At 44.4% G+C, this 101232-nt stretch overlaps 23 protein-coding genes across 23 annotated transcripts; 13 read left to right on the top strand and 10 right to left on the bottom strand.

Annotated features, from left to right (window-relative positions):
• Window positions 1-2001: 2001 nt before the first annotated feature.
• On the top strand, window positions 2002-3525 carry HO133_006057 (uncharacterized protein; the record flags this gene model as incomplete). The annotated part of the gene is made up of 6 exons (XM_037296960.1): window positions 2002-2178; window positions 2233-2617; window positions 2677-2794; window positions 2851-2921; window positions 2977-3007; window positions 3084-3525. 6 exons carry the CDS (start codon window positions 2002-2004, stop codon window positions 3523-3525), a joined length of 1224 nt encoding a protein of 407 aa, XP_037147534.1.
• A 1040-nt stretch (window positions 3526-4565) lies between these two features.
• On the top strand, window positions 4566-6335 carry HO133_006058 (uncharacterized protein; the record flags this gene model as incomplete). Its single annotated transcript, XM_037296961.1, has 2 exons — window positions 4566-5765; window positions 5922-6335. 2 exons carry the CDS (start codon window positions 4566-4568, stop codon window positions 6333-6335), a joined length of 1614 nt encoding a protein of 537 aa, XP_037147535.1.
• A 1255-nt stretch (window positions 6336-7590) lies between these two features.
• On the bottom strand, window positions 7591-8555 carry HO133_006059 (uncharacterized protein; the record flags this gene model as incomplete). Its single annotated transcript, XM_037296962.1, has 2 exons — window positions 7591-7675; window positions 7777-8555. The coding sequence occupies 2 exons, from the start codon at window positions 8553-8555 to the stop codon at window positions 7591-7593; spliced, it is 864 nt and encodes a 287-aa protein (XP_037147536.1).
• A 3770-nt stretch (window positions 8556-12325) lies between these two features.
• HO133_006060 (uncharacterized protein) lies at window positions 12326-13141 on the bottom strand (the record flags this gene model as incomplete). The annotated part of the gene is made up of 1 exon (XM_037296963.1): window positions 12326-13141. One exon carries the CDS (start codon window positions 13139-13141, stop codon window positions 12326-12328), a length of 816 nt encoding a protein of 271 aa, XP_037147537.1.
• A 152-nt stretch (window positions 13142-13293) lies between these two features.
• HO133_006061 (uncharacterized protein) lies at window positions 13294-17038 on the bottom strand (the record flags this gene model as incomplete). The annotated part of the gene is made up of 5 exons (XM_037296964.1): window positions 13294-14862; window positions 14952-16464; window positions 16516-16682; window positions 16709-16823; window positions 16989-17038. 5 exons carry the CDS (start codon window positions 17036-17038, stop codon window positions 13294-13296), a joined length of 3414 nt encoding a protein of 1137 aa, XP_037147538.1.
• Window positions 17039-21043: 4005 nt separating this feature from the next.
• Window positions 21044-21519, top strand: HO133_006062 (uncharacterized protein; the record flags this gene model as incomplete). Its single annotated transcript, XM_037296965.1, has 2 exons — window positions 21044-21445; window positions 21475-21519. The coding sequence occupies 2 exons, from the start codon at window positions 21044-21046 to the stop codon at window positions 21517-21519; spliced, it is 447 nt and encodes a 148-aa protein (XP_037147539.1).
• Window positions 21520-22845: 1326 nt separating this feature from the next.
• Window positions 22846-24750, top strand: HO133_006063 (uncharacterized protein; the record flags this gene model as incomplete). Its single annotated transcript, XM_037296966.1, has 6 exons — window positions 22846-23013; window positions 23065-23135; window positions 23187-23210; window positions 23265-23354; window positions 23409-24222; window positions 24280-24750. The coding sequence occupies 6 exons, from the start codon at window positions 22846-22848 to the stop codon at window positions 24748-24750; spliced, it is 1638 nt and encodes a 545-aa protein (XP_037147540.1).
• A 939-nt stretch (window positions 24751-25689) lies between these two features.
• Window positions 25690-25891, top strand: HO133_006064 (uncharacterized protein; the record flags this gene model as incomplete). The annotated part of the gene is given in 2 exon segments (XM_037296967.1): window positions 25690-25839; window positions 25853-25891. 2 exon segments carry the CDS (start codon window positions 25690-25692, stop codon window positions 25889-25891), a joined length of 189 nt encoding a protein of 62 aa, XP_037147541.1.
• Window positions 25892-27619: 1728 nt separating this feature from the next.
• On the bottom strand, window positions 27620-30334 carry HO133_006065 (uncharacterized protein; the record flags this gene model as incomplete). The annotated part of the gene is made up of 4 exons (XM_037296968.1): window positions 27620-27870; window positions 28083-28279; window positions 28339-28531; window positions 29566-30334. 4 exons carry the CDS (start codon window positions 30332-30334, stop codon window positions 27620-27622), a joined length of 1410 nt encoding a protein of 469 aa, XP_037147542.1.
• Window positions 30335-30918: 584 nt separating this feature from the next.
• Window positions 30919-32166, bottom strand: HO133_006066 (uncharacterized protein; the record flags this gene model as incomplete). The annotated part of the gene is made up of 1 exon (XM_037296969.1): window positions 30919-32166. The coding sequence occupies one exon, from the start codon at window positions 32164-32166 to the stop codon at window positions 30919-30921; it is 1248 nt and encodes a 415-aa protein (XP_037147543.1).
• A 1367-nt stretch (window positions 32167-33533) lies between these two features.
• On the top strand, window positions 33534-34218 carry HO133_006067 (uncharacterized protein; the record flags this gene model as incomplete). The annotated part of the gene is made up of 2 exons (XM_037296970.1): window positions 33534-33543; window positions 33611-34218. 2 exons carry the CDS (start codon window positions 33534-33536, stop codon window positions 34216-34218), a joined length of 618 nt encoding a protein of 205 aa, XP_037147544.1.
• A 2967-nt stretch (window positions 34219-37185) lies between these two features.
• Window positions 37186-38076, top strand: HO133_006068 (uncharacterized protein; the record flags this gene model as incomplete). The annotated part of the gene is made up of 1 exon (XM_037296971.1): window positions 37186-38076. The coding sequence occupies one exon, from the start codon at window positions 37186-37188 to the stop codon at window positions 38074-38076; it is 891 nt and encodes a 296-aa protein (XP_037147545.1).
• A 1040-nt stretch (window positions 38077-39116) lies between these two features.
• HO133_006069 (uncharacterized protein) lies at window positions 39117-40919 on the bottom strand (the record flags this gene model as incomplete). Its single annotated transcript, XM_037296972.1, has 5 exons — window positions 39117-39918; window positions 39968-40108; window positions 40162-40509; window positions 40570-40670; window positions 40719-40919. 5 exons carry the CDS (start codon window positions 40917-40919, stop codon window positions 39117-39119), a joined length of 1593 nt encoding a protein of 530 aa, XP_037147546.1.
• Window positions 40920-42067: 1148 nt separating this feature from the next.
• On the top strand, window positions 42068-45615 carry HO133_006070 (uncharacterized protein; the record flags this gene model as incomplete). Its single annotated transcript, XM_037296973.1, has 10 exons — window positions 42068-42123; window positions 42449-42950; window positions 43006-43267; window positions 43333-43752; window positions 43812-43918; window positions 43974-44070; window positions 44150-44268; window positions 44384-44726; window positions 44783-44897; window positions 44991-45615. The coding sequence occupies 10 exons, from the start codon at window positions 42068-42070 to the stop codon at window positions 45613-45615; spliced, it is 2646 nt and encodes an 881-aa protein (XP_037147547.1).
• Window positions 45616-48081: 2466 nt separating this feature from the next.
• On the top strand, window positions 48082-48846 carry HO133_006071 (uncharacterized protein; the record flags this gene model as incomplete). Its single annotated transcript, XM_037296974.1, has 1 exon — window positions 48082-48846. One exon carries the CDS (start codon window positions 48082-48084, stop codon window positions 48844-48846), a length of 765 nt encoding a protein of 254 aa, XP_037147548.1.
• A 2664-nt stretch (window positions 48847-51510) lies between these two features.
• Window positions 51511-52860, top strand: HO133_006072 (uncharacterized protein; the record flags this gene model as incomplete). Its single annotated transcript, XM_037296975.1, has 6 exons — window positions 51511-51737; window positions 51794-51835; window positions 51891-52155; window positions 52234-52267; window positions 52358-52569; window positions 52702-52860. 6 exons carry the CDS (start codon window positions 51511-51513, stop codon window positions 52858-52860), a joined length of 939 nt encoding a protein of 312 aa, XP_037147549.1.
• Window positions 52861-56839: 3979 nt separating this feature from the next.
• HO133_006073 (uncharacterized protein) lies at window positions 56840-58135 on the top strand (the record flags this gene model as incomplete). Its single annotated transcript, XM_037296976.1, has 1 exon — window positions 56840-58135. The coding sequence occupies one exon, from the start codon at window positions 56840-56842 to the stop codon at window positions 58133-58135; it is 1296 nt and encodes a 431-aa protein (XP_037147550.1).
• Window positions 58136-59163: 1028 nt separating this feature from the next.
• On the top strand, window positions 59164-59862 carry HO133_006074 (uncharacterized protein; the record flags this gene model as incomplete). Its single annotated transcript, XM_037296977.1, has 2 exons — window positions 59164-59207; window positions 59442-59862. 2 exons carry the CDS (start codon window positions 59164-59166, stop codon window positions 59860-59862), a joined length of 465 nt encoding a protein of 154 aa, XP_037147551.1.
• Window positions 59863-60821: 959 nt separating this feature from the next.
• On the bottom strand, window positions 60822-61349 carry HO133_006075 (uncharacterized protein; the record flags this gene model as incomplete). The annotated part of the gene is made up of 1 exon (XM_037296978.1): window positions 60822-61349. One exon carries the CDS (start codon window positions 61347-61349, stop codon window positions 60822-60824), a length of 528 nt encoding a protein of 175 aa, XP_037147552.1.
• Window positions 61350-61913: 564 nt separating this feature from the next.
• Window positions 61914-63035, bottom strand: HO133_006076 (uncharacterized protein; the record flags this gene model as incomplete). Its single annotated transcript, XM_037296979.1, has 1 exon — window positions 61914-63035. The coding sequence occupies one exon, from the start codon at window positions 63033-63035 to the stop codon at window positions 61914-61916; it is 1122 nt and encodes a 373-aa protein (XP_037147553.1).
• Window positions 63036-67425: 4390 nt separating this feature from the next.
• On the bottom strand, window positions 67426-67871 carry HO133_006077 (uncharacterized protein; the record flags this gene model as incomplete). The annotated part of the gene is made up of 2 exons (XM_037296980.1): window positions 67426-67461; window positions 67680-67871. 2 exons carry the CDS (start codon window positions 67869-67871, stop codon window positions 67426-67428), a joined length of 228 nt encoding a protein of 75 aa, XP_037147554.1.
• Window positions 67872-70402: 2531 nt separating this feature from the next.
• Window positions 70403-75777, bottom strand: HO133_006078 (uncharacterized protein; the record flags this gene model as incomplete). Its single annotated transcript, XM_037296981.1, has 8 exons — window positions 70403-70632; window positions 70695-70936; window positions 70998-71112; window positions 71169-71973; window positions 72060-72145; window positions 72194-73468; window positions 73524-75182; window positions 75231-75777. The coding sequence occupies 8 exons, from the start codon at window positions 75775-75777 to the stop codon at window positions 70403-70405; spliced, it is 4959 nt and encodes a 1652-aa protein (XP_037147555.1).
• A 912-nt stretch (window positions 75778-76689) lies between these two features.
• On the top strand, window positions 76690-77152 carry HO133_006079 (uncharacterized protein; the record flags this gene model as incomplete). Its single annotated transcript, XM_037296982.1, is given in 2 exon segments — window positions 76690-76920; window positions 76934-77152. 2 exon segments carry the CDS (start codon window positions 76690-76692, stop codon window positions 77150-77152), a joined length of 450 nt encoding a protein of 149 aa, XP_037147556.1.
• Window positions 77153-101232: the final 24080 nt, after the last annotated feature.

Below are 101232 nucleotides of genomic sequence, written 5' to 3' on the forward strand. Positions count from 1 at the left end.
CCGCAAATTTCAATGAGACTACGCATGGTTGAGCAGCAAACACTGTGTGCATACTGGCGGACGGAAGCTACTAGAAAGCAAGCCCGCGAAGAAGAAATGCTCTCCGCAGATGCCCTTCGCGGGTTTCCGTACTCTATACCACGCTAGAATGTTGCCTCTCGGATCCAACCGTATGAATGCAAGAGTAGTCAAGTTGTGCATTAGTCTCGCAGCCTATTAGATCTCGTCGTGTTGTTCAGCAGGCCTCTATAGGTTGGGACCCGCTATCCCATGTGATCAATATGATTCAGTACGTGATTGACTCTTCATCCTCTGGCATAACGGTAGCCATGGCACATGTGGCATATAAAGAAAAGCTGGTTTTGACATTTTTTATCTCCGTAGATGCGAGGTCTGTCAACGCGAGGTTTGATATTCGTTGAGAAACTTAGTCGATTCGCGACGCTCCTTCACAGTTCGGAAGCAGCGGAGACAATGAATGCAGTGAAATGCAAAGATTGAGACGGGGTCGTGTGCAAGTATTTCTGAGGCGGCAGGCGCGCTGCAGAGAGAACGCAATTGGTCGAATCCCATCTCGGGCTCTCAGTTCGGATTGAGCCCTGCTTTGTTCCCGAACTAGCGTGAATGGTTGGCGGAAATGAAACAAATGTTCAATATTGATCTCGTCGGGGACTCCAAGTTTGATGCTGCGATGACGATGAAATGCAGCTCTGGGGGCGCTAGACAATGCAGAGGACCAGAGGAAAGAGAGAATCAGCATTATCTCTTGCAAAGTGGATTTGCCGGCTTTCGGCTATGGTCTACTAGGCAACATTCATTCAGATTGGTGGGTTTCGAGCCCATGAACTCCTCCATATTCGGAATTTGATTTCTAGACGTGTACAACATGGATCAGAACGTTCGTGCGCTATGACGCAGTCTGCTTTCAAGAAGGCGCATGATGCAAGAGTGTGGAGTGGCCTTTACTCTCCACCTATCAGATTAGGTCCTTCTGCGCTTGGACCATCAACGTGTTGCACATGATTCATGCGGTAATCTGGACGCAGGCGCTGTATGCTGCATAACATTATATACTCATTGCACGATCACCGAAGAGGGGAGCTTTCGATGCAAAATTAGCTTTCGCATGATTCGACTGCACTCGCCTCAAGCACCATTATTCTGGTAAGTAGCAAAACGCCGATGAGCAGGAGGCAGCAGTCTGATGACGCTGCATAATAGAAAGGCGTCAATAGTTCGCCGAATCCGCACGCTCGCTACGCGATACTTTTGAAATCCTCTGAATATGGCCCGCGTTGAAGGAGTATAATTACCAACACAGCATCGAGATAAATCTCTGGCAGTTATTACCGGGATCAGATTCGATGCACCCCGCAATTCATTTCCGAACCGTTAGGGAAACGTTTATTTAATTTTCCGACACCGTGACACTGGAGCGCGTATGTGATATACGCGCGATTTATTGCCGAGATCCACTCATGGCGCGTCTCTGTGTTGTAAGTCTGGCTCTACACCCGAAAGCATTAGTCTTTACGACATATTTTCCGAGTGATTGGTCCCTGTTTCGGGTCTATCTAGATGAAATCCGCCGAAGTTCGCCTCAGTCTGCCTCAGGAACCAACCAGAAACCTGGTTTTTTCACCATATGCTTGGAAATTGTCTGATCGAAATACATGGAATCCTATCTTTTGATCACAAACTATTTGCTTACTCGCACGGGGTTGCGATGTCGGATTGGCTGTCTTGATTTCATCCACGTAATCTCACTTTAGAGAAGCGTCCTAATGGCCGGAAGCCGGAAAGTTGTTCTTGCAGCAGGTCGAGCTCATCGAATCGAATACAAAGCTACCAGTAGTCCCCCGAAGATGGGGTTCAAAGTGGATCTCATCTTATCCTCCGTTTTCTCAGGCTAGAGCATTTCGCCGCCAGTCGCCATCTGAGCCATTTTGCTGCAACTGCTCTTGGCTTGCAATTGCTATCATATATCAACCGTCTTTCATTATGTCAAGCTCAGGTCCACCGCCTCCAGGAGGCGACTACAACAGGGCTGGCGAGGTTCATGCCTTCACCTGGACTTTGGAGATCCTCTCTCTCATGTTCGTGGTCGGAAGGATGTACTCACGTACAAAGCTCACGCGGAATGTCTGGTGGGACGATTGGTGTATCTGTTTTGCTCTTGTGAGAACCTCCTATTAGTGAGTATCCACCAGCTAGAAGAGCTGATTAGGCCAGGTCCTTGACTTCGTGGTCGCCATTATGTGGAGTGTTTATGCAGCTCGTGGCTATGCGAGGCATCTCTACTACTTGACTCCTGCTCAGATATCGAACGCTCTGGAATTGAATACAATATCGCGGTCTCTGTGCATGTTCAGTATTGCCGTTGGCAAAATCTCTGTGGCTTTTTTGATTGAAAGAATTGCAGGCCCCAACGACTGGAGAAAGTGGCTGCTGAGAGGCATCTCCATCAGTGTCTTCATCTCAGCTGTCATCACGTTCACTTTGTTCTATGTCCAATGTCAACCCGCAAGGGCGCTTTGGGACAAGGGCATGATCAAGGAAGGGACCGGAAGTTGCTGGAACCCCATTCCTGTCAACACTTGGGATCTGGTCATTGCTAGTAAGCTCTTTGCTCTTGTTTATCAACATTGGAGCGTTGCTGATCCTGGACCATCTAAGGTTACTGGGCATTCTTGGATTTTGCCCTTGCTTTCATCCCAGTCGACATTGTATGGAAGCTGCATTTGAGCACACAGAAGAAGTTGCTGTTGGCCCTCCTTTTAGGTATGGGAGTCTTGTAAGTCATGCACCTTCCTATATGTGGATGACATCAGCTACTGATGCTTTTGAAAGTGCCGGAGTATGCGCGGCTGTCAAGACCTCGAAAGTTCCCATAACGGTCAAGGCTAAGACTGATATCACTTGTAAGTATCCACCAGTAGTGCTGATGACCCGTCGAGATGGCTGATAGTCTTCCAGGGCAGACCATTGAGCTGCTTATGTGGAACGGGTGAGCAAATACCGTGCGGAACATCAGCAGGTCCTGGTGTTCTTGTAAATGTGCAAGCTGACAGCTTCGTTCCCAGAATCGAAATGAACGTCATCATCATAGCAGCCTGCATTCCAACTCTGCGACCCATTTTCTTGATCCTCTTGAAGCGTCCTGGTGCCGACAATTTCCGCGCATCCGTCCGCGAGCGCGGCCGTTCCTCATATTACTACAGGACTTCCGACTCTGAAGAATCCAAGAAGACGACCACAGGATCCAGTGCTCCCAGTAAGGCTTTCGACAAAAGAGCTTCGCGAGCAATCACCGGGAGTACCGAAGCTATCAATAAAAAGAGCTCAAATGATGGTGGTGTGGTGCTCCAATTGGAGAGTAGAGAAGTTGGCGGCCGAGACGAAGAGATTGAGGAGGGAGACTGGGGACATGCCCACGGGTTTGGTATCCCCATGACTGGCATTGGAAGCGATCAGGATGCAGCGGAGATGGACTCAGGGCGCTTAAGAGAAGACAGCTCGGTCTAGGTACGCCGGTCGTCTTGCCGCTGTCGAGGAGCAAATTTGCGCAGGGGGTCCAAGACCGCCTTTTTAATTCGATGACGACCATTGCGAATCATGAATAGAAGCTGTAAAGTAATGTCTATGAGAAATCAGTCCTGTGTGACCATCGCTTTTCACGACAAGAGATTCCTTAAACGGGCTGAGACTTTGCAGCTCAGCTGTATCTTTTTCTAGGTCGCCTTTGTCCAGTTTGTTCTCCGAGCGAAGCCGAGGCATGATAGCAGGTGGTGGCGCACAAGAATGAGAGGAAATCAGAAGAAAGCGCAGCAGGCGCCAAGCTGGGTAGATAAACAATACCGCTTCCAAGCCCACCACAGAGCTTTTCTACCAAAAACGATGCCTGTCTGTCTGACTTCGCACGGTTGATCTATAGCAAGCTTTCTTGCAAGCTCCATTTGCTATTGGAAGGTTTTCCCGTGGACTAAGGCTGGCTTGCATTAGTCTCAGCGGGGACGGGAGTCCTGGTTCAATTCGACACAAGGTTGTAACACCAGAGTAAAAGGTTTTTTACACTTGTGTTCATCCAGAGGTCAAATACTCTACTTTGCGAACCTCCAAGAAGTGTATATAGACATTTCCAACTACATGAGCCAATCTCAGCAACACGTGCCGGTATCTGACATGGATTCAGTCTTTCAATTCTGTTCAACCCCTCCATGTGGCGTGCATCCTGCCGCCCACACTACCCAACATGATTCGCCAATTCATTCCTCCACGTGTAATACCTTCCTTTTCTGGCCCCGAGGTAAAGGCTTTAGATTTACTTAGCCAATCAAATTTTGCCTTCATCACTTCTCCATTTGCGCGTTGCGCACACAATCCTCCAACACTATCATCTAAACGGAAACCGTTGACGACGTCGGCTTTTAGCTCAATCTGCTATTGATCTGCCGACTCCCTTTGTATAAGATCACCTGGATCTCCCAGGGGGCTGATGGGGCTGTTCTTTGTTCACCTTTCTATCTCTGCCAGCCTCACTCAGCTAGACACACCTAGACTTCATGATGCGGCTCATTATTGTCACAGCCTTGTTCCTGGCTACTGCCGAGGCCCAAAATTTGCCACGACAGACAGCAAACTCGACAAAGCTTCTCACAGACCTGGACATTATCTCTAAGTATTGGGGTGAGATCTCACCCTATTCCGACAATGCCGATAATTACTTCGGTGTCCAGGATGTTGGAATTCCCTCAGGCTGCCAACTTGAACAGGCACACTCGCTACAGAGACATGCAAATCGTTTTCCTACGGGTGGAGACGACGATGGTGGTAATGATGAGCGTTTCGCTCAAAAACTGACCAACTTCACCTCCACCCACACCGGCATGTTATTCACCGGGCCTCTGGAATTCCTGAATACCTACCACTACGAGATGCTAGAAAGCTTTTTGACCGGTCTCGGGGCATCGACTGAATTCCAAGCTGGAGTCACCTTCTGGAACCGATACGGCAGGACGCTGTATAATGCCTCCGTCGGTCAAGTGGCATACAATGCCAGCTTCCCCAATGGATCTGTTCGACCGAAGCCTGTGTTACGAACCACATCTCAGTCTCGTATTTACGACAGCGAAATTAATTGGTCGCTCGGGTTTTTCGGACCCAGCTTCGAGACCATGCCAAATCCGAATCTCACCAATGCTTCTACTTCTTTCACTGTCGTTATTATTCCAGAAGGCGGTACTGAGAATAATACCTTAGCATCCTACGACAGCTGTCTTAATGATAACGACAACGTGATTGGCTATCTAGGCGATGATGACCTCTTTACATACATCCCCAAGTATCTCAAGAACGCCACGGCCCGAATGCAACAGTATGCTCCTTCCGGGTTTATTTTCAACACCAACGATACATATGCCATGCAAAGCATCTGTGCATACGAGATGGGCTACCTTAGTCAGTCTGATTTTTGCTTTCTCTTTACCTTGGAGGAGTGGGAGAGCTTCGAGAATACCCTGGATATGCAATACTACTACGATTACTCTTTCGGTAATCCGACAGGTCGTGCCCAAGGCGTCGGTTATCTACAAGAACTTATCGCCCGCCTTGACCGTCAATTCATCACGTCGTCCAATTCGTCCGTCAACTCTACCTACGATAACAATGAAGCCGAATTTCCGCTAGGACAGGCCTTCTACGCAGACTTCAGTCACGACGACATAATCATCTCAGTTCTGACCGCTCTGTCTCTCGATTACTTCCGAGTATGTGCAACTTCCAGAGCAATATTCTCACTCTCACTACCATGTTTGAGTCCCAAGCCATGTCTGCGAAGCAAGTTACTCATCACGATCCCCAAATGTGTTTTAGAACTCTACTCTTGTCCCTCAAAATAACGATACTAAATCTGAACTTTGCAGGTGCCTCCAAGCTTGACTGAGGTTCCTCCCAATCCCAATAGGCCTTTTATTCTCTCGCATCTTACGCCGTTTGGTGGTAGATTGATCACTGAAGTCATCGGATGCGCATCTGGTGATCCCGCCCCAGTCGCTAATCATAGGACTCAATACTATCCAACCCAGTACGGTTACAATCCTGCGAATGCTACACACAAATTTATCCGAATGCGCCTCAACAATGGGATTCTACCATTAGACACAATTCGCGGTGGGGCTTGTAAGGGCAGGTCGGATGGGATGTGCGCGATAAACAGCTTCCTGCAAAGCCAAGCAGATGCGTACACCTTATCGAACTATGACTTTGCCTGTTTTGGTAACTACACCATTGCGGATCCTACAAGTGGGAAGGATTACGATGGAACAATCTCTGCCTAACAAAGAGGTAATTGAACATCTGGACGTGGGAGCCGCAGATATAGAGACTGCTGTGTAGAGCTACTTGGACGCCAGAGAGATGGGCAAGCTTGCAAAGAGTGTCCAGGCGATACGCTTTTTAGGTGGCGTGGCTGATTCTGAGGAAGAGGTCGACCAGGCTAGTAGGTACAGCACAAGGTGAAAAGGGTACTGTCTTTGGGTTTGTCGCTAGATTAGGGCAATTCACGGGCAATAGCGATCAAGAGCGCATGGTCATGGAATTCAGTTGCGCTGAAGACTTTCTGGATATTTGAGGAAGACTTATGTTGTAATTCCTGCAAAGAACTCTTTTCATACCGTTCGACTGTTTCACTCCATATATTCGAATATATGCTCAAGAAACCAGCTTGTAGCCAGTGAATTATGCGCTTATCACTGAAGCTGCGGACCGTGAGTACAAGGAAGCATACTAACCTGCGGCCATCCAAAACAATCAGCCATGCAATCCTGAACATCACTCAGACTAAGTATGAACTTTACGACACAAACAATTACCACCTGAATGCTTTTCCGTTTCGAAGATGTCATCATCAGAACCTGCAGCAACTTGCTCAAGAAATTTGTAGCCTCAAAAATAACAAATCGTTCCCCGCGATGGACACCCTGTCCATGGACTCCTTGTCCATGGACTCCCTGTCCATGGAGCGGCGTGTCAGTGTTCGCGAGCTCTTCAAGCCTTGCTTCCATGCCAGGCTCGTCCTTTCAAAACAGATTTCATTGCGCCCACGAAGCTTTGAGACTCTCTTCCATTGGTAGATGCCATCTTGTGCGCCCGTCCTCAATGGGAGGTCACATAAACGATCCGCACGACAGAGACATGAATGAACGTAAAGTCTCCGCTCTGGGCGAGTTCAACCAGCCTTGAGTAGATATCAGCTACTGTACTTGAGTGGATGTTGGCGGTTATGGGCTTACGTTAACGGCGTACTTATAGGTGACCCTGTGGTTGGCTACTTGTCAGGCGCGGTTGCAGTGGAGAGCACTGTTTTAGCGACCTTAGAGCTTAAGAGGATCGCAAGAGCTGCGGCCTGGCGTGGTGTGATAATCGCAATGGCGAGACGGAGCAAGGGTGGTTGGTCTTGCTGAAACGACCTGCAGGTTGCAGAGAATTCAGGAGAGCATTATGTTGTGATAGGATGGTCGCGCAAGTCGTATTGTAGTAGGCCAGAGATTCCGAGAGACTGATAGTATACAACGACACCAGGAGAAATCAAGTTCAATTCCATTTCTTCGCTTCAGCCTCACTCTTCTCGAATTGGTCTCTCTCATAGACGAAGCTCGTCCATTGTTCTTTTGAATTTCTAGGGCAAGCGTGAAATGACCAGAGACAGAGCGGCAGAAGTGTCAGATACTGTTGCTTTCTAGACAAGGCCATCAGTGTGATTTACTGCTCAGAGATCACCTTCCATGGTTCTCATCCTCGGCTTTGTACCTAAACGTCAAACTAACCCGCTTCCACCCCACCCCTCTCCCCTTCGCACTCCTCCCAATCTCATGCTGCCACTTCCACCGGCTCCCACCTTTCATTACCAACAAGCTTTTTCCCGGCATATTCACATCAACCTTTCTGCCTGTCTTCTTCGCCTTACCAGCCTTTCCACTACGCACAGAACCATCAAAAGGCTCCGTCAACTCATGAAACCGAATTGGACAAGCCGACAATAAGCTAAGCCCAACGACCGGCTCTCCGAATTGAAAGTTCTCAGTGTGCGCAGAGATGCCTAGGCTATCGGTGTATTCATTGACGATGCAATACTGCGGCCTTTGGTTGTTGGAGAAGACATGCGCGTCTACCATACGCTGGATGAGCCACTCAAGCTCTCGGGGTATGGGCGGCGCTTGCAGTGTCTTAGGCTTTGCTTTCGTCGAGGTATCAGATTTGGGTGGCATAAGGCAGTATGTGCCTCCGAAGTGCATTGTACGGCGGCTGAGATCCGTTCGCCAAATGCATTTTGCGGAATCTTTGAGGAAGTCTAGTATGCTTCGCTCTTCGGCAGGCGTTATGAAGTTGATCAGGAGAGTCAAGCCTGGTACCGGCGTCTCTTTAAGGGTGAAGGCTTGCTTTGGATTTTCTTCCAGTCGGGGCTGAGGAGGCATCAAGACTAGCTCTGGACTCGGGCGTTTGCTAATGGGCTTGAAGAAGTCGTTAATGACTTTACGTTTTTTGCTCGGCTGTTCCATGATACAGCACTGAATACGCTGCGTGAAGAGGTCGCTGTATTGCTATGAGTTGTCATTGCCTGTTGCCCCTTGCATTTCTAAGCCTTACGGAGCGCCGCGAATACTTACCACCAGACGTGAGTGCACTTCTGATGAGGAAACTTGAAACATACATCGTGAGCGAGAGATGGGTGGCAAAACGAGATTCTAGCCTAGCTCCGGTTATCTCCGAGCCAAGCCATTAGTCCCAGCGGTATTGAAAATAACAACACAATTGATACCATCATGACTATACCCTTCATGGAACAATGTAGCAGATCAGCCAATCAGCGGCAAATAAAACTTTCAGCATTATCCTTCTAGCCAGAGACCTCGCTGCATGAACAATCAATCAATTATCCCAACCTCACCCTCATCAAGTAAGACATTGTCTAGCTGCTTTACCGTCCTCACCACTCTGCCGAGGCTGCGCAGGGTGAGTCAGCAAGGTAAGTGTGATGTGGCAGATTGATTGGCGGTCGAGTGGTGTATCAAAGATAGCTTGCATGAGCTGAGATATCAAATGAATAGGTAGTCGAGTCTCTGCATGCCAAAAACAACAAAATATGGATCGCCCTAAACTTCTGTCCAACAGAACAGACGATTCTATATGTGCAGTGTTCCTTGGATGCGTGAAATTTGGCACTTATTCGAATGACATCTCGAGCGTTGCTAGTAAGAAACCCAAACCCCCAAACCCCCAAACCCCCAAATTTTCCTTGACGACCCAAAATTCTGCTCGTGACGTGAGAGTCATGAGAGACTTGAAGCCCAAGAATTATAAGATGACACCTCACCCTAATCCTTTAAGCATTTTCAATGATGTTTATACACGACATTATTTAGAAATTTCGCACTGGCTTTTAGCATATGGCGTTTACCATTACTAAGCGTCTCGCACCGATTCACGGCATGTTGAACAGGCTGAACAACATCTTTCTCGGTACGATCCGACTCGTGGCAGATTTTGGGCTTCTCATGAATTCGGCGGTACAAGCCACAAGAGATCTCAAGTCACTGCGTTAGTGCAGGAAGGACAGATGAGGATAACGACGAGCATACGTCTTGTGGTCTATCTACTAATTAAGCTTAGGCCAAGCGGGTCTTCTCAGACCACTAATTCTTGATCGTGAAGCCTTTCATGGGAAAAACAGTCTTTCACGTCAAATTCATATCGATTCACATCGTCACAGAATGCCTCTAATCTAGACCCTCAGCATGAAAGTGTAACGGCGACAAGGAGAATACAAGGACCTACCATAGACTATTCGACAGGCGATTTGGTAGACGGGGACTATGGATGCACGTTTTGGCTTGCTGAATGTCTTCTTCGAAGCTGGCAGTTGTCGTTGCCACCGCTGACCCTCGCTTTGGTATGGTGTGAGGACGTGAATGCTTCGCCAACGCAGACAATGTGAGCTGATGAGAGCGTAGGAACAGATCACAAGGCGCAGCTCTGGCATGAAGGTGAGGAATGGCGAAAACTTGCTAGTATTTGAAGTATGTCAAGATATGAAGCAGGTTATCTACGAGAACAATGTTCCGGATCATGTTGCTCGGTACATTTGTTGAGCTGCATTGATCGAGACTTGTTTTAAGTCTTTCAAGAAACGTATTATGACTTCTAATGTATCCTTCTCTAAGCAGAGGCATAGGTGTCTAAATACAAGCATGGAACTTTAAAGCAAAGGCATTAGTTACCAAGCAAAGCACGAGTTTCCAAGCAGTGGCTTGAGCTTCCACAGTCTCCTTTGGAGTCCACTCTGCAAAGCAAAAGGATGTCAAGTCTAATAAGAGGATTCTCCAACGACTTTTCGCAAGTTCTCTGGGACCAACCATATCAGAGAACCGGCCTCGAAGGATCTCATCAGCCCATTACTAATTCTGTTTGCATCGCGTACTGCATTTTCTATGACCGCAGTCGGGATTGCGGCAATCGGTCGATGACCTAATATTCCCAGCGCCGCAGCGATGACATTCCCACCATGTCCACTCCTCTAGATGAGTCCGCGGAAGACCGGTATTGAGGGCATTGTCAATGTTGATGGTCTGATCATTCTGCGGGTCTTGGATGTCTTAGGTCGGGTATCTGAGGTCAGCATCCATGAGCTTCAAGACGACTTAGCCCAAAGCTTACCGGAGTCATAAAAAAATTCCGCGCTGCTAAGGTCGTTCTGAGACTTGAATGCCTTGGGGAAGGCGTCGGCGCAGTTTATTTCGTGCTGAGGCATCACTGTATGATCCACACGACGTTTAATGCAGCGGTTGATCGAATGCGTGTGCTGCTTGGGGATCGGGAGACTTCACTTCAACTTTGGTGAAGTTGACTGTTGTTGGAAGGAGAGATACTGGAGAAGAGCAGGAGGGAAGCAGTATACATACTAATCATCGAGAAGTGTGTCAAAGATACATATGTTTGACAACACATTATCTCAGAGCGTTGAAATTTCACCGCTGCTATCATTAGAAGTGTTGTAACATCTTCTAAACTTGTGCAGATCTGTCATAGAGCTGTGAGTGGAGAAGTGAAGGCTAGCCTCATATTCAAGCTCAAATATTGCACGCCACAGAAGAGCTTGCCAATAGATGAAATTGAAAAGCGGGTTCAGTCTCCTGTGATTTCTCCTTCAACATTCTCTACAGGCACTGTATCATACAGAGAACGGGCCCCGGGGTAGTGATTGAGTCAAACGTGGTTGCAAGGATTGCCACTTCGTAGCCGCTCGCCTCTTCACAGCCAATACACGCCACCCAGTGCTACTATAATTGATAAAGTGTCGAAACGACTGTGAAAGCGTTCAACGCGAATACTCTATCCTAATGTTGTTACCCACAGCAAAACTAGGGTAATCGGCATTGCTTAATGACCCTGTGAACGAATATCAACACCACTGATTGCAACGAGGGGAAAGAAAAGCATGCTACATGAACACACTTTCACTCTCAAAGATAACGACTTTAAAACAAATGCAATTTAGATACTTCTTCGAGCCATCTACTTAGAGAAGAGACTGCTCGCGCGCTCAACATCTGCGTACACTCTTAAGAAACCAAAACTTAGGAATGACGCACGCGAAAAAGCTCATCTTACCCCAGAAGCTGGCCTCGACACCAAGAAAGAATTCGCTCTTTGCTGAACCCGGTCGCGAAGTCCGATACATTTTCTAAAGCCTGACTCCTAAGTCTGTACACCGCTGACAATAGAAGTGGGCCCTCAATTCGGCATAGGAGGAACCTCAACGCTTTCAAGTCCTGCTGAGACAAATCTTTCACAGCACTGTGAGACTTGGGGAATTTTAATTCCCTTTCTCTGTTGGGTTTAGAACTTTGAAGTTTCTGCCCGCCGAATTCTCAATCCATGCATGACATATGGCCACTTCTCTTACAGAACGAGAAATGCGGGACTGTGTGTATCGGTCAGGTTTCAGAGTTCATTTTGTCGAGCTGGGCTTCCCACAGCGGAGGTAGCTATGAATGCATCCAGTCTAGATTGCATGAATGTCTGTTCGGACACTACTGACATTCAGTCTTCGTTTCCAAGGGACAGTCAACGAACAAAGCATTCGAGGGGAGAAACTGCATGCCTTGATGAAGATACCGAGACTACCGGTTGGGTTGAAACTTGAGCTTTGCCATTGTTAGCTACCGACAGTCTATAATCGGACTCATCGCGAAATATAATCACTCTACCCGCTCATACAATGCTCGCTTATAGTCATACTCTTTCCAATTGGTGCTCCAGTACAATGCTCTCACCAAGTACCGCTAGGATGATCCGCCTGCCAATCACTCAAACTCAGCGCTGCTGCCCCTGCACCTACCGTCCACGCCACACACTCATTCCAATCGAGACCCGCAGCCGGACACCCAGTCAGTGTGTTACTCAACCACTTGTTACAAGTGTCACTATCGACCGTCCACTGGCAGCTCTTGTCTATCAACTTGACTCCCAGGTTGAACATAATCCCTGACGCTTCCCAGTAAGGGGGCGGATTATTCTCCCAATCATATGGCTCACAGTCGAGTGTCTTGTTGCCTCCGGGTGCAGACTGCGCGTCACTGCAGAAGAATGTTGCTTTGAAAGCGTCCATGTTGGAACTGAGTGTTTGGCCGGTGGCTGAGAGGCAGCCTGATTTGCCTTTGCAGTTTGGACCGCAGAACACGCCGATGGCTGCTTCGAAGAAGACAGGGTTGGGGACGTAGCCATCGGGATCGCCTTGTGCGGAGGCGTCCTGAGGGTTGGCAGGAGAGTTGCACGACGGTGCCGCTGGGGCGCCTGTGGGGGTCTTAATTGGTGGGAAGAGGGTCGTGAGGGGAGTTTTGGAGCCGGCGCAGTAAGTGCCCATTACGGGACCAGCTTCGGACGTCAAGGTTGATGTGCAGCCATAGACTGTTGTGCCGGAACCGCTGGTTGGAAGGTCGGTTTCTGTGAAAAGGTATTGGCCTGTTGTGGTTGGTTTGACTGGGCGAAGGCTGGAGGCGGACAAGCCTATAGTGCAGATTTGGTCGCTGGGGTTCCACTGGGAGGATGGGATTGTGGTATAACCGCATTGGTTGGTCCCCGTCATCGTGGTATAAGTTCCCGCAAAATTTCCGGAGGAGCATTGACAGAGCGCAGCTGGGAAACAATTTTCGACGCCTCCATCGCCGCCAGCGTTAAGCGAACTAAGATGATGGTCAGCCAACGAGATCCAAATCAAACTAGCTGATCGTAGACTTACTAAGGCTCGCAAAGTGGAGACATCGTGATCTGGGCGGCGCTCGCGGCAGCGACTGCGGCAGTTGAAATGGAGGAGAGAGATACTGCGGCCAGAGACGTCGCAGCACTGACACCGGCAGCAGTGGTAGTGGCGGGAACAGTCGCAGGCGAAGAAGGCAAGCTACTAGCAGACTCGGCGCTTGAACCGGAGACAGGGGACGCAGCAGGCAAAGATCCAGAGTTGCTCATTACGCCCATAGATATGGATCCAGTGGCCGTCATTGAGTCCAAGCAGGAAGGTGAAGGGGTATCATCGGCGCTTTGATCCTGGCGTTTCTGGTTTCCAGCCTGTTGCGGGTTGGCAGGGGGAGCAACGATTTGGTTTGCCCTCGCAACCCAATAATGCCTGTACGTATACAATACCCTATCTTCCACCCATAGTCTTGCCATAGCCCACTGAACGCCATTGCATCGAGTCTCAACAGGATCGTACTGGAACAGTGCTTTACCAGACGACGTCCAGTCTTGCGAGAACTGATCAGACTTAGGGGTGTAGTCGACGATGAGCGGAATGCCGTTCAATATGCCCCCAAAAATTGTTTGGACCTTGTTCGAGAGTTGGGTGATTTGATTCTGGAACATAAGAACACCCGGCTGCGGGTTAAATCGGTTCCGAGGAGTCATGATGATGGCCACTGGCTTGGTGTCCGCAGCGAACTCAGTGTTGAGATACTGAGTGAGACCAGGAAATTCGGCGGTTCCATCCCCCGGCCCAAGCCTGTCAAGGATGTGGGCTTGGAAGTTGGCCTGATTGACGATGCCGCCAACCTCGAACGAGGGGTTCTCCCAAAGATGGGACATCCAAACGCCCTGAGTTGAGATGATCATCAGCGAGGTGCAGCCATAAAGACCCTGGACGGCTACGTCGAAGCGATTCGCGGCGAGACTGAATGCGAGAGCAGATGAGGGGAAACTAGCGTCTTGTCTAAGAGGTACCCAGCTAGCGTATATATACTGGGTCCAGAGGTATGAGTCTTGGTCACCATTCCAAGGATCGTCGCTCGGCTCCGGCAACTTGCGCTTGGCCAATCCTTTGGCATAAGTTCGAGCGTGAGGCACAATAGCTGGATTCTTGGCCGGCGGCGAGAGATTACCATCGTAAGGGACTTCTTCCCGCTCTACCAGTCGCGAGCGCTTCAACTTTGAAGTTGGGGATTGATAAGAGGACGGCGGATCATTGTCGACGCACACAGCGCATCCAGTCTGTGCGCACTCGAAGCCTCCGCTCGTCTGTGAGGAGACCGTAGATTGGGTGCCCGTAGAGGCCAAAGAGGTTGGTGAGCTAGCCATGGATGTTTGCGAGGGACTATTTGAGCTAGCTTGTGCACTGGATGGTGGGTTGGTTGGTTGGTTCGTCTTTTCAGGGTCCTCAGGCTCCTCCGGATAAGAAGGTGTTCCGTCTTTGCCGATGGTTATAGTGGGAAGAGGACCTGTCCACCCAGGCGGAGGATCGATTGACCCAGGAGGGTAGATGCCCGGAGGGAGATGAAGGGAAATACCACAGAAGAAGCAGAGACCCGGAGGACAGAACTAAAAGCCTTGGTTAGCGACGCTCAATCATAGCTCATGCTGTGTATCATTACCCAACATGTGTGAGACCAGAAGAGTGGGAACGGAACGGCTCCGCCTGTCGCCTGAGTGTGTCCGTCGCTTGAGACACCAGAGCTATATTGATCGTACAATGGGCTGGTAGTACTGGAATAAGTAGTAAGTCCAATGACGTTGACAGATGATTGCGAAGCCAAGGCTGCTGTAATGGTGGCTGGCTCTGCAGAGACAGGTACAGGGCCCAGGTAGCCTGCACTACTTCCAGGGCTTGCCGGATCGGAGCTCGCTGGATTTGAGCTCACCACCGTCGTGAAGCCAGAGAGACCCGATGAAGCACCAAGTCTGCTTGCCGCACTCGACCCGCTTGATGTCGGGTTGACACTTAAGGTCCCCACGGTTGGAGCCGCTGTAGGAGGCGACAAGATTGGTGTGCCTGGACCGACACTTGGGATCTGCCATGCTGTGCCGCCTGGGAAGACGGTGATTGGTATGGCTGACGTGCTACTGGTACCGTAAGTGATGATGCTAGAAGTGACGAGGGGAGTGGTGAGGGTTGTCAAAGAGCTGATGACTGTTGGCAAGAAAGTCTGAACGACGGTCGCAGCACTGACAGATCCGCCAGCCCCCGCGACGAAAGAAGTGACAACTGACGCGCCCGGCGGCAGCACTTGACTAATAGATGCTGATGCGGAGATTGAAGCTGAATTGGAAGCTGGAGACTGCCCGCCGGGAGAGGAGCCTGACGATTGACCATTCGGCACATGGGGCTGGTTGACAAATGCGGGGTTCGGTGCTGCAGATCGTCCTAATGAGGCAGATGAAGGGTTAGAACCTCCGACTGCATTTGATGATGCCAAGATCCCTGACACTCCGCTTGATACAGAAGGTGCATTTGACCCTCCAGGTTGACCAGACGATGCAGAGCTTGCAGGTACTCGGCTCAGGGGGGAAGTAGGGTTAGAACCTCCAGCTGCGTTGGACGACGCAGAAGAGGGGTTTGATCCTCCCAATTGACCGGATGATGCTGAGTTCGCTGGTACTACGGTCGATGCAGGAGCGATGTTAGGGTTTCCGACAGAACCCGAGGCTGAAGAAGCTGCCGGAAGAACAGTCGAAGTTGAAGCGAGGGTTGAGGCTCCAGACTGAACGGAAGACCCGAACGACAGCCCACTCGAAAAAGACGATGGGCTTAATCCACCAGGTTGGAACGATGCAGCGGATTGCCCACTGGATGTCGAATTAGATCCTGGGCCTCCAGGTGGTCCACTTGGTTGACTAAAACTGGATGAAGCCCCGCCCGAAGCATAGGTAACTGTCCACCCTGAGCCCCCAGGTCCGTTTGCACCAGATGCAGTCGAGCCAGCAGACGCACTCAAGGACCCTGGTATTGACGCTGCTGATGAGCCACCTGAAGTTGGTCCAGCTACAGGCCCACCGCCACCTTGACAGTTGGTCGGGACGGATATTGGGGTGGCTGTTACGGCTGGTATGGGTGTAGTCGTAGCCACCGTGAGAGTAAGGCCGGGGAAGGCTGAGTAAGTTAATGTGCTTGTCGTAAAAGGAAGAGGACCACTTCGAAGGGACCTGTTAGTCGAGAGCGTTTTGGGTACCATCTCGGTATCTTGGATGACTCACACGATGTTGTAAGACGGAAGTGTCGAGAAAGCCTTATCGGTAACGACTGCTAGATCCGTGACCTCCAATGCGGGATAGCCGGAAGGCGGGTTCTGGACTTCGTAGGTTCCGGTCGTAGTTGTGGCTGGAAACACCTGTATCATGTAAACCTTTGCCGACCTTGCGTACTAAAAGGATTCATTGAAGCGCTTACCATGAGGCCAACGCCACTCGAGACACTGCCACAGCTGGTTGTGCAGGTCCAAATAGGATATGTAGCAGACGAGCTTGCAGAGTCTTTAAAGATCATGTACGAATTGGCGGTCAAGCTGCAACTTCTCAGCAGGATTCACTGCAACTCATGCAGTACAGGGAACTACCAAGGAAATTGTCCAGTCACGGTAAGTGGGGGATAGACATATGCAGGAACAGCTTGACCGCTGACGGTCGACACAACTGGCGATGCACTTGTGGTGACTTGGCCCGATACATACTGAGTGTAGAGAGATATGGCACCAACTAAGAATGAGAGTCGTCCCGCCATGGTCGAAACTGGGCGTAGGAAAATACAATAATGCACACCAAGGAAAACAGGGAATGCTGTTACTCAAGATCGAGTATGGAACAAGGCGGCCGACAGCTATATGTGAGCCACTGAGAAGATTCGCAAGACGACAAGAAGGCAGTGAACACTCAGGAAACTGAGACGAGTAATATGGAAAGACCCTGTAAGTAAGCCTGATGCCATGCTCTGATAGTGCCACCATATGCCGGACAATACTGTAGATATTCTCCTTGTAGCCAACATAGTGAGCATTTAGTGAAACAGACAGAGCAGCGCAGCAAGTGAGCAAATTTACTACGAGACCAACAGAGTTCAGCAGACAACAGCAGCCCATATGCGTGTAATGTCCGCATGACCCATGTATCTGGCCCAAGATCGAGTCGGATGGGGACATACGATGATGGACATTGATGCCAGGAGGCAGCCTCGCCCCCCCCAACATTATCTCCGCCGCAGTTTGTTTTAGAAAATAGTCACCGAAACAGCCCTAGTACTTGCTGAGAGCCTCCAGCTATTTCGCTAATGCGGGCTGCGAATAGCTGGACGATCATTGGTGTCCGCCCTGCAGGTACCCGCAGGGCCTCTTGTTGTAGTGGCACGGATCGGGCAAGGGCGATTGCGAACATGACGTCGTATGTAACAAAGAGTCAATGGAGAATTATGGATCAACGGATGAGAATGAGAACGAGAGCGTCAACAAGGACGCATCAACTTCTGTACAGGACAAGCTTCAGAGCAAGAACAGAAAGGCGCACAACTGTACTTCATGCGGAGGATCATTCACTCGCTTACACGTCTTGCGCAGATTTTTCCAGAGCCGCTACTTCTCGGTAGGCTGCGGCGGAGGTTGCAGTAGTAGTTACTCATCATTATTACTCGGTTCCAAAGCGACTCCCAAATGTGGCATGTGGATTGATGATGGAACGGTGAGAAGGACGTATCAAACAGTAAGATTAGTTGGGGGGGGATTGCTGAGGTAAGGAAGAGGAAGAAGCGGATTGGAGGATGATATTGATAGGTAATCAGGCTAGGTATTAATACTAGGGTACATGTAAGCAGGATCAGCGGCGGCGGCTCAGTCCTAAAGTTTTAAGTGGCTCCCAGGCTGACCAGCCCCTAAACACCCCTAAAAATATGGGGCTGAACTTGACCTTAATTTCCTTTTCCTTTCTGTTCTTCGCTATACATGATACAACATACCCCTTTTGGTCCATCATGCAAAAGCGCTAACGTTCCAGATCCCTCCTTGTGCAACACTGCCCAATGAACTTCTTACACATTGTTACTCTCAAATGAACCACATGATTGGTGCGAACTTCGAAGCCGAGAACTGCAGACGCGCCTTCGGATCCTCCAGGGAAGGACTCTATAAAGTACCGAAGACGCGCTTAATATCTCTTCGATTGCAATTGAATGTGTTCATCGCATGGCCAGAATGTCACCCCTCGAAGTATTTCAGGTCTTGGATTGAGGGGTTCCCTCCGCAGACCGACCCAACAATCGGCGGACTCCATTAAACTTCGAAAATCTTTCCACGCCCCTCTTTGTCAGCACTACAGACCTTTTTATACCTAATCAAGTCAGTTGTTGTTAAGTTGCCTTGTTCAACTGCCTTCAGGCCTCCCCACCCTCATCTTACTCTAAGTTTATGTGCTCACATCCTCTTGGCAATGTTGCGATGGTAAGGCCTCCAGGCCCAAATTTGAACTTTGTACGCCGAATATCGCTTTCCCGCGCGAGGTTCGCTGGCAGGGTCATGTTGTTGTTGGACTCACAGGGGTTGATCTCGCAGACGTAATGTCCCTTTTATGCTAGGACAACCCAGACACGCTGCCAGAAGGGGAATCTGCATACGTCTGAGAACTCTCAACACTCCTCGCTCTGGTGTTGGCTTTCGAATACCGTAGAAGGCTTCTTCCATCGACCATGTACTCTCTGTCGTCAGCAAGGCGCCGATCCGCAATAGCACCGTTGCTACTCTTTCCACGCCTGGTCTGGAACTCAAATTTATCTCCTAGGATAGTGCTATCGCAATAAAAGGAAAAATCAGATCTGCGTAGCTTGAACCTTCGTGGTGGAGGCGCCTACAGAAGTCTTGGAGCTAGATGAAATTACCTTCAGAGCGGACCTCTCAGGCCTTCTGCTACATAACCATTGTCGCAAATTCACATTCGACGTCTTAAGATAATTCAAAGTTCACGGCCATGAATTTACCATCCATGTTATTATACTAATATGGATGCGGCCCGGTACTTTACCTAACAAATTGAAGCGAAGAAACAGTTCCAGACGTACTAGATAGGCCGGTCCATGTCCGATTATCGGAGCCACAACAAGCGTAAAGTCTGAAACCTGCCAATTTGCACAGCCCTCTCTCTCCCAAAACAGAACCCTTGGTACTACTCTTTAGTGTGTACAAAATCACACTGCTGCGGTGATGAAGATGAGAGAATCAAAGTCTCTAAATAGGAACCCTGACGTCCACTATCTTGCTGCCACAACGATGAAGACATTGCTGGACGCAGCAGGGCTGATGGGAGGAATTTTGTGATTACACTAGATACTTGGATGACTGAAAGCGATGACAGCGATGCTTGATCGATAAGTCTTCTAGCTCAAATTCGCGTAATGGGAACTGCACCATTTTGAATCTAACGAATCGTGCAATCTTCTCTCCAATCCTTTTCTCTGATGCCTTATTCAGTAGCATAATGCTACAGCTCGCCATAATGAAGGAAAGCTGAACAATCCTCGCCATCAGAGCCTTTTGTTCTCCACCCCACCACTTGGGGACCATACCTGAAAAAACCGGAAAAGCATAGGCAGATCACGCTGATTGGCGAATGACCTATTGGTTCTCTCTATACTGTTCCTTGTCGAGCATCCGGGGCATCGACACTGCATCGTCTGTCTACAGAGATATGATCATATGAGGTTGAGACTGGACGACAATACCATCAATGATCGTCGCAAGTGTGAAGCCTACATCATTCAGGATCTCATTGACTCTATCTCGGGTAAGATTCAGTGTCCAAAGAGACGACTGATTTGGCATCTGGCCTAGGCATCTTTATCTGCGCTGTTTGTCTTTTGTCTTCTATAGTCTCAGTCACGAAGAATAATAGTGACGCCGCACTCTTACCCCATAGCATCCAAGGCATCGAATTAAGCAGACCCGCCAACAAGCCGCCATTATGGTCTTCACTTCCGTTGCCATACTCTTCCTCCTACTCTATCCCGTCTGTTATGTCACAGCGTTCGGAATACTTTGCATTCTGTCAAGAAAGAAAGGCTCATTGGCTAAGAGCTTCCCCGAATGACGATCAATTGCAGAAGATACAAAACAAGAGAATTATCGCGCGCAAAGCCGAGCCTTTCGCTAAGCTTGAGTGCCTTGACCATCTTGTTCACCAGTGACCAGTCCCTTTGGCAAGCGCCAATTGAGCTCGGCAGCTGAGGCGCAACCCCGCTAGCGACCGAGGATCCGCATTGACGCACAACATGGAGTGTTAGGAATGGTTTGATACGTACTTTCACCAAGGGACGGGAGTGGCTGAATCGGTGACTTTTGTCTCGAACTCTCACGCCCAGCAAATTCAGTCACGACAAATCTCACGAACGACCTCGACACGTTTCGCAACACAACGACAGATAGAGCGTTCGCATCACCACAGCACGATTCAGCCAGCCTCGCATAACCGTGCGAGACTTTTCTCTTATCCAGCACCCTCGCATAGACCCGCCGGACTGTCCTTGCTCTCGTAGGTATTGACGTCGCAGCGCTCTCCAGAGCCCAACGGCTACCGTATCCAGATGGGTCCTGAAAAATTGCCCTACTCGCGCGCCAACGGCCATTTCGGATGTACGAGCTATGACAAAAACAGTCAGTGTGGGCGATGGTGCTACAGCGAGGATCTGAACTCGAGCTTCACGCCTGTCTAAGCCGGCAATCTAAGCAGTAACCCGAGGAACCTGATATCGACTATGTTCCAGCAAGGTTGGACCACTGGTGCTCTTCTGTTCGAGAAAGCCGCCGTCTGCAACGGTCCCGCGAGTCTGGCGGAGAAATTGTCTGCGATTCCGAAATGGGAACGTCCCGCTTCGCCGTTAACGGACTATACTGACAGCTGGTTCGGGAGACTGCTCAGTATTCGACCGCTCAATGGCACGGCGTCTGATGATATCGTGGTGTCAGACGATGCCAATGCGTATATAGAGTCTCGTCCTGGGGGTCTCAGCCATCCGAGGAATACGCTGTTCAATAATAGTGTCGGCGAACTATTGGCGGCGAAACCGACTTCTCGTGCATATCGCGGCTGCATTTGCAAGCAGAAGAAGATCTTGGAGGGGAGTGGCAAGTCATCATGGCTGGGAGGACGTCAACAAGTCTGTCAGGAATCATAGACTGAGCATAGTTAGATGGCCAAATGGCGTTAAGCTTTGGGGTTAGGGTACTCTGAACGGGTGGACTTCATTCAGTACAGTCATACCATCAAAGTCTCGAGCTTTCGATCATCTGTCTTGAGATTTGCTGCAGCACCTGTGTTGAAGCTACCCCACATGGTGGCAAATAGGGGTATAAGTAGCCCACTCAGCACTCTCATAGCTACCTAATCAATCAATCCTTCATACCATTTCCAACAATCTGTGATCGTATCATCACGAAGCTGTTGACATCCCACTCAAACGGTAGCGTCCAAAGAGTAGAACACCCTGAAGATTCGACTTTCAACAATTGTCCTTGCACCCTCAACTTCACTCATCTACTATCTCGTCAAATCACGACTTACCTTCGGATCAATATCCTCGAGCATTTTGCTTTGGGTTTCGGAGCGGAAAAAGTACAGTGTTCAAGTCCTTATTAATCACAATTTACAAAGGTTCTCAGGTCTCTTGCTATATGGCGCAGCTACTGCACTGAAGACCTAGAATCATGTGTGGGAGAGCGGTGCAGCGAAGACCAGAAGCTGGCTAGGGAGTGAAAACATGGAGGAGGAGATGCTGCAGATGTGGGCGACCGGTACATCCCTTGGAGTTGCCTGCGGCAGAATACTTTGCATGATGAACTTTCTCGTATTCGCATCTTGACTAGGTCGCTTAATCGCCAAGGCCTATTCTACCCCGCTTACCAGTGTGGCAGTGTCTGATATGTTGTACCGTTTTCCTGAGCACCTATCAACGCCTACCTTGCGTACCAATGGCTTATACCAATCTTCCTCAACAGACCTCTACAGGACCGCGCTGTCGCTGTCATTCTACCTGATAGATGTTCTAAGCCGATTGGGTTCCAGCCGGTTATTTCGGCCCTGGTTCCCTATGTTTCCAGCCCATGGAACATCCTTCTTGGCGGGAAAAACACTGTATCTACACGTCCACAACTTGAGTAGCCGACCATGTGGACCAAGCTGGAGCCCAGATAAGCCTAGCGTATCAGTGGGGCAACCCCAGCCCTGCTAGGCAGGTCTGAAGGTCTGCATGCACGCTGGAGGGACCAATCGCATCTTTGTGCAGCTGCAAGAAACCGAGGCCGCGGTATCTTCCAATGATTGTTGCAGAACAGCTCCAAAACCCTGCATGAACGCATTTCCGGGCAGCCGCAAGATACCGCGCTTGTGGTCTATGCAGCTCGCAGAACTATCCCGCTATCCTGCATTCCCCGCCATTGCTTATGAATACTTTTGCTTCCCTTTCTATCTTCTTCTTCTTTTCCTTTGTCCATGGTCTTCGAGAACACTCCTGACATTTTCTTTCTCCTTGCCTTGTCCCACTTCCATTGAGTACCGAGCATGATGGAAAAGGCTCAAGAGTTCCGCGCTCTCCCGAATCCGACAGATGCCGATCTCCTGCATTCAGAGGTCGACATTAAAGGTGCAAACTCAGCGGTTGGGCCTCAGAATACATACGACGGCGATGAGGACCAGTTGGCTAGACTGGGCAAAAAGCAAGTCCTGAAGGTGCGCGATAAAAGTATGATTTTTATGCAGTTGCCGTGCTAATGTTTTAAGAGGAGTTTCGGGTTCTGGTCCACATTGGGCTTTAGCTGTGCTCTCCTGATAACCTGGGAAGGCCAGCTTTCGTGCGCATAACAACTCCCCGATTCGGGCCATTCGCTGAACCATGTCTGCAGAGTCTTCACCACGGGTCTAAGCAAGTGTGTTTCTTGCTTTCATGAAAGCGAACTCGCCGTCTAACAAACGCGATTTAGCGGAGGCCCAGCTGGATTGATATACGGCTTCATAATCGTATGGATTGGCACACTGTGTGTCTTTACTACACTAAGTGAATTGGCATCAATGTATCTGTCCTAATAGGATAAAAGAGTCAAGGCATCGCTGATAACCATTGAAAGGGCACCAACCGCGGGCGGCCAATATCACTGGGTTGCAATGCTGGCACCCAAGTCTTCACAGAAGATTCTCAGCTACATCACGGGATGGCTCACAGTACTTGGCTGGCAAGCACAGATCGCGTCGGCCTCATACCTCACTGGAACAACGATTCAAGGAGTCGTCATCTTGACCTGCCCAACCTATGACCCTCAACGCTGGCATGGTACCCTTTTGGCTTGGGCGGTGGTGATCTGCGGTCTCGGTATCAACACGTTGGTCAGCAGTATTCTGGCAAAGATAGAGACACTGATCCTGATACTCCACATCGTGGCATTTGTCGCGATACTGATTCCGTTAGTCTATCTCGGCCCCCATAGCTCCCCGCAAGAGGTCTTCACGGTTTTTACAAACGCGGGGGGGTGGCCTACACAGGGTCTATCCTTCTTTGTGGGCCTCGTGGGCCCTGTTTTTGCTTTCCTTGGTACAGATGGAGCCATACACATATCCGAGGAGGTCAGAAATGCTGCTATCATCGTGCCGCGTTCAATGATCTTGAGTGTGCTCATCAATGGCACGCTCGGCTTCGGCATGCTCGTCGCAATGGTGTTCTGCCTCGGGAACATTGATACGATCAGCTCGACGCCACCCACCCAGTATCCGTTCATGGCAGTGTTTGCGCAAGCCGTAGGCTCAAACTCTGGAGGCGCAGGAATGGTCGCTGTGATCATTTTCATGTATGTCTGTGCGACGACGACTTCGCTCGCGTCTTCGTCACGCATGACCTGGTCCTTTGCTAGAGATCGTGGACTACCATTCTCAGAGCATCTCAGCAGGGTTGGTATCCACTGAGTAGCGTATCCATGATCCGATATGTCTTTGACCAGCTGACAGATCAATCGACGCACCTCGTTACCTCTCTATCCGATCTTCCTCACCGCCGTATTCACCTGCCTTCTCGCGCTGATCAACATCGGCTCCTCGGTCGCTTTCAACGACGTCATTTCGCTGACGGTCGGTGGACTTTACTCATCCTACCTCATTTGTTGCACGCTTCTTCTGTGGCGCCGCTGCACTGGCGGTATTGGTGGGTCCTCCCAAGATACAGCGCAAAAGACGGGTCTGCACTGGGGTCCTTTCAGAATCCCAGGGGTTTTAGGAATAGCCGTTAACATTGTAGCCTGTGCATTTGTGATCATCATTATATTTTTCAGTTTCTGGCCACCAGCAACGCCGACTACCGCGGAGTCCATGAACTATAGTGTCCTGGTCTTCGGTGGCATAATCCTGTTTAGCATAGCCTACTACCTGACAATCGCACATAGGACCTACCTTGGGCCGCTGACCGAGGTTGAGGTACGTTGAAAAGAAGTATTGTGGAAAGGTCGGTAAGGAGTACGTAGCGCTCTCTGGTTTAGTTACACGTCGGATTGAAAAGGAGAAGAATAGGAGACAAGATCTGTAGCTCCTTCATTCCGGCGAGCGTCATGGTTCTTCAGGTACAACATAGCCATTGCAACTGCACAAAGACTTTAAGAGTCATGAACCTCGGTGTGATGGCTGGACTTCTACCCACAGAGGAGAGCTATTTCGGAGGGTCGGCTACGACAGGGCTGAAACAATGACATCCAGCAATCAACTCCAGTAGTTACAAGACTATTGAATGTCTTCCCTCTTTACTCTTTCTTTTTTTCGGGGTTTAAGAATGAGTGGAGAGCAGCTGCGCAGTGCGGCATTGGAAGGAACTCTGCATGTAAGCTCACGGAAATTAGAAACCCGAAAAGCGCAAAGTTTCTATACATCATGCAAAACTAGCCTGAATGTGAGGGTGCAGAATTGCAGTTGACTGGCAGAGTTTCTTTGGCTGTGTTCAGACTATTTTAGGCTGTACGAGAGCAGTGACAGTAAGATCCCTTATGAAAATCGATTGAATCATCTTACAAGATGCCGCAAACGCACACACGAGGCTTCGCGTCGCTCCGAACCCAATCATTTTCCTATCCATGCAAGTGTCAGCCTGAGGCTACACATCCATATCGCGATCGAAAATAAACGATGAAGACAGGTAGCACATCAATTATGCTGAACCCCTTATCCTCGAAGCATTCCCCTAATCTTGAAACTCCCTTGGAATTGTATTCAATACCTGGATAGCCATCACCACTGGATGCTGCACCGAAGACGAGGCCTGTAAAGATTAGCACTAGGCGAGTCTCTCACGCTCCATCCCTTGAACTCACAGTACCCCGCCCCCCGTCCCCACTTTTCTTTGATAATCAAAGCCTCAGACCCAAGATTTCAACGATGGACAAGGTGACAGAGACTGGATTAGAGGTTGAGCTGCCTACGGGCGTACAAATCACTCCTCAACCAGATGAGAACAAGTACTATATGAGAGGTGGAGAATCAGATCATCCTGGCTTCGTTCAGTCGGACCAGTCCAATCAATCTCATGTAAAGAGCCCAGGCGGACCCAGAGCCGTTTGGATGGCACCAAGGCCAGTAACGCCCCTATCACCGTCATACGTGCCAGTGACGTGAGCTCAATTGCCAGCAGCCCTCCACAGCAACCCATTTTTTCTACTTCTACCCCCTCTTCAACCCCTCTCCAATCTCCGTACCTCCCACATCCTACCCTCAGGGGTAGACTGCGTCGCCAACCATCTCTTCCCGTCCGCCGACAACGGCTGCGCCACAAGGTTCACCTGTAATGGCGCCGTCGATTCTGCGGTGAGCACGACGGGCGCTCCAACCAAAGCGGTCTTTGAGAATAGATACCACAATGACAATGTCAAGGTTTGCGGCAGTAGCTATTTGAATAATGAATCCCATGTTACGGTCGATGGGTGTGATAATTGCGAGCCGTGCCGTGCCGTGTACGAGTTTGAACGCGGAAAATATAGCGAACAATGATCCGTGTCATACGTAGACGAGTCGTGGGGTAGCCGTTGAGTGATGTGGGAAGTTGAGCGAAACTTTTTGGGGGATCTTCAGAGTCATTGCACGGATCACCCTCGAACAGTCCGACAACGGCACCACGGTTACGCCAATACCAGCCCCGCTCCCGTCTCCAATCCGTCTTGCCGCCAACGGCTCCACCTACAACAGTACATTGCGACCAACAGGCTTACCCCAGCAATAGATCAGCTAGACAATGAGTAAATCCACAACGCAACCCTGTCCTTCGAGATGCTCTGCGACACCCAGTTCTCCTTGGTAGCAGACAGTTCGATCACAGACTTCTAGTGTTGCACCATTGTCTCTCCAATCGGTACTGCTTATACAAATGCGCGCAAGCGCAGGGACAGCAGGATAGAGAATGCCTATAATCCACACACTCGCACGATAATAATAGATCCCTGTGCATTCAACGCCGCAACTCTTCTTAGAACAAGTTAGTAAAACTGAGCAGACATTAGTACAAAATTTCTCTAGGTCGGTGATGACGAGCTGGAGGACACATCTCAGATCCTGGAAAAGAGAGAGGCGATGGCGTTGTCATGGAGTTTGCATTTCTGGACGTAAGAAGGGTCAACTTGGACGGTGTCAGGAGCTGCGCAGATATTCAGTAGTGAGACGTTGAAGTAGTGGGAAAATATGTACGTGCAACTTGGACAGCTTGAGCTGTCGCCAACAAGGTAAAACTCGCTCAGCATAGCCAAATTCTGGTAAGTTTCGTGTTGAAGAGAAAAACATATAGTGGATAGTAAGACCGTGAATCGAGAAATCCAATCTTAGCTGGTGTGGTCACACCCAAAGTTGAGCGGCCTGTAGTCCGAGACGGAAGCGCTGATGATTGTCATATGTGCGCAAAACCTATTATCTAAGCTTCAGCAACGGTCCCACTATCGAGATGAAGGACCGCCTGCCGCCTCGTTCCGATCCGCGTCGGGTATGGGCCAACAATAGCTAGGGGCCAACTTTTCTCGGGGTGTTCGTACCACCCAGAAAGATGGAGCTGCCGTTCATGGTAAAAGGTACGAAGCTGATGTAAGAAAGGCCATCCATGGCGAAAAGACTGCGCCGATAATTCACCCTCGGGAGATATGGCGAGCGTTTCTCGGCATTGTAACAGTTCCCGTGAACAATAAGAGCTTACCATTTGATGGATGCATTTCTGAAAAGTTGCTTACATGAAAGCTATACCAGGTAAGAGCTGACCGGCACGAGAGCTGTCAGGTACCGAAATTCCAAACCCAGCTTCCCCAGTCTCCCAACTCGTACTCACCAGACCCTAGTTGCCGCCCGGCTCCCTCAAAAGCAGCTTCTCGGTCGCCACTCCATGCCCGCCATACTTGCTGATGTCGATCACAATCTTATCGACCTGCTTCCAGCCATGGCGTAGATAAAGGTCATATCCCGCGGGCGAAGCTTCAATGTATGTCCGTGCGTTGTTTCTGTCTGCATCCGCAAGGCCTTCGCCGATGAGCATAGCACCAAGACCTTTGCGCTGATGGGCGGGTGAGACACCGAGGGTGTGGAGAACTGGTGACCAATAATCAGTATCGGGCCGGTCCCAAGCCCAGCATAAGTAGTGATGAAGGCATTGGAATCGAATGACGGAAGATCGTGCCAGCAAGCAAGGACACCTTGCTTTTCCACAGCTTTTCCAAAACAATGGTACAGAACACTCTCACAAGATGGCAAGAGTAGTCGAATCAAGTCATGGCATCCGGTCATAGCAAACTCGGACTTACGGTAGTCCTTGCTCTCATCCATCCACTTGGCTTTCTTCTCTCTCAGCGCCGCAAAGAAGACATGGTAAAGTTCTCTATTGGTTCCCTTCGGGAGTGGATGCTCCAGCTCTTGGAGTTCGTCAAGCTGTACTTTTCTCGACTTTTGCTCCGCCGTCAAAGTATAGGGGTACTGCCATTTTGCGAAAGCTAGCGTCTTTCTAGGCACCAGTGAGTGCACGGTCTAACTGTTGAGTTTTGACCCAGGCTATCATCGTACCCATCCCCATCAACGATTTTCCTCAATTTTAGCCCGTTGAGCTCGCTCATCTCGAATTCATGTCCATAGCAGTGCATGTCATAGGTCAATTTGACTTCTGGTGGAACATTGATCATGAACTGACCAACGAAAGGGTCTGCGGCGAATGCCGCGTGAAAGATAGCGATAATATCAGGCAAATCGGCGGGCGTTGCTGGTAAAATTCTGTACACCATGACTTTTTCGAGGGACATAAACATGGAAAAAAAAGGTTGGAGTGCTGGATTTATGGAAGAGAAATTAAATTGCCGAAACTCGAAGCTAACTGCAAATGGAAGGTTCAAGCGACCCCTGCTGCAGATCGTGGAGAGTGGGTGCATTATCCGAGAGATATAAGCACGCATTTTTTATACGTAATTATCTCCTATACAACCAAACCAGCCACCTGTCATACGTTAAGCAGAGCCTGAGGCAGTACACTGTCGTCTATGAGAATCCAGAGAAATCTCACCAATCGCTAGCAGTACCTATAGAGACGTATCTCTCCCACATACTACCCAGTAGACAATTTCCAAACAAACCTTCTACAAATTCTCTTATTCTTCTATATCGCCAGCATTATAGCTACTTCAGACAAATGAAATGGGTGTAATGGAGACGATAAGGGTTGGCAAGCAAGACGCAAAGTCTCTTCTTACACATTGGAACAGCCGGAAGATCTTACGCAGACGGAGCCCATTAGAACCCCTTCATATACGGGGCCCCTTCTGAGAAAGGGGCCACTTCTCCTATCTCAGACGATGCGGAGAAGCAACTAGCGTCTTGGCAGAGAGGCCTCAAAAAGAGGGTCTTCCCTTCTCACTATAGAAATGGGCACAGAGACCATGCACATGCTCTCTCTTGCGGTCTTTTCATTCTCATAGTAGCCTCTGTGCCCGGTTGTGCTTCGAACTTCAAGGCTCCCGTTGGTCCGGAACAGTTCAATGGACTAGTCCGATGGACCAGTCTGAGAGTTCTGATGAACGGTCCTAGCATAGTCTAAGTGTGTGGTCTGAGATTTCTGGATTCATTTAGTTTTAGGATTTTCTGATTAGTCTTAGTCAGTCTCGAGGGAGATTGGAACTTGAAAAGCGGGCATAAAGCTTTTTCGAGAACGGGTTTGACTGTTCTGGTATTCGTTCTATGGACCATTCGAAATCATCGTCCAACATAATCTGAACGAGTCGAGACGATAGACGAACTACGGACCATATGGAATGCTGTAGTTTGGGCGAGCGGGCCTCGTCGACGACGAGCTTTCTCCTTCCCCGATCGCCGAATAATCCGCAGAGCTGTCTCCCGGCTTCGGCGCCCTAAAGCCGACGGCAACTTTGAACGACTTCACAACCGCTGCTCTGACGAGCGCGGTCTTATGGCGGATACCCTTTTCCTTCGGCTTGCCCTTCTCCTTCTCTTTTCCCTTTCTCTCCTCCTCCTCCTCTTTCCCATTGTACTTTCCCAGGTCCATGTCCTTGTCCTTTCCCATGTCCATGTCCATGTCCACGTCCTTGTGCTTGTGCTCGTCCTTCCCCATCCCCATCCACCCCACCAACTCCAACACATCAGGCCTATCACAGAGCGCGCACACCACAAATCCACCCTCAGCCCGATGAGCCAGCCTTGGCGCAAACCCCTCTGAACATTCCAGGCCCTTCGGCGCCCTCGCACCACTGACATCCACGCTCACGAAGTCGACATCGTCATAGGTGAAATCGAGGCCTCCGTACGCCTGTGTCAGAAGCTTGGGTCTGGAAGCCACGCCTAAGGGATTTGCTTCCGGGACCGGGTCAGCGAAGGGGTCTTCCGGGTCGGCGAAGGGGTCGGGCTCTGTGGGAGGGTCTTCCGGATCGGCAAAGGGGTTAGGTGGTTCGGATTTGCCTTCTGCATGAGCCAGAGAGTAGGCGGCGCAAGGGGTGAAATTGGCTGGGATGTAGATGCAGGTGCAGTCGTCGTGCTCGAAGTAGAAGGTCTGGCACATGGTGGCGGCGGAGCTTGAGGTATGTAAGGATTCAGCTGAAATGTAGGATTCGTGGTTGAGTGGTATGTCAGGATGAAGTTGTGTGAATGGACACGGTGTCGTAGACACAGGAGTATTTGGTTCCTTCAGTGAGACCACTAAGCGTGTCACGCAGGAGAGACTTCACAAATGACGGAAGGCTTTGAACGAATTTGTACGATAACGCTCAAAGTTTTCTGCCGAGACCTGGTCCCCATTTGTGAAAAGAATTGTATCGTCTTAACTTTGCACCCTACTTATTGGCACCGAATCAGATAAGCGAGTTTCAAAAGAACGATGGACAATGGACGTTGACAAAGGTTCGGGTCTCCTGTCTGCTAAGTTTCGCAAAGGGAAACGGGCAGTGGTACTGTGCATGAATTCTAGTGGCTCTTCCCGCATCTGCGGTTTATACTCTCGGTCGTGTTCAAAAAGCAAACGACATCATTTCTTCCGCAGGAGCTGACAATCACACAATCCAGGTCTTTTCGAAAAACGCCAGCGCCGCATACAGTGCAAGGTTCTGCCAGTGTACATTCATCCATCTCCCAAGGAAGTAAATCCCATCAAAAGTCCACCACCACAGCCTCACAAACAGGATGAATACTCATATCCTGGTTCGTCGCACTCCTCGTACTAACAAACAACAAATTCGTCTCTCCCGCCGGCTGCGGCGCCTTTACCTGCAGTGCTACTTGCATATCAGTCACAGAACTCCCTTCCGCACCTTGTGCAAGCGCCGCCTGCAGCACGTCTCGTTGTGTTGCTTGGTCAGAGCATGTATTCACATTCTCGGAGTGTTGGAGGGTTACCGCATAGATGTATCCTTCGGTTTTTCCGGACTCATCGACGACTTCGACGACGGTGGGGGACTGTAGATAGGACCAGTCGTCTGTATTGGCTGTGTTTAATCTTTGGATGGCCGAGAGGAGTGGGGCGCCAGCGGATGCGATGTTGAAAGTTGGAGAGTCTCCGGAGTCAACCATGCAGGTGCGAATGAAGTTACAATTTGCATCGGAAAGTGCACGTGATTGGAGCGGGCTAAGGGCTGGTAGAGAGATGGGGGCCTCGAGTTCAGCAGAGGAGCGCTTATGGATGTTGTCGTTCCACGTAGCGGGATTGACGCCGCGAAAGACCCGACTTGCGATTTGTTGAAACTTCCACTCTTGACCTGCGGCGCTATGGACGGCTCCATGTGTCATCCGCTTGGCATTTGTCATGTGTGAAGCCTGCCTAGACTGTCCACGCTTTGCCACCGCACCTTTCTTGGTGGTTTCTCTTCTCATCTTCGCTGGTTTTGCACTCGTGGTAGCTGGTGGTGGAGGCGCACTCGATGCTGGTGTTGAAACGGCGCCTGGCTCGGTGAGAACTTCGCCCTTAGTGGCAGTCTCGGTTGCATTAGGAGGCATCTCGACTACCCCTGCAGGGTCCAGGTACGTGAAGCCGACATCTGTGATATCGATGACTTGGAAGGACTCATAATTCCCCACTCCCAAACACACGGGTACGTTGCCCAGAGCGATTAGGGTCTGACAGTTAGCCTCCCCATACCAAGCTACCGCAGAATTTTTGTCGCTAGGGCTGGATTTCACGTTGGGAGTGATGAGGACGTTGTCAGAGCCGCCTTCGACAGGTATCAATATGTTGGAGTCAGATACGTTGAAGAATTGGGTCTGGCATCCGGACCCAACAGTACCAACGAACTCGCCGATGGTAGCGCCGGTGCATTGGCCGGCGGAGTTAAAGTCGAGTGTAAAAGCATTGGTGATGGACAGAAGTGCGGCTATTGCACTAGCAGTACGAGGTTCCCACATCGCAGTAAGCTAGTCTGGTGGATGGGAGGAAAAGATGCGACGACAGCGAAATGGTAGATATCTGTGTACTCGTACCCGGCTTTTGGATTGAAAAGATTCCTGCGTCTCAAGAATTCTAGAAAGATGGTGCGCTCTGAACTGAGAAACCATTGCGCGCGGGTCTCGCGCAATGATAAGGAGGGTAAATGAGTAAGGGACACCCAACAAAACTGGCACACATGTCTGTTTCAATCAGATGGTACTCGAAGTTCAATTGTGCTTGACTTCTGTTGTCCCCGTGCCTCTCCTGGTAAGAGTGGGTTGTTGTTGTGGTACGCAAGGCAAAATCAAACGACAGGTGAAACAAGGAGGCGGCGGAGAAAATAGATGAGAAACTGCAGTCTGGGCAAGCATGGCCCAAATTAGCATCTTTAACTCTAAGAAACAGATGATCGCAGATGCTGACCGGATACCTTTCGGACGTCAATCGATGGTCGCGAGATAACAATAACCATGCTTCATACCGTGTTTATCAACGAAACATCAAGTATTCCAGGACGCCGTTGCCTTGATGAGGGCAGCAGTTCAATGAGTATAAACTACTTTTATGAGTGCCTAAGAATATATAAGAGTTCCCCTTTCATTTTGATGTGAGACTGATTCACACCAGGTGTAGTCCAGGTTGGTCCTTTCATCTAGAGCCATTCTACAAGCTCGGGCATTGGGTCGACCTATTCGCACGGTTGATCGAATAGCCAATCGCATTCGAGACAATCCAACAGGCTTGTAAGCAGTGCTGTACAAGTGTGAAGGGGAAGATGTCAGAGGTTTTGTTGGAGTTGAGGGGAAATGATTTCACTAGGCTGGGTTTAGTCTAGCTCCAATCATGCCAAGTCATCATTCAATGGTCCCTCGGTCCAAGTTCCTTCCTTTCGTCTTCGCTCATCTTTGACTTGGAAAACTCTGTGCGGCAGATTCAAAAGCTCTTTGATGATAGTGTATTTGCACGCCAGCGAAGGAGCGAAGAAGTCACGGTGGAGAAAACACTGCCCATGAACAAGTTGGCTTCTGCCTTCTCTGAGCCAACTGGCCCTATCCTTTGACTTAAATACTGTCGCTGTTGAAGGCAACTGCCATGGATCCGATTCCAGGATCTAATATCTCTCCAAGAGTACATCATGTCTTCTCTTGTCTGTTCTTCAGCAGTGTAACCCAGCGCCGCCAACAGCATCTCACAGCCTATCGCTGAAGGTAATGACGTACAATCAAAGCACAAGGTGCTGATCAAGAACATATGCCGCATGAACAAAACCACGTCCGTGCAACATGGCGAGTTCACATTGGCGGTCGGTGCAACGCGGTAATAAACATGCCGTGTTACAAGCGAAATGTCAAAACGTCAGTAATGTAGCCGCACCGCTACATAATGCCAAGCGCCCAGTCAACACATGCTCAACTTTGGTAGTCCTCTCGGTACATCGCTGCTTCCTTTTCATTATGCTTTTGATCGTTGGGGCTCGACTGGCCACCATGATCCCCTTCCTTTTACTTCTCGTGATCCTACCACTAGTCATGTGCGATCCATTACAGCTAGACCTGTTATCGACTTCCAACACATCATGGACCGCGTCCCATAATGCTTCGACCCTCAACGCAACTCGTCTCACAACGGACAACGACTGCTTCGACGACATCCTAGGCAAGATCTTCCCACTCACCAAATCCGACTGCGAACACGCCCTCGACACACTCGTCAAGGGGAAATCGTTAGTAGAGCCTCACTATTTCGGCTACCAGTCCCGTGGCGTAACGGATCGACTGCCGTTGAAAGCTGAATACGGAACCTGCTCCATCACCTTTATGATGTTTGATCTCGACAAGCGGATCGCGTTGACATATGCCGAGATCTATGCGGAGCTGTTGGGTCCTGATGGTGTGCTGAAGGAGTGCCTGGGTCCAAGTGTGCCAGCAGAGGATGCTTTGGGAGGGCAAACGGTGCTCGGGCCGCGGAATTTGCTAATTGTTGATGTGGAGGGGAGACCTTACAACGCGGAGGATCAGAAGAGCCGGTGATAATGGATTTGCGGGTTTGTGCACCTTGGCGAACGCCTCTTGTTTTTGGGCAAATGAATTGCGATGATAGAGTGCAGAATGGAGTTGAGAATGACGCAATAGAGTTCAACAAATTTGAGAAGGCGCTTCACCTCTGCTGGTAGTCTGGGGAAAGATTGCAGGCCAAGAGTTTCGCTAGTATATAGACTCGGCTAGATTTGTGTTTTGTGAGAATTTTCGCAAGCACCAAGACCTCCATTAATTTGGCGTTTTCTGGCGTTGCATTTGCCACAAAGCATCTTGTTGAATCAGTCAACCAGCTCTGTCTTTTTAGCCTTCAGAACTGCGTGACTTCACATTGCACGATTTCATACCAGAATCGTTCCTGAGTTGATGAAGTACTGTACTTATTTTCAGGAAATACCAGACGCCTTGCCCGAGTCGTCTAGCAAGCTAGTTGACAATATCCAAATCACCAACTTCTGAAAGATAGAATCTGTGACTGGCAGAGCATTTCGGGCATTGGAGATGGTCTGCGAGGAAGGTCAGGCGGACGGCTCATTACCCGAAGTATTTTGCAATTGCTGTCCGAACAATCTTGTGCGCCGAAATCAAGAAATTCGCATGATCGATACTACAGAAGAATCGAAGACGCATACTGCATGTGAAAGACATAAACCTGGGGAAGATGTGGATGAGATTAACAGTATCGACAATATGCGTTATGATTATGTGACCAGATACAGTAAATCACAAAGGGGTATGCAGCCTTCGTACGGTGTCTAAATCCTTTTGACTTTTGCGACTCACCATCTAGTCCTACTGCGTAGCACCATTCAACTGCGGGTCAACCCTATAACTAGTCCCATCAATAAATGTAAACCAACCCCCTTGTCTGCTCATTCTTTCCATGACAAATATCCCTAAATATCCCTAAATACACTCACAATCCCCGGTATTCGCAAGCGTCGCTGACGGAGTATCGCCCGTATAATAAAAATACACAATAACCTTTCTGACAGGAAAGCATTGTGGCGTCACACCGCCGAATGAGTATCACCTTGCATAGCAATTTCGCGTCACCTGATAATCCATGTACTGGAGCCTTTTAACATTGAATGAGAGAGTGAGCGGAGTAACTTAAACAGGGGTAACATCTCTACAGGCGTATTTGATGCTGGAGGTGATTGTGGTGTGCGGGACCCAAGTGCCGCCTCTGTAATTGTTGAAAGTGACGCCTTGGCTAGAATCTAGGGTATCCAAACCGCTGTAGGCGCCGACCTGACGGACGAGGAGACGAGCTTTGGGAGAGGCAAGAGAGGAGGGATGGGAGTCGACGGGCGAACCAAGTATCAAGAGGCATCTTAGGTGACGGTGACAGCGAAGCTGGCGAGCAGCTATGTTGCTGCGAGCGTTAGCCGGAAAGAGAAGACCCCTCACTGCAGACCTATGTTTCATCATTTGATGTGTTCGCATGGACCTAATCATTCGAGAGTAGGTTTCACTTTCTGAGACAACGTATTACCCTTTTATATTTTTGCCAACACTTACCTTCGACACAGCCTCATGCAACAAGCGCATTTCCATTATATTTGTTGTTAATCTCCGAGTCGTATCACTGTTGTTTTACATTTGCGCTTCTACCGCTGGACTCGACCTTTTAATTCCCGTAGGTTCTTGTCCCGGCAGTTGAAGTAAACGCCGCCTGAAAAGGACGATGGTTTTGAGGTTTTGCCGATGATGATAAGGTAGGACCAGAGCTGAGTGTTCTCAAAGAATGGTGAATCTTTTACCCGAGCAGAACGGTATTTTCGACCGTGGGTGTCTCACGTCTCCTCTCTGTGACCAAAGTAACAGTCGGAATCCATGGTCCTATCCTTAGCCGCCGTGCGGCATAACATTTAATACCGTAGAGACAATCTTGGGTTTTTGAGATGAAACCTCTTTGGGAGGCGACCCAGAGATTAAGCACTGCTTCTCAGGCTCGGCAGGTTCAATATTGTGCTGTCTCTACGACAGCTTCAGTGGGTCGCCACTTGTAAGCTCGAGTACTCATAGACCGTTGGCACTGCCAGTAAGTATTTGTGTGCCGCTACTCACCTCATGTCCGCACCCTTCTCCCTCATACCGCGTAATGAGCTCTTCCACCTCCACTTTCCATAGTCCCACCCGATACCCTGAAACAACCATATTCCGCCACAACTCCACAGAATCTTCCGCTCTCAGCCTCCGCGCGAGTTCCCGGTCTTTGTCCTAATCGGTCCACCAAGCCATGTTACCACTCATGGAAGTCTTGTTCTCCAACGGCTCTTCGACTTCCACGGGAAGCCCTAGTTTGGGCCCTGTAGCGCGCCCGTCGCCCTTTCCCCTCACAAGTCTCATCGTCCATAGCCTCTTGGCCAGCTTTGCCTCTTCCTAGACCGCCGTCGTCCACGCAAAAGCCCCCCGCAAGTTGTCCCTAGTCATCTGTGTCGCTGTTACCTATTGCTCGGCCTTGTCTCCGCAAGGGCGTCTCGCCCCTCGTGGGTCCAATGGCTTCCTGCCGGCCTGAGCCCACATCTACCAATGCGCTGTGCGTGGTATCCATGGGCGACGTCCTGAGGATAGACTTAGAAGCGTATGAGTTGAGGGTGAAGGCGGTGTAGGAGGTTGAGGTGGAGACCCAGTAGGAAGCGTGATCGAGGACGGGGGAAGTGAGTTCGGAGGGTAGGCGGAAGTGAGGGGAGAGAATGGCGCAAAGGGCGAGGGTGGAGGAGATCGTGGGAAGATGAGAGGTGAGTGCATGGCCTGAACGTGAGGCGTGGTATTTCTCTTCAAACCTTGATCTTAGTGAGAGGACTTTATGGGAGGACACTTTCTTCAACATTACTTACAACACTGACCATGAATCAGGCCCAAGACCTGAAAAGTCTATCAACTCATGGGGACCACTTCCCTAAACAAAGCCAGGCGATCGTCCAATTGAAGCTGCGTCACCCAACCAGCAACATGTCTCTCGTTCAAGTCACGCCAGCAACCGCCCGACCCAATTTCCTCACTCTGCCTCGGGAGATTCGCGACCAGATCTGCCTCGCCGTACTTCAATCACCATCTGAGCCACCAGCATCACCCGAGCACGCCGGTCCACGTTTCGCAGGATTCGGCTCCGAGCCGGAGCGACAGAATAACGTCTTCTACCCCGTCAACATCTACCCAAGATACGCATGCCAAAGCCTGCAAGCATGTAACCATCAAATGTACACCGAAGTCCGTGAGGTCTTAGCCCGCCATGATACGTTCGAGCGAGGATTGGACTTCACGCTCGACCTGATGATCCAAGCTTGTGACATCTGGCCCACCTGGACCCTTCTTCCCGGTCCCATCAGTCACATACGCAATCTGGAGGTAGAGATGAGGATCTTCGATGACTGTCATGGCAGCCAGTTCGGAGGCGATGGCGGCCCTGGTCTCATCTTTCGACCGCTTTTGCACCTGCTCAGCGGCCTGTTTCATCACGGTCCTCAGTTCATCTACAAGGGCGCCCTCGAGCGTCAGCTCCATGTGGATACGATGGTATTCACGATTTGCCGTGGCGAAGTGCCTAAAGAACAGCCCTACGAGGAAGGAACGGAAGTTGGGAGCCCATCTTGTGTCTTGTCGGTGAGACATAGAATCGCTCTGTCAGTGTGGCTGAAGCTACGCATGATCGCCAGCCGTGGAACATTGTTGGGGAAGGTTTCTAAACTCAAGTTGAAGACGATGGAAGATACGAGAGAGTTTCACGTGCCTGAGAGGAAGCTGGCGCAGGAGACTGTGGATTATTGGGACGGGTATGGGTATCATTGGGGGGTCGAACCTCCATCTGACGGCGAAGGATTGGGCCGAGAAGAAGACATGTAGTAGTAGTAGGAAGCCTGGAGCAAAGTAGTTGCAGAGTGCCACCGTTTTTCTGCCTCCAAAAATGATTGATTACGGATCCCTTTCATGACTGCTACGAATGCTCTTCAAGTCACCATCAAGACTCCCAATTACTCGCCTATACGCGCCTCCGCTGATGCCCCTGACAACAGCCATCCATCACTCATATCGAGCAGGTCTTACACAATTATTGATCGGGTCAAGCCCCATATTTTCGCAGTCATCACTCCACGACGACAGACGTGGAACGCTGAGCCCCAAACCATGCTTTTGCGCCAATTCATGCAGCCGCCTGATCTTCTCTCGTCATACGCATCCCGCTAGTCGACTGCGCAGACCACAGACCTTGTCAAAAAAAAAGCAGGCCAAGCCTGCCCATCCTTTGAAATAGTCACCCAGCGAGTCATGCCAAGCTTTCGCTGCGAACGGAGAGCAAATCGGTTACTGGACCAACTGGTGGATGTGCCCTGCTGGCGTGCACCGCGCCAGAGCTCATAGCGTCCACGTGCCAAGCCCAGTACGTTAAATTGCCAGTGCCTTCACGGAGGACGTCGATGGACCCGACAGAGCGTTGGAATATCCTTCTTCGTGACATACATCACTCGAACGGGAGCGACGTACGTGCCGCAGCGTCCACGCTTGAGCTCCGTTTCCACCGTTTGTGCAAATTCGCTGTTCCGACTTCCTCATGTCCTTCTGCAGCCACAAGATACATACATGATATTCCACATTGTCTGAGGCTCCCAATAAAGGATCGTGGTGGGGTTTGCGATCGCAGCATGACGGGTCGTTGCTTGTTTGCCGTCAAATGAAGTACTCACTGCTCATATTGAACGCTTTGAGTCTCCCGGGGTCCTTACGAGCTTCGCATTCGGTCATCGGACGAGGCGCGAACCTGCATGAAGAAGGGTAGGTGTCTTCAACACGTAGCGTGATTATTCCTATCTATGATCTATGATTTCTCTAATACTTTCTTCTGTAGGATGTCTTGGTTCTTTACTTGAAGCCATATGCTTGAACCTTCAAACCACACAGTTGGTTTCTTCCGTCTTCTGTCGCAGATTTGGGGTCGTGTCTTCCCCCTGCCACCCCTCCCTCGTATCCTTTGGCATCCTCACACCCAATGCACAGATTGCAAGCGCCACCGCCGCCATGCCCATACCGAAATACAGAGCCGATCGATAACCTCTGACTGTACTCAGGCCGTGATCATTGGTATGCACTTCCACAAACCCAGCAAACCCGAGTCCGATACTCGTTGCATAGAGCTGCAACGTACCAATCAAGCTTCCAGCAATGCCCTGTTCGCTTTTTTTCACGCTGTTGCTTGCGATTATGGCGGCGGCAGTGAAGATGAAGTCTGGGCAGAAGGACTGGATGACCGTGGCCGGGAACACTGATGGCCAATAGGATTGTTGCGCCGGCATCGTGGCTAAGATGATCTGGGCGACAAGCACCGCCAGAGCGCCGATCGCCAAAATCCACTGGGCTGCCAGTCGCGGGATGAGCCACGCCGCGATGAAGGCAGCGAAAGCCGCGCAGATCGCAATCGGGGTGAGGCCGATGGAAGTAGAGAGGGCGGACCAGTGGCGAACCTCTTGCTGCCAGGCGACGAGGTACCAGATGAAGGTACCGTAGGACATGAAGCTGAAGAGGACGACGATGACGAGTGGGAGGAACGAAGGAGCCCGGAAAATCGACAAGGGCAGGATGGGGTGTTGCGCGAATTTGTGTTCCCAGACACCGAATGCCACGAAGAAGATGACGGCGGTGATCAGGAGGGCGATTTCATATGGGGTGTCCCATCCGACGGTGGGAGCTTGGCTATGAAAGATTAGCTGGAGTACTTTGTTACGAGGTTCAGGACACATACTTCCAGACAAAGTTGAAGCTGATCAGGCCACTGATGCCGAGGATGGACCCGACCCAGTCCATTTGCTCTGACTTGCTGGGAGGGTCCTCTGAGGGAAGCAGGAGTGCAAGACTTCCAAAGACAATCAGTCCTAGTATGGCCCTAATCGCATCATGTCAGCTGTGGATAGTGATCCTCTGCAGGATCGCGCTCACATAAAGATGAACAACCATTTCCACGGTGTCAGCTCAGCTAGGAGACCAGCGAACAGAGCCCCCAACCATCCTCCCACGGGAGCCCCGGCGCCGAAAAACCCTAGACTTAGGTTGCGCATCTTACCCGGCGGAAGTGTCGTTCCAATGACCGCGATAGCATTGGGCACAATCATTGCAGCACCGATACCACTCAAGGCCCTCGCAGTATTAAAGGCAATGAAGTTGTTGCAGAATGCGTTGATGAAGGACCAGACGATCCACCACCCTGCTCCGCCGAGCAAGATATTCCTGTGGCCGTAGATGGAGCCAAGCCGGCCTGTCATGAGCACGAAGGCACCCGAAGTCAATCTGGCGGGTCGTGGCATGTCAGCTCACACGTCGGAGTTGTGAGCGTAGAAGGATACGTACGAGTACGATGCTGGGATCCACGCCGCTTGACTTGGTCCATCAACGCCCAGAGATTGTCCGATGATCAGTCCGCCTCCAATACCAAGACCAAACGAAATCATCTTTGAAACGAATCAGCGAGTGCGGTATAACCGGATGGGTTGAAGTACCGGCACAAGGTTGGTCAAGACTATCAGTATCGCGATGGCACGCTTGCGAGCTTGACCAGTTGAGAAGTCGTGGTCCTGTGCTCTGTATTCTAGTGGAGGAGCCTCCGACTTCTCTACGATGGCTTCCACTGTTTCGCTCTCATTTTCTTGAACGGAGGGTAAATGACATGGACTAGGTGGCTTGAGTATGAAGTCGGCCATGGTGGTGGCGGGTTGAGGAAATCTTCAGCAGCGTCTCTCGCGATATGAATCCAAGGAGGATACTTTTGACTGAGGAACGACGTTGGTAAGATGGAATTGTGTATATGGCATTCCATTGAAATGCAGGAGGAAGGGTATTCTTATATGACTTTGTCGACGGGTACACGGAAAAGGTTGGGCAGTGGCAAATTGATAATGTTTGATAAGCATCGGTGAGAGGGACAGCACGGAGTGGTACTTGGACTGGCCTAAAGCGGTAGATTACCCATTGCATATGCTCATGCGAGGAAATGTTGAGCTTGAGAAAGCTTGTCCATGAATTTACTTGGGCCACGTAGGTATCAGCAGGCATCTCAATCCGGCAGATCCTTGCAGTCGCCTTCTCCGGATAGCTCCACCATTCCTCTGCTGTAGGCATACTGTAAGAACGTATGATAGCTAGAGCAAGTAAAAGTGGCGAGAACGTTTGGAGCTTGTCTTGTATCGCGGTGTAGACTAGGACGGGTGCTAATTGCCAGTTACCAATGGGGCAACTTTCCAACGGCAGGCATCGTACCTGATGAGAAACCAACTCTCGCACCCCAATGGTTCAAGATGGTGAGAATGGTGAGAGGTGGTTGAAGATTTGAAAGCATTGCGGAAGGGCAGATGCTTGATAGGAAAGTTTCCCTTCTCGGCTCAAAGGTGAAACTTTCCTCACTCGACTGGAATTCCCATCCCTTTTCGTATCAACGGACTTTTGAGTGTTAAATTTTTCTTTCTTTCTCTCTTTCTCCTTTCTGTTTTTAGACTCGGATATCAGTATGGATGATTGTCATATTCCAGAAATGAGGAATGGCTAATGCTTAGGTGCTACGGAATACTAGAGGGCACAATGAGCTCAAAAATACTAAAGTCTGCTGTAATCTTAGCTATGCTTCTTGGCACTGCGTCATCAGATGATTACTAAGCAAGACTCGGCTGTCTCCCTCTCGCCAATTCCTATCTTCCAATCATTCCGCTTCTCTCTCACTCACTCCTTCTCTCTCTTTGTGTGTCTCTCTCTCTATCTCTCTCTCTCTCTCTCTCTGAGTGTGGGACCAAAAGAATATATCAATGCCTGACTGGTGAGCTTGATGATGTTCTCTTTCTTACATCTCGCTGTCACAATGCCACCAAGAGAATATGACGCTAAACAATTTCTCTGCTCAGCGCCAGCTGCCGGGTCCGGCATCTGAAGTGCAAACCCTAATCCTCCACCTTTCCATACCAGCCAGACGGCTGCTTTGCATAAGTCGCTGCAAATCAACTGATCGATAGCAGGCCATGGACAGCATACATGCTCGCAATGCCAGTCGGCCGGTCGTGTCTGCATACGAGGATACAACATCAGCTTTCGAAATCTTGTCTGCCCGTCCAAAGACATCTCACCAGCCGAGTACAGCAAGTACGACTTTTTCTTTGACCCCGATCAGGAATGGAATCCTCTGAATGCCAGAGGTAAAACACCCGCTGTACTGGGGCCTTACATAAGGACGGACTGACGTGAGGACCGAAGAAGTGGAATTCGTCAATGAAAATGAAGCTGTTGTCAGTGCCTATGGAGCAGACGATATCGATGGCCGTTCTTCCCTATTCCATGTAGCGTCACCGAGAGGGGACCAGCACCGTCGAGGAGAAAACTTACCGCCAGACCAAAGAGCAGATGCCCCCAAATGTCCGACATATGAGGAATACAGCAATGCTGGTCAGACTGAATTTGTGAGCTTCGAAGAACCCTCAAAAGGTGCTGTGCTGCTCGAACCCAGCCTCACAGCTCGCTTTGATGAGCCAGACGAATTGCAGCAAAGGGTATCGACCCAGCTCGAACAAAAGCATCGGGAGAAATCACCAGAGCTCAAGTTTCCAACTTTCCAGAAGATTACAAATTTTGATACATTCAGACCTAGGCCGCGTTCCCATTTCTCAAGTGATGCGATGTCGGTGTGGCCATTGAGAAGCATTGAGGAATCCCGTCTCTTGCAGCACTTTATTCAAAATCTGGCTCCATGGGTTCGTTTGTCATCAGTTTCTACACGCCGTTCAATTCCGCTAATGTTGCGACCAGTTTGATGTTGGCGACAGCAAGAGACACTTCACAAAAGTTGCACCGAGCATGGGGGCCTACAGTCCTTTACTCATGAACGCCATCCTTGCGGTATCAGCACTGCATTTGAGCCGCGTCTCCGACCTGGACACTTATGAAGCAGTTCGCTACCATGATAGATGCTTGGGACTGATGGTGCCATTGCTCAACGATCCTGACCGCGTCAAAGATGACAATCTTCTCATGACAACTGTCATCCTACATCTCTACGAAGACATAAACAGTATGGCGTCTCCCTTTATTTGCCATGCCCGTTTGAGAGTTTTTGCTGATCCTTGACCGCTGCAGTCGGTGCTGATTCCGTGCGCCACATTATGGCAACATCGGCCTTCCTTCCTGCATGCGGCGGTCGCCTCTCAACCCAACTGCGCAGAGCAGTCTTCTGGCTGCATCTACGTAATGAGATCTATGTTGCCTGTAGCCATCAACGCACGGTCCAGGCAGATCTGGAAAACTGCACATTCGAATCCTTAGATACTTCTCTTGATAATGATTTGTGGCTTCATAGGGCACTATGGATCTGCGCACAGACGTTGCAGTGGGCTTACGGAGACGATCCTACTCCTGCCAAATGGCGGGAACTTTGTCAACTAATAGACGAGTGGTCGGACAAACGCCCCAGCAGCTTCGACCCTCTCTTTTTCAAGCCGCGCGATCCAAGCCACAATCTTTGGTTCCCCGAGGCGACTTTTGCCACTGATGAGCATGGTGCGTCTTGGTCAGAAGGCCCTCAAGTATCAGTGTTTACACTGACATCGATGGAAAAGTCGTTGCGGCCCACTTCCTCTATCTAGCAAAGCTTCTCTTGACAGCGCACGACCCAAACATTCCACGGATCGGACCTCAGATGAAGTCTGCTCTGGCAGAGATGAATGTGAGTAGTCCTTCCATCATTTCAATGATCTTGCGATGTCGAACAAGTATTCTAGGAAACTGCTCTTTCATACGTGCGGATGCTGTGCGGTATCGCGCTCTGTAACAGCTTCGTACCAGCCAGATTCACTGCCAGTCTTGCCATCATCATGTGTAAGTATTGGGGTTTCCACTCCAAAATGCTACGCAATCTTTCTCGGTCAACTCCCCTTGGCTAATCTTTGCTCTCTAGGTGGCAGTTGGTTTACTCACCGGCCTGAACAGGAGGTACTGATTGATTTCATGCAAGGTACCGAGCAATGTAGTGGCTGGCCAAGGAAACAAGCACAGAAGGCACTGATCGAAGATTGGGTTGGTCCGACGATAATTGATCAGCTCTAGAGGCCAGATCTCTTCCACCGGCATAGAAGTACGCTTGCTACGTCCCAAGATTGCGGCTATAGCGAAATTGGCGGCAACAATTTAGATCTACCGCGTCAGCCAAACATCATCCAGACTTTCAGGAGACATTGTGAGGCGTGCCAGGTTTGGTGACCAGACTGGCGGGACTAAAAATGGGGTTCATAACCTTCTTCACGAGTTGCAAGGTTTGATCCTCTCGTCTGCGAGTGTACGAAACGATAACCGCGCACCCTCACGCCTATCGCATGTCTCCCGAAACACGGTGGAGAACGCGAAACAATATCCGCGCACCACTGCCACGAGGCAACATCTACAAAAACATTCCAAGGACCTCACATGCCGACTCGCAACCCAAAAAGTCAAGTCAACCGTCGCAGATCTCCAGGTCATAACACTCTCTGAAGGATGTCACCATTCGGAAATCGCCGCTCATTGCTTGCCTTCGCTACCTGTCTCTCTCCAGCGTTTGTTCTTGCAACTCCACTCGCCGCTCCTGGACTTAACGCAGAGGGATTGAGCAGACGGGGTAATGGTGCCAAAATCCCTTGCGGCAATGCGCCGAACATAATTGCCGGAAAGTGAGTTACCAAACATCCTATTCATCTAAACATCTCGAGTGTTTTCTTCCGGGGAGATAGTAGCTGACCCCAGGACTTTTGCCTTATCAATAGCCCCGTCACCGCCGCCGATATAGTCGTCCCTAGTCAAGACGAAGGGCCTCCGCTAGCGACTACAGACCCGTCGGGTTATTTTCCCTACGTCTGGTGCGGCGCAGGTACATCCACCTATGTCTTCATCGACCCCATTGGTTCCTACGGCTACAACAAGGGTACCGACGGTCCCATCTTCTGGAGCGGCCTCGACGGCGCCTACAACGCAACGCAGAACACCATGAAATCCCGCGCCGCCACAGGGATAAACCCGCCAATGGGCGACGGCTCCATCGACAGCCCGCACAGCACATCGCTGACATTGCTGGTACCCATCGGGAATGTCACCGGCGGAGACTCTGGAGTCCAATGGGTGGAAGTCTTTGCGCAGGATAGTAACCACCAGAAACTGACCTGGGGCATCTACGGGGCTGCTTTGACCATTATGAAGGATTTCGTTTTGAGCTTCCCCTTGTACGCCGATGCGTCGTACTTTCAGATCAACGATGGCAAGTGGGGTACGGTGGGGAACGGGTATGTGGGGATCGGGCTTCATACCAACACGACGAACTGTTACCTCAAGGGAAACCCCACGCAGAATACCGGCGTCATCTGTGGTATGCCTAGCGATTACCCTAATAACTAGCCTTCGTTTAGACAGACTTACTTTCTGTTTGATAGACTTGCCGTGTACATTACTCTCTTCAGATTCAATTGCTCTAGCAAGGTTTCTCTATGCATTGATGTGACCCCTGGATGAGAGACGCAAAGCCCGCTTTCAGTCGGCGAACGATAACGCCCAAGTGCTATCCCCTCATCGGCTATAGGGAAGCACAGGGTCTGAGTCTTCGGCACTCAAGTCCCTGGACAGAGCATCAACGCGAGTCAACAACCTCGCAGCTCCCCACGCGCGTAAATATAGTCGTTGCCTCGACATGTCATCGAAGAAGGGGATTAGAGTTAATGCACATACCGCAGCGGGCGACCGATCATCGGACTTCAAAGAAAGAGCATAATCACGTACTCCGGGCACCATTGAGTCGCTGAAAACTGATGTCGCTCCTTGGAGTCCGCATCGATATTACTTTCAACTATGCTTATGATGTATACGAACCCATTAGCAAGTCCTCTAGCTGCAAATCGCACCTCTCATCTTCAACGCTCATTCCTGACCCCTCGAAGACCCCACGGCCATCTCGATTGCGACGATGATCCCCATATTCGCCTTCAATTCACAAGGACCTACCCCTCCGGAAAACAGCTAGCGCCCAATATCATCACTGCAGTCGCTAGAGACACCGTGCGACTCTGCTCAGATACGATGGCTGTCAGGATGACTTATTGGATAGCGTGTTTGTAACATGCAAAAATGAGTTCGCGTGTCTGTCCATCGTACAATCGCTCCGATACGGAGATCGCTTTGTCTTCTCACAGTGAACAGAATGCAAGACTGTCTCTGCCGAGCGTCATAGGTCATGCGTTTCTGACTGTTCTGTTCGAATATGTGACTGGTCACTTGGTGGCACGCACTGTAAATACGAATCAACCCCCGCCTCCAGCGGTGAATTATCGAAGTACTATGAGCATTGAGGTAACGGCGTCGCATATCGAATCGTTCGAGTCGAGTGTTGGTGCGTCACAACAGTGACAAATGCTTGATTATCCGTACTTTCAATACACAGGGTCGAGTGAGGCATCACTGTGGAGCCAAGAGCACATTAATGCGTATCCACAGTATCAAACCTAGCAAAGACCATTCCAAACGACCATCACCACAAATGGATTCGAGTATCTGCGTGTCAGTATCTGGCGCCAGTTGTGGCAAGATAGGGGAAGGCCGAGCTGTTACCGAGAGAAATCGAGGTTGTCAAGTCCTCCCCCTATGTGTGGGAAAAGTGGACTGCCTGGTTGAATTGTTTGGTTGAATTGTTATGCCACAAGTAGTGCACTACCATTCATGACGACGGTGTAAGCTTTGTTGGATAGAACTACTACAACCACCTTGTCATCGATGTCTCTGTCGAAGAATACAGGCAACAGGCAACAACCATAAAGGACAAAGATGTTATTCCATCTCACAGTCTTTACCACCTCCGCAGAAGCGCTTTGTTTCTACGGAAAGATAGATTCCAGTTTGAGATGTACTCGTGCATCTCCTTCCGGGAAGGGACTATCTTTTAAGATTCGTTGATAGCGTAGCGTCCCGACCTGATCACCCTTTTTCTTCATGGCGAGACGCAGACGCCGCCAGCAAGGCTTTTTGGTATGACCGGGAACTGTATGAATAGTGTGCGAAGGTATTACTAAGAGCAAATGGAACGCACTCTTGAAGAATTGCCGGAAGGACAAGAAGAGCAACTTTCGCGTTTGAAAAATACAATGCTCGGCGAGGGTCTTCAATGCAATGAAGTCGTGAAGATGGCATGTGACTGCTAAGTGAAATTAGATAAAACAGAGCTTGGGTATATTCGAGTTACAGGAGACATGACGCTATGGTGGCAACTTCCAGATTGAATGCTAAGATCGACGCTGTCATGTGGCAGTGGATGCCGCGGGCTTATACTTTACTGGAAGTATGCAGCTTCGTGGATCATCGGATCATGCACTTATCAGCACTGCGTACTCTTCAAAGGTCTGGATATTGGCATGAAAGATTTCCTTATCAGCGCTTCCCCAAAAGAAACCGAGCAAATAACAGGGGGGGCCGGCTTCCGGCGCAGACTTTGGATTCTCCTGAAGAGGAAAGTTCCCTGTCTCGGCCAGCCGCTCGGCCAACCTTCCTTGCTCGCTCGATCATGACCTCTCCACTCCGCGACCTGCCCTGGTGGCACTATCTGCGCCAATTCCACACACGCACTCGGTGATGGAATGTCAACCCGAAGTCGGATGTTGCGCTGATTGTCCAGGATGGTAACTTGCCTTTGCCAGAGTCCTGCGCGAGGAAGCAGTATATGAAGCATCACGTATCCCATCACAGGCAAGTCCTCATTCAGTACCTATCTCTTTCTCCCCAGCATCGCAAGCCATTCCCATGTCGATCACCAAGCCAAGAGTGCATTCCTATATATACTTATTAGACTCAGATGACCATTTCCCTCCAACGGCAGTAAAGATGTCCGACGAGCTCCCACCTTATACCCCTCAAGCCCTCACGGACATCCTTCCCATCTACCACCCGGCAAACACCAACCACCACATCAGCATCTACACTCTGCACCAAACAGCACCTGACACCCTTGTCCTCACTCTCCGTGACCACCCTTCTGAGTCAGCCACCGCCTACACCTCTACCCTCCCCGTCTGCAAAATCCGTACCAACAAGACCGGCGGCTTCATGAACCGCAAGCCACACGTCATCATTACCACTGGCGAATGTGACGAAAGTCTCAATCGGCCACTGGCGGAGGGAAGATTTGACATACATGGGACCGGGACGACGATATCGTATTCACACTTGCCGAACATACAAATGATCCAGAGGCTGGAGCTCGAGGATTCCCTGTCGCAAAGGCTGAGAACGACGATCTGGGGACATGAACATTGGTGGACGCCGAATCCGGGCAACAAAGGAGTGTTGGAACTCACAAACGAGATGGATGAGATCGTGGCGAGGTTCGTGCATACGGTTCCCGTGTCGCAGATGACAGGTTCTGGTAAGAGAGGCAGTACCGGAAGGAAGAAGGAGGCAAGAGAAGAGCTGGGAGACCTTCACATCGTTGATGCATTGGCAGAAGGTGGGAGGGAAGAAGTGATATGTAGCGCTCTGGTCGTGGTGGAGAGGGCGAAGAGGAGGGCCAATAACATCAGCTGTACTGGGATAGGGAAGACTGCACCGGCGTGGAGTATGAGTGCTGGGCCGCCGGGTGGATTTATCTGAAGGAGAGCCTGGATCTTGAGAAAATTGAAGTCAAAAGAAGATAGTAGTGGTTTGAGGGACGGAGGTCTCGACAAAGGAACAGGTGTGCAGTGGTGCGCTTTTGGTTGACGACGGGAAGAATGCTAGCAAAATCTTGAGTCGATACCCGTATTGGAATAAAGTGACGACCGGGAACAATGGACCTCAGCAGCCGCAGAACAGCGGATAGCCTTGACCGTCTCTGCAACTTCTGGGCATGCCGTTGTTGGCTCCTCAACGCCAGCTTCAACAATCGCTGCGAACAATCTCCAGGTCCGAACGTTCACATCCCTCTTGTTTCGAGTTAAGCAGGTCTTTTTTCCACGAGAAACGGATATCCACACGATGGGCGCACACAACCGCTTCGTCTGAAGTTTTGTCTTCGATCCTATCATGCGCATTGTTGCTGGCCGCTAGAATCAGGTATCCGGTCTCGTTGAATGCTACATCTGCCATTACCCCTCGAAAACCGAACCTAACCAGTCGACAGCACAATCAATTTCGCAGACCAAGATCTAGGAATCTTCGCCCGCTTCAATAAATGATCGTACTTCGCCATTTTCGCACAGAACGAAGGTGGTGACCTCTTTCTCCTGCAACACCTTCTCGCCATGGACATCCTCGCCAAAGAAGGTATTGCAGACCGATCTTCTGGATGCAGTACATTCCCCCGAACTGGCGCTGGCTGGTAGAGGCGGTATAGCACGTTGGGTCCTTTATACTTGGCTCACGACCGGAGAGAGTCCGCCATTTTGGCCTTGTGTCGCTCACTGCTTCGCAAAGAATGTCAATTTTGGGGGTGTGTCGCCAACGAGTTCTGAAAGCTTATTACGCCGAGTCTGTGGCGAAGGTTGCTGTACATGTGCAGAAAATGAGAGATATATACAAGCATGAGGAGTTAGGGAAGCATGCACAGCGGGCTCAAAAACTTGATGCACATCAGTTCATCAATCCACCTTGAGGGAGAATCGCTGTCGGCCTTTTCACGTTCAGGAAATCTTCAACCGCTTTATGAGGGATTGATGTGAGATGGCCACCTTGGACTTCGACGTGGACGAGATAGCAGGTTTGTACAGGTATGATAACTATCGTAACTATTCATAGCTTAGACGAAGCGTAGCAATATGTCTGGTAGTCGCCACGGAAAATGCGAAGAAATTCATTCCCAGCACCAATGTAGCTATATAGTATGGGCGACTCAGCAGTCACGTGATCCCGTGACTCCGTGACTCTTCGCCCTCTTCCAGCTTCCACACAGAATTCATTCAATACTAGTACAACATGCTCTTTAGTTCCCTCGTCTAGGAACCCTGTAGACTCTTCAAGGACTGTTTTAATTGAGTTCGCAGGTACAAGATACCCATCACAACAGCTGCAGACGAGGTACTTCTCAACACAAGTGATTCGCCTTACCGCCACGTATAGGCAAGGACAGCAGAAACGTCTTCACTACGCAAGCTCATTATGCACACGAGGTTGAACGAAGGCGGAGCTTGTTCCATAGCTCAATTCCAAAGCCAGATCGATCAGTACAACCTCCCCTTCGTTGCAGCTGGAGCCATGCGTGCGGCTGAGCTCTTTACTCTGGAGTTCAATCGCTCTGGCACCAAACCAGACACATGAGAAGCCATCTCTCATTGGTTGTGCTTTTTCAACGATCCTTGGGAGGTACGCTGCCAGCCGCTATCACATTCATGAAACCTTGGACGAACCATGTGAGGCATTGGTATGAAGACGCTCGGACAATGAGATCAAGCTGAGATATTGTGAGGAAATTCAATGGTCTGGCCCTCGACTGGAAAGATCGCGCTGGCTGGTGACACTCGACAGGGATAGCGTTACCAGAGGAAATCGTACCATAGTTTCAATGTTGGGGAACTCGAATCGCTCTGTTGGACTTTGCTCGGCTACCTCAACCAGGAGCCGTGTATATGGATCTGCTCCGCGAGAGATATAAAGACGTTGAAGGGACGCTATACGATGCACCCCGCAAAGGATCAACAGCAAGGGGCTAAGTTTAGACCACGCCCGAGATCCAATAGACTAATGCAAGACTATTGAACTCCTCTACCTCCTCGGCTATTCTTGACGACCGTTCAGTTGTTAACTTACCGCTTTCTGTGCTTCCCCTGCGAACACGGGTTGTAGCGGCTGCTTTCCGGAACTTTGTCATCCCTACCACTGACCAGCCCCGCGCGCAAAACGCCTGCTGGTCCGAAATGAGGAACATAGACACGAACATCCCCAGCTCGCCTGCTATCCCCAGATAAACACAATGCTGCTGCCACAAACAACAGTCGGGACTCTCACTAATCAGCCTTTGCCATGTGCCAGCCACAAGATCTTGAGTCCTTTCAAACATCAGCGCCGGATAGGGCCGAAAGCAATACGATATGGGTCCACTGCCAATCAATTATGGTTTCTCACTTCCTAAATCTTACTTACTAACTAACTCTTCTGTGAAAGTTCGAGACCCTGTGTTCGTCCCCAGGCTTAATTCCTGCCCTTCGTCCCTGACAATGTCTATAAAGCCCGACTCCCCTTCCTCATGGCCGAGAAATCCGCCCAGCCATTCATCTGCTTTGCGCTTCATTGTTTGTATAGTGCACCAGTAGGTTCCTAGTGTTTCAACCGGTTTCTTTAGTCATGCGCGCCTCTCTCTCTATTGTAGGGGCACTTGGGTTCGCCGCCAAAGCAGTTCTCGCTTCTCCTAATAACGGTATTGAAGCGCGAAACCTCACACCACAACAATGCTCCGAAGTCGTCTTGGTCATTGATGTGCTCAAGCTGCATAGCGCGACACCATTCTGCTCATCTTTCCTTGGCATACAACCCACTACTAAGACAACCGTCTCGGTTGTGAAGACCACCAGGTGAATACCCATGCACGCCCAAAGACTAGCTTCCCAGATGCCTGACACTTCACCAGCACTTCTACCACTACGACCACTGTAACTAGCGGGACAGCTTCGTGAGTGCCTGAGACGCCATCTCACCATCCAGCTCTCAATACTAATCAATGGTAGGACTTCGGTCATCTTCGAGCCCGGGAACCCTCCAGCAACTACGGCACCAGCCAGAGTTCGCCGTGGACCAGTCGAAGTCAACGCAGACGCAGTACCAGAAATCATCCAACGCAACGCCAAGCCACCGATCCCGACCTGGCTGACATCCGTTGCCTCCTCCGCCATCTCCAGTGCTTGCGACTGCCTAAGCATTCCAACTCCTACATCCACCGTGACCAAAGTTTCATCTTCTACGGTCGTAACTGTGACCACCGCGACTATCACCGTAAGTGACCTCCTTTACTAAGCGCTCGCAAGAAACGTGCTGCCCAGAATTTGAAGACTCGACGCTCACAAACCTTAGACGACCCCCGCCGTGGTCTCCAAAACCTACTATCGTAAGCCAGCAAATCTTCTCAGTGCCCGTTCCATCGCCGACATTCTCTCCTTTCCACTGCGCTCCCAAAGCTAATACGCACCTCCCGCAGCCTGCGCCACTCCACTTCCAACATTGACGCCACAGCTCCCATATGGCCTCTCCAACGGTGTCGGCGAATCCAACACAGAAGGAAACAACCTCTATGGTATAGACACGCCGCAAGGCGCCTCCGCGGAAGCCTGCTGCAACACCTGCTATTTCGAGATCCCATACTGCATCCAAGCCTACTGGTACTTCTACGAAGGATGTGTCGTTGACCAGGTACGTCCGCCTTTCTACCACGGCAGTTGCAGACGCGAGTTTTTGTTTGAGGGCACGGATGGGCCGAGGAAATTTCTAATTCTCAAATCCTTTCTCATCCAGGAACTTCACGCTGACATTATGACCTCCTAGGCCACCACTGTCACTGGGAGCGGCGACGGTATCAGTACCGTGTGTCCGCAAGGAACGGTCGAAGGGTTGACGTATTCCAACGACACGAACCCTGCGTTTCGGAGTACGGGGGATTTCGCGGGGCCCTGTGGACAGACTTATGATGATTTGCCATACTAATTGAACGAGACGGAAGAAGGGAATTTCCGGGGATGAGATTGTGTGTATTGACATGATTGATGCGGATCGATATCGGTAACGACTAGTGTTCTAGTTTCGAAGCATAGCCTTCTTAGCCGGAGAAACATGTAGAAATAAATTTCCTGAAAGCGTTCATCTAAGTTTGGAGCGACTGAGTCGAGCACAGCCGGCAAACTCATCCAGGAACCAATGTACAGGCCAGGCAACCCTCCTCCGCATCAATAAGCCAATTGCATTTTTCATTCCGCTGTCTATGCCCATCAAAAGCTCACAAAGATTCAACTGCGGTCTTCTAACAGCCTTGAAGCTATCGTCAGACAACATCTCTCGCGTGTCGCTACACTACTATCCATCAAAGAGCTATCGGCTTCTGATTCCCATCCCAGAGCTCCCTTCAAGGACCAAACAGGTCCGTTCCAGTCTCCGAAGTCACCAAACATGAGCTTCGCGATATCATGGTCGACTCGGAGACGCTATGCGACTTAATACGACGCTGTCGAAAGTCACAAACGTTCGCATTTTCGACCTTCAAAGAGATGGAATTCTCTGCTTCGTGGAGCAGAGACGCCTGATTGTACCGTACGAAAACAAAACCTGCCGACCCTGACCATCCTCGTTCCTCCAGAGCAACCATCCTACATGAGCACACTTCGTTAATTCGAGGTACTTACGGAACCTCATACTCACTTGGCTCTGTTGCTTCCGACTACGCAAGGCCAGCTTTCGGCAACCCTGGCCGGGATCTCTTCTTCGTCTCTGGTCCAATGGCACAAAGTTCCGTAGTGCATCCACATACCGAGACAAAATCGCGCGGCACCCTGTCTGGCAAGATTTCCGGGCCTCTGCAGAGACCGTTTGGAAATCCAACAAGACTGTGGCGAGGAAAGACGGGATGTCGCGTTCTTTGATGGACATATTGATAATAGAGATCAGGGTTCTCAAGTTCAAAGACTCGGGGATTGTCATCCATGAAAATACAATACTCTGCGAGTGTAAATGGCAGTGGGATGTGCATGGACTGGTCCCCTACTGTGAGACGGTAGACGCTGAAGACTGCCAATGGTCGGGGTTGAGGTGAGGTTTCTACCTTCTACCTAAGTTTCCCCACTCCGTTGCCCAGCGCAGATAGTTTCCTACTGCAGTGATAAGGGGAGATAGCAAGGGAGATAGCAAAGAAGATAGGAAGAGGTCGAAAAGGTAACAGAAGTGGGTGGTAGAAGTGGTAGCAATTGCTTTGTTCCCTCCGCGAAGACAAACTAAAAACATTCTCCACCATTGTGCCAGCGCCATTAGGAATCGAACCGAATACTGGTGATACAGCATCGCCGCGAACACACGAACGAAGTGTTTCGTTCATGAAAAATACACTCTTGATGACAATATGTTCTATGAGATTATTGATATGTTTTACAACACCACGAGTAATTCTACTATTCATGGAGAATAGTTTTATTCTGGATGGCAATATCCACCAGTAATGCGCAGCGTCAAGCATTAAGCCTAAGCAACCGGCTTCATGGTAGATATCGCCCTTCAGGCACGCCAAGACAAAGACTAGGCACCTTATAAGATCCGATACCGCCCAAGTGGATTTCTTTTCACCTTCACCATCAGAAGATCCGGGTTTCCTTCCCATCACTAACCTTCTAAAATATTATCCAGAGACTATCATCACCGTTGAAAGCTTTGGCAGCATTCTCCGACTTACCCAACGAACTACTGTATGATATCCTACTGCTCATCATGCCAGAAGACTTGGAGAATTTTGCGCAAATATCGAAAAAGAGTTCAAGCAGTAGCAAAGCCGCATTCACAGACCCACAGAGCGCTGATTCGGAAGTACCACAGCTTTGGCAACGAATTCAACGATAGCACAGCGGTCATCTCACTACTTCGAGACATCTTCACCACTCCCCATATCGCCCATTACGTCAGAGAAGCCAAAGTGAATTCCACTGGAGGAATCCCCGGATTTATGCGCATAGACCGAAAAAAGGGCCAATCATTACTACTCGTATCTCGAGCGCAAAGCTCCTACTCGACGAATACTCTTAAAGTACGAAGTATGCGGACATGAGACCAAAGGCTCATGAACTTGCATTCTCCGAATCTTGCGGTGCTGCAAATAAATTTCCCCAATGACAAGACACTAAGTTCCATGATGATTCTTCGTCCAAGAAGTTTGCTGGAGCTGCCATTTTCTCTAATCTCGAATCAATCAGAGTCCCCTTTGCTTCTCACACATTCATTCGCAGAAAACACAGACTCAAGCCTTCCCACGCCCAACGAAAACCGCGTAGGATACCTACACACAATCTGCCGTCTCCAACCATGGTCGAGACACGTAATCGTGACTATGACGCCAATCCCGCTTCCAGCTCAAACCCCAGCAGAAAGAAGACCACCCAGCCCACCAAAAAAGCTACCAAAGCAAGGATCTCCAAACTACCCACAGTCAAAAGTTCCGGTGTCTGAAAACAACAAGGCAAGAAGTCCAAAGGCAAAAATCCGACCATCCTGGGAGACATCCGATTACGGGGAAAGTTTCATCCAATTTTCAAGAGGAATGATTCGAGTGGGCTGGCGGCTGCATGACGACAGAAGAGGAGGACGAGGAGGAGGAGGAGGAGGAGGAGGAGGGATCGTGGGCTTAGCTCGGGGTCCAGTGGACGATGGGAATTTTACTGAGTGGGGAGGAGGGAGATGAGCTTTTGATCTTGATTAGGAAGGTCGGTGTGGAAAGTAAAAGAAGGCCAAAGCGCTTGGTAGTGGGCATTAGCGATGTGAAAATGGATGAAAATCTCGCGCTGTAGCTTCCAAAAAGTTACAATCCTGCAATCACGCCGTAGAGATGCAACATCCAAACGCAAGAGCATCTCATTGGTAGACCAGTCTCCGCATGTTGATCCTGAAGCGATCAACCAAAGAAGGTCTAACGACCGTCCTAACTGCAGCTATTCGCAACGGCGAGCCCCGAAATCCTAACAAGAGCGCCCAACTTCTCCAACCCCTTTGCCACCCAAAACATCCCCTCGCTGTCTGCCCACTCTCCGAAACGCGCGCGGGCTATGACTTGCAGATCAAACACCTAACCGAGACCCGAGTGGCTGCTTACTTGCAGCATGATCGACAGCCTCGGAGGATTTTTGTTTTGCATCTCATGCACGTACCCGAGATTTTCTTCCCTGTTGACCTGCCGCCTGAAAGCTCGGCCGTATGATTGTTTGTCATGCTTCTAAAAGTAAAACATCTTTCAAGAACGCTTCAAAAGGACGGATGTCCAAGAATTGTTGTGTTGGAACCTGGGATCCGTGCGAAGACGATCACCATCAAAGGCATTCTTGAGCAAGTATATACACAGTAAAAGGTAAGACCCTTTCCTTGGCTTTCGACCGCGCTCCTGCATTAGCGTGTTCAGTAATGTGTTAAGCAGCTCCTCACGTTTTAGCGTGTTTAACATTGTGTTAAGCACTCCCAACGGCGCTCCCCAGTCCGTACCTCTATCCAAGGCTGCGGGTAAGCATCCTGACTTCACATCCAATCGCACTCCTCCCTTCCGAGTATGTGTTCTCAATTCGAAGGATCGAGGCGACGCTGTACCGTCTTATGGTGCTGCCCTATCCGTGCATTTGTCGGATGTAGTGGTCTTGGGGCAGTGCTGGGTCTCTGGACGAAACATGAAGCGTTGCCCAGACCTCGCCTTTGGAAGCACTGGGCGCCTCACTACCCCTCTTTCCCAGGCAGTCAGTTGCTCCAAGGGGTATATACAACTCTCCCATCTCAAAGTCCCACCTCTGCACTGAGGATCATCTTTCTATCACTCTATCACTCAAAAATCCTCGACATGTCTCCACCAACATCCAGAAGCTTATACTGCCTTGGAGAATCCTTCGAAACCACTTCCGAAGCACTAGACTCTCCGCTGTCTCACCCACCGCCCTTTCAATACCCATTCACAATGTCCTTCACTCAAATGGTAGAGTCGTTCAAACATGAGGACTCACAGCACTTCCCCAAGAACCTTGACAAGAATGCCACTGTGGTCCCTGTCGGCCTCGACTTTGGCCCTTCCTGGGTTTCCGTTTCTTTCTCCGTCGACATCAACGGAGACCAAGGGCTGTACTTCACCGGCTTTGATTGCGGTCAGGTGTACAAGGACTTCTACCAAGAAGCTTTGAGCAAGAAGGTGCAAGACCACCTCGAATTCGAGGAATTTCCCCCTTCCAATGCACCTTTGGTGTCAACCGAGGAGCAAGCTTCGGAGCTTGTGGAAGCCTTCGCAAGTCATATCGAGGACGCTAGGTTGATGGGAGTGTGGTCTTTGGACAAGAACCCGGCTCTCAACTTCAAAGTGATGGCAATCACCCTTCCTGATCACTGGGATGACTCCGCTCGCACAGTCGTAGCCAAGGCGGCGAGACTCGCTGGCGAACCCCTGGATGGCTCAGACATGATCCTCAAACTACCGCGAGCGGTGCAATTGGCTCATGAGATGCAGAAGAACACAGCTGGCACATACATTACGATCCTGATTCACTATCACAAGTCTTATCTCCATTTGATGCTTGTCCAGATGTGTGAAGCCGGCTGTGTAGTGAAAGGACAAGTCTATCTGCGTCATCTCGGAGAAGACATGATTCTGAAAGCGTCAGCTACGGACAGCGCTTTCGATCCCGACCAAGATACTCTCAATCAAGGCTCCCCTAGCGACAGTCTCTATAGTGGAACGCCTACTAGCGACGGACCCCTCGACGAGAACCCTTTTGACGATGCCACTCTCCACCACAGCCGTCTTAGCGATGAACACTTCGACATGGACCCTACCCCCGAACCCTCCACCAGCACCCACTCTCCCCAAGACAATATCGACTCCTCCTCCGAAATCTACACAGAACCTCCAGTCTACCAAGACCCTCACGTTGACCTAGAGCCCATCCGAGAAGCTCTCCAAAAGTTCATCCTTCTCATGACGCGGTCCGACGAGCCAACCCCACCAAAAGGATCGCCGCCATCCCTCAAACACGCAGTCAACGACGTCAAATACATCGTCCTAGACGGAACGGCCACCCCACGAGGACAGAACGCTTTGCGCACGGTGATCAAGGAGATGTTCGCAGACACGGATTGGATCGACCTGGAGATGAATCTGCAGATGTGGGGAGAATACGGGGCCGAGATTGCAGGCCGACGGCAGTGGGAGAATCCGAAGCACTCGGGGGATTGGAAGGAGTTGCCGGGGTATTTGGATGGATGAGCTGCACGATGTAACGAGCTTAGAGGTGAAACTAGCTGCCCATTCTTAGATGTGCCGAGGTTATGAAACGGTAGATGATCATCATGAAGTCCCACGTGCCTGCCAAATGCCTTTTGTTTGGAGCTGTGAGAAAGTAGGAGAATGGGGATAATGCTCGTACTCGGCATCAGCTGTAGGATTCTTGACCTTATCAGTATGCAACAATAAGGGCTCGTTTCCCTGACTCGGCAACAGTTGTAGGATTCTTGTTCTTATCAGTATGCAGCAATGTGGGCTCGCTTCTCGTACTCGGCATCACTGGTAGGTTTTTCATTTCTATCAGTATGCAACGAATTGGACTCTATCCCCGTACTCGGCATCACTTGTAGGATTCTCATTTCTATCAACATGCAACGATGAGGGCTCGCTTCCCGTATTCGGCATCGCTTGTAGGATTCTTGTTCTTATCAGTATGCAACGATGTGGGCTCGCTTCCCGTACTCGACATCACTGGTAGGATTCTCATGCTTATCAGTATGCAACAATGTGAGCTCGATCCCCATCTTTTGACCAGTTCTCAGCGTGGGGTACTGCATTAGTGCTGCAGCAAACCATATTCGTTCGGGGAAACTGCCCGCTTTTCAACCATTTCCCAGCTTAGAAGAAAGCCGCTCTCTAGTGAACGGTAGGCTTGCGGCCGAAACCTGGGGCCCCGGAGTCGCCGTTCGTGGGGAAGATTCTCCATGTTTGGATCAGTTCCTCGCTTGCGGAGATGCCAATTGGTAGCGAAAACGAACAGGTTCGCGACCGAAGTACCAAGTCGAAAGGATAGGCTGATGTGGAAGGACCGCCCTGATTTGTTATATAACCAGGAGTTTGCCCACCTATCACCAACAGATCTTCACCCTTCCAGCTCACCACTCCATCAGCTAACAAACAATCTTCATACTCACCAGTGCATTCCACCTTCGAGCAAATCCTTCATCAACAAACAAAAAATATTTTCTACTCATCGTTGCACCTCCAAACAATCAGACTTCCAACAAATCATGTCTCAACACGTTCTGCAAACAAACCACGCAAACACTGCCGGGTGAGTGATGACATCCCTAAACACGTCAGCCATCTTCCGACATACGTGGCAGAGCAAACAAGCCGTGTCCGAGACGACAACGCTCTGCCGAGTTGTCCCCAACGACACGCATGTTTGCTCCTGCAGTCTTCCGTTCGACTCGACATATAACCCTGTGCCATCCCCCTTTGCCATCCTCTCTTTCCCCAGCACGCTCTTATATATGCAATGAGCGATGCTAATATATATCTCCAGCGAGAGCCGCACACCCGGGGCCAATAGCGCCCCAACCGCAAATAACACCTCCGGGGCAGGGAACGCCCTGACCATAAACACCGTCTCTGCCGCAGCGGGCACATCGGCCCCGCCCAACACGCCAATCCCGATCGGTACCGCGGCGGACCTGTCACGGTACCCCGCGGAGAACGCCACGGCGGAGGGCGACCGGGTCTACTGGGGCCATGTGGTGGAGCTCGACCCGCAGCGGGGAACGGCGGTGGTCGCGTTGTGGACCGGGAAGACTGACGAACCCCTTTTCCGCTGTTCGACGGCGGGCTGCGAGGGGGTGGGCCAGTTGAAGATGGGTGTGCGGGTCCAGATCCGCCATGTGATGGCTGGGGAGCAGCAGGGAGAAAGCTTCGTGCAGTATTCTCCACTGACCCCTGCTAGTCCATGACGCACAGGAAGAACCAAAAAATATATACGAGAGAGGTGGATGGCGGGTCCAGATTCACCATGGTAGCAGGGAGAAAGCTTCGTCCAGTATTCTCCGCTGACCCCTGCGAGTCCATGACGCACAGGATGAGCTAAAACTTATATACGAGAGAGGTGGATGGCGGGTCCAGATTCACCATGTGATGGCTGGGGAGCAGCAGGGAGAATCCTTCGTGCAGTGCACGGCAGAGCAGTATCCTCCGGTGACCACTGCCATTCCATAAGGCACAGGGGTGAAATCAAACTATATATGAGAGAGGTGGATGGCTCCCCGATGAGGAAGCGTGAGATTTCAGGACAGGAATTGCGAGAGTCATTCAGGGTAGCGCGCGACGATTCCATAGCAGTCCGCAGTCCCTGGAGTTGTTTTTGGGGGGGATTTTGGGAGACTTATTAAAGAGATATACCCTAGAAGCAGAAACTTGAAGACTCACATTTCCAGTTATTTGGCCACAGTGATCATGCATCTCCATGTAATCTAATACCGAAATAGTAGACTGTTTAATGAACTAAAGCCTAGACTCAACTTCATTCCTAGATCAACAAGCTGAGATATCCTGCAAGTGTTCTCTTCCTGCGAGCAAAATATGGCGACCGAAACGTTGGGATCGCACGAAAGTCCGTACCAGAATGTAGGATTTAGCGTTTCTTGCTATCTTTTGATTGCAAAGGAAACGAACCTGCTAGGCTGACTTCTGATCATCTCATTAGTGTTGCCTTTGACAAAACTCGCACCACCACCTGAACAACGGTCACCCTCTTCATTTAACCAAGCAAGCAGAGACTTACTCTCTATGCCATTGGGCAGGGCGCTTCGCAATTCGAACAAATCCCTACCCACTTGTAGACCGCAGAGATTACTCACCCTCAAAGTCTTCCACCAAGAGACAACCCCCATCAAACCACCCGACAACCTCGCACCTACACCCCCCTCCCCACCTCCCCACCAACCCAAACCTCCAACCCCGCAACCCTCACCTCCCCAACCCTCACCCCCGCCCTCAAACCCCTAGCCCCAAACGACCACTCCGCCATCGCGAGCGCCGCCACCGCCGTCGCCGCCACCTCCCTCCCCGGCGCCCTCCCCCGCACCGGCACGAACACCGCCCCCACACCGCCCTCACTGATCGCCTCCGAGCCATTCGCCGGCCCCGCGCCCCCGTGGATCCGCCGCGCGAGCGGCAGGAGGACGAGTTCCTGCAGGATGTACGTCTGCTGCGGGGTCGCGGCGTGGTCGGCGACGGAGACGATGTCGGGCGGGTCGAGGTTGCGGTTGCGGAGTTTGGTCCACCAGGGGAGGGTTGGCCAGACGGCGAGGGTGGGAGGTGCGGTGGCGTTGTTGAGGGGGGCGAGGTGGGGAGTGGGGTGGGGGATGGTGGCGGCGGAGATGGAGGTGATGGTGGCAGAGATGTGGAGGATCGCTGTTTGGAGAAGACAAAGGGAGCGCATGGTGGATGTGGGTGAGAAGAGAGGATGAAAGTTGAAAGCGTACCCAAGAGTGGGTGTCGGTGTGATGGGGCTTTTTCCAGTCCGGAGCGAGAGCGCCGGGAAGAAGGAAGTCGGTACCTGTCCACCGTGCTGCTTCTCTGTTCTAGATCAGATGCGATAACCGGCTATGACTATTCCATCGTGCGAGCTTGCGCTTAAGCCAAAGGCTGTGGACTGCGGGTAATCCTTAGCCTCGATATAAATCTAGGTGCTGAAGTTACGATTTATATCGTTCCCTCGTGCAACTTCATCTAGAAGCGTGTCCATTCAGGGACTCGAGTTTGGTATTCTTAAGAAAATGTTGGCACAGGATACTGGGGTACCACGTCAAAAGATTTATACTACGTAAATCTGAAGACTTCGAAAACGTTCTCAGTACCCGAGTAGGTAGAAAGATCACGACTGTTGACAATACTTTCGGCGTTCATCCCTAGACTCACTTCCCATCAGACAGTTTATTCACCATCCCTCTTTACACTTATCTCGTTTGCCCTACCCCCTTCTCAATCCCATCCAGTGACCCTCTTACCAATGCCTCCCATTCAGATGCTTCACTTCCTTCGTCAAGTCCCTCTCCACCACCCTCGTCGGATCCCTAATCTTCAATCCTCTCTCCATCAAACGCCTCAACTCAATTCTATTGACCTCCTGCCCAGGTTGCAACGTCGTGCCCGCGGGACAAAACGTATCATCGGGCAATTGAATCCCAACACTCGCATCGAAAATGGCATCCGGAACGCACCAACATAGGTCCGCTGGGAGGTCAAAATCGGCCACGTTCTGCGTGCCGTTCATATATGCCGCGTAGTTGCCGCCGGCCACGCCGCAGCGGTCTTCGATACTATTGGGCAGGCGCTGAGAATTAGGAGCTTCCGACCAGCCTTCATAGATGATGCGGTGGCGGAGGGAGTTCTTGCCACCTTCGGGCCAGGGTCCGACGGGGGAGGTGGCGTAGTAGGGATTGTCGTAGATGTCGCAGACTTCGGTGTCGCATTCGGGGTTTGGTGTTGGCAGGGTAGTGGCTAGAGCAGCGGCGGTGCCGGTAAGTGGAGGCGGGTTGGTATCGAGGACGACTTGGTCGTTGGGGCCGATCCAGCTATCGTTCCACAAGATGACGGACGTCGCTTGTTGCCAAGAGGCTTCGGCTTGGCCGCACTGGTCAGTGCCGGTGGTCGAGACGATGTAGCGACCTAGTCCGTCAGTCATGACGGACCCGTCGTCGTTCCAGCCGTAAGTGCCGCCGCCGCCGGAGGTGGTACAGTATGATTCGTTTACGGTGGCCGAGTTTGGAGATCCGGCGTCACGGCCGCAGGAGGCGAGGATATTGTTGAATGTAATGTTACATTGGTACGCGGTCGGGCTGGGAGGTATTGCGCCGTTTCGATTCAAGTCAGGGTTCACGGGGGGTTTGTATTGAAGGGTGCAGTTTTGCTCGGTGACGACTTGTGATTGCGTAAGATCTTGCCCACAGAGACTGTTGATTGCGACAGTGCATTGGGCGTTGCAGAGAGGTGGGGCGTCGTCGTCGGAACAATAGTAGCACCACCCTTGGTCATAATTTGGTTTGGCAATTTCTTGGGCGAGGACGATACGGGAGGTTAGTGAGAGGAGTATGGGCAGCAGGATGTGACTGTAAGTTGAATACATGATTGAATGGCAAAACCGGGTCAGGCACTGCTCTGGAGAAGAGCGTTGAGGAGGGCGGGATTACAATTCTGTTTCCTTCCCAAGTAGGCTTCCTTCTCCAGATTCCTGACTCCAGAGGACAGGTGGTAGAAAAAAGAGGAGAGAGAGACAGTGTAGAAATCAATGCATTTAATAACGCAAATACAGCCTTCCCTTCATTGTGGCGCAAGCATATGGGTCGCTGGTGTTCGCACTGGAATGTTTCGCGCGAATAAACGTTCCATCAACAATGACTACCCTCGCTCGTGGGGCGGATGAATTCAAAATTAGAGCTTGGCTGCGCTTCAAGGGGAAGCTTGACCCACGAAGGGTAAAGCACTGCAAATGGAATAGATCAAATCTGGTCAGAACAATCCTAGCACAGGTCAGAGCATTGCAGCGGGACCACCGCAAAGTATGCAACAAGTGGTTCTGGCCAGTCGCAGGTTTCCGTTTCAAGGTGATGCGCTTGTAGTCGCATGTTTGTATAAACGAGCAACGAATAATGGTCGCATAGTGCGCTGAAACATCAAAAAAACCCTCAGGAGCTAGGAGAACCTCGGTGCATTGTAGTTCTCTCGTCTGAGAGCCATCAATCCATACTGTGTTGCAAATGAAATGCTGTATAACTCCTACTCGAGGAGATGGCGGCACGCTTCTCGTCGTCAAAAGAGCTTCGTTTTTGAAGGTCGAATGCCCGTCGAAGGAGGCATACAATATCCTCGCGCCAGCTTTGCCTCAACCTTTGCGCTGCACGTATTCTGTCCCAGTTGATACGTTCTGCAATATCGAAGATTGGTACTATCTAAGCTGCTTCTCGTCGATTAGCTTAATCACACTGATGCAGTGATTGTATTCCCTTTCGAATTTGAAACATTTGGCCGGAAAGTAGAGAGGTTGCTGCTTGTGAACGGTTGTCTTCATTTCCTATAGTTTCGATGTCGGAGAATGGTCGGCTGGGTCGTTCTTTTCAGATGACTTGGGATACGGCAGCAGCGATTCCTGTCGAGTCTTGTCGCTAGCATGTTCTACCTGGACGGTTATCACCATCTCTTTCTGGGGCACATGATAATTGGAGAGTCATAGAACTCCACGGCCATCTCGCTTGTCGCTCCTGGTTTCCATTTCCATTGGGCTTCCGACATTGATCGTTTCCTTCGATCTTGTATATCGTTTGGAGGCGTATTAACGTCTTAACACCCTCCTACTGGAGATCGCTCGCGTTCGAGGTTTATGCTATGAGCCTGCTGCCAATCCGATGCGTCTTGCGATCGTCTTAGTGGCGACGGTGTTCGTTGGCTAGAGCGGGCTCCACTCTGACGCGTCCCAGTCTTGCTCTGAGGCTTAGCTTCCTCGATTGTCCTGTTGCAATGGCTGGAATCTTAACCGTCCTCCACAGCCATGGCTGATTGCTGGCGTCGTCGATCTTTTATAGGTTGATCATTGGTGCCATACAGAATCAATAACTCCAACAGCTTATCGCGTACTCCGTCAACGAAAGCAAGCGGAGTCGTCCCCACCACCTTCGAGGCTTCCTAAAGCGCCGTCATAAGGTGCCCATGCCACGATCTTGAGTCGGTATACGGGATAAGACCAGGCTGCTTCGTGCTAACCCTGGTATTGCCCCATGGAATGCCTCAGCACCTAGCATGCATATAGTCTCCCACAAGCACCCTCTTCCACCTCTCTGCGTTGATGCTGCAAGTACTGACCAGGGGATGGGCTTTCACGAACAGTGTGAGCGTCGGTAGAATCAATTATTTCCCTCCTCCTCCTTTTGTAGTCTCGCCGTTCAAAGTCCAGGAAGTGCGGTAAATCTGTGGGGATGAAGACTCAGCCCGAGCTGGAGATCTCGTCTAGGGCGTCATGGCATAGAGGACAAAGGGGAATGGGCGTTTCCGTCTTGGTCTGAATGATGTATACCAAGGCGGCCTCGAGGCTGCAACTCTTGAAAGAGCTGCGATCTGTCAGTTACTGTGCTCTACCCTCCGACAGTGATGTTGACTCTTACCACGCGCTCGCGCCGACCAATGACGTGGCAAATGTGCGACTTGGGCGCACTACAATGCCAGCATTGGGATCCCCTATTGAATTGTTTCACCTCCTCTTTGACGCTTGGTGCGAAGCCATATGACATCGATGTCACTGCTCCCACTGAGCCTGCAGCGGACTCTTGCCCTCGCTTTCGTTTTCCCAGAGAGCCGGCGACGGAGGGTTGTAAGTGGACTGAGTACCTAAGGCGACAGCATAACAGTGACCGCGATCTCACACCCTTGTCTTGGAGCGCGCGACCATTCTGTAGCCATGGTCATCGCTAACGGTGATGAGGTGAAGCGGATCTCGCAAGGACAATCCAAGATGCCAAGCGCTTCTAAGCTCAATCTAGGATAGCGCGGATTTCCACCAGTTGAGGCAAAACTTTCTTCAACTTTCCTCTGGCAGTCATTCGAGATAGTCAATATTCTCCCTGCCAACAAGCGCAGTAATTAACGCTCAAAACTGCTTGTTGCTTGCACGTTAAAGCATGCCTTTCTCGTGTTTCTCGTGGAGCGATTCCTGGTCCCCAAGGTTCAGTGCCAATATTCAAAAGACTAATTCCTAAGGCACAACATTGTTGAGCCATAGGTCAGCCAGTACAGCAACCACTGGCTCTCAGGTACTTGTTAGAAGATTCACTCAATGTATCTTGAGCTGCCTCGACACATATCAGGTCGGCTGACCTCGACTTCGATACAGGAAATGTGCCGTCTTTCATATCTCCCCGCGGACCAGTCCGTTCCACACGGCACGTCCCCTGGTGCTTGATCAGATTAATGTGGTACTACGGAGACTGCCACTACCTATAGTGATCATCCTTCACCAGTTCTTCGCGCTACTGGAAGAAAGGTCCGTGAGTTCCACAAGGGTTGCACCATAATCTATCAATCCACACTCCGAGTGGCGGAAAGAGAAGTCCGGAAGGGAAGCCGCTGGTGACATATCAAGCTATTGACTTTGCCCCAGTGAAAGTCGTATCTGGCATTTGAGAGCACTGTTCGCTACTGCTATGCATTTTGTCGTTTTCGAGGCTAAGACACGACAACAAAGCATTCTTCTTTGGTTGATCTCAGTCACTGTTGACTATACTTTTGTAAAATATTCGAGGGCACGCGCCTCTCGCCGATCTATATTGTGGAAGCCTAGGAGCCAACTGACTGTCCGAAAGAAAGCCACGGGTGGATTTAGGATGAATTCCTCCGAGGGAGGAACCAACCGGCAACCATATCCGTGGCCCGTGCTCTGCGTCATGCAAGAGAAGAAACACGGTCAATTAGTATCGTCTGGCCACCAATTCCCTAAAGACCTAATCTCGACTTTCTTTGGCCTCTTGCATGCCTCTTTGCATATGATCGTCGATGCGGTACCGGCATGTCACCCCATGCGGTCCGTGCGGCGACCACGTATCCATTCAGAGTCCTGCCGAGTCCCGTGTATCTCCAGCCCCGGGACTCGGGAAGGCACCCGTGAAGAAAGCGGGCCAGCATGGCGTGAAGAAACAGCTGCATGGCGTGAAGAAACAAGCACGTTATCGTTTCCAACCCACCATCAAGCGGAGCCAAACGTTTGGACGAAGGGCGAATGCTCGGAGATGGAGGTGTGCCACAGGTCCTTTTCTCATAGGCCGAGGACAGGCGGTTAAACATAGGGTGCCAAGCTGTGGGCTGCCTCGTGACAAAATTCCCGGGGCCAATTAGAGATTTTGGGGTTGGCATGCGGGAGATAAAGCGATTGAGCGATATTTTGTTGTTTATGTGATGGGCGGTAGCAACAGCAAATACCGTTGCCAGACGTTCGCGATTGAATACGTACCTACCAAGAGCCGTGATTCAAATTAGAGAATGTGGGGAGTTGGATGGATAGAGAGAACAACGCAAGAGGTCGCAGCGAAGCCAAGGCGAGTTTCTTGGGGTACCTGCAATCAAGAGTATCGATTGGCTTGTTTGTGCTTTGTTATGTAGGTTATTTTCATCGAGAGGGACCTGGAATGTGACAAAATGGCATTCAATGCAGCAGTGAAGAGCGGCAACTCTGACAGCAAAGAAAAAGGTCCAGAACTGTGAACACATGTTTATAGATTAAACTGACTACATGGCTATCGAGGCCGTCCTAGGAACTACCATGAGTCATAAGTCTTGCATTAGGCGGATGCGAAGATACGAGCAACCACAAGTATATCTTGATGATCGAGACGCTCGACAATATTTCAAGCCGTCACAGATAAGGGTCGAAGTGAAAGGGAAACCAGATTGCCTGTATATTTTTCACCTTGTCCACTGCTCCACAGGCCAGAGCAAGGTTTGCCGGGTAGGTAGAAACGTGGTCGGTCGGCGATTCAAACCTCAGCCTCGAGATCAGCAGGCGTAAACCCCTCCCTGTAAAGTAAGCGGCCTAATCAGCTCGAGTCCGCATGCTCCAAGGACGAATACATTAACCTTTAGCACTCAGCACGGCTGGGTGCAACGAGGGCAATGCTTGCCGGGCAAGACGTATTGCTCAATCCCCTGTTCAGCGCAGCGAGGACACATGTTGTCAAATTTCTCAGCCGGTCAACGACATCCATCGTCACGATGCTTGGATCTGACTTACCGGCATGTGCGCAACAGGCTCGCCACTGCATCCGCGGAGCATGTAGACCTGGTCGCGAAGATCTTCAAGCAGGGTTTTGTCGAAAAGCTCACCACCTTCGAAGAGGCTGTGGTTGGTGGGAATGTCTATACCGAGGGCCGCGGCGTCCGCATATATCTGGGCTGAACGTCCAAGCAATGAGATGGGAGACATTCTGGGAGGTTATCAAAAGGAACACAGAGGGTTTCAGAAATGTGGAAATGGTTGACGTGGATGTGAATGTTTCTCGTTCTCCTGAGAGCCTGTGAGGTTCTAGAGGTGTTCGCAGATAGGGGGAAATCACAGAATCGAGGGTCCTGGATGAATTATACCTCCGAGAGCGACGGGAAGTCTGTGCGGAGCACATCTCGATTCTATCTCTTGGCCTTGCGGAGGGAAGACCGGCGAGAGATACTCAGTATAACAAAAATCTTAGAAGCCAACCAGAAAGGGATATTGCAGCCCAAGTACTTTGCATCCGAGACATGTACCGTCAAGCATGCATGAATCTGCACAGGCAACGTAAGGGAAGACATCGACCGCAGAGTCGGCAGACTTGCGGAGCTATCAGGATGCGCAACGAGCGCGCCAGTCTGAGCTAAACGTCGTTCCGACAACCTCCCCTCTAAGCCTTCCATGTACTCTGCCTGACACATTCGTAGCCAAACTTGCATGCGATCGCATACCTAGCAGTCCAGCGCTACCTATCGATCACACCACCTTGAGCTGGATGTCGGTCCGACAGCATTACTTCTTAGGCCTCCGTTGACTCACTCTGATCATTCGTCGGGGACCGCGGAACTTCACCATCCGTTCTACCCATGCGAGGAGAGCTCGCTGTGAAGTCGATGGTGACGAGAAAGGAACTAGTGAGACAACAGAAGTGACGGCTGCCTTCTAACCGAGCCCTTGCTGACAAGATGCAGGTAGATGCAGCCGAACACGCCAGATCGTCTAGGGCCGCTCCAAGGACAAGGTTCATGGCTGAGTACTATCGATCTGATTGGGTAAAATCATGCGTTATATGCTGAAGTCGAAGAGAGGGTATGTACCTCTAATGCCCAGGCGGGAAACCGGACAGCAGTACGTCGGCCATTCCACCGGCTTCGTACAGGCCGACCCCGACGGCATCGCGCCTAAGAATGCAAGCCGATTAAGGGCCGGATGTAAGGCTCCTAGCCTCCCATATCCAATGGCTGGAACAGTGTATGCGATTGGATCTGCTAAAGGGTGCAATGCGCCTCGCATTCGTCCCGCCCGGAACGGCGGCTCCGGATGCTATGAATAGAAGGCTTCGAAGATGAAAACAGCCACCGTCAAGGTCACGCGAGGCCATTGACACAGGCGAATGGAGCTGAACGCCTTGGGGCTTTGTGGCTTGATAAGCAATGAAGGATCGAGCGCATAAAGCCCAAATATGCATCTGGAGCATGATCATTCGATTCGATGATGATGAAGGATGCATCCGTGAGACAGCGAGGCTTGCATCGTGGCTTGCGTACACCAACAGTAGTATATGCAATCAATTGATTTAAAGCAGTCGTAGAAGCTCATACAAACCTCATCTCGAGCCACAAAAGATAGTTGCCAGATTTCATTGTTGACCCCGTCGTTTCGGATATCAAAGGTAGCGCGCCAAGTCCACTGTTGCGCAACAAGGACGACGAACTCACGAACTCATAAACCTCCGCCGGAATAGTCCTCAGTGGTCCTCGACGGGATTGGTCCCAATTCGAGCAACGGCAATATCCCATCGGCTGCGACAGCATAGTGATGCATAAACGATGAAAGTACCCCATAGATATCCTCTATAGTTCATCCGGGGACCGAACCCAAGGATAGAGAGCCGCGCCACCAAGCCCCCGGCCCTTGGTTCTCAAACAGCCATAACCTGATCTCGGTCACGCGTGGCCGCTGTGGGGCGGGTGCTGAGATCGCTGAGCCTTTGACGGAAAGGATGCATGGAGAATTATAGCTGAGGGCACGTTGTCTGGACCGGATTCTTACCAGTTATGGATTCTGCCATATTCATCAAGTGGGAGCTCTGCTTCGCACAACATACAAAGTCGGCATACTTGCACGAATCACTCTTCATTGTACTGCAATGTGTGGACGCTCTATTGTAGTAACCCCTATATGAGATCGTGAAATGCTGATCTGGTTCAGCGCGATGTGTTCCTACCTGCGCGACGCCTTGAATCATAGCGTTAAGAAGGTCGCATTTCCATCTTTGATTGATGCATTACTAGATGTTGTTGCCTACAGAACTGTAAATGGAGCTTCTCTTTTTGATGAGTTGCAATGTGGCTGAGCCATGCATTACCGAGTTATGGGAAACGTGGCGCAATCGGTGCAGACCATTATGCTCTTGACTTTATATACGATTCAGAAACAGGTGGACCACGCTAGTCGCAGGCTCCATGACGCAGCTAGTAAATTTTCAGGGGTCTTGACCGCCCGCATCCCCGTCTCAGGAACAGTGCTTCGCTGGAACAGACATCAACTATGTGGCAGCGGCGAAGATGTGTGAGGGAGTGTAGATGACAAAATAGCAAGAATACCCCAAGGCCACGAGACCGTGACGTATATCGCCATGCAGATGCAAATCGCTATGCATGGACAGCACCATTGCTCACGAACACAACCACAACCACGAAACAAACAACTCGCACTGCTATCGCACAAACTTCTCCATGGACTTACATTCATATAGGCGGATTCGAGACTCCAAATTCGATGGGTACTTGCACCGTGACAGGCTCTTCCTCTTTTTTCATCTTCACAGCGTCAACGTCGTATTTGCCGCTATTACCTAGCTCCCACTTGAAGGGCTTGCTCTCGACATCGTTACCAAAATTGACCACAATGCCGGCAGGCTCTGTCATGCCAATGACCGGATAAAGACGACCTTTGACGTCTTTGTCAATTGCGGGTCCTACTCTACCTGTCAACTTGTGCATAGGCGAGAAGTGAGGGAGAATGTAAGTACTATCATACCTTGAGGCTCGCCGTTCCGCGTATAGAAGATCGTCCCCTCGACACTGTCGTTATAGATGACACCACAACCAATTGTGTCCCCCTTACCATAGGAGCCCGCATACTCCTTCAATGACTGGTTACTGTTGGCGTAGAGACGACCATCGTCGCCGTGGTAGGCGAAGCTAGGGGCTGTGGCGTTATACCAGCCTGGCATACGATCAAGGCGCGCAGGTTGCGTTGAGAACCCGATGGCATTGAAGCTGTCGTGGGATAATGATTAGACTTGGTGATAAGGAACTTTTAAGGCGTTGAGATGCTCACAGTTTTGTATCATCTCCTACGTCCTTCTTGATTTCGATTTCGTAGTAGAAGCGCTCGATCCCAGCTGGTATTGGATGATTCGCAAGGATTTGGACTCCAGATGTATCGTTGCACGCTGATCGACTTCGTCAGCATCCGACCACTGGATACAAAGCATCAAGAAGGACTCACGCTCTCCTACGTATTCAAGTTCGCAGCCATCCTCGGACATTTTGATATTCTCATTTTCTGTATTCCATCGACTAGGCCTTGATCCGACCTCAGCACCGCGCTTGGCCAAGAGGGTTGCAGCATCCGTGTTGCCATACTGCTTTGCTAACTGCAGTGGTGTCCAGCCGTGCTCGTCTTGCTTGCTCGGGTGTGCTCTCGCATCTAGCAATTTTTCGATGACTTTCGTGCTTCCTTTGATGGCAGCGGCGGCCATGAGTTCAGTGTCTTTGGCAGCAGTCTCCCGATCATGATCGACCAGAGCAACGATGGTTGGTATCCGGTCGCCGGACTTGTCTTTTGCCCAACCCTGTCCACACAGAGTAAGAGCGGTCTTGCCCTTTGAATCCTCGATCGTCGCGTCGGCACCCTTTTGCAAAAGAACATCTACAACTTCGATCCTGCCATTGTAGGCTGCCCAGTGAAGTGCTGTCCTCCTTTGTGCTGTTTCTTGGACATTGACCGCAGAGGCTGCGTCAATCTCCTCGAGTAGCATCCTCACGACTCCGACGTGGCCTCTGCCAGCTGCTTTGCTCAGAGGAGTCCTACCATCGTTCATGGCTGTCTGAATGCTATTGTGCTCTTTTTCGCGCATCGTTTGAAGCAGGAAACGTGCCGTCTCTAAATGTCCACTAGAGCAGGCGAGGAAGAATGGGGTACGTCCATGCTTGTCGCCCAGCTCTAGGTTGGCGCCGCGTTGTGTTAATAGCTGAACGATGTCTAAATGCCCGAATGCAGCTGCGATGTGGACGCCGGTTTGCCCAAAGAGCTACGTGAATGTTAGTTTGGACTGATTGCTGTTGATAAAGCTTTTGTCGAGCGGATGATGACATTAGCGGATGCGGTACTACTTACATCGTCATCATGAATGTTAGCTCCATGGTCAAGCAACATCTTGGCCGCCTCTGTATTTCCAACAGCGCAAACCTCATACAATGGCCCTGGAAGTGGTCAGTGCATTGGAGACGAAGTACCTGAAGAGAACTTACTCTGTGAGTCTTTGTCATCTTTGTTGACATCGGCACCGTTATCCAGGAATGCACGAAGTAGGTCCAAGGACAAGTCTTGAGAGTTGTACATCACTTTGTGTAACGGAGTCTCTCCGAACGAATCGGGGACATTGATGTCACCATGCGCTTTCAAAAGGATTTTGAGAACCTCGACATCGGAACCGAACAGCGCAAACCAGTGCATGACGTTGAACCCCCATTGGTCTGCGATGTTGCAGTCGGCCCCATGCTCAAGCATAAGACTGACAAATTCGAGTTTCGGAGTCCGCCATAGCAAGACGTGAAATGGCGGTGGGAAGTCTTTGCGTGCATTAGGGCTCGCTCCGTTTTCTAAGAGGAGCGCTACGATCTCGATATCAGGTGAGCCTACCGCAAACCACAGCGCCGAGCGCCCATCTTCGGTTTCTGCGGCCGCCGGCTCACCGCGGTCTAGGAGTACCTTTACGAGCCCTTGTATATCGTAAGCAGCGGCCACTTGTAAAGGACTCAAGAGCGTGTTGTCGGCTTCGTAGCTTTCATCAAGCTCCATGTAGTGGTGTTGCCATATCTTGAAGGCCTCTGGGCTCTCGCAAACAAATCGTATGACAAGCTTCCAAAGCTCTTTCCACTCGTCGCTCTTCTCGCGTTCTTCCGCTGTCCAAACCTTCTCCGCACTTGCGAGGTGGGCAGGCCAATAGGAAAGCTCATATCGTTTAGGTCTCACAGGCGCTTGGGCACCATCGGCCACCGGTTCCTCGAAGATCTCCGAATCTCGCCTGCCGCCTTCACCATCGTCATCGTCGTCTGGAAATGGCTCTTGATTAGGTTGTTCCGAGGCTACCGCAGCATCGGCTTCACCACCTTCCTTAGCTATTGGCTCTACGTCCAAACTTGTGGGATCCTCGCGAAGGTGCTTGGAGTCGTCACCATTCGATGGAGCGTTCTGCGCGTTCATAGTGTCATCAACGTCGACGACGTCCAATGGGGCCTTCTCTCCACCGAGAGCGGATGATTCTTTAAGGGTGCTACCAGCAGTGATACCGTTCTCGTTTTCACCTGGTGGATCTCCGCTCACCAGACTTGCCCTATCCGCCGCTTTGTTGGGGGACCCGTTATCATTGGCTGCTACGGTACTATGTTCACCGTTCTTCGAGTCTTCGTTCACGGCGCCATCTGTCCGATTTGGGATTGCATCTGCTGGCTCTGCTGGCTTGATGTCGTCATCTTCTTTTCGAAGGTACCGCCTCTGAAAGAGTGGCGAATTAAGATGCTTGACTAATGCGCGATATTAGCTTTCGCAAGGCGGCCTAGCACGACGTGGATATCTCACAGATTGTAATAGCCATGCGAAGCTGCCCCTCTTTCTCAGACATGGTCAAAGGTTGGTCAGCAGACCTTTTCGATTGGCATTTAGCACACAGGTCGTCCACGCAATGACCATTGGGGATGTCTGCTGCCGGATTTGCCTTGAGGAAGAACTCTTTGACAGTGGTGTGTCGAACAGAGACCTCATTTCCGGCCACTTCAAGGAAGGTGCCGCTTCCTGCTCTTCGGATTTGATCCCCAATCAAATGGTTGTCAATAGTGTCGTAAGGATTCTCATCGGTGCCCTCAATGCCCTCCGCGTAGGCGCAGCTGTAGTCGTCCATAATTTCAGCGACAGTCGGCTTGATCTGGGCGAAGATGCTCCAGGTCAAGCCAACGTTGAGAAGCTCCAGGTAATCGGGATCGGTCTGGCGCAAAATCTGCTGGTACGAGTTGTCGAGACCATCTGGCAACTCCGCCAACCTCTTCTCCAGAGGGCGCCGCCAAGGTTTTTTCAGGAATTCAATTGCCGGGTCAACGCATCGAAATAACCCTTTTGCCTTCTCAACAATCGATTTACAGGCCAGCGCCCTTTCGTCTGATGACAGACCGGGCAAATCTTCCAGCTTGGCTTTGGCGGCTTTCTCGATATCAGGCCCGTTGTGATCTTCGACCTTGATAGCGGGTTTGTCGACGAGATCGTCCACTATATCTGGCTCGGGGCGACTGCAGACCACAATCTTCAGTGGAAGCTCGGACGCTGATATTGTCTCTTGAAGCGTCTTCAGTATCCCAGTGTCTCTCCTATCAGTGCACTCATCCAAAGCGTCGATGACAAGGAAGATCTTCTTGCCAAGTATCTTGGCCAGGCTGGGGTAGGCGTCCTCAAACCCAACGGATTTTTCGGATTTCTTCTGCTGGGAACCGGGCTTTGAATCTGCAGAGTCTTTCTTCCCAAGGAAATTCGATATCACCTCGTTCGACCTGTCAAGAATATCGGACGACTCATCAGAGAGTGCCGTTCGATATAGCTGATGCAGCAACTGCTTCTTAATTCTTGCAACTAGTCGGGTCGAGTCTTCGCCCGCGGAACAGAAGAAGTATTGAACAGAGCAACTTTTGTCCTCCTTAAAGGCTTCTTGGAGTCGATCGATCACGGTCGACATGAGGATCGATTTGCCCAGGCCGCCCACGCCAGAGACCCATAGTAGGCTACTCTCCGCTGACGAGCGCCAAGTTCTGTATTCTTCGAGCTCGAATATCCAGTTGCAGGTGTCCTTCTCTCTTCGTGATTTGTGCTTCTCAAGAGCAGTCTCGGCCGCAGCAGTTGGCTCCAACCGTTTCGCATTGTCATCGAAAAGCTCCTTTGCTTTGTCAAGAGGAGTCTTCTTCTTCATGCTCTTTTTCTCTTCCTCTAATTGGCGGATCTGGTTAAGGTAAATCTTGTTGACCTCCATCGATGACTCTAGGGTGTCTCGAATGACGGACAGGTCGGCCATCATAGTCTGTTGCATTTGCAGGCCAACTCCCTGTTTTTGTAGACCGACCTCTTGATAGTGGATGGTGAGCTGATTTGTGGCCTTGCTGGCGTACCCTGACATTGTTTGTTCATTTGCTCGGATACCGTCGATCATTGGTTGGAATTTGGCCGATGCACTTGTCAACATGCCACGGATGATTCTTACTATGATTCATGAGTACGGGTTCGTCCTGGAGTAGGGACTTGGCTCACAGCCTGTGTTTCTCCCCATGTGCTTGTTCATCGCGTAGCTGAAATTCAAGATGTCCGTGTATATGCCGGGTATGTACTCCACGACCTTTCTGTGTAGCTCTTGGAAATCCTCTGGCCCTTTATGTCCCCCATACATCTTCCCATATACACGGCACGATATGAGAATGCCAATGATGTCCGCAGCAGCCCCACTGAAGAGGTTGAAAGTTGCAAAGTCATCCTCCACCGAGTGCAGGCACAGCCGTATGCCTGTCCATGCCAAACCCACACTCTCTGGAGCCGACTTCATCGCTAAATCTCCAACCTTCATGAAAGTCTCAATCTTCGACAGGACCCCTCCCAGCCCTGGATTGTATTGGCTATTTGCCCTCGTCTGAGCTTCAAGGCAGCTACTTTTAGCTTGCTGAGGTGTAGTTTGGTGCGCCAAAAATTCTGCCATTGCTTTTTTGTCCTTGTGCCCTTTCTGAAAATTTTCCCGGGCTGCAGCCCAGTTCCCAGCCTCGAAGGTGACCTCGGCCTCGCTAAAAGTGTCCATTGAGGAAGTCATGCCGGCGGGAAGGATAGATAGTTTGGGGGAGAAGCAGTCTTCGGGCCCTTATATGTAGATTGATCCAAGACTTATAGCTTGTTCAGGGTGGTAGAAGATGATTCTTCGACGACTGTCGGAGACGAGGCGGATATTCGCTTGACGTATATCTGGCTGGCCCCAGGATGAGCGTCAGCTCGGCGCAGCGTGCCAGTGCACCCTGACCACGAGTGCGGCGTGCTTGAAGAGCCAAAGTCGTGGTGGAAGTGCGGCCATAGACAAGATGGGCATGCCTTGATGGGCGCATTTCAGCTGGTGCTAGTGGGGCGCCTGAGCGGAGGCCAGCTGCGGCGCAGGCCATTCTGTGCGCTTCTATTTGAAGGCTGAAGAATGATGATGGGTGATAAACTGTCAGCTTGTTGAGTAATCTGACGGTGACAGCTACATCCAGCCAATGAAAGGTGGGTCAGCAGAAGAAGGATTGGTTGGAGGTTGAAGTTGAAGGAAAGAGTAGAGTCCCTGCAGAGACAAGCGGTGACAACAGAAAAGGAGCGCAAGGGCGCGGATACATTCCGCACAGCATCTTCCAACCTCCATTTACTTTATATTGTACTCTGGACAATCCAAGACACAAGTAGTACGATCACACCTTTGTATTGTTGATGAATTGACACTGTTTGTTACCTAGTATTCAATTTGAGGGAAATGGTCCTAGATCTTACCCCGGAAGAGTTGGCAGCATTCAATCAATTCGTCCGAGCTTCGCCTTACATACTATCAAATGAAGAAGACGAACTGGTAGAACTCGCATCTAAAAAGGATCAAGATCCGTTTCTATGCGTCATCCTACCCATGCTCTGAAACCTGCGTCTACTCTAGCTCCCTGCCAGCTGCGGTGGTGGAAACAATCTAGGTCATTTCTTTGAAACAATCATGTCGCGCATAGCTCTGTCTCCCCAGCCGCCTGCCCTGGTGAATCTCGAATGGATCGAAAGCAACCTATCCGACGGGTTCAACGGGATCGATCTTGTCAGCGCTGCTCCATTCCTCGCTCTTCCCAGCGTCCAATCACTGCTATTGCAGCAGTGCGCCGAAGGTGGGTTCGAATGGCCTTCATCGCTACCCAAGTCCCGTGTCAAGCCCATCTCGTTCATCAATAGCACCGTAAGCTCCAAAGCCATCCGGGGATCGCTGGCGGGATTGTGGCACCCTGTACAATGCGCCACGAATGGGTCCCCGGAGAGATTCTCTTGTGCCTGAGTCAAACTGCGACTGGGATTACTGCGAGATACCTTTCGCTGGCGCGGCGCCCGACGATATGATCCAGAAGATTGAAGACGAGAATAAACCCCCAAATTCTGAATGGCTTATCAAGGACGGCCATCGCCCCTCTTGAATTGGGCAATAAAGAGGTATTACGGCGATATTGCGCGTCAGTCAGTTGACCTTGAAGTCTGAGTCCCTACGGTAATACATTCGGGCTTAACCTCTGCTCTACTTTACATGGCGAAGTCTCGGCAGTCAATCTACTAAACACATATCCTTGAATAGAAAAGCCTTTGTTATGGTGCAAACGTAGCATGGCTTGACTACCTTTCCGCTCTTGTACATTTCAATCTTTTATGTATATGACGGTTGGATCCAACCACGGATGGGATCAAGTTCGCTACCCGGGTATGGTCCGCAGTGTTACGAGCGTACCCTTAACACACCACTCAGCCCTATGGCCTAGTGCCTTGGCGGAGGCATCCCCTACCATATCATACCTCCTTCCCCCATACATAGTTCGGTAGCCTTATTATCCTATCTACCTCACCCATACTAATATCGCACCTATACTGGTCCTGACATTATAATAAGACTCCTTCATACCCCCCCCCCGGCGAAGAAAATTGACGGGTTTTTCACTTTCTACTCGAAGCAAGCGACCGAGCCTGATAAAGAAAACGCTGGGTATTTCTATCATACAGGAGTCACATACACCATTCGAAAGAACCTACATCAGACAACCTACATTATCAACGATAGCCCAATCCATCAAAAAACGAGTTCCCTACATCGAAGACAAGAAATTCTTCTCCGCTCCATTCCCCGCAAAGAATCCATAACAAATAACAAACTACCGGCGGACTTCTTATCATTCGAAAGAACACTACTCAGAGTACTCATAATCTTTACAGCGACTTAATCGGTTAAGAAACGAGTGTTATATACTTCCGCGAAGGAACAACACTATTTCGAGCATCACAGTCAAATTTCGACTCTCAATATAGAGATCTACCACCTTTCCCAACTCGCATACGCCTTCACAGTACTAGAGTTCCAGAGATCTCTCCATTCCACTCGACAAAGACATTATTCGATATTTATAATAACCCTCGGCGGGGAAGCCCAGCCAAAATCGCCATTTTTACGCCTATCTTCTCCGCTCCGTTTTTACCTACATTTAACACATCATGAATTCCGACTCAAATCCACCTACATCAACACCAAGATACCTCCCTCCACATCGCCGATCACCTACTCGTGGATTCCAGAAGTGAGTTACTTGATAGAGCGAGGACACCAATAGATATTTCCACTCAGCGGCATGTCGCTTGATCTATTGGTGTCCTCGCTCTATCAAGTAACTCACTTCTGGAATCCACGAGTATATACCGCGGCCATCCCTATCTTACATACGACGACCTACATAAAAGATATTCACCTCCTAACTCGCCGACACTCCACATACCACAGATACAGCGTTCTCTATCTGCTAAGGAACTTTATCAGCGATATCGCGAGACACCAAGTCATCAAGAGGAGATACAGGCCCAAAACTCGGCTGACATCTCTACTCCTCCACCCCCATCCCCACCTCCACCCATATCACGAGATTTCGAAGCACTAAGACATCGATATCGACCAATCTCGCCACAGCTAGTCAGACAGCCACTCAGCCCAAAGCTATCGAATTCACCTATCTTTATAAGCACTAATTCAATATCATTTAATGACTAGAAAATAAAAATCCAAGACAAGCTTACCTATAATAACGATTATTTTCTTATTAATACTTTTAAAATTACCTACGTTATAGCGAGACTTAGAGAGAAGGCCAATTACTATATATCTATTAGACGACGATATCGCTCATATTCTATAACCGACGTCCTTCTAAATTATCTAAGTAATATATACGAAGTATCGTTATTTATTATTTAATAGACGCATTAGCGTATTTATAGTAGAATAAGTTAAGAGAGTTAGCTCTTTCTTAAATTCTATAAAAACTTAATAATATACGCCGAATACGAAAGCAATTTCAAAAACACTAATATTATATATAATTTACGAGAGAAATTAGAGCTTCGTTTATATAACGTACTTACTATATATAAAAGAAATTAAACTATATCTTAACTAAAGAAGTATATTATAAGAAAATAGCTTAATTATTAATAATTTATAGAGAGACTAATTAAAAAGAAAGTAAAGAGATTTATAGAATAATACGTAAAAGTAAAGGTCGAGATCGATATTAAAAAGAGAAAATACTCGATTATAATCCGTTTTAACGTAAATAATAACGAGAATTTAAATATCGATAAGATATACGAGTATAAGTATAAAAACTAAGTTAATATATAGAAGTATAGTAAATACTCTCGCTCTAATATAGATATCGACGAAGTATTTAAACTTAGTTATTAAGGCTATCTATAATTAAAAACGTAGCAACTAATTAAAATTAGTAAAGATATAAAATCATTCGATATCTTTAGTACGATCTTATTTTTATTTTTTTATATTCGTAAATCGATTTCTTAAACTTATATTACTTAACGATAATCTTATATTAGATCCATTACGTAGACTTCCCTTATTATTATATTTCTAAAGATCTTCTCAAGTTATAATACGTTATCTATAGACTATTGAAATTCGAATCACGTGACTCTTAGCGTCTTGGCGGTCACGTGATATGGTTACGTAATACGCCTTAGCGTATTTATATCTAGTCGCTCTTTTCTTTATAGTAACTCTATAGTTAATAACTAAGTATCTTATCTCATATTTTCATAGATTATAAGCCTAAACTTTATTCGATAACTATTATATTATAACTACTATTTACCTCTATAACTACGACTGCCCTTAGACTTTTAATATCTATCTTATAATATTTAAAGTCTATTATATAAAGATAGTAGTAGCTATAGAGATATTCTTTTAACTTTCTTAATAAGAGTATTTTCTTCTCTTAAAATAGTTATAAGTCTAAGCGAATATAATTCACTAATAATATAAGGGACTAAGAGCTACTTTCGCTTTTATCTTAAGCGAGCTAAGATATATTACCTCTAGTCGAAGTATTAAACTCGCTAAATATATTAAATATATAATTATATCGCTATATAATCGAGTTATACTACTAAGACCTCTAAATCTTATTAGCTTTCGCTAAATTAGAATACTTAATTTTATTAAAAGTAGAGTTATTCTATATTAATATTAAATTTAAAATTATATATTAACTATCGAATTAATAATTATTAATTAAAAGTGGTTAGATATTAATATTAATAGTCTAATTATAATCTAAAGTATTTTAGAGCTAATATTACTATCTCTTAATATATTTATAAATTTATTAAGATTAAAATAATAAGAATATCTTATTAATATTAGCTTCTAGATCTTTAAAAGCCCCTTAAAGAAGAAGACTAAGACTCTATTATTAAATTCTTTTTCCGCGATTATCTATATCTTATTATCGTAATTATAAAGTTAAAATAATCTTCGAAGTTTTATAATAGTAGTTAGTAATGTAGATATTCTAAATCTAAGTCTCTAAATAAGTAATATAAGAAGGATATTAATCCCCCTTTAAGAAGAAGGTTTATACGCTTATAATAATTATATTTTATATAATTTTATTAGAAATTAGTCTATATTTATAAGTTATTTTTATTATTAAATATCTTTTATTTTAACTAAATCGTCTATATCTATCGCAGCTCTATATATAAGTACTTCTTATTTTTTATATAAGAATTTAAAGTTTAAAGACAATAATTAGCTAGTATTAATAAGATTTTTAAAAACTCTAATAACGATTAAAGTATTTATTTTACTTTCGCTATTTTATCGAATAATAGTTTTATTAATTTTAAATTTAAAGTTAGTAAAGATATACTTAGCTCTATAAATAATATTAAGCTATTCGACCTTTATACTAAAAAATCTATTTTACTTACTTTAAAATTATTCTTAGAATCTTTTTTTAACTCTACTATCTTATCTAAAATAGTAATTAAATTATTATTATTATCGCTATTATTACTCTCTTTATTAATATTTTATATATTATTATTTAAACTATTTTTTAATAATAATAAATTTAAATAATTAGTTATAGCGCGTTATAATTAATATTTTTAATTAATCTTAATTTAGCGAAGATAGTTTTTCTTTAATCTTTATCGTTATTCTAAAATCTAATATAAGATATATTAGATAAAGATAAGATATTAAAAACTAATTAATATTTAATAATCTTTTACTCTTTATTAAAATTATTAAGCTTAAAACTTATATAGCTATTTTTTAACGTCTTAAATATAATAATCGCTAGCTTATCGAAATTAATTATAATAATAAGAATTCTTAAATAATATTAGACGCTATCGCTAAATATTATAAGTCTAAAGACTTCGAGCTTTATATAAAGCTAATTCGCTAATTACTTAATATTACTTTTACTTTTAAAAGAGATATTCGCTAATATAAAAAGAATTTTTATAAAATTATTATTAAAATCGCTAATTTATATAAATTGCTTATTCTATTAAAGCTCTTTTTAATTTAGCTCTTTCTTATAAGACTTAAAAACTCTTTTAATATCTTTATAATAATTTATACTTAAATCTATAAGCTATATAATAATAAGACTATTAAATTTAATAAGATTATCTATATCGCGATAAATAAAGAAATTTATCTATTATTATTTAAAGATAGCGATATTATTATATACGCTATTTATAATAATAGCGATAAGAGTAAAAATAAATAGTTCGCTAGATATTATAAAGTTAATAACTTAGAAATTAATCGTAAAACTTACCTCTTATATAAGATTATCGAATATAAATTTAGATATTCCTTCGCTAAATATTAAACTAAGTTCTTTTATCTAAAATTTAAAAAGTTTATATCGAATAAGAAAAAAGAAGAAGAAGGCTTAAATTATTATAATTAACTTTAATAATATAGAGAAAAGCCTTAATACTAAGCGTAAGCGTATTAAAGAAATACTTTTTAATACTTCTATTTTAAAAGAGAATAAGTATTTTAATATTAACTATATCTTTCTAAAAGAATTAAATTTAATTATATATTATATAAATTCTAGCTTTAACGATTTTAATATTTTTGATATAACTAATAATAAAAAAGTTATTAATTTAATAGTTATTAATTTTAGTCTAAAGTATAACTTAATAGTAGTTAACTTCGTTAATTTATATTTTTATATAATAATAAACTTTAACTACTCTTATTATTTCTTCGTTGATTATTTAATATTTATTATCTATAAAAAGATTTACTCTTATTCTATTCGCGATATTAAGAATAATTAAATTTAATTTTTTAGTTATAATATTATTAGCTTAAATTACTCTATTTAAGATAAATATATAAATATTACTCTATTTAAAGTTTTATATATATTCGATATAAATATTAATCTTCTTTTTATTAATAAACTCTTAAATATCGATATTGTAGTTAACTTTTATAAGACTAGCTACGCTTTAATTAAAGATAATTTAAAGCTTATAAATACTTATAATCGAGATTTATTCTTTTTTAATCTTTAAAATAGTTTAAATAGTACTTTAGCGATATATAGTATTTCTTTAAACTTAATTTATTAACTCTAATATATTTATATAAATTATTTAGATTAATAGAACTTAAATAGACTTCTCGCTATAATAATAAATATAGATTTTATTAAGAATATCGCGAATAAGTATACTTGCGAGTGCTATATTATAGAGTACTAAAAGATTATTTTTTATATTAGTTCTATTACGCTTAATATATAATTAAGCGAATTTATTTATAGCGATCTTATAGAGTCTTTATTTTTTATAGATTTTAATAGCTATAAATACTTTATAATATTTAAAAATAATTTTATCTTCTACTTTAAAGTCTACTATATTCGCTATAAGAGTAAGATCTTCGCTATATTCTTATAATTTAAGATCTATCTTAAATTATATAGCTATAAAATCTCTTATATTCGTTTTAATAATAAGGGCGAGTATATATTTAAAGTCTTTTTTAATTATCTCGCTTTATCGAGTATTAAGTAGAAATCTATTATATTTAATAACCTCTAGATAAATAATATAATTAAGCGTTTTAGATAAATCTTACTATATAAGATATATCTTATTCTTTTAAGCTTTAATTTTAATAAATCTTTTTAACCTGAAATCGTTATTATCGCTAATTATCTAACGATATAATTATCTAATGTTAGGACTATCGTAATCTCTTTCGAGGTCTTCTATTAACGAAAATCTATTCTTTTCTACTTATATATAATCGATTTTATTACTTATACGATAAAATAAATCTAGAAAAAGCTTATAAATTAAAGTAAAAAGTATATACTACTAAAATATAAGAGAGAGTATATCTTTTAATTATATAATCTTATTAAGAAGATAGTTATTCGCGCTAATAGCGTGTACTTTATAAAAAAACGACCCTTAATTATAAATTTAAAAGAAGAAATTAAGGCTTATAAGTTTTTAAATAAATAATAATATCTAATAATATTAATATTCGCTATAGAGGAGATACTAAATAAGTAATATATTATTAATATTTCGAAAGACGTTAAATCTAAAAAAGTATTAGAAGATATTATATCTATAATTAAAATAGCTATTAAATCTTTAATAATTTCGAAATCTTTAATATTTATAAGATTAAGACTAAATTTTCTCTAGCTAACTAATAAGCTAGCGTCTTTATAAAGATCTATATAAGAGTCTCTAATATAATATATCTAATTAATTACGCGAGAGTTTTTAATTTAAACGCTTTTAATATAGACTACTCGATTAAATATTATATCTATACTATTATTAATAATTTAATCTATACTATCTATATAGAAAATTTTCTTAGACTTAGATTTACTATTTACTATTATCGAAGTTATATAAGCTATTCGCGAAGATCGTAAGTTAAGCGCTATTTAAAGAGTGCTATACGATTATTCAAATTTTATAATTTTAAATCTATAAAATCTATCTCTTAATTCTCTTTTAGAGACCTTTGTGATATTCGCTTTACTTGCGAATTATATTAATAAATTAAATATCTTTAAGTCTATTATTTATAAGCAGGCTATATCTAATTAGCTATCTCGAATAAATTAAGAATTTTTTATAAAGAATAAATATAAATCTCTTATAGATAATAATACTTAATATCTTATTTAGACGTCTTTTAAGGCTTATATTCTAAGAGATAGATAAATCTATATCTTAAAATAAGATTTTAATAAGAAAATTACTCGCTATAAGATATATTAGATTATTTAAAAATTTAAATAATAGAAGAATTATAATTATTATAATACTTTCGTATTAATAATAAAGTCTATAAATTATAAGATAATCTTTATACTTATAATTACTCTAAATTAAGATTTAGAGTAAATAAATATTAAAATTATCTTTTTATATAATAATGTAAAGAAAGAGATTTATATATATTAATTTGATAGCTTTAATAAAGATAATATTAAGATTTATAAGTTAAATAAGATATTTTATAATCTAAAATAATCTTCTTAAGTTTAATATTAATATTTCTCGAAGTATATAAAAAAATTAAGTTTTCTCTCTATCGAATCGAATAATAGTATATTTATAAATTCTAAAGAGGATATTATTATAGCGCTCTATATTAATAATATCTTAATTATTAATCTAAGTAAAGTCGAGATTTAGCGGATTAAGAAGAGACTTAATACGAAGTTTTATATATCGAATTTAAGATTATATATCTACTATTTAAATATAATTATTAAAAGAGATTATTATAGCGATATTCTTCGTCTAAAATAAGAGGCTTATATTACTTAATTCTTAAATTATTTTAACTATTAAAATCTTATCTTAATATTAATATTTCTTAAAACTAGTTATAAACTAGCTCTTATCGAAGAGAACTATATCGCCTTAAAAAAATTATAAAAAAACTATTAATTCGCGATAAGATCTCTTATATATATTATACTCGATACTCGTTTTAATATCGCTTATATAATATTATTAATAAGTTATTATTTAGCTAATCTAACTTTAATATATTAGAATATAATTATTTAAATCTTTCGATATCTAAAAGATATAATATACTATAAACTTATATATAAAGGCTTTTTTTAAGAACTTATTAATTATATCGATTCTAATTAAGCTAATAATATAACTCGAAGATCTATATTTAACTATCTCTTTAATATAGAAAATAACGCGATTAATTAATTATCTAAGTATTAAGCTATTATAATATTATTTATTTATAAAGTAAAATATATTAATTAGATATAGGTTATTAAAAAAGCGATTTAACTAAAAAATCTATTTAATTAACTTCTTTATCTCGATAATATAGACTTTAAAGCTATTATTATTTTCGATAATAATTAAAGCGTAATTACTTTTATAAAGAATACTTAATTTTATATTTATATTAAGTATATTAATATTATTTACTATTTCGTATAAGAAAAGATTAATAATAATACTATAAATATATAATATATTTTTATTAATAAATAGATAGCTAATAGACTTATTAAGGTCTTTTACTTAAATAAATTTATTACTTTTCAAAATATTCTTAAGATGAAAGTTATATCTACTTACCCTCTTAATAGTTAATAATCTTATTATTATTTTAATATAACTTTAATTTAATAATATCTAATAGAAAAGCTATTCTATTATATCTATATTTAAATTTAGAGAAATTATCTATTATCGACTACTTTAGAAAAGCTATTTTATTAATCTTCGTATTATAAATAATCTATTTAAGTCACTCGCCGAGTCGCTATATTAGATTTAATACTTAGCGAACTCGCTATTTTATATCGAAATAGCTATTTCTTTAGCGCTATTATTACTATCGCTATTAAACTTCTAAGGCTCTTTCGAAGAATCTATATCTATTCGTCATCAATGCCTCGGATATTACACCTCGAATTTACCGCCGCTAGCCACTATTACCAAGAACCAGTCACCTAAAACGGCCTAGGATTTCTTCTAATTATTTCATTCAGCTACTTTCATATATATCCTCCAATCTCGAATTAATCGATTTTTAATATATACTAGATGATCTGAAAATAAAATTTCTAAAAAACCGCTTTTTAATAAAAAGTGGAATTTGGATCGAATTTTGGTGGGGGACTGATCTAATATAGTCGTTTTTAGATTTCGACTTTTCACTTTACCTACCCCGTTTTAAACGTTACGAACTTTAAATCTCGTATTTTTTAATTTCGTTCGTATAGGGGAGAGTAAGGATATAGGGGGTATAGTATGAAAATATAAGATAAGATACTTAGTTGTTAACTATGAATTTACTATAAAGAAAAGAGCGACTAGATACGTAATACGCTAAGGCGTATTACGTAACTATATTATATAACCGCTAAGAGTTATGTAACTCGAATTTTAATACTTCTCTTTATATATATTCTCTTATAGGCGAAATCTAGTAAATATAAAGCTTAATGTTGATAGGGTTTAAAATCGAGTAGATAAGATGAAATAACTTAATCGATTTTCGCCGGGTTATTAAAGTAAGACTAGCGCCGAATAATTAAAGTAAAATTCGAGCTAAGTAGCTAGAGTAAGTTAGCGCCGGGTAACTAGCGTAAAGATACCCCCTTTATACTCCCTTTATTCCTTCTCTCTCATATAAACAAAATTAAAAAATATAAGATTTAAAGTTCGCGACGTCTAAAATAGGGTAGATAAGATAAAAAGTCGAAATCTGAAAACGACTATATCAAACTAGTCCCCTATTAAAATTTAATCCAAATTCCACTTTTTATTAAAAAGCGATTTTTCGAAAATTTTATTTTTAGATTATCTGATGCATATTAAAAATTAATTGATTTAAGATCGAAGAATATATGTAGAGATAATTAAATAAAATAATTAAAAGAAATTCTTCTAGCTATATATCGTCGATTACTAGATTTCCTATAAGGGTTATTTTAGATATCTAGCTTTTAATAATAGTGGCTATAATAGCGGTAATTTAAAGGTGTAATATTTGAGATATTAGTAACGAATAGATATAGGTTTCTTAAAAGAGCTTTGAAAGTTTAGTAACGATAGCGGCAATAGCGTTGAAGAAATAGTTGTTTTAATATAAATTAATAAGTTCGCTAAGTGTTAAGTCTAATATAGCGACTTAATAGACGACTTAAATACATTATTCGTAGTACGGGAATTAATAAAATGATTTTCTTAAAGTAGTCGATAGTAGATAACTCTTCTAAATCTAGGTGTAGATATAATAGAATAGTCTTCTTATTAGATATTATTAAATTAAGGTTATATTAAGACTATATTAAAGTAGTAGTAAAATTAACGATTATCGAGAGGGTAAGTAGATATAGCTTTTACTCTAAGAGCATCTCGAAAAGCAACGAATTTATCTAAGTAAAGGGCTTTAATAAGCCCATCAGCCATCTATTTATTAGTGAAAATATATCGTATATTTATAATACTATTATTAATCTTTTTCCGTATGAAATAATAAGTAATATTAATATACTTAGTGTAAGTATAAAATTAAGTATTCTTTATAAGAGTAATTACGCCTTAATTATTATCGAAAATAACGATAATTTTAAGATCTATATTATTGAGGCGAAGGAGTTAATTAAGTAGATTCTTTAGTTAGATTACTTCTTTAATAGCTTACATCTAATCGATATACTCTATCTTATAAATAAATAATATTATAATAATTTAACGCTTAGATAACTAACTAATCGCGCCGCTTTCTATATTAAAGAGATAGCTAAATATAAATCTTTAAGTTATATCGTTAATCTAATTAGAATTAATATAATCGATAAATTCTTAAAGAAAGTCTTTATATACGAGTTCGTAGTATACTATATTCTTTAGATATCGAAAGATTCAAATAATTATATTTTAATACGCTAAAGTTAAGTTAACTAAGTAGCGATTTACCAATAATACCGCATAGGCGATATTAAGACGAATATTGAGTATAGTATATATAAGAGATTTTATCGCGAATTAATAGTTCTCTTATAATTTCTTTAAGACGATATAGTTCTCTTTAACGAAAGCTAGTTTATAACTAATTTCGAGAGATATCGATATTAAGATAAGATTTTAATAGTTAAAATAATTTAAGAATTAAGTAATATAAGCCTCTTATTCTAGGCGAAGAATATCGCTATAATAATCTCTCTTAATAGTTATACTCAAATAATAGATATATAATTCTAAATTCGATATATAAAACTTCGCGTTAAGATCCTTTTTAATTCGTTAAATCTCGACTTTACTAAGATTAATAATTAAAATATCGTTAATATAGAGCGCTATAATAGTATTCTCTTTAAGATTTATAAATACGCTATTATTCGATTTAATAGAGAGAAGACTTAGCTTCTTTATATACTTCGAGAAGTACTAATATTAGACTTAAGGGGATTATTTTAGATTATAAAGTATCTTATTTAGCTTATAGACCTTAATATTATCTTTATTAAAGCTATCGAATTAGCGTATATAAATCTTTTTCTTTATATTACTATATAAAAAGATAGTTTTAATATTTATTTACTTTAAATCTTAATTTAAAGCGATTATAAGTGCGAAGATTATCTTATAGTTTATAGACTTTATTATCGACACGAAAGTGTTATAATAGTTATAATTCTTCTACTATTCGAATCCTCGAATAATCTAATATATCTTATAGCGAGTAATTTCTTTATCGAGATCTTATTTTAAGATATAGATTTATTTATCTCTTAGAATATAAGCCTTAGAAGACGCCTAAATAAGATATTAAGTGTTATTATTTATAAGAGATTTATATTTATTCTTTATAAAAAGTTCTTAATTTATTTAAGATAGCTAATTAGATATAATCTACTTATAAATAATAAGCTCGAAAATATCTAGTTTATTAATATAGTTCGTAAGTAAAGCGAATATCGTAAAGGCTTTCGAAAGAGAGTTAGAGAATAAATTTCGTAGATTCGAAATTATAAGATTCGAATAATTATATAATATTCTTTAAATAGCGCTTAACTTATAATCTTCGCGAATAGCTTATATAACTTCAATAATAATAAATAATAAATTTAAGCTTAAGGAAATTTCTTATATAGATAGCGTAGATCGAATTATTAGTAGTAATATAAATATAGTATTTAATCGAGTAGTCTATATTAGAGGTATTTAAGCTAAGGGCTCTCGCGTAGTTAATTAAATATATCGTATTAAAGACTCTTATATAGATCTTCGCGAAGGCGCTAGCTTATTAACTAACTAGAGAAAATTTAATCTTAATTTTATAAATATTAAAGATCTTAAAGCCGCTGAAAATTTAGTAGTTATTTTAATTATAGATATAACGTCTTCTAATACTTCTTTAAATTTAACGTCTTTCGAAATATTAGTAATATACTATTTATTTAATATCTTTCTTATAGCGAATATTAATATTATTAGATATTACCACTTATTCGAGAGCTTATAAACTTTAATTTCTTCTTTTAAGTCTATAATTAAAGATTGTTTTTTTATAAAGTATACGCTATTAGCGCGAATAATTATCTTTTTAATAAGATTATATAATTAAAAGATATACTCTCTTTTATACTCTAATAGTATATACTTTTCACTTTAATTTATAAGTTTCTTTTAGATTCGTTTTATTATATAAGCGATAAAATTAATTATATATAAGTAGAAAAGAATAAATTTTCGTTAATAGAAGGCTTTAAAAGGAGTTATAATAATCTTAATATTAAGCGATTATATCGTTAGATAATTAGCGATAATAACGATTTTAGATTAAAAAGATTTATTAAGATTAGAGTTTAAAAGAATAAGATATATCTTATATAGTAAGATCTATCTAAAACGCTTAACTATATTATTTATCTAAGAGTTATTAGATATAATAGATTTTTATTTAATATTTAATAGAGCGAGATAATTAAGAAAGGCTTTAGATATATATTTACCTCTATTATTAAAGTGAATATAAGAGATTTTATAGCTATATAATTTAAGATAGATCTTAAATTATAAGAATATAGCGAAGATTTTACTCTTATAATAAATATAGTAGACTTTAAAGTAGAAGATAAAATTATTTTTAAATATTATAAAGTATTTATAGCTATTAAAATTTATAGAGAATAGAGGCTTTATAAAATCGCTATAAATAAATTCGTTTAATTATATATTAGACGTAGTAGAATTAGTATAGAAAATAGTCTTCTAGCGCTTTATAATATAGCACTCGTAAATATACTTATTCGCGATATTCTTAGTGAAATCTATATCTATCGCTATAGCGAAGAGCTTATTTAAGTTTTACTAATTTAAATAATCTATATAAGTATATTAAAGTTAATAAATCGAGTTTAAAAAAATACTATATATCGTTAAAGTACTATTTAAATTATTCTAGAGGTTGAGAAAGAATAGATCTCGATTATAAGTATTTATAAGCTTTAAATTATCTTTAATTAGAGCGTAGCTAGTCTTATAAAAATCGATTATAATATTAATATTTAATAATTTATTAATAAAAAGAAGATTAATATTTATATTAAATATATATAAGATATTAAGTAAAGTAATATTTATACGCTTATCTTAAATAAAGTAATCTAAGCTAATAATATTACGATTAAGAGATTAAATTTAACTATTTTCGATATCGTAAATAGAGTAAAAGTAGATCTTTTTATAAATAATAAATATTAAATAATTAATAAAGAAATAGCGAAAGTAGCTAGAGTCTATTATTATATAAGAATATAGATTAGCGAAGTTAATAATTATTAAGTTATACTCTAAATTAAAATTAACGATTATTAAGTTAATAACTTTCTTATTATTAATTATATTAAGAATATTAAAATCGTTAAAACTAAGATCTATATAGTATATAATTAAATTTAATTCTTTTAGAAAGATATAATTAGTATTAAGATACTTATTCTCCTCTAAAGTAAAAACGTTAAAGAGCGTCTCTTTAATACGCTTACGCTTAATACTAAGACCCTCCTCTATATTATTAAAGTTAATTATAATAATTTAAGCCTTCTTCTTCTTTTTCTTATTTAATATAAACTTTTTAAGCTTTAGATAAAAGAACTTAATCTAGCATTTAATAAGGGAATATCTAAATTTATATTCGACGATCTTATATAGAAGATAAATTTCGCGATTAATTTCTAAGTTGTCGGCTTTATAATATCTAGCGAATTATTTATTTTTACTCTTATTACTATTATTACGAATAGCGTATATAGTAATATCGCTATCTTTAAATAATAATAGATAAATTTCTTTATTCATCGCGATATAGATAATCTTATTCAATTTAACGGCTTTATCGTTATATAGCTTATAAGTCTAGATATAAATTATTATAAAGATATTAAAAGAGTTCTTAAGTCTTATAAGAAAGAGTTAAATTAGAAAGAACTTTAATAGAGCGAGCAATTTATATAAACTAGCGATTTCGATAGTAATCTTATAAAAATTCTTTTTATATTAATAAATATCTCTTTTAAAAATAAGAATAATATTAAGTAATTAATAAATTAGCTTCGTATAGAGCTCGAAGCCTTTAAACTTATAGTATTTAACGATAATATTTAATATTATCTAAAAATTCTTATTATTATAATTAATCTTAATAAGCTAATAATTACTATATTCGAGATATTAGAAAATAGTTATATAAGTTTTAAACTTAATAGTTTCGATAAAGAGTAAAAGATTATTAAGTACTAATTAGCTCTTAATATCTTATCTTTATTTAATATATTCTACGCTAGATTCTAGAATAGCGATTAATATTAGAGGGAAACTACTCTTATTAGATTAAGATTAATTAAAGATATTAATCGTAAAGCGCTATAACTAATTATTTAAATCTATTATTATTAAAAGATAATCTAGATAATAATATATAGAATATTAATAGAGAGAGCGATAGCGGCGATAATAATAATAATTTAGCTATTATTTTAAACGAGATAATAGAGTTAGAGAAAGATTCTAAGAATAGCTTCGAAGTAAATAAAATAAGCTTTTTAATATAAAGACTAAATAGCTTAATATTATTTATAAAGCTAAGAGTATCTTCGCTAGCTTCGAATTCGAAATTAATAAAATTATTATTTAATAAAGTAGTAGAAGTAGAATAGATACTCTAATTATTATTAGAGTTCTCGAAGATCTTATTAATACTAATTAACTATTATCTTTAGATTTCAAGTTTTTATATAAGAAATAGAAAGTACTTATATATAGAGCTATAATAGATATAGATAATTTAATTAGAATAAAAGATACTTAATAATAAAAATAATTTATAAATATAGACTAGTTTCTAATAAGATTATATAAAATATAATTATTATAGATATACGAATCTTCTTTTTAAAGGGGAATTAATACTCTTCTTATATTACTCGTTTAAAGATTTAAATTTAGAATATTTATATCGCTAGCTACTATTATAAGACTTCGAAAATTATTTTAATTTTATAATCATGATAATAGAATATAGATAATTATAAAAAAAGAATTTAATAATAAAGTCTTAGCCCTTTTTTTTAAGGGGCTTCTAAAGGCCTAGAAGCTAATATTAATAAGATATTCTTATTATTTTAATCTTAGTAGGCTTATAAGCGTATTAAGAGATAATAGTATTAGCTCTAAAATACTTTAAACTATAATTAGACTATTAATACTAGTATCTAGCCACTTTTAGTTAATAGTTATTAATTCGATAGTTAATATATAATTTAAAAATCGATATTAGTATAAAATAACTTTACTTTTAATAAAGTTAGATATTCTAATTTAGCGAAAGCTAGTAAGATTTAAAGGGTCTAAGCGATATAACTTAATTATATAGCGATATAATCGTATACTTAATATATTTAGCGAGTTCGATATTTCGATTAGAGATAGTATATCTTAACTCGCTTAGAGTAGAGGCGAAAGTAGCTTTTAGCCCCTTATATTATTAATAAATTATATTTACTTAGGCTTATAATTATTTTAAGAGAGAGAAATATCTCTATCGAGAAGATTAAAAGAATATCTTTATAGCTACTACTATCTCTATATAATAAACTTTAGATATTATAAAATAGATGCTAAAAGTCTAAAGGTAGTCGCAGTTATAGAGGCGAATAGTATTTATAATATAGTAGTTACTAGATAGAGCCCGGGCTTATAATCTATAGAAATATAAGATAAGATATTTAGTTATTAACTATAAAGTTACTATAGAGAAAAGAGCGACTAGATACGAATACGCTAAGGCGTATTACGTAATCATATTACATAATCGCTAAGAGTTATATAACCCGAATTTCAATATATAGAGAATATACTTTTACGCTAGCTACTCGGCACTAACTTATCTTAACTACTTAGCTCGAATTTCACCTTAATTACTCGGCGCTAACTTACTTTAATAATCCGGCGAAAATCGATCAAGTCATTTCACCTTATCTACCCGGTTTTGATACCGTTAGCATTGAACTTCGTGTTTATTCGATTTCGCCTATAAGAGAATACGTGCGAAGAAGAGTATTGAAATTCGGATCACGTGACTCTTGGCGTCTTGGCGGTCACGTGACATGGTCACGTGACACGCCTTAGCGTGTCCGTATCTAGTCGCTCTTATGGAAATATGAGATAAGATACTTAGTTATTAACTATAGAGTTACTATAGAGGAAAGAGCGACTAGATATGAACACGCTAAGGCGTGTCACGTGACCATGTCACGTGACCGCCAAGACGCCAAGAGTCACGTGATTCGAATTTCAACACTCTCCTTCGCACGTATTCTTTCATAAGCGAAATTCAGTAGCCACGAAGTTTAACGCTAACGGTGTCAAAATCGAATAGGTAAGGTGAAGTGATTAGCGTCGAGTAGTGAAAGTGAAATCAGTATCGGATAGCTAAAGTGAGTTAGCGCCGGGTAGCTAATATAAAATCATATCTCTTATATCTCTATCTCTTTATATAAACGAAATTAAAAAATACGAGATTTAAAGTTCGCAACGTCCAAAATAAGGTAGATAAAGTGAAAAGTCGAAATCTGAAAACGACTATATCAAACTAGTCCCCTATCAAAATTCGACTTAAATTCCACTTTTTATTAAAAAGCGGTTTTTCGAAAATTTTATTTTTAGACCATTTGATGCATATCAAAAATCGATCGATTCGAGGTCGGAGAATATATATAAGAATAGCTGAATAAAATAATTAAAAGAAATTCTTCTAGCTATATATCGCTAGCTACTAAGTCCTCTATAAAAATTATTTTAAATATCTAGCCCTTAATAATAGTGGCTGTAATAGCGATAATTTAGAGGTGTAATATTCGAGATATTAATAACGAATAGATATAGGTTCCTCGAAAGAGCTCTAGAAGTTTAATAACGATAGCGATAATAGCGTTAAAGAAATAGCTATTTTAATATAAATTAATAAGTTCGCTAAGTATTAAATCTAATATAATAATTTAGTAAATAACTTAAATAGATTATCTATAGTATAAAAACTAATAAAATAATTCTTTTAAAGTAATTAATAGTAGATAATTTCTTTAGATTTAAATATAAGTATAATAAAATAGTCTTTCTATTAGATATTATTAAACTAAGACTATATTAAGATAGTAGTAAAATTAATAATTATCGAGGGAGTAAGTAGGTGTAATTTTTACTTTAAGAATATCTCGAAAAATAACGAATTTATTTAAGTAGAGAGTCTTAATAAGTTTATTAGCTATCTATTTATTAGTAAGAATATATTATATATTTATAATACTATTATTAATCTTTTTCTATACGAAATAGTAGATAATATTAATATACTTAATACGAGTATGAAATTAAGCGTTCTTTACGAGAGTAATTACGTTTTAATTATTATCGAAAATAATAATAGCTTTAGAATTTATATCGTTAAAATAAAGAAGTTAATTAAGTAGATTCTTTAGCTAAATTACTTCTTTAATAATCTATATTTAATTAATATACTCTATCTTATAAGTAAATAATATTATAATAATTTAATATTTAAATAATTAATTAATCGCGTTACTCTTTATATTAAAAAGATAATTAGATATAAATCTTTAAATTATATTATTAGTCTAATTAGAATTAATATAATTAATAAGTTCTTAAAGAAAGTCTTTATATATAAGTTTATAGTATATTATATCTTTTAAATATCGAAAGATTTAAATAATCGTATTTTAATACGCTAAAGTTAAATTAACTAAATAGCGACTTATTAATAATATCGCGTAGATAATATTAAAATAAATATTAAATATAATATATATAAGAGATCCCACCGCGGATTAATAGTTCTTTTATAATTTCTTTAAAGCGATATAGCCCTCTTCGATAAAAGCTAGTTTATAATTAATTTCGAGAGATATTAATATTAGAATAAAATTTTAATAGTTAAAATAATTTAAGAATTAAGTAATATAAGCCTTTTATCTTAGACGAAGAATATTACTATAGTAATTTCTCTTAATAATTATATTTAAGTAGTAGATATATAATTTTAAATTCGATATATAAAACTTCGTATTAAGACTCTTCTTAATTCGCTAAATCTCGACTTTATTAAAGTCGATAATTAAGATATTATTAATATAAAGCGCTATAATAATACCCTCTTTAAGATTTATAAATACGCTATTATTTAATTTAATAGAGAGAAAACTTAGCTCTTTTATATACTCTAAAAAATATTAATATTAAATTTAAGAGAATTATTTTAAATTATAAAGTATCTTATTTAGCTTATAAATCTTAATATTATTCTTATTAAAGCTATCGAATTAACGTATATAAATTTCTTTCTTTATATTATTATATAGAAAAATAGTTTTAATATTTATTTACTTTAAATCTTAATTTAAGATAATTATAAATATAAAGATTATCTTATAATTTATAAGCTTTATTATTAATATAAAAGTATTATAATAATTATAGCTCTTCTACTATTCGAATTCTTAAATAATTTAGCGTGCCTTATAGCGGGTGATTTTCTTATTAAGATTTTATTTTAAGATGTAAACTTATCTGCCTCTTAGAATATAAGTCTTAAAAGATATCTAAATAAGATATTAAGTATTATATTAAAATTCGAATTACGTAATTCTTAGCGTCTTAGCAATTACGTAATATGGTTATATAATATACCTTAGCGTATTTATATCTAGTCGCTCTTTTCTTTATAGTAACTCTATAGTTAATAACTAAGTATCTTATCTTATATTTTTATAGATTATAAGTCTAGACTCTACTCGGTAATTATTATATTATAACTACTATTCGCCTCTATAACTGCGATTATTCTTAGGCTTTTAGCATCTATCTTATAATATCTAAAGTCTATTATATAAAGATAGTAGTAGCTATAAAGGTATTCTTTTAATCTTCTCGATAAAGGTATTTCCCTCTCTTAAAATGATTATAAGCTTAAGCGAATATAATTCGCCAATAATGTGAGGGGCTAGAAGCCGCTTTCGCCTCTATTCTAAGCGAGCTAAGGTATACCGCCTTTAGTCGAAATATCGAACTCGCTAAATATATTAAATATATAATTATATCGCTATATAATCGAGTTATATCGCTAAGATCTCTAAATCTTACTAATTTTCGCTAAATTAGAATATTTAACTCTATTAAAAGTAAAGTTATTTTATATTAATATCAAGTTTAAAACTATATGCTAACTATTAAATTAATAGTTATTAATTAAAAATAATTAGATATTAGTATTAATAGTCTAATCGTAATTTAAAGTATTTTAGAGCTAATACTACTATCTCTTAATACGCTTATAAGTCTACTAAGATTAAAATAATAAGAATATCTTATTAATATTAGCTTCTAGGCCTTTAGAAGCCCCTTAAAAAAGAGGACTAAGGCTTTATTATCGAATTCTTTTTTCGCGATCGCTTATATTCTATTATCGTAATTATAAAGTTAGAATAATCTTCGAAGTCTTATAGTAGTAGTTAGCGATATAAATATTTTAGATCTAAGTCCTTAAATAAGTAGTATAAGAAGAGTACTAATCCCCCTTTAAGAAGAAGGTTCGCATATTTATAATAACTATATTTCGTATAATCCCACTAGAAATTAGTCTATATTTATAAGTTATTTTTATTATTAAGTATTTTTTATTTTAACTAGATTGCTTATATCTATCGCAGCTCTACGCATAAGCACTTTCTATTTTTTATATAAGAACTTAAAGCTTAAAGGCGATAGTTAGCTAGTATTAGTAAGATCTTTAAGAACTCTAATAACGATTAGAGTATTTATTCTACTCTCGCTACTTTATTAAATAATAATCTTATTAATCTTAAATTCGAAGTTAGCGAAGATACTCTTAGCTCTATAAGCGATATTAAGCTATTTAGTCTTTATATTAAAAAGTCTATTTTACTCGCTTCGAAGTTATTCTTAGAGTCTTTCTCTAACTCTATTATCTCATCTAAAATAGTAGCTAAATTACTATTATTATCGCCACTATCGCCCTCTTTATTAATATTCTATATATTATTATCTAGATTATTCTCTAGCGATGATAAATTTAAATAATTAATTATAGCGTATTATGATTAATATTCTTAATTAGTCTTAATCTAGCGAGAGTAGTTTTCCTCTAATCTTTATCGCTATTCTAAAATCTAGCGTAAAATATATTAGATAAAGATAAGATATTAAGAGCTAATTAATACTTAATAATCTTTTATTCTTTATTAAAACTACTAAGCTTAAGACTTATATAGCTATTTTTTAATATCTCGAATATAGTAGTTATTAGCTCACCGAGATCGATTATAATAACGAGAATTCTTAGATAATATTAAACGCTATCGTTAAATATTATAAGTCTAAAAGCTTCGAACTCTATATAAAGCTAATTCGCTAACTACTCGATATTATTCTTACTTTTAAGAGAGGTATTCATTAATATAAAAAGAATTTTTATAAGGTTATTATCGAAATCGCTAGTCTATATAAATCGCTCGCTCTATTAAAGCTCTTTCTAATTCAACTCTTTCTTATAGAACTCGAGAACTCTTTTAATATCTTTATAATAATTTATACTTAGATTTATAAGCTATATAATAATAAGACTATTAAATTTAATAAGATTATCTATATCGCGGTAAATGAAGAGATCTATCTACTATTATTTAAAGATAATAATATTATTATATACGCTATTCGCAATAATAATAATAAGAGTAAAGATAAGTAGTTCGCTAGATACTATAAAGCCGGCGGCTTAGAAATCAATCGCGAAACTTGTTCTTTATATAAGGCCGTCGGATGTAAATTTAGGTATTCCCCCGCTAAATACTAAACCAAGTTCTCTTATCTAAAGTCCGAAAAGTTTATATCGAATAAGGAAAAGAAGAAGAAGGCTTAAATCGCCGCGATTAACTTTAATAATATAGGGGAGGGCCCCAACACCAAGCGTAAGCGCATCGAAGAGGCGTTTTCTAACGCCTCTACTTTAGGGGAGGATAAGTACCTTAATATTAACTATGCCTTCCTAAAAAAACTGAATTCGACCATACACCATATAGATTCTAGTCTCGACGATTTTAATATCCTCGATATGGCTGATAATAAGAAAGTTATTAACTTAATAGCCGTCGATTCTAGTCTAAAGTATAACTTAATAACTACTAACTCCGCCGACCTATACTCTTATATAATAATAAACTCTAACTACTCTCACCATTCCTTCGTCGATTGTTCGATGTTTATTATCTACGAAAAGATCTACTCTTATCTTATTTATAATATTAAAGACAGTTAAGTTTAGCCCCTCGGCCGCGATATTATTAGCTTAGATTACTTCATTTAAGATAAGCGTGTAAATATTACTTTACTTAATATTTTATATATACCTAATATAGATATTAATCTTCTTTCTATCGATAAACTATTAAATATCGATATCGTAATCGGCTTTTATAAGACTAACTACGCTCTAACCAAAGACGATTTAAAGCTTATAAGCACTCGCAATCGAGATCTATTTTTTCTCGACCTTTAAGATAGTTCAAATAGTGTCTTGACGATATATAGTATTCCTTCGAACCCGATTTATTAACTTTGATATACTCGTATAAGTTATTTAGGTTAGCAGAATCTAAATAGACTCCCCGCTATAGCGGTAGGTGTGGATTTTATTAAAGATATCGCGGATGAGTATACTTATAAGTGCTATATTATGAGGCGCTAGAAGACTATCTTCTATATTAGTCTTACTATACCCGATATATAACTAAGCGAATTCATTTATAGTAATCTTATAGAGTCTCTATTCTCTACTAGTTTTAATGGCTATAGATACTTTATAACATTCAAGAATAATTTCATCTTCTACTCTAAAGTCTACTGCATCCGCTATAAGAGTAAGATCTTCGCTATATTCTTACGATTTAAGACTTATCTTAAGTCGTATAATTATAAGATCTCTCGTATTTACCTCGATAATAAGAATAAGTATATATTTAAAGCCTTTCTTAACTATCTCGCTCTATCGGGTATTAAGTAGAAACTTATCGTTCTTAATAATCCTTAGATAAACGATGTGGCTAAGCGTTTTAAGTAGACCTTATTATATAAGATACATCTCATCCTTTTAAGCTCTAATCTTAATAAATCTTTTTGGTCTAAAATCGTTATTATCGCTAATTATCTAACGATATAATTATCTAACGTTAGAACTATCGTAATTTCTTTTAAGACCTTCTATTAATAAAAGTCTATTCTTTCTTACTTGCGTATAATCGATTTTATCGCTTACGCGATAAAATGAATCTAGAAGAAGCTTATAAATTAAAGCGAAAAGTATATACTATTAAGATATAAAAGAGAGTATATCTTTTAATTATATAATCTTATTAAGAAGATAATTATTCGCGCTAATAGCGCGCACTTTATAGAAAAATAACCCTTAATTATAGACTCGAAAGAAGAAACCAAGGTTTATAAGTTCTCGAATAAGTGGTAACGTCTAATAATACCAGCATTCGCTATAGAGGAGGTACTAAATAAATAGCGTATTATAGATATTTCGAAAGATATTAAATTTAAAGAAGTATTAGAAGATATTATATCTATAATTAAAATAACTATTAAATCTTTAACGGCTTTAAGATCTTTAATATTTATAAGATTAAGGCTAAATTTTCTCTGACTAGCTAATAAGCTAGCGCCTTCGCGGAGATTTATATAAGAATCTCTAATGCGATATATTTAATTAATTACGCGAGAGCTTTTAACTTAAGCGCTTTTAATATAAGCTACTCGATTAAATACTATATCTATACCACCATCAATAATTCGATCTACGCTATTTATACGAGAAATTTCCTTAGACTTAGATTTATTATCCACTATTATCGAAGTTATATAAGCTATCCGCGAAGATCGTAAGTTAAGCGCTATTTAAAGAGTGCTATATAATTATTCGAATTTTATAATTTCGAATCTACGAGATTTATCCTCTAACTCTCTTTTAAGAGTCTTTATAATATTCGCTCTACTTGCGAACTATATTAATAAGTTAAATATTTTTAAGTCTATTATTTATAAGTAGACTATATCTAACTAGCTATCTTAAATAAATTAGAAACTTTTTATAAAGAATAAATATAAATCTCTTATAGATAATAATACTTAATATCTTATTTAAACGCCTTTCGAGGCTTATATTCTAAGAGGTAGATAAGTCTATATCTTAAAATAAAGTCTTAATAAGAAAATTACCCGCTATAAGATATACTAGATTATCTAAGAATTCGAATAGTAGAAGAACTATAATTATTATAATACTTTTATATTAATAATAAAGCCTATAAGCTATAAGGCGATCTTTATACTTATAATCGCTCTAAATTAAGATTTAAAGTAAATAGATATTAAAACTATCTTTCTATACGATAACGTAAAAAAAGAGATTTATATATATTAACTCGATAGCTTTAATAAGAATAATACTAAGGTCTATAAGTTAAATAAGATACTTTATAGTTTAAAGTAG

The sequence above is a fragment of the Letharia lupina genome (assembly GCF_014066315.1).
Source record: "Letharia lupina isolate WasteWater1 chromosome Unknown contig_23, whole genome shotgun sequence".
NCBI lineage: Eukaryota > Fungi > Ascomycota > Lecanoromycetes > Lecanorales > Parmeliaceae > Letharia > Letharia lupina.